This window comes from Aythya fuligula, chromosome Z, assembly GCF_009819795.1.
Source record: "Aythya fuligula isolate bAytFul2 chromosome Z, bAytFul2.pri, whole genome shotgun sequence".
Classification (NCBI taxonomy): Eukaryota; Metazoa; Chordata; class Aves; order Anseriformes; family Anatidae; genus Aythya; species Aythya fuligula.
This window is the reverse complement of record NC_045593.1, coordinates 17,286,199-17,430,377: the sequence shown is the minus strand read 5'-3', so window position 1 is coordinate 17,430,377 and position 144,179 is coordinate 17,286,199. Positions and strand designations below refer to the sequence as shown.

The following is a 144,179-nucleotide window of genomic DNA, read 5'->3' as shown; positions in this document are numbered from 1 at the left end:
TGCAAATACCCCTCTGAAATCCAGGATAATCACATTGTTGAGGACTGCTGATTTCAATATGTTTGAACTACTGCCCAAATGAGTAAGGTGGGAGGTGATGGAGAAAGAATGTGATTTTTTTTTATATATGTGCATATATATATATGTATATGTATACAAATACAGTGAATGAGTTTTTGTCTGTTACCAATTTATATAGGATGTTTGGGAATTTAGTATAATGCATTTTCTTTTTGAGTAAAACCTTTTTTTTTTAAAAAAAAAAAAAAAGAATTTGATTACTACATCTGTGTTCAGAACACTAAGATTGACTACACCATTTCCCCTTTCCCTGGACCTCCTTAGGAAACCAGATGTAAACCTTAAGGGTTATCTGGGTTAAAAACAATTGCAGTAAACTGTACAGCAATGGGTAACCTGGCTCTAATTAAAGTTAAAACTTCGTTCCTTTTCCCCACCCCCAGAATTTTGCCTGTGATCTTTTCAAATTTATAGCAGGGAATAAAAGAGAATTCCTGCTCAACCTATTCCTCTTCACCTCCAAATTATGAATATATTCTCTTCTCTCTTCCTGGATGTGATAAAGCAACAAATATGTATGCACTTACATATGACTTAAAAACTGAGAATTGAATCACAAAGTTTATAACTTTTCTCTATTAATAGTGGCATTTGCTATCCTAATATTACTGTTCTGTGAGTTAATATGCATGGTGTCAGTAAGATCTCTCTTCAGCCAGACATCCAGTCTCATCTCATATTTTTGGATCTAAACAGGTGTCTCAGAAAAAAGGGATTCATCCTACAACTATTTGTTACTAAAACAGTTCTCTAGCGGTGGATGCCACTACCAACCATAAAGTTGGCTAAAATGTTTATTTTGATGCTTTCTTACTTGGATGGCTGACATGCAGATCATGCATTTACATGCAGAACAGGTGAGGGCTGGTACAACTCTGATGTCCTATGATGTCCCATTGACATATATTTTGGAAGCAAAGGGTCACTGGCTACTGGTACTGCTTAGATCAGGCTCTAGAACATTTTATTTCAGGAGGGAGAGAAGGCTGGCCTAGATGTTAACTGCCCCTACAGCTTGTGATTGTCTGTTCTTCTGAGGGGCATTCATTTGCTTGTTTATAAATTCAGTGAGAAATCTGCTTGCATCTACAGTATTTCGCTATTTTTAGCATCAAATGCTTAGCAAGTACTCTGCATGCATACTAAGTTCAGTATGGCTAAAACTAGCCCTGTCATAGATCCGGGAGAAGGTAATGACAAGAACTTCAAAATGTTTACTCATTGTGTTATAAGAATGACAGCAGAGCTCAAAGTTATTATTTTTTTTTTTTTCTTTTGGGGCAGTAAAATTTCTTTTAGGCAGCAATGGATTTGAGTCTTGGATACGTTCTCATATGCCATAGCACTTTCAGTAAATGGGTAGTTGGAAAACTAATGTGAATCCAATTATATGTAATTTTATCTTTTGAGTGTGTGTATTTCCCCTTTATTAAGGGAGTGATGGGGGATTTTTGTCCCTATCAGCATAAATTACATATCAAGGAGAAAACAACTTGTTTTCTTGATACCCATTAAATCCATTAATACTTCTTTGGAAAAAGACATGCTTTGAAGAAACAACCATCTTATTCCAATCTGAATCAACAACACTGAAGGTAGTCCATGGGTTTCAGCCTCCATGGTTGACAGCCCATCTATAGTAACTAGGTCACAGTGCGTAGAAGATCATCTGCTTAGTTACAGTTAACTCCTTGATTTCATGATGTCTTCAGTATGAAAATTATGTCAGCATGTCATTTTGAGTGCAGGCATATGGAGACTGTTACACCAATTTGAAATCTATGTTAGATTTCACCAATACTAAAATTCTGGAAAGCCCTAATTAAGAATAAAAAATATTAATAATAAAGACACAGGATCATCTAGCTCCATGCTTGATTTGGTAATTAAACTTCATTCTCCCTTTTTCTATTCTGCAAAGTTGTTGACTGATTTTCAGAAAAGGGATCTTAATTTTATTCTTTTTACCTACAGTGTATATTTAAGTTTAAATTTTGATGCAGGCTTTCTTTCAAGATACTCCTACTGAAATGTATTAGCTGGATCCACTAAGTGGAAAAATATACTCAGAATTAAATATCTGTACTTGTTATATATTTGTTGTTATTTTCATATTTCTGGTTCTCGGAGTCCATCTGCGTTTTCATTTCATACATGAATTGGAGGGATTTCTTCATTTGAATTACTAGTACGTTGCTAGGTGTCTTTATGGTCAAGGTATGCAAGCAGGTTTCTCTATCATGGACTCCTTTTTCCAGAAAGGATAAGTGACACAGATGCTGACCAGTTTGAATGGCCTGTTATATTATTATTGCATGGTCAATTAAATCAACTATAGGGAAGTGTTAATATGTACCTTGGTTTCTTGAATAGTAAGCAGTACTGCTTTATCTCCAAAGAGATAACAGAATAGGTGTGGGTTTTTTTTTTTGTTTGTTTTGTTTTTAAATAAACTTTTCAGATAAACATTTTAGAGGAACATTAACATTAAATATAATCTTTAGACATCCCAATTTCAATTGGCTACTCATTAATAACTGTATAGGTAAGTGTTATTCAATGTAAAGTATACAGATTTCTTAAAATCATTTGTATTTGTGTATTATCTAATCATGTGTGATTTAAGAAAAATGATTTAGAAGAGCAAGCAGACTTAAACAAGAGAGATCACTTTAAAAAAATCCTTCCACTGCAGATGGTGTTTTCCAACTAATCGTAACAGGGAGAAGCTATTACTTTATTCTACAATAAAATTGATACTTTGAAGGTTAAAGAGAAATGAATGGTAAAACTGACTTTAGCGACTTCTTCCCAGCTTAATCCCCCAGATGCAACTGCTCTCCATTTTAAACATATATTTCATTTTTAATTAATAAATATCAAGCTGTCCTAAACCTGCTTTCAACACAATGCTCCCAGTCACACTTTAAACTTCAGTTATCCCTTAATAAAAATGTAAGCTGTGTTAAAATCTCCACCAGATCAGTCAATCACATACACCTATTTTTTTCTGTTCCAAATCAGAAAACTACTACACAATAAATCTTTTTTTTTTTTTTTCTTTTTTTTATCTTCTTGCTCTGTCCTATTATAAAATTTTAACTGAAAAGATTAGGACTGACAGACTGAAAGTGCTGTGTGATCACATAGTCTATATTGTGACTCTGAGGGTTACAACCAGACATAGTGTTAGAAAAAAATTAAGTAAAATTTTGCCTTGGAACCTGATGGTTTATGGGTGGCCAGAGTGGGCCAAAACCAAGCAGGACCTCCCTCCTTCTGTGGGCCTCCAAATCAGAACTGAAGTATCCAAACTAAAATTTGCAAGCTCAGAACCCCCCACCCTAGGTATGTGTAGATGTGGTTAAACTCACCAGGTATCTTTTGATGTTTTTGGTTACAGATTCTGGCTCATAACTGCCACCAGGAACTTAATACTTGTGTCCTGATTGGTGTCCAGTATCTAAGTCTTCTTTTGGCTCATGTAAATGTAAAAAAGTACATTTGCCCATGAGGAGTAATTGCCTAAAGTAACTAGTAAAATTAAACTAATATTCACATTTTAAACTAATATTCACATTTTAAAGAAAATGTACAGCATTGAAGAAACTTCCAGGGTGGAGTGTAGCTGCATTTCCTGAGCATTCCCTAGGTTCCAACCTTAGATTCTGTCGAACTAGGTGTGCTGGTGTGCTAACTCTAAGGAACAGTACAGACTGTAGAGCAGAGTGGAGACACCATGGCTAAACTCTGTGGTAAGATGAGGACTTGATTGTTCTCATGCCCATCGAGACTGGTAAGCTGCACATTTGCTACTCCAAGCCAATGATCTGTCATGTTTTTGACAAAATGCTGTACTCTAGTGAACTTTTGCTCATTATAATATCATTATAATACCAAAACATACCTCCAAGGTGTGACCACCCCTCACTGAGCACGCCCTCTGAATTTCTCAGAGCCTATACCTTTAAAGGAAGATGGGAAAACTTTTTACCAATCATAACCCAGATATGCTTGACTAGTGTCACTCAAGCTCTACCTAAAAGATAGAAAATAATATAAATTGACTTAAGAGAAAGGGGACGTTAGGGAATATACCATCACGAGGACCTTCTGACTTCTGGGATCAGTAGACGAGCTGAGTCTCTCTTCCCCTCACCCACATTGGAATGTTGTGGGGTAAGATTTTAATACTTGGTTATACCAGGCGTCTCCACAGAAACTTAGAAATCTCTATAGTCTTTGCACCTTTTAACATGTTAATAGCCAGGCTGTGTACTTGTGTATTTCATGCATGCTAGCTTGCTTTTGCAGACAGTGAATTTGTCACCAACAATCCAAAGAGTCTGTGTACCTGTTGCTGTAATAAATTGCACTTAATTGCATTGTTCCTAGCCATGATAGTTCTCAATTAATATGACTAGGGAAAGGGCCTTGGTGGTGAATCCGTGACTGTGACAGTTCAGTACCCTGAATCCAACTGGACCCATATCGGTTAATACATTGGTGAGTCTGTGACTGTGATAGTTCAGTACCCTGAATCTGACCAGACCCATAATGGTTAATCAGCAACACCCCTTAATGGCACAGCCCAAATGAATGTATTCAGTGATATCAGTTAATGAGCTTACAGTAATGGAAAACACTTATTCAGAACTACCTTGAGACTTTCTACATGATACCATATTTTGATATATTGGCATGTCCCTCAGGGAACAGAAAGAGTGACAAAGAGGTATCGGAAGCATTTAGGAACTTGGAATTTAAAAAGTAACAGAGAAGTTTTTAATCAGTCTCAAATTTCTCAGTTTCACAAAAAGGCCTACTCAAGCATAGAAATCCTTTACCAGATATTTTGAACAACTCCTTGATGTGGAAAAGTGGACTTTCAAAATCATGACATAGAATCAGAGAATCATAGAGTATCCCAAGATGGAAGGGACCCTTAAGGATCATTGAATCCAACTCCCGGCACCACGCAGGTCTACTCAAAAATTCAGACCATATGAATAAGAACACAGTCCAAATGCTTCTTGAACTCTAACAAGAATGACTACATCCATGGGGAGCCTGTTCCAGTGTGCGACCACCCTCTTGGTGAAGAACGTCTTCCTGATATCCAACTAGAACCTCCCCTGTTGCAGCTTGACACCATTCCCTTGGGTCTTATCACTGGTCACTAAAAGAGAATAGATTGGCTCTTGTCCCTCCACTGCCCCTCATGAGGAACCTGTAGAGTACAATGTGGTCTCCTCTCAGACTCCTCTTTTCCAGGCTGAACGGACCAAGTAACTTCAGTTGCTCCTCATACATCTTCCCCTCTAGGCCCATCACCATCCTCGTAGACCTTCTCTAGGCACTCCCCAATAGTTTCACATCATTTTTGTACTGTGGTACCCAGAACTGCACACAGTACTCGAGGTGAGGCCACACCAGTGCAGAGCAGAGCAGGACAATCCCTTCCCTAAACTCGCTAGCAATGCTGTTCTTGATGCACTCCAGGGTACGGTTGGCCCTCCTGGCTGCCAGAGCACACTGCTGGCTCATATTCAGCTTGCAATCAACCAAAATCCCAGATCCCTCTCTTCAGGGCTTCTCTCCAGCGTCTCATTGCCCAGTCTGTATATATAGCCAGGGTTGCCTATTCCCAGGTGCATTACCTGGTACTTACTCTTGTTAAAATTCATGTGGCTGGTGATTGCCCGGGTCTCCAATTTGTCCAGATCTCTCTGCAAGACCTTTCCACCCTCAACAGAGCCAACAACTCCTCCCAGTTTAGTATAGTTAACAAATTTGCTCAAAACATCCTCTGGTTCTACATCCAAAATAATTATAAAAACATTGAAGAGAACTGGCCCTAAAATGGAGCCCTGGGGGAACCTACTAGTGACTGGCCACCAGCCTGATGTAACCCCATTTACCATAACCCTTTGAGCCCTGTCCATCAGCCAATTGCTCACCCATCATATGATGGTTTTTCTCGCTGTGTGATGGATATTTTATTCAGTAGGTTCCTATGCAAAACTGTATTGAAAGCTTTACTGAAATCCAAAAAGTTACATCAGCTGGTTTCCCTTGATCAACTAGATGGGTGATCTTATCATAAAAGGAAATCAGATTTGTTAAACAGGACCTACCCTTCATTAACCCAATTTGGCTGTGATCTGTAACTGCATTGTCCACCAGGTGCATTTCAATAACTTCAAGGATTATCTTCTCCATAATTTTACCAGTCACTAACATGAGACTGACAGGCCTGTAGTTACAAGGGTCTTCTTTCTTGCCCTTCTTGAAAATTGGTACGACATTTGCCAGCTTCCAGCCTACCGAGACCTCTCCAGATTCCCAAGACCATTTTAAAATAATTGAGAGAGGTCCCACGATGACGTCAGCCAGCTCTTTAAGCACCCTGGGATTAATCCCATCCAGACCCATGGACTTGTATGGATCCAGGTGGAGCAGAAAATCACACACGCATTTAAGGTTTGCTAGGAGTTTATCATTCCCACCATCACAGTCCTCCAGCTCAGGGCACCTGGGGTCCCAAAACCCATCATCAGCATTGAAGACAGAGGCAAAGAAGGCATTAGATGTCTCTGCTTTGCCTATGTCCTTGTCTGTGAGGTGACCATCCCCATAGCAGACCTATGTTTCTTCTGGTCCTCCTTCTTCTGTTCACATACTTTTAAAAGCTCTTTTTATTGTCTCCCACAGAGACAACAGTCAGCTCAATGAAGAGACCTGGTCAGCTTCAACTCTAACGGCTTTGGCTGCATGGATTTTCTCCCTACAAAGACAAACAACATCCCTGTAGTCCTTCCATGTTGCCTGACACAGATTCCAGCAGCCATACACTTTCTTTTTTTTGCCTAAGCTCCAGTAGAAGATACCCAGTCAGCCAGGCCAGCCTTCTGCCCTGCCTGACTTCTGATATTTTGGAATTACCTGATTCTGTGCTTTTTAGGACATCATGCTTAAAGACTGACCAGCACTAGTGGACACCAACGCCTTCAAAAGCAGACATTATGAGAAAATATTTATTACTGTCATTGCTGTTGCTATTAGTAATCCATTTTGTTTAGTTATGCCAATACACTATATTTATTGTGTATATTTAATAATATAGAGAGTATATTCACTACGATACTGTGTACATGTATATATACACAATGCAACTTGATTTGAAACAGTTGCTTTACATTTCTGCAAAGCGATAATTCATATAATAATGTGAATTATTATATAATAATAATTCATATAATAATGTGAATTATAAAATTTTATAATGTATTATAAAATAATGCTTTTGAAATGGTATAACCTTGTCCATATTTCATCATCAATAGAATTTTACTCTTTTTAACACTCAAAGACTAAAGATACTCTCAAAGTAACTGAGTTTGGGAAAGCCACTGAAAAGTGTAGACAAACACACTGGGATTTATCAGCTGTTGAAAGCTAAAAGTATAAAAATGCAAGCTAAAAACAGTGTATACATTTTTAATAGGTTTAGCTGCTGGAACAGCTTACAGAGAACTGTGGCAAATTCCTAATAATCTGAATCTTTTTTAAAATTTTATTTCTATTCCTCCACTCCCACAATTGTGTGTTAATATTTAGCTCATTATTGGCTAATAAAATAATTTTGTATCCTGTCCAAGGCATAAAATGAAGACAAATTAATAGTACTACTAGATATGTTTAAAAATATATAGTAGTTATATATATAGTAGATTATGACTAAAAAACATTGATTAATTAACATCATGCTGATTTTTATGTGCTTGCAGTATAATTTAAGCCATACATTTGAGCTCCTACTTTTTATCCTGAGATCTCATTTGGCAGTGAATTTCCAGAGTGATGAGTAACTCAGATATGACAACTAGGGTGAAAGAGAAGGGAAGGGAAGGGAAGGGAAGGGAAGGGAAGGGAAGGGAAGGGAAGGGAAGGGAAGGGAAGGGAAGGGAAGGGAAGGGACGGGAAGGGAAGGGAAGGGAAGGGAAGGGAAGGGAAGGGAAGGGAAGGGAAGGGAAGGGAAGGGAAGGGAAGGGAAGGGAAGGGAAGGGAAGGGAAGGGAAGGGAAGGGAAGGGAAGGGAAGGGAAGGGAAGGGAATATAGTGAAATAAATTGAATATGAGATGAAATGCAAAATATCTTTGTCAAAGATAGATCATGTCAGATTAATCCCGCTATTCTGGGTTTTAAATTGCAGTTGACACAGGAGATGTGTTCTATGTAGTCAGTCTAGATTTCAATAAAACATTTGATATGGTGCCACAAGGGAAATTACCCATTGAATTTGATAATATGGGGCTAGTACAAGAACTTTTAAAGTGGATAAAATGAGCTAAGTGGAAGGTGATAATGGATTAAGCTGCAAAGGGAATTACTAGCTTGGAGAAATGTAATTCCATGAATAACCTAATGACCCATTTTGAGACCAGTCTTATTAAACACTTCCTTCAATGCCATGGGCTAAAATAGAATGATAATGATGGCTTATGACAGGAATTTTACAGGGCATCATCAATACAGGACTTGACTGGACTATTATATTAGAAAAATCACATGATGAATAGCATCCTAGAGATGGAATTTATTGCATTGTCATAGGAAACTTGAGGACAAATATTTTCATAAAGATGATTGCACAGAAGAGGGTGCATAGTACAGTGGATAAGACTATCAGTATTTAAAAAGCTGAGAAGGAGAAGGAAGGGGAAGGAGGAGGGGGAGGGGGAAGGGGGGTGAGGGTCAGGGGGAGGGTCAGGGAAGGGAAGGGAAGGGAAGGGAAGGGAAGGGAAGGGAAGGGAAGGGAAGGGAAGGGAAGGGAAGGGAAGGGAAGGGAAGGGAAGGGAAGGGAAGGGAAGGGAAGGGAAGGGAAGGGAAGGGAAGGGAAGGGAAGGGAAGGGAAGGGAAGGGAAGGGAAGGGAAGGGAAGGGAAGGGAAGGGAAGGGAAGGGAAGGGAAGGGAAGGGAGGGGAGGGGAGGGGAGGGGAGGGGAGGGGAGGGGAGGGGAGGGGAGGGGAGGGGAGGGGAGGGGAGGGGAGGGGAGGGGAGGGGAGGGGAGATGGAAGTGTAGAAATGGAGATCAGCAAGTCTGATAGTGAAGAACTGGCGGCCAGATTCTTGGACTTAAATGCAACTTACTTTGATTTGGGCTCAGCTTGGTCTTAAGGACTCAGTGTGTATTATTGTTAGAGAATCTTAGCTGCTTTCATGAGTGCATTTTTGTGTTTACTTTCAACCTAAACATCACCCAGTCTTTACACTCCAAAAGCCCCTATGATTTCAAACTGAAGCACACCTAGCAAGGAGAACCAGTTTTCTTCAAACTGCATTTTCAGTCTAAGAAAACACTGAAAGAAAGTCTTGTTTAGATACAGAGGATTATATTTATTTCTCTGCAATACATGTGAAAGTGAGTGTTAACTACTTAGGTTAAAAAAGGATTTTTAAACACACACAAAAAGAACTAGATATAAACTGGGAAAAAAAAATGAAGTAATTGAAATTTGCTTACAATTTGTCTGAAAACAATAAGTTAAAAAAAATATTTAGAAGACATAGAGATGGTTCAAAGTCATTTCAAATCACATTATAAATCCTATGTTTAAGTTCTGTGAAGTTTGTTAGCCATAATCTCTGGAAAACGGGGAGAAAATAAAAGTTCTAGTAATGTCATTAGTGGAGGAACGGGAAACTAGCAGCACATGCCTGTTTCAGATATTTCTTTTTTTTTTTTTTTTTTTTTTTTTTTGAGAGAGAGAGAGAGGTAATGCAGAAAAATGCAAAAGTGGGTGAAAGTAACAAAGAGCAATTAAATGTGTATTTATTCACTCTCTTCACATGAAAACTTTCAGGTTTGTATTCAGGGACACAGGTTCAAGTGACATCATATTGATCTATATTGAACTATTTGGTCTGAATAATAGTTATTCTTGGTAAGAAATAAAACAATGCTGCCGCAAAACTGCTGAAGCTTGTGATCTCTTGAATAAATCATAAAAAAATTGGATTTTGTTCGGTTTTGTTTGTTTGTTTTGTTTTGTTTTTAATCTAGATTTGATATGCTGGAGGAAAAAGACCTGAAAGATAAAATAGATTAAAATCCTTATCCTGTTACATCAGAGGAAGGTTGTTTTGACTAAGAAGAGTGACAAAACTGTATCTGTAGTTTTCTTGAAAGAATTGGAAGAGAACTTGTTAATAAGAGAGTATAAACTGACTTTAGCTGTGCTATCTGCAGTGTAGATGAAGTGGACACAAGTAAATCTACTTTATTTTTTCCAAGTGTTACCAATATGCAAAAAAATGCATGTATATACATTGTGTGCATAACAATATACATCTACTATGCATATTATTGCTGTGCACTCCTTTTGCTGTGGTCAATTTATATTTCATATCTTTTACCTAGGGATTTGTTCTTGGGAGAAAAGGACTACTCGGTCCATTAGCTGATCTGAATTTATGATGATAAATCCCTTGATGTTCAGCCATGACAGGAATTACTCTGCTCTAATGAGTAATAAATGTGGATAAGTCATGTGTCCCTATGGATTTCTTGGCCAGAAATTGCATTTAGAAGAAGGCTAATTGTCTTAAATTTATCCAAATTCAATACAAATTTTATTGTCACTAATTGCTTTTCCAGGTTTTGCAGCATTAAATATATTTAAATGTATTTGTCATAGTGCTTTTGTGCATGTGTAATACTTAAGAATAGCACCAAATGCCATCATATTTAAACATTTCAAATATTTCTGTAGTTTGGCACTAAGTCATTATGACTTGGAACACAATTTTCCATTTTTAATACCATAACAGACCATGTTTTAAAAATTATATTAATGTTTCTGTCATAGAAGGTGTCTTTATGACACTTGTTTTGTAATTCTGACATGCTTCAATTACCATGCCAGAGATATAAACAGGGGATACTGTAATCAAATGACACCTGCCAGTGCCACTAGAGTTAAGGTTGTGTCAGCATTACCATGATAGACCACACTTTACAGGTGCTTTCATGTCAAATGGTATAATTCACTCCAAGCTTGAACTATAGCATGGACAGCTTCACAGATTTAAGCTCTGCATAAGTGTTGTGCAAGACAGAGAAGAGATTATTATTATAGTTCCAACAATACATACAGGATGACAAGAGATGCTGCTGTACTGGTCCCTGTTCCCAAGATGCAGCTCCCAAGGCCCTTGCAAACACTTATATCGCATATAAGTGCTATTGTTTAGGACTACTAGTTATTGTAAAAAATAAAAGCTATGATGTGCTTAAAAAAGATGGTTATATTAGTACATGGAATCATCATCTGTTTGACAAGTATGTTCAATGCATACTAGAGATAATGTGGAAAACCTATTGTAGGAAGTCTGTTACAATTAGGGTCACAAATGTTCTGGAATACATTGAAGTTAAACTTTATGCTTTTGACACCAATCTTTCACTCAATTTTATGGCACATTTTTATGCAGTCAGAGGAAATATGAAAACTTTCAAATACATGGATTTTTACTGTACTAAAACCATCAATGCACCAAAGTCAATTGGGACAGGTTATTTTTTTTTATTTTTTTTTTTTTACTATTTTTGCTTTTCTGTTAAAACCAGGTAGGGTTCTTCCTTCCTTCCTTCCTTCCTTCCTTCCTTCCTTCCTTCCTTCCTTCCTTCCTTCCTTCCTTCCTTCCTTCCTTCCTTCCTTCCTTCCTTCCTTCCTTCCTTCCTTCCTTCCTTCCTTCCTTCCTTCCTTCCTTCCTTCCTTCCTTCCTTCCTTCCTTCCTTCCTTCCTTCCTTCCTTCCTTCCTTCCTTCCTTCCCTCCTTCCCTCCTTCCCTCCTTCCCTCCTTCCCTCCTTCCCCTTCTCTTCATAGCCTTTGCCCTTGCTGTAAAAATGATTGTTTTGTGACAGAAATGACCAGTTTGCTGGCAGAACTCTTTTCTTGCAGGGGTCTGGAATAAGCCTGTTTATTCTGACCTCCTAAACCAAGAGCAAAGGGTGCAGAACTTCAGTCCCTGAGAATAGGAAATGAGTTGCTGGGACTTTTTTTTTTTTTTTTTTTAGATATTCAGGTTGTAAGTCTGTATTTCACTTCTTCCAGTCTTACTTATGGTCATAATCTATGTGGTTAAGTGAAACTAGAGATGCCAAAAAGAAAGAAATAAGGATTGACTTACAGGCTGGTGAAGAATAGCATGTTGCAGTCTTTAGGGTCCCATCTCTGTGAAGGAAGTGGGCAGACAGAGAGCCATAGATAGACCTTTCCTTTCCCTGTCCCAGAGAAGAAGATGAGTGCCAATGCTCAAGCTTTGATGAGTGGCATCCCAAACTTTTCATCTTCCAGTGTATCTGGCCCATTGAGCTCTCACCTACCATTCATTTGTGTCCCCATTTGGGGATATTTCTAACTGTATTGGTTTGCTGTTTTTGAGAAGGGGTCTTTCACCTTTGGCCTGTTCTCATAACCTCTCAACTGGTTAGAACTCTGAAGAGGTATGTTGCGTTGCCACAAACTTTGCAAAGCTGAATTCCTTTCCTGGTGATTGAGGAGTGCTCAGCTGGGCTTTGTTTCAACCAATGAGTAAAGTCTAATTCAAAGAAGGGGAGAGTTCCTATCTAGTTCCATTGAAGTAAACAGTGCTTGTTTGCATGTTTAAGAACTGGAGTTGTTTAATCTAGAAAATGAAAGACTGAAAGGAAGCATGATAACACTCTTTGTGTATGTAAAGGCCATTGTGAAAAGGAAGGGAATAATCTGTTTGCCATGTCTATAGCATATTGCACAAAGAGTAATAGGTTTACATTTCACTAAGAAAGAATGTTGGATGTGAAGAGAAAATTTTAAATACTGAGAATAATGAAGCAGGGGGATAGGCATGGGAGGCTATGGGGGTCTCCATCATCTGAATACACTGGTGTAAGGAATCTTATTTTAGGGAAAATAAGATGACCTAGGTAATCCCTTCAGGCTTCTTTCACTATTTTTAATCATTCTTTCTCTCTGCAACATTATGAAAAACAGTTTAGAGATCTGTATGCAATACATTATACTTAAAAGTTCTTGATACATATGAATTTGAACCAAATGTACACAAAATACCATGTTTTACTTGTACTTTCATTCTTAAATTCTGTCTTCTTGTATTCTTTTCATTGACGAAAACAAGCTTGTTCCCATTGGCTGGTCAATGTCAATGTGCAGTGAGAACTTTAAGTTGAATAACATTGTCAAAATATCTCAATCTCAGTGATGAAAAAGGTGCAGGTATGCTCACTGTAACTATTGGATGAATAATAACTATCCTTTTTATATTCTATTTGTATAGTTCAAATTTTTTCATCCAATATCCTGTATCAGAACACAACTATTTCTAATAATGAACTTTTTGTAGTATTCTTATTCCTTTGGTCTTCTACTTGCAGTCTGTTCAAAATTCTACCTCTTGTTTAATTTATTACTGTTTCTGCTACTCTCATATTACCCTTTACTCAGGCAACTGCATTGGTTACCTCTAAAGCTGAGAATCAACTTCAAAATTTTATTGTTAACATTAAAGGCTCTTCAAACCTTTCGCCTTTCTATTTGCAAAATCTGGTTCATGTTTATGACCCCTCTTATAATTTATGTTTGGCTTCTGACCTGTTTCTCCACCATCCCTACCATTTTGTGTGTCAAAATATCAAGCTTCTCCTCACTTAACACCACTATTTTGGAAGTCTTTCCCCTTGCAGAATTTTACAGCTGAATCTTTCAGAATATTCATCTCAGAAGTAAACTTTTTGCTATTGCTTTCTGTGAGAATATTATTAAGAAGTGCATTTAATGCCCTGTAGTTTCATCCTCCTTTGTTATATTGCTGTAGTCTGGTATTTGAGGGTCAGACATTAATGCACAACAGAGTAGCTGTGTTTATGAATATTCAACATATACAGTTATCATCTACATTTGTAATTTAATTCCGAGGCATGATACACACTCATACAAGGCCATAAGTGTTGTCCTAGAGCTGTTAATGTCCTGTCATGAAATAATACTTATACAATTTGAGTTCTGGAATGAACATAATCTGGAAAGGGCAAATGAAGGAAGTCAAACATAGAATTAAGAAGCAACATAAAGATGAAGGATTACAATTTGGGGAAAAAAAAAAAAAAAAAAAAAAAAAAGTTTGATTTATCATCAATAAGTATAACTTAGTGTGCAAACCAAAAATGTTTGATTTCAGAAGCAAGCCAAAATCATTTAGTTTCTATGTGATGATGATGATATATAAAAGCAGAGCTAAAACAGAATTCTAAGAAACCTTATGGTTTAATGAATGATTTTTTCCATAAATTTCCAGGTTACTTCATAAATCAATTTACATGTGGCTATCAGTCAACATGGAAAATTTCAGTGGAGTGTATATGAGTTCTGAACTAGTTGTAGTTCTCTACAGTGGGGTTTTATTTATATGCTTTCTTCAAGGACACAGGTAAAAGAGAACTGCAAAATGTACAAAGACTCGCTCGTGTGTCTCTGGATGTCAGCAAGGTAAGGGTGACTATGGAGAAAAGATTTGGTTGCCCAAGTTTCATCTCCATATCCTCCATTCCTCCATCTTACCTCCCTTGTATGTTTGTTTTTGTGGCAACAGAAGCAAATCTTGGGCAGTCATTTTGGAATGGTAAAATTCAACTTTGCTTATATTACAAAAAAAGTTCTTAGATTGTGGCATTTTGTCTGATTTATTTTTTTTTCCTTTTTTCCAAAAATATATTTTTTAAAGGACTTTACCTTGCATTGTTATCAAATGATGGAGATCTGAATTGATATGTATTAATGGTGTATTTCTGTTTCTCAATTTCATGTATAATTTAGGTTTCCAGCTTGGATCATATATTATGTAGTCCAAGTCTATTTTTTTTTTTTTCTGAGTCTTCTTGCATTTAAATTTATTTAATTATTTCATTATTTCAAAAATTACACTGCTTTCTTAAGATATTCAGTATTCTTTCCCCATGATCACCAGACTGACTATGCAAAACACTGTACTTAAAGAAAGAACATTAATACTTGTATGGTAAAATTATACAAGGAAGTCAAAGCTTATCTATATAACTATTAAAAGTTTTTGTAAAAACAAAATATTTACTTATTAAATATCTTCATAACATGAAAATCAATTTTATCTGTTATTCTGATACAGAATCAAGCTTTTACAGATTGAAATAAAAGTTTTCAGCTTGAGTGTGAAACTATGTTAAATGAGCTTCTCGGTCCCATGTTGCTTTTTTTTTTTTTTCCTTGATAAGAGGACATTTCTCTTTAATTCTCTTAATTTACATAATCTATACTTCATGGGCATGTAAAGATTTTCTTTAAAATATGCTAAAAATCCCCTATTGATATATTCCACAAGAGGGGATCTGGGCTGTTATAATGAAATATACTGGCCTAGTGTGTTTGTTTACAGGGAGAAATCTGATATGATCTGGTATGATGACTGTCAAAACCATTATCATGTGTTTGAAACATGCCTGTGCACTTTGAAGCTGTTTACACAGTTTGAGTAGGTGCATAGACACAAAAGGTTGAGTAGATACCATAATTTCCTGATCTACACAAGAATTCTTTAGCTTTATAGTTCTGCAGGTGATGCTGTAAACATGTCTCTGTCACAGAAAAATTGTAAGAAAATGCAATGATTGGCAAAGGAAATATTATTGTTATTATGAAATTTAGCATAAATGGGTGGCTTTGAGTATAAAACGCCCTCCAGTACAACAGCTAAGTAAAAACAAATATACTGTCAAAGTTGTTTCAAATGTATTCTGGTTCTCTGTTGTTTTCCTCTTCAATCTAAAGGTGAACCAAATAAGTACTTAGTTGCATTCAAGTCTGTAGTTTTTGATAAAATCTGGGGCACAATATTGAATTTGAAAACATATTGTTTAGTATATTTGACCAAATCGTGGCCATTGACATCACATGTTCTTATCTGTGTCACAATTTTCTAATCTGCTCACTGAGCTATTATTTATCTATTTTACAAAATGTAAAGTCTGAATTAATTGACACATGATTTTGGCCTTCCTTCATATGGCTATGAGTTTGGAAAGAACAGTGAGCTCTCCTGGTGGCCACCCCTTCTCTGAAATGGAAATACAGGTTTGTAAACCTTCAACATGAAAGTCATATCCCCAGAAGAATAATGCCGAAGCCTTTGTGTCTTGAACATAGAGGCCCAGATCCTCACTGCTTTTTCCTGAATGCTCTGGGGTATCTGTGTAAGCCTAGAATTTTCAGGGCAACTTGGACAGATCCAAGTACCTGCCAAATCCTTGGTAAGCTTTCATTTAAATATCTATGGGTTTAATTATCTACAGTTGTTCATACACTGTACAACTGTATAACTCCCTGCAAACACTGAGAATTTCATAATAATGATTTATAGGACAGAAGTGTTACGTGCACAGCAAATACAGAGGGACCGTTCTGGGCACAGAGTAGGGTGGCAAGTTATGCTTCCCAATGAGCCCCTACTTACAGCCTCAAACTGTTCCTGTACATTTCACTATTAGCTTTTGGTGATTTTACTCATGGTACTGGAGGGAATTTTGTTTGAATCATTTCCAGAAATGCACAGATATTATTTAAATAAATATTTTTATTTTATAGAATGAACTCCTCATTAAAATAAATAAATAAATAAATAAATAAATAAAATAAAATCTGCTATGCAGTACGATCATTCATTATTTTTGATCTGAGACCTTTAATCACTTGTCTGCAAAGTCAGTGATGTAATTTTTTTGTGGCAGGAGAGTCCACCATGCACAGAAAGGTAGTGACAGATTTTGTTATGCCCATACTTACTAACAATAATGGGAAAGAACCTTTCTGGGGAGCTGAAGCATGGCTGACGTGTCCTGAGATGTCTGATTGCAATAATGGCTCCAGGTGACAGTTGACAGCTGGCACTAGTTAAAGAAATGTTTGGATTGCTGAATCAACTGCTTGCAACAGAGTGGTATGGAAGAGCCTGTTCTTTCAGCTGCATTAGGTCTTATTGTGGCTAATTAAATCTTTTTCACTCGAACCTGACATGACTGCTGTCTTCCTGAGTGTGCAGACAGTTTCATTTACTGGCTTACAGAGGTGTACCATTGCATTAAAAATAATTGTAATAATAATGAAAAATTTAAAGTTGTTATTAGCTGTTTCGTTATTGATCTACCTAAAAAACAGCAAGTAGATGTATTCATTTTGTAGTTCCAAATTTCTGCTGACCAATAGCAATGATATGCAACTGCTGTCACCTCCACATTTTTCTCTTTCACTTTGTTGTACACTCATGTGCTGAATTTAAAAAAAAATATATCCATAATATACATAAAGCACATTCATGACATGTATATTCACCTCCTGTGAATGTGAGGCACTGTGCAGCTTAGAATAAAAGGCACAGAGGCAGATGAGAGTGGAAAATGGGAGCGAAGTCCAGAGTAAGGAGCGACGATCTACAACCTTCTCTGGTAGGTGCCCCCTGGTAGCTGTTTATTGTCAGTATAGTGAGAGACCAAGTGTGCTTCTTACTTTGCACCAAGTAAGAAGCAGGACATCGCATATCCAAGAGGCTATTCTGCACCACTGTGCATCAGCTTTTAATTGTGCTCTGCAGAAGTGGTTAGATTTCCTGGAAACCAGTAAAGAAAAATGTGTGTTTCACCTGGGTATTACCTACATTAACTCTACTGAAGTTTAGATGTGTCATTATTTTAGAGGTAGGGGCTAAGCTTTGAAACTCAATATTTTGAGCACCCTGAGTATGTGGACAGGTGAAATACAACATAAATATTACAAAAACACACTGCACACTGCAAAATAAAATGCATTTACCGAAGTGCAAGAATGGAAGCTGAGCAGTAAACCAACAGATCATTAAGCATTTTTTTAGGTCATGAAAAGAAGACTACCTTCCTGATTTCTTATCAAGTTAGTTTAGAAAACATAGTAAAGACACTACAGTTCCATGGACCAGCCTTTGAGCTCACAATCTCACAGTCCAAATTTTAGGATCAAACACACTAAACTGATTTGCCATACTGGTCAGAATGGAAGTGGCTTGCATGATAATTTGTGTGATATTATGTTACTTAGTTTTAAAATGTACAAATATCATCAGGAAAAAAGGGGGGAAAGTGGGCGGATGTTTTTCTATCCTGTAAGATTAAGCAACCTGGAATAGCAGATACAATTCAGGGATGATACTTCCATGCCTGTAACTCTTCATATTCTATTTGTGTTACATTTCAAGTGTGTAGTTTTGCAACTCTTGAGTTACTAGAACTGAAAATGTAAATGTAACTGAATTTGGTCCACACTTCCTTTTTTTCATATTTTTCATTTATTTAATAATGCTGAGTAGTGTTTTTTTAGCGTACTCCTGAAGTAAATCTAGATAAGTTGCTCTTGGTTTGTATATTTGTATGGTAATGCTTGCCAAAATTTCCTAAAAGTCACAACCAAATTAGTTAAAAAATACAGTCTCTGAAAAATTTTGATGAGAATTATATGCCGTAGACACACACATGACTTACTGATGGCCCATAGTAACTTTTTATGTGGTTCACTTAGCTTGTGGTGCTTTCCCTAAGCCCTCAGATGGCCTTGCATTTGCCATGTATGTGTATAGACTGCTGGTATATGGTAACTGAACCCTTCATGGCTTGAGTTTGATTTAGTTTACTTCCTTAGAAGTCAAACCAACTGAACTACTACCACCTTAGGTGCATGCACATGTATTATTTCAGTTCAACAGTTTTAATGTGATTTCAGTTATTTTCTTAATTCAGACTAGCATTTACCAAATGTTTCTTTATGGACAATCTTTAAGAAATGGTCTGTCTTACATTAAAAATAATTCTGATTTTATTGTGTTTCTATTTCTTTAAAGTTCTCTCTTTGTATTTCATCTTCTAATTGTGGATAGTTTCTTTGTCATTCTCTAAGGTTGAGCTCCTTACATAAATTACCCAGCTGTCTATATTTCTCTTTTACCTTGAACACGCATGGCATACAGTCTCTGCTGGTTTGGGATTAGTGCAAAAACAAAGGTTAGATTGTTAATTTGGAATGTTCTTGTAAATATTGCTGATAAAGCTGTGCCAGGTTCAACTCTATGTATTCTGCAATGTATTCGATTTAGTTGTATGGGGAAAAAAAAAATCTTTCATTTTAAAACTGCGTTCTGCTTTAACACTTGCTGTTGTCATTCCCTTTTTGTCATCATTCGATTAATGACATACCTTTAAAAATGTTTTTATTTTTTTTCATATCTCTAACAAACACGGCTGCTGTTGTTCAAACTTAAGGACATCTGGAAAAAAAAATCTTTAAACATAATGAAAGAAATAGGTTATAAGTTAATCACAGTTGTACAAATTTTTAATCTATTTTCCCCCCATACTCCAAATGCAAACTAAGACATTTCTTGGTGAGATGTCACTGTATACTAATCACATTTTTCTTATTAAAATATATATTCAATTAACATAGCTCTTCAGTATCAGATGGCCCCAGTGAGTTTAATATTCTAATATACTTTACAAACTGCTCCACCTGGATTATCCACCAGCAGAAAATTTTCTACACAGCAAACTTTGGAGGAGTGGCTCCAAGCTCTCCTGCATACACTCCACAGGCACTCCAGTGCTGATGTTCACAGGCTCCCCCAGGCCTCTTCAAACACTGACAATCTGCCCAGCCACTTGAGGCACTGATGCAGAACTACCTTTTTGCATGCCTTCAGGACAAATGCTTTTCAGATATGGAACAAAATAGTAAGAATCATGCTCATTAGCAATGCCCTATATGTATGGCTAGTGCTAGCTTAAAGATAGAAAATTAAAAATAAAAATAAAAATTATTTTGTCACTTAATCACAAGAATAGTGTCATAAGATTCTGGAAATAGACTACGTGTGAAAGGAAAGTCCCAAATTGCAAGTGGAGAAATGACAAAGACCTCCATTTTCCTGACAACTTCCTTGGGGAAAGGGAACTGTTCTAAGGATGGGTTAGGCAGCATTGACAGCTTGTCTGTCTGATTTGTGTAAAGCACAGTGCCTCATTCATCTTGATATTCTCTGTAATTTTTTCTAAGTGAAATAATTAGAAGAAATGTTAATTTCCATATAGTAGTGGTCAGATGACAGAAAAAAAAAAAAAGAAAAAAAAAAGGAAGGAAAAAAATCTCATTTTAAAAGCTAGAAATCATGTACTTTTAGCAGAATATGGAGTAAACGGATCTCTAAATAATACAATTTTTCAGATAATACTGCCCCCCAAAAATTAGTTTTCTTATTCAGATCCATGATCTAGTCATATTTATTTTCTCTGAACATTTAAGTGGTCAAGCTTGTCAAATTTGAACTCAGAGGTCTCAGTATGCATTGAAACCAGGAAATTAACTGCAGGTAGGACAATGAAATTCTGAAAGGTTTTTTGTTTGTTTGTTTGTTTGTTTGTTTTCTAAAAAAAAAAAAAAAAAAAAAAAAAAAAAAAACAAGGTAATTTTGTAGATAATTTGTCCTACGTAATGATTTGTAGAAAGATTTGAGACTGTAGACGTGCCAAAATAGCTGCTTGGCACATCCTGACAGATGACTTTCAAAGGTAATGCAAGGATATGGATATTGTACCACACTGATTTAACCTGAATAGGGAGTACTCATAATATAGTATATGCAGATAACTCATGAAGTTTGCTTAACAAGCTTACATTTGAATTCATGTCAGAGCTTGTTGAAAAATAAAATAACTTCTGGGTGGTATTTTTTCAGGGCCTTGGAACTTGGAACTTGGAACTTCGCTCTTCCATTGATCCCAAAAGTTAGCTGGCCCTAGGTCACCCTGCAAAGCAAATTTATTACCTTCCCCTGTCTCAAGAAATCTCTTAGGAGAGAGATGGCGTCTGTGACCCATTGTGAAGGATTACTGGGATCACATCAGATTTCACTGATTTTTGCAAAGTTTACATATATCAATCTAAAAGTGTTCTAGTAAAAGAATTCTATCTGATATTTCTATCTGAATTCTTTCAAGTCTGTTCTCAATCACAGCATACAACACTTTTCAATGAATGTAATTTATTAGTATTTTGTTTGGTTGCACTGAAGCTGTGTCCTTTGATGAGAACAGATCTGTAACATCTGTATAAAGTTAATTGAATTTCTTGATTATCTCACTGAAGGTAAATAAAATGACCTTTGCACTAAGTGGAAATCAGAGAGAATTTCTTTCATAAATAATACTATTTTCTTTTCGATAACTGTGCATTGCTTGAATTTGCCTAAATATTTCCATAGTCCTGTTCTTTTTTTTTTTCTTTTTTTTTTTTTTTTCTGTTGTTTTCCTGAAGTTTATTTCTTCTCAGGGGTATATCTCTGCAGTCACAATATTTTTATTTTTTTTAAAAAAAAAAAAGGACAATATCTGAGTTCTAAGCTGTTTAAAATGAGAAATATGTTAATGCATATATATGAAGTAAATACTTTAAACTGGTTTTAGTCTAGAAGACATAAAACAAAATGGCTTAAACAAACCTTACATAATGTTTACGGGGCAGGATAGTGTTAGTTGATGTGGTACTTCATGTGAGACACAGAAAAAAGTAAAGAAGAGAGCTTTTGAAAACACTTATTGACTTTGATCAGTTTCCACTGAAATTAAACATTGAGCATGGTAGGTATAAAATCAAGTCATTTGGTAGTCCCACAACACAGATTGTAGTAGGATCATAACATGAGATGAGTTCTTGTAAAATAATCAAATTATTTTTATTAACTGACCCCTGAAAAAAAGACCAGACACTCTCCCTTACAATTCTGTAGTACCAACACCATTTTTTATATTAATTTTTCATGTTCTTCATGTGTTATTTTTATGATACTTGTTTAATTCACTTTTTGCTTTCAAAGCTGAATCTTGAAAGTCTTTCAAATTCATTGGCAAATGCACTCATTAATATGCTTCCATCAGAAACATCCATATGAATGTGTTGCTCAGAATTGGTTAAGATGAAATTTGATATGAAATATGGAAATAGGACTACTTGCCAGAGAATCCTGCGGTACTTTACCAATTTGGTTTCTACAATGCTATCAGTACCAATTCCCTTCTTCTGTTTATAAAAGTCAATTATTCATTGAAAATCACATGATATTGGTCATCTGAATTTGCTCTCAAAACTGGCTGAAGTATAGAAGCATGGTCTAAAAAGCACTTAAATGAATGTATCACTTTAGGAGCTTGTTCCTGTGTCCAGATAGTACCATAAATAATAGCTGATAAATAGTTGCAGAGATTGCCAACTGGGTAATATTGAAATATCCCAGGAAAGGGACTGAGATGTAGCATATAGACTAGAGGTATGATGTTGGAAGGGATTCTGGACTGTTTTCTTCTGGACTGGGTCTCTCATTGTGCTTAGTGTGGATGGGAAGAGCTTGTTGTGGCCCTACTACAAAAGACCATCTGTCATACGGAGAAAACGGAAGTGTGGCACCCTTGAGCAGTGTCTCTGACATTTATCTATTTGGTACAAACAGCTGCAGGATTTGTTGTGAAACAAGATGTTTCACAGGCTTTATGTCTGATACAGAATTTCTTCACCAGATCTGGCTATTTCTGATTCCTTTTCACTGGCAAAGAAGCAGATTTTTTTTTTCAGCAATGGATAATTTGCAAATAAAAGGAGAGTGAGTGTGTCTAATACATTATTTCATTTATTTGTTACAAGAAAGCCCCTATACCTGCACAGGAATCCCAGTTACCATATCTGCTTTAAATATTTCTCTAAATATATATTGGCAAGTTATAATCTTTATATTGGAAAACTTGAATATGTAGGTTTGTTTCTTCTGACATTTGTGTTCAAAATGTTATACATTTATACTTTCATATTTTCCATTAAGGATTTTAGGGGTATACATATATTATTGTAATAAAGATACCGATGGAATAAATATGCATTATTTGAACTTTTGAAAAATAATTGCTGTATTTCTACAAACAAAGCAATTCTCTTTGTAGAGGATTGCAAATTTTGGATTACTAATATTCCTACTTAAAAGATTCTTACTCACTGTGTATGTTTGTACATGTTTGTGTCTTCCTTGATAACCAAGTAATTTTTTGTCCAATAATCTCATTCTATAGTTTAAAGACAAATAGGAATACTTTATTCAATTTTCCTTTGGTTGGAATTGCAAGGTTGCATAATCTGCTTTCAGAATCACATATATTGTAGGCAAGCTATACAGTGAAAAAAAAAATAAAAATACATATATATAACATTGAAGGGATAATTAAGGTTTTCTGTCCAGTCTTTCTCAGTATTTAAAAGGACCTAAAATTGAAGTTCTCTCTACAAAATGTTTATAAGTTTCTAAGTATGCTTTATAAAACTAATATTTGAACTAAACTCTTTTATTAAAAACAGGAAAGCTGTTTTATTCAACTCTCTATTGTAATTATGAGTGAAATTTGGGATAGTTATGGCCATATATAATTTATACTTATTTATTAGATACTTAAGAGATTATAAAAACATAGTCAGAAATTAACTTTTTAACACAAAATGTTATTTAATTAAAAAAAAAAAAAAAAGAAAAGAAAAAAAGAAATAAGGAAAAGCACAAAGCTGCCAATACATGTAGTCTTTAGAAAAGACAATTCAAGTCAATTTGTTTCTGCTTTAAGTACCGCTTTATTTCAAGGTACAAGGCAAAGAATTAATGTTGCTTTAAACCACATGTATTTGTACTTTCTTTGCCAGCGATTCTTAAAGACATGACTCTATAGTTCTTTGACATCTTTAAACTAATCCTTTTTCTCTATCTCATATTATAACGTAGAGACATGTCACTGATTACACAATCCTAGCATTGTCTTTCTTATTGGCATTGCAATATGGTCAAAACTGGCACCCTCAGATGGAAAAACGTCCCTCCGGTAGACACGCTGGGGTGGAAAAGTATCAAATCAGCCTCTTACTGCTTCCGTGATTATACACATTCTAGGATACTTGTTTATATTTTTGTTTGTTTGTTTGTTTGTTTAGCTATTTTGCATTCTGAATCACTCTCCTTCCAAGTTTCCATAGCAACTCTTGTACAGCTTGATTATTAGAAAGTTCTCTTTAATTGATCCCTAATGTATAGCTTAATAGTAACTATTAAAAAGTCTTTTGTTTCCAGGTCATATTTAAGGTTCATATATTTGCATAAAAACATCTCATTAGCTCAAACCAATCATTAATAGTAATTTTCTTCTTTTATTTTTTTAATAACTAAACCGTCATTGAGGTTTTCCAAATAGCAAATATTTATAGCTTGTAGAAAAGGGCTTTCTCTGGGAGCCTAGGCACTTTGTTTCTATGAACAGCAAGAAAATTATAGAGCTTCAAAATTTTGATCACATAATACAAAAAGAAGGTGTCTTTTTCTTCAATTGAAATTTAAATAGACTGTGCTAACTATAGGCCAGAGGCAATGTTTACTGGCAAAGTTGCAGTGTATTAGAACCTTGTGCAAATATGAAAAACAATGTAAAAGTAACCAATAATAACTGAGAATTTCCCTACCCCCATTGTCAGCACAAAAGCCACAAAATTCTTTCACTAACAGCAGCATTTTCAGTGCTTACATGAAATAAAGTCCAGTATAGACACATAAAATTTGGTGCAAATAACATGTAGACATTACTATTTACTTGACAATCAGACAACCAATTTGATATCTATGATTGTTAGATGAAGAATTTTGATTAATTGTATGTTTCTCAGAGAAGAAATTCTGATCACAATTGCAGAATGATGGGAGCGTAAAATAAGTTTTACTTGACAATATTCATTGTAAACATATAACTCAGTAAATATGCAGTTTACTTCATTTTTTCATGTATAGAATAATTGAAATATACATTTACGTATGCTGAAAATGAAATACTTTTTAGTTAGGGGAAATAGGAAGAGTGGGGGAATCAGCTTTCACCAGTGTAAAAGTGCTGTATTTTCCCCTGATCTTCTATAACCTTCATAGGCAGACTTTATACCATACTCTAGAATGGTATACTCTAGTTAATACTGAAAGAATAGTTTTAGTATGGTATCAACAAGACAACATGTGTAAATATAGGTCACACCATCATGGTAAGCTCCAGAAAAATGTAGTTAGCACATATAATGTTTTTGTTTTTGTTTCTTTTCTTTTCTTTTTTTTTTTTTTTTTTTTTTCTGTCTTGTATCCTTGACCTCTGTGTGTCTTTATAGAAACTCTAATAGCATTAACATTATGCTACGATTAAAAAGCTAGACAGCACAACAATGCTGCTTGACAAGATATTTTTACAATCCTTTTTGATGTCATTCTGTTGGGATTGAATGTCCTTTGAACTCTTGCAAATTAAGTGCATGTTCAGTGGATGTATTCTCATATGGGATCTCTTTGTGTTATCTTTTAGGTCTCTTCTGCTGTTTGGAGTGAAGGATTGGTTTCCATTTATCCTAGTACCTATAATTTTGTTAAATAGTAATTATTTATGAATAACATGGATTTCAGAAGTAGGTTTAAAAACTGGATTTATTATCACTTAGCAGCATGTTAAATGTATGTTTTAAATAATTTGTATAATTTTTATGCAAGCTAAGCTGATAAAAATGCATGAGCTTTTGTTTCCTGTACTATCTCTATCAACTAATATCAGAATTTAACTATAAACATGAATCTAGCCTGCAGTATGTTAGTAGTGTAAATTTGTAGTGCTTGCATTTTATACCTTCTAGTCATGTTATACAGGCAAAACAAAAGAAAAGGCCTAGAGAATGTAAAGTTCAATGTAAATTAAAAATGTGTTTTCCAGAAGAAGCATCAAAGTTCTTAAGGGTGTAAAAAGAAGGGCATTATTGTAGCATGGGCTTCCCTTTTGAAACTAGATTACTGAAGTTGAAAAGCAAATAGAGTTATTTTTTCTTTAAATCTCTCTCTTTAAGTACAGTAAGACTGATAGGAATCAACAGTAGTGCAAGATCACTTTCCTCTGAGCAAATCAAACCCAAACCAAAAACAAATGCATATTTATTGTATAATGTTGCAATCAAGCTGCATTTGCAGGATGGAAAACAAAACAAAACAAAACAAAAACAGGAAAGAATAAACAGAATTCCTTAAGAATGTCACAGAGGGAGATGGAGTGGAGTGGCTTGACACTAACAAGTTCCAACTAGTCAAGAAACATCAACTGGGATTAAATCAGATAATAAAGGAACCAAGCAACCCAGTGACACTTAGATCTATGAGCCAGTAACAGGATGTCTGTGGTTAACCTGCAAGGTGATTTCTTTGCTGAAGAAAAAAGATGGAAAATTGAAACAGGAGCTGTAACTGCTGATAGAAAGTAGTAAAGCCAAGTTAGGTTCTGGTGGCTGTACTGTTTCACTTTTCCATGCCATTGGAGACATGGCAAGTCGAGATAACAGGTAGGATAGATGTAAAAAAGGCTGAAAGAAAATGGGAGAATGCGGAAACTAAGATCAGTATGACAAACTGAAGGGAAATTGAGAGGGCTATGTTTAGTTTATACACCTGTAATAGGTATTTTGCTCTTGATAAGGATGAGAAATGTATTTAGACAGAGATTAACTTACATATAATGCTAGAATGGAGCAGCTCTGAGAAAACAAACAAACAAAAACCCAGTTTTATGATGATGCATTTTTATTGCATACAAAAGATAGTATTAAACATTCAAAAGATAACACTGATTATGCTTTCCATTAATCCAGGTTTGTGCATCCATATTAGGATATATTTTGTGCTCATGAGCTTGTACTGTACTTTTTTTTTTTCCTGTGTGAACAAGTTACCTGTATGTACAAAAGACAGTATCTTTGATTTCTTCTCATCATTTCATGTAATATCTTGTGTTTTTCCAGTGGACAATTCATTCTCTTCAATGAAGACAGACTTTTTCCAACAGTCATCAGTTTAAGTGCATCACAAACTTTACTGGCTTAATTTGTCAGGTGAAAGGCTATTATTTCCACTTTATGAGTGCCAAGCTAAGGCCTAAGGAATTATTTTCTCAGACAGATTTCTATTTCCAGGGAGCTGAAAAAAGATTAAGCTCAAGTGTGTTGACTTGATTTCAAGCTCTGAAAGCACGATCTGTAGTGGGCACAGGCTTTTTCTTTGTTGTTTTTGTTGTTGTTCTGTTTTCTGTTTGCTTGTGTTTTGTTGTTGTTGTTGTTGTTGTTGTTGTTGTTTTGTTTTGTTTTGTCCATTTCCTCTTGTACTGCACCTTCTGTTTCATCTATTCCAACCAATGCTTCCCCCATTTTTTTTCTTTATTTTGGTACTGTCTCTTCATTCTAATCTAATCTTTTTAATGATGAAATACACATGAAAAACTAAGCAATAGTGAATTTATATTTTGTTTGTTTGTTTGTTGTTGTTTTAGGATTACAGTTAGTTAAGCTGGCTATCTGGAGGTATTGCAGCATTCATAGTATGGACTGGGAACATTAAAAGAATAGAAAGAGATACCAGTTATTAAATACTAGTAGGTATTTACTAACATTAGTAGATGTCTGGAGACAACTAGAGAAAAGGAAATGTAATATTAACAATGTAGAAACTATTCTTCAGTAATCTGACTACAATTATATAATTATATATATTAATTATAAATTAATATATTAATTATAATTAATTATATATTTATATATTAATTATATATATTTATTAATTATATTTGTAATTATATTATATAATTACTGATTACTATGTTAGTAATAAATACTAACAGAGGTGAATATTTTTTGCGTGTGGCTGGGAACAATAGCATGGCTTAGTAAAGATGAAATCTCAGCTTTTAGTTGATACAATTTCAAAGTTAATACATAAAGCAATACACACACACACACACACACACAATTTAAGTAAATCATCAAATGCAACTATAACACTTTGCTCCAGCATAATTTTTCTGTAAAACCTGTCTAAACTGCTCCAAATAAATTGTTGCATGGCAAGAATGATCTAGTAATTACATAGAGCCAGAACAGTCATGTGAGCCTTTTCTGACAATTTCTTCCCAAATTCTGAAGAATGAACCTGTTTTTTTTATTAATACAGATGTAGCTGGGTAAGTGTACAGTGAGTCTGTAACACAGTTAACACATATGCTATATATTTTGAGGGATGAGACACAGATATATATGTATGACTTTAGTCATCTGGTTGCTTTTTCCTATTCATATCATTCTGCAGACTCTGAATTTGCAGGGAGTTTTCCTGAAATATAGTAATAAGAGAATGGAGTTACAGAAGTGCATGAGATTTATTTTCACCAAAGTCTGAGGGAGGATCTTTAGGAAGTGTTGTGTTTACTGTACTGATAATTAGACAAACTGTGATAAAAGTATTATATAACTTAGTTAATTAATTAAAAGTATTATATATAACAGTAGCATCAAATTTCCTAAGTGTGGTATTGCACAAATGGGAGTATGCATACAATGTGTTTTATTACACTACTTAAGTGAGCAGATTTGTCCAGGAATCAGAGATCTGATCTAGTGATTTCCTCAGATTTCTAAAGGATCTACAGTTTCCAATGTCTGATTTCTCAGAATAAGTGTATTTCATTTTATTTAATAATCGTATTTTGATTTTAAGATAGACTGGAATAGCGCTTAAGTTCCTCCAGCCTTCTTTATGTAACTCAGAAAAGGGTGCAAAATTGAAGACTCAAAAAAGCACACACTTCCTGTAAGCAAGGAGAGGTAAGACAAAGTATTCAAAAGATAATACATTAAGCATAAAAGCTTTAAAAAGTGTTTTGTACATCAAATCTATATAAATCCATTACAGAGTTTAATACAATAAAGTTGTAATACTCATTTTTATACACTTCCCTCACTATCATGAGGACATATATTCAATGCATTTTAGATGCACACATTTAATTTCATTCATTTTATTGCCCAAAACAATGAAAAGAGTGTAAAGAGAGATGAATATCTAAATCAGTTACAAAATAGAACATGTAAATTCATGACGATCTTGATTGAAGACAAAATAATATACTTCAAAGAAAAGAAATCAATAAATCTGATGTTCAAAAAAAATAAAAACAGAGTTGTAATTTTAAGAGCTGAAAAATATCAAAATGGAAAAGAAAAAAGAAAAAAAAAAAAGAAAAAAGCTAAACAATATTTAAAAATGTATCATAATTATAATCTTTAATTTAGATTACATTTCTGGAAGACTGAATGAGAATGAAAATAAAAGGACGGTGGAAAAGGGTGTTAGAAAGGAGTCCGTGATCACATTAAATGCCACTGAGTGTTTCAAGATGAGAGCACAGATGAATCAGAATTTTAAGGCAGAAAAAAAAAAAAAAAAAAAAAAAAAAAAAAAAAAAAAGGCAAGAAATAGGCAAAGAATAGGAAACAAGGCTAAAATTAAATTCTGTTAGGTTTTGTTCACACTGATACTGCTTAAAGGAAGAGCTAAAAAAAAAATATATTCAAATGCTATTCAAATTATTACTATAACTATATGCTGTTACTGTTACTATTCATCCAATGCATATTTTAAGGATCATAGTAAATATCCCATAAGCTGTGCAAGGAAAATCATGTGAAATGTTATTTTATATGCTTCTGTATTATTTCAGAAAATGAAAGATAATTTGTAGTGAAAGCAATTTCTATAACCACAGATTTTAAAGTTAGGAAAGGATGTTAGATTGTATGCTTATAACTTGGGTGCAAGTTTGGCTCATAACTCAAGGTGTAAAAAGGCACATCTTCTGCCCTTTGGTTAGTCTAGTAACATACAAAGTTATCATGCTGTATAGTAGAGTTGAATTTGCAGGTTACTGTAACACTGTAATAGTTCAAATAATTATTTAACACTTACCTAATTAGACATGTTATTGCTTGGAGAGATCTAAGCAAAGGTATTTACCAGTAAGACTAAAAAAATGCTACTTCTCATCCTTTACAAAATAGAGAGAAATAAATGAAGAACTATTATTTTTATACAACCTGCCTTATTAGAAAACATGCTAGTACAGACTGTTCCTGGATTTTAGTTATTACTGGTCATGGAGAGATCAGTTCACCTTACAGTGAGTAGAGTTGAAAGAGAAGAAAAAAAATAGATAAACAAAAAGATGAGGTTTTGGTGTGTGATTCAGTTTGGTTTGGTTTGGTTTACTTTGTTGATTGGTTGTTTTTTTTTTCAAATACAATGAAATCTTAAGGGAGTAATACTTAAGTAATGTAATAATGCTAAACTGTCTTGAAGGGTTTTTTGTAATTCTAGGCAGTCCAAGACCAATAATATGGAGATTCTTTTAAATTCTAAGTTGGAATTAAATTGTATGACATTAAATTAATGGAATTAAATTGTATGACAAAGATAACTCCCCAGGCCTGTTCAGTTAAAGCTTTCAGAAGTGAAATTTTATCTAAACTTTTATCTAAAGTTATTTTTCTTGCTGGTTTAGTGCTTAGTGAAAAGTACCTGTAAGATCATATTCTTTGCAGAAGCATGTAGGTTATTGGAATTAATTATCAGAACCAAGAACAATCAATGCAGCAGTTAAAAACAACAGGTTGGCAGTACAATTGTTTCCTGAATTAGCTATGTAATTGAAGGCTTTATAAATCATTCTTAGACTATAGTAAGGATAAAAGATGATTTTAAGAAAGTTTAAAAATAACATTTTCTATGTAAAGAATGTGAGTCAAAGTAAGAAGATATTTTTGGATTCCTAATATGAGGAAGCAATCAGGTTTGTTCAGCACTCCAGTGCTAAAACTCTATTGCTGTTAGTGAAACATAAACATATATATATAATATAAATTCTTAATGTCATTCAAAACATGAATATAGCATTCGATCTCGTCTAGCAAGGTTTTTGCCTGACAGTTCAAGCCAGAGTTACTAATCTGAAACAAAAGAAGAAGGAGAAGAAAGAAAATCTAGATTGATGGTGCAATCTTGCTCCTATTCAAGTCAATGAAACACTCTCATTCAAGCATGATCAGGCTTCTTTTGTGCTATATACTAAGTACATAGGACTCTCCATCTTTGTCCAAGAAGGTTTACCTGGAGACAAGGTGAAATTTAGTATTTTCCTTCATCATTATTCATTGGTACTTGATCAATATAGTCATTATGATTGTAGTACTCATACAAGGGATTTCATAATTAATCTCTAAAACCTGAGGATCTTTATTCTTTCCAGAAACTTTTCAGAATTGCAAACTGAATTGCATTTGTTGTATTTGAAGTCTTTTGTTACTTAATTTACTGAAATCTTTATAGCTTACTTCTACTCATTCTGAAATAGAGAAAAAATCTTTTAAGTTCAAATATTTCATAGTCTGTGTAAACAAACTTCTAATTAAGCATGATTTTCTGTTTTGTTTTGTTTTGTTTTTTTTGTAATAACTTATAACTTAATATTTCTTTCTTATAGAAAACTAGATCTAAGCACATATGATTTCTTACATTTATTTATTTATTTATTTTAATAAATTAATGATTAATTTAACAAGATGGAAACACATGTCTAGGGATAGACAGAAATAAGAACTTAGGTGGGTTGTAACTACCTCTGTAAAAACAGGATATGGTAAGATTTTATGCCTTCTGCCTTCTATCATAACAGAAAAATTGCAGTTCACTCATTCCTCTTAGAAACCCTTTAACAACCCTCCTGAAAAACTCAAAACCTTCTTCAGTGTTTTGTACACCTCTTTCAGTTTTACTTTGGGCATGCCAGTCTGTACATCTATTTCTTATGCAAACTAATCATCACTAAAAATAGAAAGCACCATGTCCCCCTATTATTCGCACCCAGTCAGTATGCTCAGAGTACAATTAAAATCATTTCTTTTTTAACTGTGTTTCATAAACTTACTTCTATTATTTGAACAGGAAGACTTAACAGGAGCTTTATTTCAGGGTAAACCTCCAGCTTCACAGACAGTTTTTCAGACTTCCCATTCTTACCTCTTAGGGATTTGTCATAAATTGCCATAACAAACTAAAACCTTTGCATAAATTGGATTAGAATGGGTTAAATGAAGGAGGTGGTTCCAAACCAGCAAATAAAGTATTGGGTCATGTCCTTTCTCTCCTCTTAAATTTAAATTAATGAAATAACCCAACAGGAAGTTAGATCTCCCATCTCAATCAAGTGTACTTGCAGTTCGACTCCCTCCCCTCCCCTCCCCTCCCCTCCCCTCCCCTCCCCTCCCCTCCCCTCCCCTCCCCTCCCCTCCCCTCCCCTCCCCTCCCCTCCCCTCCCCTCCCCTCCCCTCCCCTCCCCTCCCCTCCCCTCCCCTCCCCTCCCCTCCCCTCCCCTCCCCTCCCCTCCCCTCCCCTCCCCTCCCCTCCCCTCCCCTCCCCTCCCCTCCCCTCCCCTCCCCTCCCCTCCCCTCCCCTCCCCTCCCCTCCCCTCCCCTCCCCTCCCCTCCCCTCCCCTCCCCTCCCCTCCCCTCCCCTCCCCTCCCCTCCCCTCCCCTCCCCTCCCCTCCCCTCCCCTCCCCTCCCTTCCCTTCCCTTCCCTTCCCTTCCCTTCCCTTCCCTTCCCTTCCCTTCCCTTCCCTTCCCTTCCCTTCCCTTCCCTTCCCTTCCCTTCCCTTCCCTTCCCTTCCCTTCCCTTCCCTTCCCTTCCCTTCCCTTCCCTTCCCTTCCCTTCCCTTCCCTTCCCTTCCCTTCCCTTCCCTTCCCTTCCCTTCCCTTCCCTTCCCTTCCCTTCCCTTCCCTTCCCTTCCCTTCCCTTCCCTTCCCTTCCCTTCCCTTCCCTTCCCTTCCCTTCCCTTCCCTTCCCTTCCCTTCCCTTCCCTTCCCTTCCCTTCCCTTCCCTTCCCTTCCCTTCCCATGTTTATAACAGTTGTAACTTCAATCAGAGACAGTTCAGCATCTCAAGTCTCTCTCAAGTAGTTCTAAGGGGATTCAGAGCAGGTCAGGCACTATAGAAGCCCTATTAATTTGTGCACAGTCTAGCTTTGCAGGAACGCCTCTGGCCACTGGCTTTGAGGTGGACTAATGTACTGGATAGCTTCAAGTTTTTCAAAGAAAGCTTGTACCACTTGGTGTCAGGCCCATGTCTTTATGTTGCCATGGGAAAGCAATGTCCTCAGCAAAACCAACCAACCAACCAACCAAATAAACAATCCCTCCCCCACCCCAATTTCTTTTTGGCATTGTCTTCAGCTTAGAAAAAAAGATGTTTGGAGCAGATGGAGGAAAATGCTCGGTCTTTGGAGCAGCAAAATGTCCCCTCTTCATTTTTTTTCTTCCCATTTGTGGAAGACACCATGTACTAGACACAAACAACGCCCAGGGGCTGCAGCAGGCCTTTGAAGTGGGTTGTTCTACTTATTCATATTGCTAACTCTCTCTCAGAAACTTTTGTCCTTTAACAATACCTGGTAAAAAACATATTCACTTCCTTATGTAAAGGAGATATATGTTTTTAATGGGGTGTACATAGATATTTTATCCTACCAGATGGATTTTGGTCTTGTTTCTAGTTTGTAAACACAGGGATGGAAAAGTCTTTCAGGGTTACTGAGTCCTTGTTATAATAGACATTGTTCCTTCACAGTTGTTTTAAGTTCTGTTTAAATAGGTTTGGTTTGGTTGTTTTTGTGGTTGTTGTTACAACCTTTTAACTTTCCATAGTTAACAGCTTCTTCAGCCTTCGTTTGGTTTGTTAGAAGAAAATACTTTTGAATTATATTAAAACAAATGGTCATTTCAGCTGAATAGTTAATTCCTACATTTTTGTTGTTGTTGTTGTTGTTTGTTTGTTTGTTTTTTGTTTTTTTCTCTTTGGTGTTAAAGAGTAAAGAAAATACCCATTTATTCTCTTTTGATAGAGTCTAATTCCTTCCCAATCCTGTTAACAGCCCCATCAACCTATGAATGATCAAAATTTCCAAATCCAATCTCAGTTTTTTTCATCTAATTATATCTTGCATATGACAGGTGTTTGTAACTAATTCCAAAATCATTAAACTTCCATTTTGCCCTATTTCATGTTATTTCCAATGTTTCGGTCCCTCAAGATCTCAAGATCACCTGGTTATTATCACATGATATCCACATATATTTTTTTCTTAAGAAAACGAACTAACTAAAACTCACTTTTGGTTATCCGTTGTATTCATATTCAATTTTAGAACATTCAATTTTTTCTTTTTCTTATTTTTTTTTTTCTGAAAAAAAAAAGTCATTAATGGGACAGATTGGTCCCAAGACTTGTCCTTGAACTCCCAACATAACCTGCACAGAACCCATTAGTTCCTTCTCAACAAGCTTTTGTTGTGTTCTACAGTTCTTTATCCACCTGACAATTCCTGTCTTAATCCCAACTTTCTTTAGCTGAAGTAGTAATTTCCTGTGCAGCACTGTATCAAATACTTCAGTAAAACTAGTTTATATTTCCCTTGTATAGAAGAAAAAAATATATATATATATAAAAAAAAAGATATCAGATTAGTCCAACATGATCTGCCTTTAACAAATATGTGTTACTTTTTATACTATCTTATTTCAATGTCTTTTTATCCAACCCTTTAAAAGCTAATACTTACCATATTATGGAGATCAGTCTAATCACCTCTTCACCCCCTTCTTTTTATTCCACCCCTGCACCTTTGTACCAAGTCTTACACTTGTATCCTGCAATCTTATGGCAGTACAAGTGACTTGGTAGATTTCTAAAATACCACCTCCATACTCAGAACTCAGATCTCAATCCAGCCAATGACTTCACTAATGAGTTTCCTCAATATATTAAGGTTTACCTTTTAAAAACAAGCTTTCATTACAAACCTACTATAATTTTCCCTTTTAACTTAAACTGTATCAGTTCACAATTACTCAATCAAATATTATTTGTACTTTCATTCATTTTTATAACAACATTCTTTAGATGTGTTTTGGTGAAAAGTGACATCACCTTGTTTTGGTTGAATCTTTAATTGATAAATAAATAATAATAATTAAACACCAAAAGTCCTGACCCCGTCTGTGTCTGTGATAACACTAGCTGCTGAAGCCCACTGAGACTTTATAAAGGGGACTGAAGATGACTGGAGTAACACTGAGGGTGTCCAGCTCAGGGCTGAAATAAAATCAGTGTGAAATGATTATGATGTAGAAGGGGGTTGGAATAATCAGTCACCAAAGGAGTTTTCTTGAAATGTTACAAAGAGAGAAAATGCACCTTAGTCTGAAAGAGAAAAACAAAAGACAGGAGGCACCTTAGACATGACAGTTTAGGACAGATTTCAAAAGGCACACTTGTGTTTTACCAGAATGCTCCTCCACACTCTGTCTCAGGACTTTCTCATCTAGAAGCAGAGTTTTCAAATTAATATCCTTAATAGATTTTGCTTCCCTGGATTTGTCCAGTCAAGTGTTCAATACACATATGCTGATAGCACTTACCATTTCCTGTTGCAAGGTGTTCTACAGATTAACAGTAAAATATTTTTATGTTGCATGAAGAAAAATTTCCTTTCCTTGAACACACAATTATAGTTGCATTTGATACATGCTAGTACTTTCCTGCAGAGATACAGTGAGCAGTCTCATCTTTCCTATCTTTCCAGCGTTACCCATAATTTTTTAGACTTCCCTCTCCTTTGTCATCTCTTTCCTAGTATGAAGAGATCTCATCTTAGCTATTTCCTGCTACCAAAATTATTCCATGTTCATGAATTCCAGTAAGCATATACTGCTTACAAAGAAGCATATATGTTATTATAAATGGAAGAGAAATTAAAAATATCTTCTGAGACATGAATCTTTATGTCCAATCTTAGCTCCTGTCTCAATGAGCAAAGAGACATTTGAAGAACCCAGATACAATTAATGATTTTTTGCTACTTTGTGTGCCCTTGTTACTGTTATCTGGGTCAGTCTGAAAATCTGCAGTTCCAGCAAAAGAGATGACAGATCAACTGTTTCTGAAAGATGTAAACAGAGATGCATGGCAGGTGCAGTGCTCTCTGCAAACAGATTTGCAATAGCAGTTAAACACCACTGGTCCATCCTCAGTGTCCACCCAAGGTTAGAGCTCTTCAGGTTTACAAAAGCTGACATAATCAAATTGTTCTTAACTAGGCTTATTTTTTATTATTTTATTTATTTATTTATTTATTTATTTATTTATTTATGGCCTGATATATGTACCTTAGCAGCACACGATAATCACCATTGACATCTCAGAACTGCCATTAATACACAAAGCGTTTGCCTACCTGTGTCTTTTGGAACTGTTGCAGCATTCTCACCCTACACTACTCCTTTTCCTGTGATGAAAACAATTCTATTATAGTGAAAAGACTCTGCAGAGTATTGAGCAAGAGCCTCCAGGTGAATCCCTGTGTAATGTTACAGGAAAAATTCTCAATTCTCAGCACAAGTTTTTGCTGAGCTGAAACCAAAACAGGCAAATGACTCCAAGCATCTTATTTCAGACAACTGTGTGATCAGTTCATAAGTATGGTATGCATATAGAATCCTGAACTTAAATCAAAAACATTTACAAAACAATTTCCCTAGCCACAGCTTTGTGTCTATAAGTTCATGTGAAGGCACCAACTTTACACATGCATTTGACTGACAGTATTAACATATGAAAAGGAAATAGAAGTACATTTCATTATCACTATTTGGAAGGTTACTCTGTTCTTCAGCACAGCCATGTATAAGAAATAGAAGATAGTATATAAATGACTTTGCTCACATTGGCAGGACAATTCCTAGACTGATGGAATAGAGAGAACTTTGAGTGCTGAATTTAGCAAGGATGATTTGTTACCTTTCAGCATAAAATATTCATCTGTTAACTATAAGCAATAATTAGCTCAAAGTACAATTAGTACAATAACTTCCAGTAATTTTGGTCAGCTAAAGCTCACATTTTGCTCATAATATTTAATAAAATATTTAAAAGTGTGACTACTTTTATATCATCTTCTTTAAAAACCACACTAAGTTATTTTAATCAATATACTTGTTTTAAGTAAAAGCCATTTAATCTTCTGACTTATACATTAACCTTCCATTAAGTATTAGTGAAGAAGTTAAATGCTTCTTAGTCAATAATGCTAATGCAGGATCTGTTGTATTACCTATGGAGAAATGCGTATTCATATTATGCTAAAGTGGGTATCCTTAACGATTAGCTATTATATGTCAGGAAACTGATCATAAATTTGAAATATTCTGCAGGAAAATGAATTATAATGTTGAAACTGAGTTCTCTGTACTGTAATAATTCTGAAATGAGGTCATCTGCTTCTCCTGGTCAGTGCTTTTTAAGGCAATGATACTGAAGTGATGAAGATACCATTGATGATACTTTGACCTCACCTTGTGGTTTCACATCTTGGTGGGTAATAAATGAGACTGGTAATTGAACTATACTAAACTGAAATATATAAATGTACTTGCAAGTATGTGCCAAAGTTGTTTTAACAACTTTGGTAGCTCTGTTTTTACCTAGGAGTATCTACATATTGTTGTCAAAATGAGCAAAAGTTATATCAAAAGGTCTGTTCGTTATTTTTTTCTGAACTTTAACCCAAATGAAGTTAAATGCTTACAGAATTTGTCCTGCATTAATGTATATATATATATATTTTCCTGAAATAGACTTTCTTCTAAACCAATTTGTCCTTCAAGATAAACTTTTAGACTAATCTGACAAGCTGCTTCCACAATGGGATACTAATCCTTTTCCACCTACTAGTGGCTGCATGTTCCTGCTGCTTTCTCTGTGTCACAGAATGTTAGACAGAATCACAGAATGCTAGGGATTGGAAGGGACCTTGAAGGATTAACTAGTCCAATTCCCCAATGTCAGGTCTAGTGTCTATGTGGATATTGGGTGAGTTGATTCAGCCGACTGATCTAACATAAAATATATTTTTCTTGTTGTTTTATTATATCCCACAAGCTTGGACAGCTTCAACTCTAATTGGGCTTTGGCCACACAAATTTTCTCCCTATAAAGGTGAACAGTGTCCCTGTATTCCTTCCACATTGTCTGACCTTCCTTCCAGCATCCATACACTTTCTTTTTTTCTTTTGCTTTTTTCTTTTCATTCATTTTCTTTCTTTTCTTTCATACTTTTTCTTTTTTCTTTTCTGAAGACTGCTTTCCCCATATCCAGGGCTGAAGTTTTGGTGGCAGTTTTCCTTCTGTGGCCAAAAATTTTAAACTCAATCACTTCATGGTCACTATGATCAAGACAGCCACCAATTGCCACATCCCCCACAAGACCCTGTCTTTTCTCCAGCAAGAGATCTATAGGAGGGCACCTTTCCTAGTTACCTCCTTTAGCACCTGCACCAAGATATTATTATCTAGGTGTTTTATGAACCTCATGGACTTGCTCATGTTGGCTGTGTGGTGATCCCAGTTGACATCTGGCAAGTTGAAGTCCACCATAAGGAAAAGGAGAGTCGATCTTGAGGCATCTCTTAGTTCTGCAAAGAATAATTCATTGGCGTTGTTGTCCTGGACGAGTGGTCTGTAATAGATTCCCACAAAGACATCCCCTTTATTTGGTCATCCCTTAATCCTTACCCAGAGGCTATCAACTTTGCCATTGCCAACTTGAAGTTCCACACAGTCCAGTCCCTGCTTCACATACATCACCACACACCCTCCCACCCCATCCTCCTCCCCTCCCCCAAGCCTTGCCTACCCTCCCTGTCCCTCCTGAAGAGCCTGTAACCATCTACTGCCACACACCAACCACAGGACTCATCACACCAGGTTTCACTATATGCGATCAAATAAGATATTTATTTTTCACTCTACCCTGATGAGACAATTTTCATACCATTCAGAATTCTGCAGCTGTTTGTGTTGGGAACTTGTTATAAGTTTAGACAGACTTTCCTTGGAATTCATGAACTCTTAGTGTCTTAGTATGGAATCACATCAAATTTGAAATTTAACTTCATATCTTCTGGAGGTTAAGCTTTTCCAAATGACAAGAAGAAATGAAGTTTTACTAATCATTTTCCCATTCTATTTCCACAGGAAAAGATTGAAAAAAGGAGTGTTAATGTGAGCTTACTGATGTGCAAATACTTTAAATTCTTGTTTCTGCCAGTCCTAAATTCATTAGAAACAGGGAAAGGACAGAGAGACCAGAGTTTGATTAATTCACAAATATTTTCCCTGAAAGCCTCTCCAAGTGCCAAGTTTCCCAATATTTGTCTCCGAATTTGCTATTTGTCTAACCTGTCTACAGTAGAAAAAGCACAGTAAAATACATCAAGTATACCTAAAGGAGTGTTTTGAAAATATATATTGGAATTTTAAGCTAAGAAATTTCTTTATCAGAATTAAAATATTTCCAAAAATCAAATTTTAAAATATTTGGAGTAATTTAACTTTAAAATCACAACAAAATTTAAAATATTAAAAATGTATAATCACGTTTTAATTCTTGTTCAATTTAAGTGTGTGATTAAAGAATTCTTCCAAGACAGTACATGCCACTAATGAGCTTGGAATAGCTTCCACTTGTGTAATGATGTTAAATTTTATGTTTTCCTTTGAGTGACTGATATTTGTATTCCCAGGGAACAGAACTAAATGCAAAGATGAGACCAACTAAGAAAGTGTGTTTATGAGTACAACTAATGAGATGTAAAGCATCAAATGTGAATGGACCTTCTTTCTTCATCCAAGTACTTCATTGTAGAATTGCTTAGAAAACAATTACACCCCCAAAATTGAATTTGAACATGTCATAAGTAGTTCTATCATTTCCTCAAATTTTACAGTCCCTAAATAGTTATGATTGAAAAATTTCTTTTTTATTATTCTAACATTGTATCATAAACATTTTCACAGAATCACAGAATTTCTAGATTGGAAGAGACCTCAAGATCATCGAGTCCAACCTCTGACCTAACACTAACAGTCCCACTAACCCATATCCCTAAGCTCTACATCTAAACGTCTTTTAAAGACTTCCAGGGATGGTGACTCCACCACTTCCCTGGGCAGCCTGTTCCAGTGTCTCACAACCCTTTCGGTAAAGAAGTTCTTCCTAACATCTAACCTAAAACTCCCCTGGCTCAACTTAAGCCCATTCCCCCTTGTCCTGTCACCAGTCACGTGGGAGAACAGACCAACCCCCACCTCTCTACAGCCTCCTTTAAGGTATCTGTAGAGAGCGATAAGGTCACCCCTGAGCCTCCTTTTCTCCAGGCTGAACAAGCCCAGCTCCCTCAGCTGCTCCTCGTAGGACTTGTTCTCCAGGCCTCTCACCAGCTTCGTCACCCTTCTCTGAACCCGCTCAAGCACCTCGATGTCCTTCTTGTAGCGAGGGGCCCAAAACTGAACACAGTACTCGAGGTGCGGCCTCACCAGAGCCAAGTACAGGGGGACGATCACCTCCCTAGCCCTGCTGGTCACACTGTTTCTTATGCAAGCCAGGATGCTTCTTGGCCACCTGAGCACACTGCTGGCTCATATTCAGCCGACTATCCACCATCACTCCCAGGTCCTTCTCCGCCAGGCAGATCTCCAACCACTCATCTCCCAGCCTGTAGCTCTGCTTGGGGTTATTGCGCCCCAGGTGCAGGACCCGGCACTTGGCCTTGTAGAACTTCATGCAGTTGACCTCAGCCTATCCAGATCCTCCTGCAGAGCCTTCCTACCCTCAAGCAGATCGACACACGTACCTAGCTTGGTGTCATCTGCAAACTTACTGAGGGTGCACTCAATGCCCTCGTCCAGATCATCGATGATTTTCCTTTCTGATTTTCCTTTGCCCTAGTCTTTGACTCCTGAGTAGATTTTTGTTGTTAGTGTCTCTAAAGTACTGCTTGATAATATAGAGTTCTATATCTCAAATAACTGTCATTTCCATTTCATTTTCATAGATTTAATGGATGATCTGAAGAAATAATTTTCTGTGTATGCCATAGTATAAGTTGAAGACAAAGGCACTGTTCAACTTTCATAAAATCTGCTGACGTGCCAGATGTAAAATCAATTAATTCTAGTAAAAGTATAGCCTTATATTATAATAACTGAAATATCATAACTACTTGCTACAGTTTTCTTTCTCAGCAAGATAAGCCTGTCCAATCTTTGCATTTCATCAAGATGTTAATCATGCTGTTATAAAACTCAGATGATGAGGGAATTCCCAGAAATTTGGAGTTTATTTATTTTTGCATAATCAATTTTTATTGTACTTCTCCAGTCTAAGGAAATGTTGATTGTGCTAATATCTCACCATTTCCACAGAGCTTAAATCTTCATGAAGTACCTCCATTGTTATCTTTTTGCATTATCTTCTGTTCTTTGATTATGAATCCTTCTCAAAATCAATGTATGAAAAGCCTCAGCACATTGATCACATACTTCTTGTCACTCTATCATACCCTTTGAACAAGCAGTTATTTCTTGTTGAATTTTTAAATTGACTTTTTCTGTAGTTCAAGTTTATTGCAAGTATTTCCATTAGAAGGAAAATGATGCTGAATCCCACATAACAACATTTTCTAAATTACGTATTGTTTCATTTGATCATAATTTTCTTATCTGTAAAATGTCTGGATTTGAAATATTTTGAAAGAATATCAGTAATAGCAGTCATCATCTCCTCCTACTTGCATGCTCATACTGTTAGATTACTTAGTATGTCTTCTATATAAAAAACACAGTATTCAGTATGTGTGTAACATGAACTCTGTGAATTTTCCCACCAAAAATAATGGAGGGTGTTAGTGTTCTTAAAGATGGACACCTCCATAGACCCTTCCTTGAACTTTGCTTCAATTAAATTACCCTGCTGATTTCAGGGAATGAAGAAGCAGGTTTATTAGATGGGAGTGTCACAGTGAAAGTAAATGTACTTGCTTTTCCTAAAGTAAATGGACACTGAAAATGGTTGCAGAACTACAGCTCTTCTTGTAGAGGAGTCTTTAAAAAGTTGACTGCCTGTAATAGAGTTAGTGGTTTTGCTTTCCTTTGATTAAGGAGAACAGGCTTCTGGGCAGCAAAGGTGATTTATGCCCAGATTTTTCTGCTTCTGTGGTATATGTTGGAAGAATCAGTGAACATAGAAAAGGATTGGTCATATTTCCTATTTTCTTCAACTGAATTACATATAAGATAAGATAAGATAAGATAAGATAAGATAAGATAATAATATAATATAAGATAATATAATAGAGTTGATAGCTCTCTCTTTAAAAAATAAGGCAAATAACTGTCTTTAACACAAGAGAATATACAATAACTTTAACAGAAGAAAACATGCTCTTAAGCACATTAAAGAGAAAACTTATTAAGATATTAATGCAGATATCTATCTGAATGAATTGTGTATATATTCTCAAATATATATATAAATTTTTCCTAATAGATGTCTAAATTATATATATATAAAAAAAGGAATCTTAAAAAATGAGGCATTTTTAGTTGATTCTTTAAAGATGTTCTCATCTTACAAAACTCAGATATGCAAGAAAAGTTCCCATTCCTTATAGGAAGGTCATTGTTATTCCTTTTTTATATAAAATTAGAAGAAAGAGATGTACCTGGTACATTGAGTAATCTTGTACCATGGGCCAAAAAATAAAAAATAAAAAATAAAAAATAAAAAATAAATTTTGGGTTCTCAAAAGTTAAACAAATAGACAAATTGCAATTCCACCTGGCTCCTTGTTTTTCTCTGTCACTTTGAGAAATTTTCTTGTTAGTTTAAGAAAAATTTCTCAATGGTACTTTGCCAAAATTAGCAAGGTTTTATGCTCAATAACTTTAAAAGATTAAAAGTACTTTAAAAGATTAGTTTTGTCTTTATTTTCCAGTGATAAAATGTTTAATAATCTGTTTGTTTGTTTTCATTATTTTTACTCAACAAATACTGCCATGTTGTGAGAATAGCGCGTTGCTGCTCCTAAGAATGATTCAGAATACAAAACTGTTTGAAAAGTGAAAACATAGATTGACTTCCAACCTCCTACCTCCAACAAAAAAAAAGTCTCACTATCTAAATTGGTGTCTGCATACATGGAAGAATGTTTACAGTAGGTGTGTGGAAGTAGCTCTGCGAAGTGACTGTGACCCAACATGAAGTTTTCCTCCAGCAACTTCAGAATCCATACATACACAAATAGATTTCCCATTGACTTCAATGACAACAAAACAGACCTGACAGCTCTTGTTGTTTTACTGTGAAAAGAAAAAAGAGAAAAAAAAAAAAAAAAAAGGAGAGGAAATACTGATGTAGCAAATAGTCATGGGGAGCTCTTAATCAATGGGGAGGGCTTAATCAAGGAAGGAAGGAGGAATGCGGAAAAGGTTATAGTGAAAGTTTCAGGAGTTAATGTGTGTGCAGTACTTGGGCACATGAGCTAATGGTAAAAGAATAGAATCAGTGCCTGAGACAGAAAAATTTTTGTGTTTGTGGGAGTCCAAATAAGAGAGGATATTAAAAAAAATCACAAAATTTTTGTTTTGGAGAGGGGAATAAGTTTGTATATTTTAATTGTAACATCCCATGGATGATAATGGGCATTGTACTTCTTTTTTGTTAATAAATGTATAGTTTCCATTCAAAGAAATATGAACTCTGTTTTGTAGTGGAATTTCCTGCTACATTTCCAACCTTGTAATGTGTCATTAGAAGGTATCCCTGCCCATGGCAGAGGGGAATGAAACTTGGTTTTTAAAGTCCCTTCTAACCCAAGCCTTCTATGAAGGCCTACTTCAAAGCATGTAGTTACCACATTTATAGTTATTCTCATCCTTCCTACGTTACTAGAAACTTCTCAAAGAATATTTTGTAAGGAAAAAGAAAACTTCCTCTCAATATAATAAATTAATCACATCCATTTAAATTCGGGTTAAAGGTTTGTATGTTATTTTAGGATAAAACTATTTGTATTAATGTATGCATATTTTAATATTTCATATTGCATGTATATTAGTAACAGCTCATTTATCTGCATTTTGAATTGTTATGGGCTGGTGTTAAATATATATATATTTGTGTATATACATGTATAACCTAGAGTTATCAGAAATGTAAATTTAGTCTCACTATTTATATGTCAATTGTATGGAGTTTATGTAATTATTTATGTGCTTACTGATTGTGTAAGAAAGCAAAAAAATGGTGTTTGGAATGTCTAACTCCTCTATTAAAATGTAGCATGATTTATAAACATTTTAGAATTCATTAGTGTGTACTATAATTCCACATTGAACCAGATAAAATTATGTTTTAACATGCTTGATATTATTGAACTGAGGAATTATCCAGATAATAAGAAATGGTGCTTTTAATGTGATAGTCAATAACAACACCAAAACTCATATTGATTTTTCTTGAACAATCTGCTGTAGTTTGTACTTATTTCTCATACTAATTAAACTGTTCTACTGTGTGGAATGAAAGAACCAGTTCTTTTTTTTTCTTTTTTCCTGTGTAATATCATCGCTTTCTAAAAATAGAACAGAACTGCACTTACGAGTCAATAGAATAGAATGGCTGATACCATCTTTCAGACAAAATTTTAATTAAAGTATATGGACATGTAGTTCTGTATGCTTTTGTTATGTACTATCTTTTTTTAAGTTCTTAAATATAACTCATATATCTGTCTATATACATGTATATATATATATATTTTTTTTTTTTGGGGGGGATGGACAAATTGTAATGACACATTATGATTAAAAACTTCTTGGGAGAATTGGAAGTATTTCATGGTGTTTTTTTTTTGTTTGTTTTGTTTTGTTTGGTTTGGTTTGGTTTGGTTTTGTTTTGTTTTGTTTTTCAGAGTGACAAAAAATAGGGAAATGACCTGAATGTATGCAATGCTTAAATGTTGTCAGATATTCATCATATTTATATGCTTTTCCTGCCTCTCTGCCCAGGGTGATTTAATACTACATTAAAGTAGAACCTGGGAGGACATCATAAACAGCTCTTGTTTAAAGGGCATTGTGAAGGAGAGCCTTTAATCTGATTGATGAAATAAATGGAAAGTAATCTATCCTCTATTCAACAGCTTGTTGATGATATGAAAGAATTCCTACTCAAGCAAGCAGAGCTTTAAAGAGAAAGACCTCTTTCATCCTGTCAGCCTCTCATTTTTAGAAAAAGTTAAGTTTTTCATCATGGTTCAGGGGAGTTCTTGTAAAACGTTCATTGAAAATTTAAGAGCAATTACAGTGTCAGACAGCTAGAAAAATTGCTTTTACTGAGTGAGAGTTCTCTGACAGATGCATTGTGGGAGAATTGATTCTTTCTAAGGGATAAGTGAATTGTCATTGTTAGTCTCTTCTCATGACATCTAGCTAGATGTCATCTGCTTTGTAACAGAAGATTTGAATCAGACAACTGTACTCAACACTAGACAGTGCCTAGATTAGTTCAGCAAAGAAATAAGCCTGTACTCTGCATGGCATCAACTGAGCTTTTAAAGATTATGGATGAGCAAGGGTTTGAGAAAAAAAAAAAAAAAAAAAAGTTTGAAAAAATCAAAACCAAAGCTTTATAGCCACTTCAGAAAGCCTGGATATTTAACCTGTAAGGAAGTCTGTCAAATCCTTGAGGAAACCACATAGAGAAAGATCAATAGAATACCTACTGGCTCCATTAGCTTGATGTAAAAAGGGGAAGAGGGAAACCAGCTCTTCCACAAGAGAAGCTACATTATTCCAGGGATTAAGCGGGATCAGTTCTCTTACAGAAAAGAAGACGAGAGAAAGAATGAAGAATCTTGGTGGGCCAGAACTGGAGTGAAAGGGCTTGTCAGGTAATCTAACTGATGATAAGAGAGCAGTTTATTGAATTGGAGGTGTCTCTAATTAGGTGTTCATTAGCATAAGGGTAGGTGCCAATTCTAATCTTAAAATAGGTGCAGAAAATAGGCTGTCATTCACTCTGTAATCCCTGAGCTAACTTTGTAGTATAAGCTTGCTGAATCCATTTCTGATTTTTTATGTGATTTTTCTGTTTGGACTGCAGAAGTACATTCCATGTGTAAGAATGTCATTGGCATTTTCCTGAAATAACATCACCAGATTCATTAAGTATTCACGGTATTGAAATGTTATATTGTTTGAATATAGTGTGTATGTATGAGGTATAAAGATGTGTCATTTTAAACACAATAATGTTTCGGTTTGAAAGCTTCATGTTTCAGTGTTTGCATCTGATTTGAATCTAACCTTAGTTGAAAAAAAAAATGCAGTTATCCATGCTTAAAATAAATTCAGTAGTAAGTACAAAACTATCATGGAAAAAAAAAATAATATATATATATATTAAAATGTTTTTTACATTATGTTCAGACCAGTACATTCTTAATCAGTTAAAATTTCAGTGATATTTTTTGTGGCCAGGTCTTAGCTAATATCAGACTTTTACATTTCAAACTCTTTATTCTGTGTACTTCATGTATTTGAAGGGATGTATACAGACTTTAAGTTAAATATTTAGCACTCTACTTAGTTGCTCAGGACTTAAACATTAATGCATTTGTACTCCTGCATTTGTCTAACTATTTAATACTTGATTGGAAAAATATTCACTTTTAGACTTAAATAACTGTGCGCTTCGAATGTGTTTTATTTACTCTATATGTCTCTTTAAAGGTTCAGTAGGAATGGCCTTGTCATTTTCATTAAAAAAATCATTTCTTCAGCTTTAGGATGTACAGGCCTGAACTAAACAGTGTTTCTTTTCCTTAACATATCATTTTAAGATGTTATGTGCCATTAAAACAATCTTTTGAAGCTCTGAAATTCACACCGTGAGGACAATATTTTCAAGAATTCTCCGATATTAAAAATCACTGACCTGTGCTAGTTTCAGTACAACTCCTAGCATTTTTACCATTAAGATTGAATAGATCTCTTTATCAATGTCCATAAGACACTTGGCTGAATCAATACTGATGATGAAAAGCAAACTGTAATTCTACAGAAAAAGTGCTGCTAAGTAGAGTAACATACACAATTGATGCAAGTTCTTAATGTTTTTTTCTTTCAGTATTCTAACGAACTGCATTTCCACCTTGACTTAAGGAAATGCCCTTAAATATGTTGCTTACAATTTAATGTATTTTTCTGTGTTCTGATCTCCTGACTACCTCGCTAAATTTGAATGAAGATGCATTACTCAATATCTCTAAATCTTTGCCAAACTGCAAAACATATTTTTTATTAATGTTTATTACAAATAAAATTTTCAAGGTGTTTTCTTGACTAAATTTATTTCTGCAGCTGTTAGATCTGTAAATCATATACATGAGATCAGATCAAAAGAAATATTCCAAAAGTGTATGTATTTGTAAGAAATACATAAATTGTCTTTTTCAGATTCAATTTTACCTTAAGGAAAACTATGTAACAATATAGCTTTGGAACATGTCATAAATTATATGCAATATTGTAAGCAAACAGATTTACTGATTGATATTAAGAATACGATCCAGTGTTCAGTACAGCTAATGGGAGTATCACCACTGTTTTTGGACCAAGTCCAAATCTGAAAGCCATATATGGTATTATTTCTAAATACTGCTTTTTCTTCCTCACTCCAGATTTCTTGTTGCAGTTGAAAGGAAAGAGGGATTGTTTTGAATTTGTTGTTGTTGTTGTTTTTGCTGTTTTTTAAGAATAATATGTTTCTATTCTTGCCATAAACTTCTAATTGAAAAGGAGGTTGTGACAAGTAGAAGTTTTAAATTCTGTATATATAGCAGACTACAAGCGTTCACTAAATGGATGTTACTAGCATATGAGGTATATATTACAAAGGATTTAGTTTTTGTTTTGTTTTGTTTTTATTGTTTTTGTTTGTTTATTTTCTATGTAATCAACCTACTATTTCTCCCAGAATTATTTCCAATAAAAATAAAGGGTAATATGTCCTGTAAAAGAGTGTTTTTAGAAACATAATGAATATTCTTTGGGAATTATATTTGGGAAATTTTATTGGGGAAGTAATTTCTCTAATTTACTGATTTTTCTCATTTATTAATAATTGTTGATGCAAAGTCTCAACTTTGAAAACATTTTTCAGAGAAAAGATTTAATATGAATTATTGTTTTTTAAAAGATACCTTTAAATGCTATTTATTCAATAAATTCAAATGCCTTCAGTTCAAAACATTAAATTTTAAGTAGTTATTTCTCAAGAGGGTTGTGTTTTCCTGTTGTTCATATTTTGGACCAGATCCTTTCTAAGCATGTCAGAATGATCCTGAATTATGTTTTATATCCTCAGTTATTTATAGAGTACAGATATATAGTAATATTTTTTCTCATCAGATAGCAGTTTCACTAGTAATACCTAGATGGACTATATGTTTTTGGTTTTGTTTTTCAGAACTTATCACAGTCATATTATTTGTTTTCATGTAGCAATGTGTTATACAATTAATGAAACTATTTATAGCTATCACGTGGTCATCAAATACTGCAGCAAAAACAGTAACTATACAAAAGCACTGTGTGTATGTCTAATCACCAAGATAAAAAAGGAAGTTTATGAAATAGTTAAAGTAGGAATATATGGTTTCATTCTGGCATTTAGCTGCCAAAGTTGAATGTGATGGAAGGCATCTGCGGTTGTGTTTGTGTAAGGTTGTCTTTAGTGGCAGAGTGTATTATCTACTGTCACTTTATGAAACTTTCAGTGATACAGCCTTTTTCTTCTCCAGTATGTGTGTAAGAATTACTTTAATCTTTTTTCTCTATGAGAAAAGATAAATATTATCTGCTGTATATACCTGATGAAACACTTATCTTTTTGATAATTAATGAACCCATTTTAAGTCCATGTTATGCTATCCATCTTTTGTGGTACTGAAATGGATGACAGTGTGATTATGTCTTTGAAAGATAAGTAAATGTGTGTGCTCTTAGATCATCAGGCTTTTAAAATACCAGGAAAGTAGAAGTATAGCAAAACTGGGAGTATTTCTTAAGCATGACTTCTAATACCATGATTTCTGTGCTTTTATTTATAAATGTACATTTTACTGCATTACATATACATTTCACAGACCTCTGGAAATAATTGTATTAATTTTTTGTGTTCCATTTACGCCTTTTTCCTCACATATTGACAATATAGTAAATATGAAATATATTGAATATTACATGACTGAAAATTGCTTCTGTAAGCAATGAATAAGTTTATCTTATATAAGAATTCTCAGTACCATTACAAGTCAAAGTAATCTTTGATTTATATTTCAGTATTCTTGTCAATATATACTGGCTTACAAAGACACATTTGGAATGATAATTGATGGATTTCTCAAAATACATTTGTTATTGAAGAAATTATATAATTTGACTGTATTTCATCAACCTGAAGTACATTTTTAAGTCAAACAGATCCTCTTAAGTGACTTAAAAGGTATAACTTTGGCCGTTACAATATGGAAAAAAAGTCCAATTAACTCATTTATCATGAACTATGGAACAGTTTACACTATAAAGTTGTTTATTAAAGGTAAAATTATGTTGTCAAATTCACACATGCTTCTCTTGGAAAGGTGCCTTGCAGACCTGCTTTATTCTTTTAGAGGAGTAACAAAGAATTTAATTGGCAAAAGGTCAGTGGATTTCTGGACACTTGTGTCCTGAAAACTATTTGATTCTCTCATATATCACGTATAAGCACCAGTACAAAAACTGCTGCAGCTTGGAGGCAGCATGTAGCTATACATAGACAGCACATTTAGACTGCAGTCAACCCAAGAATGAAGGGAAGGGAAGGGAAGGGAAGGGAAGGGAAGGGAAGGGAAGGGAAGGGAAGGGAAGGGAAGGGAAGGGAAGGGAAGGGAAGGGAAGGGAAGGGAAGGGAAGGGAAGGGAAGGGAAGGGAAGGGAAGGGAAGGGAAGGGAAGGGAAGGGAAGGGAAGGGAAGGGAAGGGAAGGGAAGGGAAGGGAAGGGAAGGGAAGGGAAGGGAAGGGAAGGGAAGGGAAGGGAAGGGAAGGGAAGGGAAGGGAAGGGAAGGGAAGGGAAGGGAAGGGAAGGGAAGGGAAGGGAAGGGAAGGGAAGGGAAGGGAAGGGAAGGGAAGGGAAGGGAAGGGAAGGGAAGGGAAGGGAAGGGAAGGGAAGGGAAGGGAAGGGAAGGGAAGGGAAGGGAAGGGAAGGGAAGGGAAGGGAAGGGAAGGGAAGGGAAGGGAAGGGAAGGGAAGGGAAGGGAAGGGAAGGGAAGGGAAGGGAAGGGAAGGGAAGGGAAGGGAAGGGAAGGGAAGGGAAGGGAAGGGAAGGGAAGGGAAGGGAAGGGAAGGGAAGGGAAGGGAAGGGAAGGGAAGGGAAGGGAAGGGAAGGGAAGGGAAGGGAAGGGAAGGGAAGGGAAGGGAAGGGAAGGGAAGGGAAGGGAAGGGAAGGGAAGGGAAGGAAAGGAAAGGAAAGGAAAGGAAAGGAAAGGAAAGGAAAGGAAAGGAAAGGAAAGGAAAGGAAAGGAAAGGAAAGGAAAGGAAAGGAAAGGAAAGGAAAGGAAAGGAAAGGAAAGGAAAGGAAAGGAAAGGAAAGGAAAGGAAAGGAAGAAATAATGGTTTGAAGAAATAAAGATTTTGGGACAAGTATTAATTTTAAAAGTTGTAAATCAAATGTGTAGTTTTTTGAGAATGAGCTAGTATAGCAGTTTATGTTAATTTGGCAGTTCAGTCTGTACTGAATATACTCTGATTTAATTATAAATATTTAAAAGTTAGAGCACCCTGACCATTATTTAACAGAACCAGTGAATTTATTTACTATGTTTCCTCCACCAAACAGATATGTTTTGTATAGCACGCTATAGACATTAATTTAATCAATTACTTTCTATTAGAAATCACTTGTTAATAGTCTGAAGATCTAGGATGTGTGTGCTTTAAACTTAAATGGTCAGATCCTGATGGCTGTAGTTCAGCAGAAGAATAACCAGTACTTCCAACAGAAGTGTATGCTCTTACTTGTAAAATAAGTAGTTGCCAAAAATGCAAATGATTAAATGATTTGTTAAGAGTATTATGTTTTAACAGCTGAAGAAAATATGATAAAAACTATCTTTTATGTCCAATGTAATAAGTTTATACTTTATGGTAGTGTGTAATGTAACTGAATGTGTGATTCATATCACTCATGGAATACTAAAAAAGACATTTTTAATTGCAACAACATTTATATTTACAAATCTAAGAAAGCTTAAGTGGAAATCTTGAGTCACATTAGGTCACCCTAATTGAAACCAATAATCCCATGAAATGAATTAGTGTGTACTGTTTGATACCTGCTGGAGACTGAACCTTACATGTAGTATGAAACTTTTTTTCACCTATACTTTTGTTGCTGATGATTTTTTTTTATTATTATTATTATTATTATTTTTAACCTCAGAAGGATTTTATTCTTGGTTCTAAAAACTACATTTGTTGTGATTTTTTTTTTTTCTATACTATCATACCTGGAAGCTCATTGGACTCCTTTGTTATAACCTTATATCTCAAGTGCCAACAAGTGATCAAGCTGGCCACCACCATTTTCCTAACTCAGCGTTTGGAGTGCCACAGCTAGAACTGGCTTCATATTAGACACACTCATTTTTGTTCACATTTCTGATATATTTTATTTTGTATATGCTTCATTTTTTTCAAAATTCTTTCTCAAACTTACCTTTTCCAAAATGTCTTTTAAGTAATCTATTTTTTTCAAAATTAATGTTATGTATCTGTTTCACAAAATTCACAAAGTTCAATAAATAACATATACCTATACCAACATTGCATTTCACATGCTGACATGATCTGTATTAACATTTTGTCTTTTATACAAATAGAGAAAGGGTAGGGATTTCATTTTTCTCTTTATTGTCCACAGTTCTCTCACTCTGCAGAACTACGACAATCTTGTTGTTAGAGTCATACATAATTCAGGAGATCAAAGTTCAGTGATTAATGGTGTCTTACATCACCAGCAATGTTCTGAAACTGTAAATATTGAAAAATTTCTTTCCCCATATTTTGCAAGTATGAATACTGTTCCTGGGTGCTTTTGTTGTAATTAAATCTGTTTTATTTGAATACAGGTTCTCTCTCACTATGTACATAGAGAAACACCTAAAATAATGTTGTGTCTTTTATACTGCCTTTATGGTATTGTGGTTACTTTAATTAATGTTAGACAGTATCTATCTATCTATCTGTCTGTCTGTCTGTCTGTCTGTCTATTAACAAGGAAATGTGATCTGAAGCAGATTCATGCAAACTACCTACACATTTCCAATACACTCTGAAGTACTGTTCTGTGAACAACTTTGTTCACAGATTATAAATTTTTGCTGACAAAGCATATAAGTGTCTATTGCTCAAATGTGATAAAAGGCATTAGAGACATGAGTGCTGTGCATCTATTTTAAAGGAAGAATATTTCACATCATTGATATAAATACAATGTGTACAAAAATCAAATCAGCAACTGAACAAAAAAGCTTAAACATTAGCCCTGAGAATGCTGGGTAAATGGGTAAATTCATTACAGACGCTAAATGAGGAAATCCTATTTGGCTTCCAGCACTTTTCTTGAGTGCTTTTGTTCTCACTTCAAGTTAGGTGAGAGGAAATCTTTCACTGACTAATGCAACACCTGTTGCACTGCTAGGTACATATACATATTACAACCACGTCTTTCCACCAGTCTCGATAGCAGGAAAAGTAAGGAGGAGATGGGGGAGGGAGGGAGGTGTGTGTGTGTGGGGGGGAAGTAGTATAGTGTCTTAATTAGTCATGTAGGAACAGAACAGAATGGGGATCTGAGGAAAGGATTTATTTGCTGTGTGTAAGACTAAGCATATTTTTGTTGTTGTTGTTATAATCTTTTGGGAAATTTAAACAAAAAGGTTTAAACAACAAATTAATCAACACACCAATTAAATCATACCGTAATGTTTTTTGCCTTTATCCAGAATTTCACATGCCTATCACTGATTGGGAATTGTCTCCTGTTAATATCAGAAAGTTCCTATTCCTATTCCAGATAAAATTGTAAATTCATTCGAAAAGCCTGTATAGAAATACCTTGATTTCCATTTTAGTTCACTTGTCAAAAGCAAAGAGAGTGTTGCCATTCTTGTGCTCAAAGGATGTGAGGTGACACATCTGACAAGCAGAAATAGATTGGAAGAAAGTCCATTAATATATCTAAAATCATTTTGTAAGTGATCATTTTTAATATACATGAGGGAGTTACACCTACACATCCACAGAAGAATATACTCATTTTGAAGGTGGCTCATGTCCCCTTCTATTGCGTATAATTAAGTCCTTTCTATTTAAAATAATTTCTCCTCCAACCTTTTTCTCCTTGCCTGAGATATTTTAAAGTTCAGTCTAACAAAGACTTTAGACCAATATCACTTGTACTTGAAAGAAAATTATGTTAAAAACAAAATGAACTGAACTGGAGCTCTGAAGTAGCATGGTCTAGGAGGTTATTCTCTTTCTCAAAAGCAGAGAATTCTTAACAGAAATCTCTGTTTTCCCAGTGGAGAAATCCTGATCCAAGTTTACCCCTCATCTGATGTATAACTTCACCATTTTTCTGTTGCATTTAGATTATAAATTTGGGAGAAAGAGATTGCCTCTGACTACATGTTTTAATAAAGCAAATCCAACTGTGCTCCAATTGCAACTACAGTTTAACTCCAACATAACACAGTAATAAAAAATAAATAAATAAATAAATAAAGTAATCAATAACATATCCTGAAAATCTAATAATCTGTATAAATCCTGCAATCCCAAAGGGAAGAAAACCACATACCTGTAGAAGAGAGTAGCAAAGCAGTGACAATGGACTCATACGAACACTTTCTTTCTCAGAGGAGAAAACAGAAAGTTTGAATTTTTCCCCATCTGTTTAACAATGATCTGAACAGCGATCTGGACTCACGCAAAATTTCTGTGCCTCTATATAGGGTATCTCTTTGCTCTAAAAAATAATATAGCTAAGAATTCATTAATCATCTATATTCTGCATTTTAAATGGACATTGTATTGATTTTTATTACTGTTGGAAAAGACCCATTTATAGAGCAGCAGGTTAAAGAAAGAATGTGCTGTGAACAGTACTATCTAAAGAGAGAAATCCTGATCTGTCCTGTGCCACTCTTAGTCAAAATGATGGCACTGTCTCCCTGGAATTTCTTGCCTAGATCTTTTATGAAACTGTGTTAAGTTCTCCTGTCTTTGACCTTGGAAGATTACTATATGCATTAATAGGTCCTTGTACAAAGGAATAACACTCCAGACCTTTACTTTCTGACTCTTCTATGCCTCATGTTTGCTGTCCTATTATTTCCTTTTCTCCTTTGATGTCCCCTCACTAATCTTTTCTTGCAGTCTTGTGTACTGCACATTAGATATATGTAAAAAATAAATGCAGTAATGCCAACTACAGAGGAAAACAAAATGCTGTGAAACCTTTTATTAACTTTAATTATACATTAACTTTTAATTATTATTAAAATTAAATTAAAACATATTATTTTAATTATTATTAAATTTTTATTATACATGCAGTATAATGCAGTCCTTAACTTCATTATCACATTCTTATATTTCCTTAGGAAACATGAGACAATTTGCTGTGCATAGCTAACAATCCTCAATAAATGAAAAACTGTTCAGTATTTTGTTTTAGTCTCATTGTTTATATATAATCATAAGAAATTCTTCCAGTACTCAAATTCTTCTTCCAAGATGGATATTTATTATTTGTTTGTTTGTTTGTTTGTTTATTTAAGGCAGAATGATTAAGATTGCAAGGAACCTCTGCAGTTTATCATATCCAGCTCCCTGCTCAAACAGGATCACATACATCAGATTGCCCAGGAACGTGCCCAGACAGCTTCTGAAGACCAGAGGAGGGAGACTCTACAACCTCTCTGGGCAACCTGTGTCCAGAGTTGCACAATAAAAGGTTTCCTGATGTTCAAATGGGAACTCTTGTATTCTAGTCTGTGCCCATTGCCCCTTGTCCAGTCACTGGACATCACTGAAAAGAGCTTAGCTCTTAGCTCTTCTTAGCTTTCTTCTTCTTAGCTTTCTTTCTTCTCTGCACCCTCCCTTCAGATTTTTGTATGCATTGATATATACAAGAGAGTCCTCTCTTCTCTGGGCTGAACAGTATCAGCTTTCTCAATTTTTCCTCATAAGTGAGATGTTCTCTTTCCTTCATCATCTTTGTTGATATTTGCTGGACTCTTTCCAGTATGCCCAAGTCTCCTTTATACTTGCACAGAACTGCAAGTTCAGCTTTCTTATACTAGCTGTATATGCATCTTCACACAAGCAATGGATCAATGTATAAAACATTGTTTTAAGGTTTGATAAACTTTAACTTCATCTCTAGCTAGGCAAAACCTGGATGAGGAAAGAAAGATCTGAAGGTCATAACAGATCAAAACCCCCACATTGGAGTATACCACGTTGCCATTAATATATATATATATATCAAAACAAAACAAAACAAAACAATTAATTTGATAAATTATTAGTATAATGATTATTTAAGAGATAGGTAATGATTATGTAAGAGGTAGGTAGTTACTTTTAGTGCTGCCAAATCATCTTTTTTGTAGTACCTTAACCATTTCTAGTAAATACATTTTACGTAGATTGTGTTTGAAAAGGGTACAGATAAAAATTGTAATAATAAATGATTAATGATAAACGTGATAAATTATAAATGATGCAATGATAAATGAGACAATGATGAACATGAAAAATGATAAACAAAAAAGATAAAATGAAGAACAATGATAAATGATAAACATAAAAGATTTGCTACCTAGAAATGTAGAGAAACACTAAAGCATGATAAATATATTTCCAATAGAAGAATAGATATTCTGGAAAGTGAAAAGTTTGCCATGTTTGTTTTGGCTATAACTAGAATAAGCCTAATTTTCCATAGGAAAATTAGGAAAATTTCCTAATTAGGAAAATTAGGAAAGAGATAGACTAATTAATTATTTAAAAATTTCCTAATTAGGAAAATTAGGAAATTAGGAAATTTTTCCATGGGAAATTTTTCCACAGGAAAATTAGGTTAGAATATTTTAGAATGTACTGCAGTTATCTGGAGATCTTACACATTTTCTTCATCAGAGGATTTTAAGAACAGGTTACATGATGCTAAACACAATCTCAGGATGGTTTGTCTGACCCTGCACAAGAAAACTTAAGATTTTTCTAATCTTGTAGTTCCAGTTCAAGTTTTTGTTCAAGTTTTGCTTCAGTATCAGTGCCATATTCTCATTCGCTGCACATTTTTGCTTTGCTTCTACATTTCTTCCAACTCTTGTATGACAAGATGTGTAATATTTTTGAGATAATTAATTAGTCTATCTCTTTCTTTTCACTGCCTTAGCTGCTGTTCACTGAATTAAGGAGGTCTGTACCGGGAAAAAAAAAAAAAAAGAGCAGTGAATTTCAAAGCTCAAAAAACAGACATGTATCAAAATTTGTTAAATGATAATAATAATAATAATTAGTATTTCCATGCCTAACATGCTCCACAGGGAGAGTGGGATTGGGGACTCCACCTCTGTACTTGAGACTACTTCCATGGGAGTGCTGATACTAGCAACAACCCTCTTATTTTTCCTGTATAAAGCTTACATTCAATTTACATTGTGAGGCCTTGAGAAATTTTTGGTTTTAAATAAAAGATACAGAAAATATACAGAACTATGAGGGGGAAATATAGAAGATTAATTCATTAAAGTAATTTCCTTTTTCTTTTGATAAAGTTATATTTGCTGAGAATAATTGTAATCCTTCTCCTGAAAATCATTGCTGTCCTAGCTGGCATTTAGGGAAATGGGAAAAAATATGGTACATATAAAATTTGTTGATAATGAAAACAATGTATGTATTTTAAAAAGAATCAAGAATTCATTCCCAAAGTTTGCATTTTTATGAAGATGACCAGAAAACAGGGAGTTTTAATGGAAACTATTCTACAACTCTAAGTAGAGCAGGTGTTACCAGATAGCTGCCAAAATTAAGTATTTTATATATCTTAGAATGCAATTTATGTTTTTAACTGCTCTTCAACTTTCTCCCGAAGAATTTTAATAACTTTGTTCAATGTTTCTAAACCAGACTTCATAATTTATGAAGGTGTATCCTCTCCCAACCCTCAGAAAAGTGTCCACCTTTTCTTTCTAATGTGTTTAATCTGCCTCTAAAAGTACCTCAGAATTCTGTGAGCCTATTAAATTTGAAAAGGTCCATATGACAACAGGTTACTCTTTCTCCCTAACTCAGTTTCCTAGCAAACATCATCAGTGTATGATGTATTTTTCTCACTATTCCTCTACATATTAAAACAAAATAACTATAACTGCAGGACTCTAAACTTTGTTTCATTTGCAATAGAATAAAATTATTCTCTTCAAAACCACTTCTTTTTTTTTTTTAACCTATCAAAATAGCTGCCATTTTAGACTTTATCAATGGCTACTATAGATCAAGTTTTTATTACTGGAAATCAAAAAAAAAGTCATAGCTCTCAAGATACATCTACTCCCTTGGGTATATACATTGAAAAATAAAAAATGAAAAATAAAATCGTGGTTTCACAAAGATTGTCCTTAAACAAGTTTAATCTTTCAAACAGTATTCTTTTCTACTTGGCAAGCCCCAAGAGTGCCAATTTCCCCAGCTTTCACTCCAAACTGCATTTCAGATGGAGAGAGGAATAAGCTGGAGCAGCAAGTTTCACCCAGCAAGCACAGCCACTCAGAGCAATATTGACCAAATCATTTTTGCTTCAAAATATAGTTCCATAGAAACAGATGTGCTGCTCAAAAGCCAGTTTCACTTGTCAATTCTGATAAGTTAAAGGAAAAATTAGAAAGGAAATATTAGCCACTGTGGTGAAAAATAAATATTTATTTTGACACTTTAGGATTGAAATGTTTTTAACTGTTTCTTTGAATCAAATATTCAAATAAATATTGGGGGGGGGAGGGTAAAGACAGGATGGAAGTAAAATTGCTGTTACAAGTTAGAAGTTATTAACATTTTTTTTAAATGACTTAAAAAGACAATATTATTTTGACTCTGTAGAAATTAAATATTTCAATCAATTTCAAAATATTTTTCCCAAGATTTTTCTTCACAGAAAAATTGGAAGCATTCTTGTTAAATTCATACATGTGAAGACAGTGTTGCATAAAGAGCTTGTTTGCCAATGTATACCTCCTTAATGACTATCAATAACAGTAATATTATATCTTCTTTAATAAAGTTGAACTCTTTCCTATTAAAACAAACAAACAAACAAAAAAAAAGGTGAACACCTAGGAACTGATGAGTGAGGTTTCAAAACTGTATGTGATTTGCATGCATCATAAAGGGTCTTTGTGCTTTATCCAGATATACCATTTTGCCTGACTTTATACAGACAAATGGAGTACTACATATTTTTCTGAGCCTCCTGCTGTTATGTAGGAGGCTCTACTGTTATTTGTTATAACAAATATTATCATTATTTTGTTAAATTCAACACTGAAAGAATATAGCAACATATTCATTATTTTGGTGCTTATACTAAATCTAACACAAGAAATTTTTGATTAAGGCTGGCACTTGATAAATGTAATTAGTGCAAGGTCAAATCAAATAATTTCTGAACAAATAGAAAAAAAAAAGAACTCATGACATTTCAAAAATGTTCAAAGATTAACTCAAAAAATTGATATGATAGAGCTTGATCCAGGAACCAACTGAAATCAATGTTGGCATTTCAAAAATTGGAAACATTCCTAGAAAAGGAAAACATCGCTCTCATTTTAGAATCATATAGAAAATCTGGGGGAAAGGAAGGAAGATTTCTTGCCCAGTGATACCAACATTAAGATCAAGAAAGCCACCTAGCCATGGGAAAATTTGCTATTAATTTTCTCTGCACTAAGCACTTCACTTACATTGAGTATTAACTTGGATTGTCAGCCACGGTAAAGCTAATCCTGAATATCACAGCAGATGAGTATACAGACCATTAGATTTTATAGTCTGTTCAGCTTCCCAGTACAAAAAGATGACATGAAAATACTGTTAAGGTAACAATATTAATATGCTGGATTTCAATGATTAATGAGGGTTAGCATGTAAATGACCCCTTTTATAAACTCTACTGCATGCATAATCCCATGTAATATCTACATATATATATCATGTGTAAAATGCTCAAAGCAAAAGCCTCCTTTTTTCCTCTTTAACAATTATTCAGGCCTTAGAGTCAAAGCAGTTTCTGTTGCTGTTGCTGTTGAATACTTTAAGAGCTTTTTGGAAATGAATACATGCATATTCTGTATGAACTAGAGCCCAATTAATCAATAAGTTTGAGATTTTCACATCGAAAATTCACCCTATCAATCTGCATAATTAAATTTCCTTAAATGCATCTTTCCCAGTGGGAAGTTTCTGTTTTGCAAGAAGACGGGACCATGTCTTACTTCTACTTTCTGACAAGTACTCTTTCCATTTTGATTTGCAGAACTTGAACAAAGAAATTATGTTGTGTATAGCTGAGTCTGGTTACAGCTCCAGTCAGAAAGAATAATTTTAAATAACAGTGCCTAAAGTTAAACACCTTGATAAGAATTTAGCTATAAATTTTCCATTAAAGCTTTTCCACTAAAATTGTCTGAGAATCTCAATCTTAATTCAGAAGAGAGATGTCTGACTACTTTCCCCATTTTTCCTTTAGTCCTTCTGGGTTCTACAATGACATTAAATGAACCATTAGCAAACCCTATTCTCACAATTTTGGCACCAAAAAATGGACATAGTCATAATATTATTTACAACCTAAAATGAGCACCTTAAGCCAAACCCAGGCTGTCAGGACTTTGACACTAGCTTCCCAGGTGCTTACAGGTCTGTCTCTGTCTGCATCCAGAGGTCCCCCAGATCTGAACAAATGGAGCAGAACAGAACAGAGTCTGGTACATGCTGTGCAGGCCTGAGGCACAAGACCTGTGTGTCCCTTCTTCTAAAACTGCTGCAGGGATCAAATCCAGATGTTTCCTGAGCAGTCTTGTGCAATATCCCAAATGCTACTATCATTTGGAATATAACATAAGGAAGAAATTATGCTGTCATTTTTCTGCTTGTTCCCAGTATCCAACTCCAAATACAGTAGTTTTGTGGACAAGGAACTTGCTCAGGAATTCCATATTCTTTCCCTCTTTTCTCACCTCTCCCCTGCAGCACTTTTTTATCCAAGTATGGGTGAGCAACCAGATGGACAAAATTCTGTTTAGATGATAAGGCCAAAGTGAATGGGATAAAGCCCCAAGCAGTCTGGTCTGACCTCCTGGCTGCTCCTGGTCCTACAAACATCCTGAGATCCCTTACAGCCTCAAATCCAAGCTATGTTTTGTTATGATCTTAAAAACAACTATGGATGAAACTGCAATGGCATCAGACTGATTTTTCTGTCTCTTATTAAAAATCTGCTGGTGGGCAGTAAGGAAGAGGAAACAAAGAAGTAAGGAAGAGGAAACAAAGCTAATGAACATGGCACTTACTTAAAGGACAGGAGATTCTGTTTTGAAATTCATTGTGTAGGGATTTTACTTTTCCATCTTATTTTAGTTTGTATTATTTCTTTTGTTTTATTCACTTTCACCTGAGTTACAGGAATCACCACAAAATGACCGAGATATGCTTCCATATTCAAAGTACCCATTTTAGAAGCTGTGACAGAGAGTCATTCTTGGCCTCATTCTAGCTAGAATTACGTTTGATTTTTTCCATGTATATAAATACACTTCCTCCAAAGAAATCACTTTGAGTAGGGCATCTAGTCTGGAACAGTAAGTAAAAGCTACCAGTAAGATGTGATGATTGTGTTACTTTTTTAGGTTAATGCTCAAGTCAAAGGTAGTATGTAAAGAATTTTATTTTATGATGTATTTGTAGTGCTTCCTGTACTGGAAATGACCTTTCCAAATTAAAACCTTGTTAAAATTTGTGAATGAATTTATAAAAATTAATTCTGTGATTCTATGTACTTTAAAATACTTTGACATTCTTCAGATTGTGGCTCACCTTCTGTAGGTTTTTGTCCACTAGTAAAACTCTGAACCCACAACTGATTAATAAGTAGTGAAAACTGTTTAATATGCCAATATTTTCCTTTATTCACATGCTGGTAGAAATAAATAAAAAAATAATAATAATAATAATAATAATAAAAAAGGATGAATAATTGTCACAGAAAACATTCTTCTATTCAATTATTTCAGGTGCATAATGATCTGCTCATACCTGTATATTATGGGAGATAAAACCTTGCCAGAAGATACAATCCAGAAGAAAAGTGGATTTTGTTTATAAATATAATATCTCCCATCACTCTGAAAAAGTGCTGTGACCAATAGTCCAGCTTAAGTGCCTCTACACCAATGCACACAGCATAGGAAACAAGCAGAAGGAGAAGGGATGGCTGAGCAAGGACCTGTTGGTCAGACAGGCACAAGAAGAAAACACACAAGAAGTGGAGGTAGGGACTTGTGACATGGGGACAGTACAGGGATGTTGTCCAGATTTGCAGGTGTGGGATCATGAAAGCTGAGGCTCAGATGGAATTGACTTTGGCAAGGGACAGAAAAAAATAACAAGAAGGTATTCTATAGGTACATTACTCAAAAAGAAAGACCATGAAGATAGTACCCCCCATGATAAATGAGAAGGGAGAAATGGCAACGACAGACATAGAGAAGGATGAGGTACTCAGCAACTTTGCCTCAGAATTCACTGCCAATCTGGATTCCAACATCGTTTTTTTTCCCTGAACCTGTAGATGAGAGTTGGGGGAGCAAAGACCCTCCCACAGTAAGCAAAGAGCAGGTTTGAGACCACTTGATGAATCAAAACAAGTACAAGTCTATGGGGCCTGATGCTGTGCATCCCAGGGTCCTGAGGGAACTGGCTGATATAGTTGCCAAGGCTGTCTCCATCATAATTGAAAAGTCCTGCCAGTCAGGTGAAGTCCCTGGTGACTGGAAAAGGAAAACATCGCTCCCATTTTTTAAAAGGGTAGAAAAGACACGCAGACTGGTGAGGCTCAACTCTGTGCTTGGAAAGATCATGGAACAAATCTTCCTGAAACACAAGAAAAGGGTGTGATCTGAGACAGGCTTCACTAAGGACAGATTGCTCCTGAACAATCTCGTGGCCTTCTATGATGGAGTGACTGCATCAGTTGACGAGAGGACTGACCAATGTCATCTGCCTGGATGGTCCCACGTGCCATACTGATCTCCAGATTTGAGGGATATAGATTTGATAGGTCTATATCAGTGATGTAGACAATGGGATCAAGTGCAACTTCAGAAAAAATTTCAGATGACACCAAGCTGAGTGCTAAAGTCAGTACAACAGAAGGAAGGGATGCCATCCACAGGGACCCAGACAAGCTTGAGAATTGGGCCTATGTCAACCTAATGAGGTTCACATATACATAACACAAAAAATAACACAAGTCCAAGTGAAAGGTGCTGCACATGGGTCAGGACAATCGCAGACATGAGCAAAGTTTGGGAGAAGAACTCACTGAGAGCAACCCTGAAAAGAAGGACTTGGGGGTTTTGGTGGATGAAAAGCCTGACATGCACCAGCAGCAAGTTCTTGCAGACCAGAAAGCAAACTGCATCCTGGACTGCATCAATAGAGTGGCCAGCAGACCGGGGGAGGCGGTTGTCTCTCTGTGTTCTACACTTGTAGTGCGGCATCCAGGTCTGGGACCACCAGAAGAAGGATGCAGATCTGTCAGAGTGGGTCCAGAGAAGGGCCATGAAGATGATCATGGGGCTGAAGCACCTATCCTATGAAGATAGGCTGAAAGAGCTAGGGCTGTTCAGCCTGAAGAAGAGAATGCTCCAGGGTGACCTTGTTGCAGCTTTTCAGGACTTACTGGGGGCTTATAAAAGAGATGGAGAGCAACTTTTTGCTCAGTCAGACAATAATAGGACAAAGGGGAATGGTCTTAAACTGCAAGATTAGATGTTTGGAGGAAATTCTTCACTCAGAGGGTGGTAAGGCAGGAGCAGGTTGCCCAGAGAAGTTTTGGATGCCCTGATTCCTTCAGGGATTCCTGAAGATGTATAAAACCAGGTTGGATAAGGTCCTGCGCAACCTGATCTAGTGGGTGACATCAGTGACATCCCTTCCCATGACAATGGGATTGGAAGTAAATGATCTTTAAAGTTTCTTCTACCCCAAGCCATTCTATGATAAATAAGGTGTGAAAACCTCTTAAATAACATAGCAAATGGAAATATAGAATTTTGAATAGTTGTAATGAATGTTAAAGGAATATTTTCAGGCATTTTCTCTAGATCAAAATATGTTGATATTTCCAAATACCATTATTTGAAAATTTCCCTAACATGAAAAAAAAAGTTTTTAGGTTATGATTTATATATGTGCATTTAAAACAGGTATTGATTTTTGTTGGTTTTTTTTTTTTTTTTTTTTTTTTTTTTTTTTGCTTTTTAATAAGAATACATTATTGTAGTGAATGGGTAAATGCTGTGAAATGATTGTGTTATTCAAGGAATAAATTCCTGTGTAAACTCACTATAAAGTTCATTTTTAAAACTGGATGATGAATTCCATGTAGCAAAATCCTAGGTCTATATTTCATCTTTCAGAAGCATGAAGCTTTAGCGGAAAAGTTTCTCACATTAATGTATTCTGTATGGATAATTATAGATTATAAAATATCACAAACCACAAATGCCTATTTAATATTTAATTTTTATACGCTTATAGTTAATTAAGTAGGGTTCTCTGCAAAAGTCCAGGGAAACAGGAATATATATTTATTTTCTTTGTTCAATCACTTGTGTTTTGGTTGCTGGTATACATTCTCTAAATTGCTGACTGAATTTGAGTAATCATGAAGTACATGTGTGATTGTTAATGATCTGTAAATATTTACCACCATATCATAAGGGATGATAAGAGTCAAAAATATCTGTAAATTGACATAAAGATGCCTAATACATTAAGCATGTTATGTTTAACAGACCAATTTTATGAGGAGGAGAAGGCATGGACTATGAGAGTGAAAATAAATGAACTGAGTATCAGTGTCACAAAGAATGGAGGAACACATCTTTATAGGAATGGGAAACTAAAAGCTGAAATTTCTAGCTTAGGTGAGGATAGACATCTAAAGTACCATCTGCAAATGGCTGAGAAATGCAATGTAGAGCCAAAGTGCATCTGTTGAAGACATCTCATCTGTGGTAAGGAGAGCTGTGATTCTTCTCTATTTTGTTTTAGGGGAAAAAAAAAAATAGATAGATAGGTAGATAGGTAGATAGATAGATAGATCTATGTGAGAAAGTCAATGTGAGAAAGTAAACTAGTGATTTTGTATGAAGTTCTTGTTAAAAAAAAATAAAAATATAAATCCCACACAATTCAGTACGTAAAGTTAAAATGAGCACGCATGCTTAGATGAGTTTTTGAGTTATTTAATCCTTTGGTGGAAGAGAGGTACATTCACCATTTTTACAGCTGTGTATTTCTCAGTTCTCTTCTTCACAATGGTCCTGAGAATTTAGTCTCAAGGCATTCCTATGTATGTACATATATATATATATATTAATTATTATTGTTTTGTTTTTTTTTTACAAGTAAGATGAGCATCTCCTTTAGTTTATCCCAGTGTGCCACCTATTTGACAGAAATAGCCTTTCAACCACAGAACATGCATGGGAAGCCATGCAGTAAAACTGCATATTCTGCATTTTGGAGAAATCTAATTTTAAAATTAAAAGGAGTTGCCTGTATTGAAAACTGTGTTAAGCCCCTACACATCTTGCAATTTCATAGGGAAGAAGCAACATTGTTAGATGTGGACCTAAACCTCAAGTTTGACACTAGAGGGAGAAAGTCTCATAATAATCATAGAATCATAGAATATCCCGAGTTGGAAGGGACCCATAAGGATCAAGTCCAACTTCTGGCACCGCACAGGTCTACCCAAAATTTTAGACCTCTCAGTGAAGAACCTCTTCCTGACTTTCAGCCTAAACTTCCCCTGCCTCAGCTTAACACTGTTCCTATGGGTCCTATCACCGATGATTAAGGAGAATAGGTCACTTGCCTCTTCTCTCACACTTGCAAGGAAGTTGTAGACTGCACTGAGGTCCCCCCTCAGCCTCCTCTTGTCCAGGCTGAACAGGACTAGTGACCTCAGAAATATTTTTTATATATATAGTATATATATATATATTTATATATAGTATATAGTATATATATAATATAATAATATAACAGATAATTTCTTCTAATTCTCCAAAATGAACCAAGTTACTCTGAAGATATATGTTTTTGTTGTTGTTGTTGTTTTGGTTTGTTTGTTTGTTTGTTTGTTTGTTTTCCTCCAAAATTATTTGTTCATTTAGTTTTCCCTCACCTATCTTCGTAAAGATCAGAAAGTATGGTGTTCAGCTGAGATGATCTGGAACAGTGATGTAAAGTTCAAACTAGACAGGATGCTCAGCTAACTCTCTTTTCAATAGATAAAGAAACAGAAAATAAATGAAACAACAGTAACAGCAAATCCTCTTACAACATATGGCTGCTTTGAATTCATAGTAGTAAGAGTAGTCTAGCTTTAAGCAGACCTGAGCTGCTGCAAATGGAAGGAGTTTGTAAATTGGTATATATGGTTAATAGAGAAGAGCTGGGAGTCTTAGCATGGGAATAATGGAAAAGAGTGGCAGACATGAAAAGATCACTGAAATCTGATTCTAACTTTAGGCTGAACTGAACACAAATCCTCTGCCAATTAAAACTTATTAAAATTAAAACAGCAGTAGTAGTCTACACAAAATGCTTGGCTGCCAGCCGATAGTAGTTTTCTTGTGCCAGATTCCTGTGAGGCAGTAAGGGCCTGTTACTTTAATGTACATAGAATACAAAGAAATAAATGCTCTTGTTGTTGTTGTTGTTGCTAAAGCGAAGCTGGAAAATATTTTTATTTTCTGCAACTAGTCTTGGCAGGTTCTGAAAACCAGCTGTGCACAGTGAAACACCTGTACAATGGAGAAGTAAGAAATAACAACAAAAACAAAAAAATAGGAATAACTGGATGAAGGTGATTTTTTTCCTCATGCTTAATATCAAGTTGTAAAACATTTTACATTTTTCTAGGGTGAAGCTTCCTCAACAGTCCAGAAACCAGCTGGAAACAGGAGCCTACCTCTGTGTTTTAATGAAATAAAACAGGACAAAGAAACAGTACGTGAACTTTGAGTCTTTATTTCCACCCTGTGTAATGACAGTTGAGCAAATATTTTTATATTCAGTGGTAGAAATCACTCAGCAAACCACATTGCACTACATGCAATACAGAATTACAGGGTTTACACTTCTCTTTGTCAATAAAACTGTTCTTTTACAGCAGGTGCCACAAACCTTCTAGGGGAAGTGGAATAGAAGTGAAAGGTAAATGCTCTACCCCTGCTTCCCAGGTATGCTGCACTTGCATGCCATAAATTTGGGAACATTCCTAAAAATATGACTAGTTAAATCTCCTCTGGATTTATGGATGCTTTCATCCAGAAATCAAGAACATGGAATATTATCTTGAAATTTCTGGTACATTTTAGCTTTATTTTCCTTAAAACAAAAAAGTCCAGGGAATACAAACTAGCATACTGAAAGCCTAAAATAAATAGTTTTAGCTTAGAAAACAATCCCATAACCCCAGATCAGTTTTATTCAAGGATAAAATCTTAACAAAACATACATGAGGAATGGTGGTTTTTGTTGTCGTTGTTTTGTTTTGTTTTTTAATTTATTTTATGAGATAGCACCACTAGCCACCAGTTGCAGCAATCTTTTATGACAACATCACTCACATATGTATGTTTTTGAAAGCACTATAATTGACACGCATACATCATACACCACATAAATACCAAGCAACAGGGACTGTTCTTTTGTTTGGCTGATGTAAAGTACAGCTGTGCAAGGCTAAAAAATCCAGCATTTCTTTTTGGCATTTCATTATGTAGATACTTAATATTAGAGCTAATCCTGAAGCACATATTCAGGCAAAACTCCTACTGCGCATGTGCCAAATCAGTAAACAATCTAGGTTCAATCCAATAAAAGTTACAGTCTGAGCTGTTTGTGGACCACAGGCAAAGCAGAGCTGTGAGTACTCTGAACTGCTGCAGTCACCTATTTCATAGGCTTTCTACTATCAACGTCATGAAAAACACCAGAGGATGAAAACAAGCCTGTTGTCTTTTTTTGCAACTTCATGTTCCTAAAAGCACCTGTCCAAGCTCTGCAAATACTGATTGACACCTGAACAGGTTATAAACTAATAGATCAGCGGCAGTTATTCAGAGTCCTTCATGATGACATTACTTGAGAGAATAAATTATTTTCTAATTAAATTACAGGGCATGGTTGAAAGAAATTCAACTATGTTGAATGTTGGGTGGGATTGTTCTGCTGGACACACACAGAGTTCTAACTCAAAGCACCGAGAAATATGTAGAGATGACCTTAAAGTAGAATGTCATTAAAATGGCTTTAGAAAACTTTATATCAAGTTTTTCACATAAGGAAATCTTCAGATTCCATATTAAGATATATATATAAATTTTAATTGCACCATATACAATTACACAAGTCTTTGCTAAAGTCAATGCAAAAGAAGTTCAATATTTAAGTGGAAGCTGAATAAATGTCATGAAGATATAGGATGGATATTAAAGATAACAAGCTTATAGAGTGACTCTTAAAAAAAAAAAAAAAAAAACAACAAACAACAAAAAAAACTATTCCATCTTTAAAACAACTTTTTTCCTCTACTACCATCAGATCTTAATTTACTTATTAATTCTACTTATTGGCTTAGCTTTCAGTAATGATAGGACACTTTTCTATTTGGTGTGCTTATATATGAGAATAGATCTAACAATTTTGAAATAGAAGAGTGGAAAGAATGGCACTAAACATTGAAAATAAACCTCCACAGAACATATTATCTTTAGATTAATAGAGGCTCGGATTAGAATTGTTCATAGCATGTATGTGAATATCCTTTAGAGCACCCTAAAATAGAAATTAAGACCAAGAGAATTAAAGCAACCCTAGTGATTGTGCGTTGCAAGAAGAGAACAGGGGTGACAAAGTGTATTGCCAATATTCCGGATTCATTTTATAGCAAGGAATAATCAGATGGTCCAGAATGATCACACTTCATGTTTGAGAGGAATGAAATAAAATCTTGTTAAACTTCAGCTCTTACTAACTCCATTGTGAGGAGTACAAGAAAAGAAGTTATTAAAATTGATGTTTTCCTCCAAATATGAGAGTTTGATTAACTTAGAATATCTAAGCAAGACACATCAGTCTTTTTTTTTTTTTTCCTCTTAATTCAGAAACAGATAACATTAGTAACTGCAAGAAGCAGTATCAAGTTGTTTGTACACAATAATTTGTAAGAAGAATTGTAAGTCTATAATAACAAAGGTAATACCTCATAGAATCATAGAATCATAGAATATCCTGAGTTAGAAGGGACCCATAAGGATCATCAAGTCTATTCCTGGCACCGCACATGTGCCATGTGTGTGGGTCTACCCAAAATTTTAGACCATATGACTAAGTGCACAGTCCAATCGCTTCTTAAATTCATACAGGCTTGGTGCAGTGACTACGTCCCTGGGGAGCCTGTTCCAGTGTGCGACCACCCTCTTGGTATTATGGAAAGTGGATGATGTAAGCAGTAAAAACCCAGAGGAGCTACAATTTAACCCAATGATTTCAGCACTGTATAGACTTTGGTAGACTAACATATTTTTAATGACATTATCTGTTTATGAAAGAGTATGGTTAACTTATTATAAACTACTGATGTCGCCATGATAACTAAATTGCCACATTTCACAGTCTTACTCATAAGCCAGAATAACAAAATTTTAGTGTGAATAAAAAAAAAAAATTAAATTAAAAAATAAATAAATAAACACTGCAGTCATCACCATCATTGCAAAAGCAACTTCTGAACAACCTCAGGTTGTTCTTTTGGAGTTTATACAGATTTTCTCACCAAGGCTTATCTTCTCTCTTGTAAATCATAGAATCATAGAATATCCTGAGTTGGAAGGCACCCTTAAGGATCATCAAGTCCAACTCTTGACACCGCACAGGTCTACCCAAAAGTTCAGACCATGTGACTAAGTGCACAGTCCAATCTCTTCTTAAATTCAGACAGGCTCGGTGCAGTGACCACTTCCCTGGGGAGCCTGTTCCAGTGTGCGACCACCCTCTCTGTGAAGAACCCCCTCCTGACGTCAAGCCTAAATTTCCCCTGCCTCAGCTTAACGCCGTTCCCGCGGGTCCTGTCACTGGTGTTAATGGAGAAAAGGTCTCCTGCCTCTCAACACCCCCTTACGAGGAAGTTGTAGACTGTGATGAGGTCTCCCCTCAGCCTCCTCTTCTCCAGACTGAACAGGCCCAGTGACCTCAGCCATTCTTCGTACGTCTTCCTCTCCAGGCCTTTCACCATCTTCGTAGCCCTCCTCTGGACACTTTCCATGATTTTCTTTTTTGATTTTCTTAGTTATATGACTACGTCAGAATTCTCTGGTCTCCATTTCTTGTTTCAAGATAATGACTTTTCATAGCTTTTACAATCTTAGTTGTTTACAGCAACAACAACTCTTCAAAATACAAAGAGGTCTAACAATTTCAATACAGAATGAAGCTAGACTGACCTATATTAAAAGGCATAGATATGTGTTCCCAAATTCAGAATATACAGGAAGGGAAACACAAGTAGACAAAAAATAAACATGACAAATAGTGAGGGGAAAAAAAAAATAAAAAAAAATATGTCCTAATTTCCTAATTGCACCTACAGAGTTTCTATGAGAGCCACCTGTAATATATGAATGATCTTATATTTAACCTGTCACAGTAGCATTCATTTAAATGTATTATCTAATAACAAGTAACTTGTTTTATTTGTGTCTGGTTGTTGTTTATTTTTTTTTGTTTTGCTTTTCATATAGAATCACTCAGGTTGAAAAAGACCTCTAAAATCCAACCTTTGAATTATTTTTTTTGAAATTAATAGGTGCTTTTGGGACTGACTTGCACACAGTTGTACAGAAATTTGAAGACTGAGAATGAAGTAACTGAACTACGGCAGATACACAGAGAAATGCAGAGATACATTTGCTCACTTTTTCCTTGCTTCATTTTCCTAGAAGTAAACATAGAGATTTTGTTTCTTTCCAGTTGCAAAGCATTTTATCCATTTTAAACCATAGAAACCACAATACCTACTTCATACTATGCGAACTTTTGTAAGTACCCATTATTATGATGGTACAATTTTACAAATTTATTTGCAAGAGTATATATTATTTTATTTTTCCAACATGACAGTCAGCGATACCTTTTTTTTAAGAGCACTTAATAATTTCATTCTTTATAAATGTCATCAATAATCTTGATCTTATAAACTCATTTATTCCATGATTTAAATAATTTATTACCAATGTCTGTATTTTCATTTTCTATATAGAAATTCTAGTTTACTAAAAGACCTCATTTAAAGTTGTTTAATCTAACATATAAGCCTTTTCTGTTTTTTCTTCTTTTTTCTCTCCTTTCCCTGCTGACAGTAACATCAACACTTTTATCACAAAACAGTCTAGTATTTCTTTTTCCTTGAATTTGTCACATTCTTATTTGATTTTGCAACTTTTTTTCAAGATAATGGTATGATGAAACCCTTGTATGTTAACAGTCCTTTGGATGGATCAGAACATTTTCAGTGAAACTCAATTTGATTTAAACTTTCTGTTCTGTCAAGGGCAAATGTTAAGCATTATTATATTCAATTCAGTGTTCAGTGGAAAGGTTTAAAATTCTGTAGATATTTCTAATTTCATAAGAAAGAATTTTATTCTAAAAAGGAAAAAAGAAGGCAGAACAAAGGCCAAGTAACAGAAAACCTCATTTATCCTTCTAAAACAGGACATATATAAGAATTATTTCAGGCTTAATTCTCATGCTTATTTTCTGTAGAAGTGTATTTTACCCAGAATTATTTTCTTTCTTTTTAATGCTCTCTTATTTTACTAACCACTTTATAACACTGTCATTTATGGTGTTTCTCAGCCACACTATTTCTCTAAATTCTATAGCTAATGCATCACATTACTAAAATTAATTTTTAACTTAACTAATGCAATAACCACAAATAAAAAGCCTGTTTCCACTAGAACCAGTTTAGACTGACAGAAATACAAGACACATAAGTAAACTTCAGAAAAGTAAAAGCCTTATTAAACATACTGGAATTCAGTTAAAAAACAAGTTCTTTAATAGGCATAATTATTCTTAATTTAATAACAATGCTATTTGATTTCAATTTTATTTTAACAGTTCATTGTTGTTTCTACAGATTACAGCTGTGCAAAATCACCAATGACTGTGATGAAGGAACACTTGATTGTTAAAAGGCAGATTTTGTTATTGATTAGGCTAAATAAAAATGTTTTCAGCTTCAAGATTTTCAGAATTTTTATCATATATTTATTCAGAAGAGACAGAGTAGAAAGAATAAACAGTAATCAAACAAACAATAAATTACAGAGTAAAACAGTGATCTGAGTAGGTGCAAAGCTGATTAACTGGCAGCTTGGGCAGTACTCAGGATCTTGCAAAGGTTCAAGTTATTTCTGACATAGTGAATGAAGGTAATGATATATGCCTCATTCACCAAAGAAACAAATGTTTTGTTTCCCTACTCTGATTTCATACTTTGTAGATACCTACAGTGGTATAATATGTACTAGTATTGTTGTAAAACAAGAGTTTATTACATGGCTAAGTAAGTTGATCTTTGTAATAGTGCACAAGTGCATTGAAATAAAATAAAAACTACTTAATCCAATCTTCTCTCATGCAATTTCTTTCAAGGAGAACAGACACAGCCTGTTAAAATAACAAAGAATGTAGAGTTTCCATTCACTTTCACAGTGTCCTCATTCAAGCCCCCCACTCTAAAGCTACCTTTCCTCTCCTCTCAGCTTTCTTTGCCATAGAGAAATGTGACTCCATGGAACAGACAGTGATCTTGTTTTATGTTAACTGGCAGAGCTTTTCAAGCCTTGCAGACTTGGTGACACTTAAATGGCCCACACTTTGGATTGCCTTGTTGTGTGGAAATGGTAGATAAGGGAAGGAGGAGAAACATAAAACAGGTGGGCAAGGGCAAAGTGGCATTCACAAACTTTTTTAGATCAGAGCCAGGTTGAGGATCATTTTGGCAATAAAACAATTGTTGTATTGAAATGACTTTGCAAAAGGTGTTATGTTACTTACAAAGTCCTGAGAATTTGGTAAAACCTGGCAAGCACATCACACAGAAAAACGGTAAGATCTTCTGAACTTTTAGCCAGGAAATTAACAGAAACTAATATGGTTTAATGGCAAGTAGTCTAATATGTGCTGCTTGTAGAACTCCTGCCAATAATACCATGTAGTAAGTGTTGTAAAATGCCAACATCTCTGCCTGCGTGAAGGATTAGGTGGGATCTTTTAAAATCTTGCTTGGCTAGACACACATGAAATAGCTTTATAAATTCCTTCTACAGTGTATGGTCTACAAGGTTTTTCATGAGAAAACATGAACAATGCTTATTTTCTATTCATATGTGGATTTGTCCTAACAGTTTCCCTGTTGACATTTTGAGAAGCCATAACAAAATGTTATATTTTCCTTCTGATAGAAATGTGCCTTGGTGCACACCTGACTCGTTGATAGAGCAAGACCAGAAAAGTAAGTTTAGAATTTAAACTAATGTAAACTTTGGATAATACCTACTTTCAGTAGGGAATTGTCAGTCTATCTCAGTAATTTGACAGAAAAAAATATTTTAATTAATATTTTGGGGTTTGGAATCTTATTCAAAGATTAAGACTGTGTGACCCTCTGTCCTCCTCTAGTTGTCTTTTTAAATGAAAGTTTGACTTTTCTACCCTTATGCCTGCTCTCTCTTTCTCATCTTTTCCCTAGTAGGCTCTCTCTGATTCATATATAATCGCAGTGTTAGAAGAAAAATCTTTGTACCAAACTCCAGGAAGGGGTGATGGAATGGGGGCTGACATGTGTTTTGGGGAGTAGAGGAAAGAGAAATAAGGCAAGTTGTCACAGTCCTCAAATACCACATTTCCATGTGCCAGGTGCATGGCTCCTGCTGTGATTCAAAAGCTGTGATTCAAAAAGAAAAGGATTTGGTTTTGCCCCAGTCTCAATATGTACAGTTGCTCTTCCAGAAAACTAGTACTAGAAGAACGCTATGTGGAAAATTAAATTAAGACAAAAAATGCACTGAGAAATTCTTAGCCACTGTGTCTCTGAGGGTCATAAAATTATCAGGTTTGGTCACAACCATACCGTTCACCAGTTCTTTCAATGGGGAGCCAGATAGAGAAGAATAAGAATTTTTCTGTGGATTTTTGTTTGCTGGCACCTGACTACGCAGCAGCTATGCCAGTAGACATCAGCCCTTGGGTTTAATTGTCCCGTTTCCATCACACACATGAAACTAATAATTACAAAGAATTTGTAATTTAAAGCATATATGTGCACATCATAGCTGAGGCTTCATTACCTCACACATACAAACACACACAAAAACCACCACCACCAAAAAAAAAAAAAAAAAAAAAATGTGTAATAATACCATACGAGGTAAAAGGAAGCTTATGGGTTTTACCCCAAATATTCTGCTTACTTTGTTTTTCCTAGTCATAATTACTATGATGGAGGATTTCAGTTTTAATTACATATGCATTTTAAAAAATAAATTATCACTTCAGTTTTAAAAGTTCTTCAACATCTATCTCATTGGTGCAGGTAGACTAGCACCACATGCAGTCTACTGTTGAGCAGTTCAGTAAGAGGCAGTTTCGATGAGATACCAGACTGAAAAATTATCATTGTATTTATCTCCTAATTTGTGTCAATTACACCAAAAAATATCTCTAGATATGAGGAGACTGTGAAAAGAGCACTCAGTAAACTGTCTGTCAGATTATTATTGCCATAATTATTATTATCATTCAATATTATCTTTCACCAATGTCCTTTCAAAATAATTCCTCAAAGTAGCCATACACTATGGTGATACAAATACACAGTCTTTTTAGACTTAAAGTCATTCCACAATGTGCTCTGTTCATGTTAGACCTCTTGTTAGACAAACAACAATTTATACGGATCACCTGAAAAAAAACTGCCCTGACCATGAACTAGATACATGACCCACTAATTACTAGGTCAGCATCTAAAACACACTTTGTTTAAAAAGACTGTCTAACAAATAGCATTCCTAATAACAAACACTGACTCAGATATCACAGAATAAACTAAATAGTATACCTTCAATGATTTTTCCACTTGGTAATTTTCTTTGTGGAAAAAATATATATTTATTTATTTATTTTTACATGTATTTCAGATTCAGTTAATGGTTTGAAAATAATCATATATTAATCATATATTTACTGGACATGTGTTTAATACTTGGATTTGTGTGTATACATGGGCATGCACATGCAAATACAGCTACACAAATACAAATACAATATATAACACATATATACAGTATATGTAATACATATACATACATACATACATATGTAATACATACATACACATGCATATAAAGTATATAAAATAATACAATTGTATATATATTTGTATATATACAAATATAGCTAGTGTATTATACTTCATGAAACAGCAGGAAGCAAATACCACACTGTAAACAAGATGGCTAATAATAACTGGGAATTTCAGGGATGGGGATAATGATGAGTCTCTTCATGAAATACTTAGTGCCAAGATAGAGCTAAGCCTTTGGTTTACATTGGCTTAAAACATGAAGGTGTATACAGCACCCATGAGGAGTCAAATGTGTGGCACAACGCAGGAGTAACATTTTACAGCATGTTAAATGACACATTGAGACACTCTGGTCTGAGAAACATGAGGCAACCCATGTCTTGTTGCCAGGGCTGGAACTCCTCAAGGGCTGGATGTCTTGGTCGGGAGGGGCCATCAGAGGTTCCAGGGGAGCTGCTGCACTGCCATGACAGGCTCAGCACTGAGTTGCAGTGACTGTCACTGCAAGGAAGGGTATCACAGCCAGGCCCTCAAATATTTATGACTTAATTATCATGTAGAGTGTACTTATAGGAAAGCCAAGCATAAAGTTATGTATTTCACCACTGCTTTCTGGACAAGCTGCTATAAAATTACAGATCTTTCTTTGCCAGAGCTCTGGAATAGCTTTGAATGTAAAGAAGGGAGAAGGAAGTATTTTTTGCACTGCTCTTGGGGCTGGCATCAGTACTTCTGTCACCACCACCATCATGAGTAAGCAAAGATACAGTCAGCGCACACTGAAAAAAAAAAATGGCTGTGCTCCAAGTAACACATTTCTTTCAAACACACACTCACAACTGAGAATATTGAAAAAACAGTTAGAATGTCTGGTTAATGTTTTGATCACCTCATATTGCCCAATGTATAGCTTCTTTTTTTGCGTATGTTGGTGGCAGAATAACAAAGGAGCTCAGAGATTCCAGAGTCATTCATATTCATTGTTTTTCTCAACTTTGATTATGGAGAGTTTTCTTAAGAGAAACTACCAAACAACAACCATTCAAGGGCTAATACACACAATGGAGCTACTCTTGCAGGCTTTTTTCTGGCAAAGTTCCTCTTGAAATCAAGTGAAAGAAACAGTTGTTTTATTAAAGAACTGAAATCAGTTGATTTTGAGAAGCTAGACATTTAATCTGAAAAATGTTCAATGAGTTATGTTTGTTGATATTAGAGACTTTCATCCTACATGATGGGGAATTTCATTCAAATAATAAGTGCAAGACTATTGCCCCTGTAACATAGGTATTTCGGCTTTCTTTTTGACTAAATGATGTCTTAAAGACTTTGGACCTCAACCTGTTCATTTACCTGACATTCTGTAAGAAATCTGTGACAAAATGGTTATACAGTCCAAAGAAACAATTATTTGTTTTCTGATAGTAGGAGTCGATGAAGTTTACAGCAGGTGGTCTATAAATAACTGTACATGCACATAGCCACAAACCTCATATAATGTTCATTAATTAGAAATTTCCTTTTAAGAATAAAAAAGCAAAAAAATTATTCTTTCCATTGTTTTACCTGACTGAAGCACATGCCATTGGCTCGTGCTCTTATTTTTGCAGTTTTTGTTATTACAGGAAATAGATTTAGAAGAGAAAATGTGTCATTTTGTAGTATAGCCTTTAAGCTTAAACTAACTGGTCTATAGTCATAACATCTGTTAGGCAGTAAAGTTTCACATGAAAGGGAACCTTCTAGTTCACTTGAAAGTTAATAGCATGCATTGATAGTTGTTGGGTATTTTCCCCCACTTTCTAGAAAAATAAAATGCCAAGCTGTTTTGCCCAGGATGCTATGGGAGGGAGTTATTAGTTTTAGAAAGGGGGAGAGAAAAAAAGAAAGAGATAGCAAAACTGAGGCATCTCATTTTCCTAATAGTTTCCTAAGAGTGAGAGTAAAAGGTAGCATTTGAAAAAGAAAGTCTGTAAGTCTGAACTCTGTTATTAAAACCAGTTTTATTATTCTAAACAAATCTTAGGAAAAAAAAAAAAAAAGATGTGTTACCTGTCCTCTATTTGCAGAAAGGGCAGGAATATGTGTCTTTTGAGGCTAAACATATATTTTATTTTGTGTTAAAATTCTTTGAAAATAAAATGCCAGTATTGCTAAGGTTTTCAAATTTGTTTTCTTTATTTTTTCTTTTTTTTCTTTTTTTCCTCTATCAATGTATTATTTCAAACTGTCTAGAAAAGGTGACTGAGAAAAGAATTTTGAGCATGTGATTTTCTTCAAGGTGAGAAAAAAAAAGTTAACAATCACACAATAACACAGGTATATTTTTATATTAATTTTATATATTAATTTAATAATATATCTTTATATTTATTTTTTTAATAAATAATGTAAATCAGAGCTTATATTTTTTCAGTTTATTTGTTAGTATCAGTTTTGTTACATGTTTATGTAGCACCCTGTTCAATAATATTCTATTTGTGATAAGTTTTTTTTTTGTATCTGTCTCAGAAGTTAACAGTAGTGATAAATTGAGGTGGTTCAATTTTTGATATGAGTTCAAAGTTCTGACTGTTAGTAGTTATAATAAAATAAAGAAAATAACAGTAAAAATCCAAGACATTCTGTGTACCTTGTAGCATAATCACAATGAAAGCAAAATCAGAATGGAAGTAAGAGCCACATTCTTAAAACCTCAAGAATTATTTTTATTTTATTTTTTACATGGAGGGAGTCTTAATACAGCAAAGGAATTTTACCTTAAGGTGCTGTTACAGAAGGACAAATTATGTAAACAAGTTTTATTTTTCATCACTTCCAGTATTTTAAAAGTGTGTATATCTGCAAAACTGTTGAAATTTATCAGTAACACCTGTAGACAAATAAAGTCTAGAATCCATCACTCTTTCAGCGTGATGGTTCTATTGACTTGCAAGCAGTGACTTTGGGTAAAAATTAGACAATGGCATACCCCCTGCACATGATCTCCATGCAAACTTGGCAGTGAAACTCACCTTCCACTTCACTGCCTCCAGCTGCCCCATTTGGCTTCTTCACCCTACTGCAGTGCCCAAACATCTGTTCTGGTACTTGCATGAAGAAGATACTTCTAGTTAGGCATGTCCTGATCCTTCACTGCAAAGGAAGGATAAACCTTAGATCAGCCTATCTAAGGCTGTATTTTCTTAAAAACCCTTCAGTAGTTAGTGAATAGCATTTTTACAGATGTATCAGGCAGGTGAGATGGCAAAACAGTAGTGGCAGTGGAGCCTAACTGGGAGGGTTGGGGGGAGACACTGTTTAAGCCAACATCTCCCTTGAAACTCTTGTTAAAAACCTCTAGCTGAAAGGTTAAATGCTTTAGGCATTGAAAAATGTGGGTAGAATTTAAGTTTCTATTAGATTAAATGTATTAAATTATATTAAAAAAAAAAATGTTACTTATATTATTGAATAATGGAATGTGACATGTTAAAAGATGTTAAATATTTGTAAGAAGTTCACATCATGCTGTGCACTTTCCAAATGGATCTATTATGTCTGAGATTTGTAGCTACTTATTTTAATAAGTGATAAGATGATATCGTTTGGCATCATGTGTCAAGGAAGTACCATGTGTTCCTCATCTGCCTTTTAAGAAGTTACAGATGACACCATTCATCATACCACGTGACACACTTGTTGCATCTTGTCATTACATGATGCCTTCCTGCTCTAAATGTAGCAGAGATCCATTTTCCTGTATTCTCTTGTGTGTGTGCTTCAGTTTAACGTAATGCAGAAATTTTCTGGAGTTTTTAAAAACACTTAACTCTTGAAGTGTAGTATATTTTTGCTGTGACCAGATCTCCTCAATGCAGTCTAAACAGAGAAACTGCTTTGAAATATGCTTAACTAAAGTAAAATACAAACTGATGCCTTTCTTTACAGGCTGTACCTATTTTACAGCAGTGTTGAAGATGCGTGTGTGTTTCAGAAAAGACTGAAAAACAAAAACATACATGCACACATGGAGGATTGCAACTATAAGATAAATAATTGAAACATGTTGGGAAACTCTTTGTGAGATATAAGCGAAATCATTGTGCCCACTGGGATATTTAGCAGATGAAAAGTGTGACAATGACAGTAGCATCGTTGTTTGGTACATAATTTAGAATATTTCTAATGAATATTTCATGTAGTATCATTTGTGTATGAATTGTAAGACATGTATATCAAGATTCACTCGGGGCACTGTCAAACTCCTCCGGTTGAAATGTGCACTTATAAATTACTTAAGAATATTGTAGAAAAAGGTATTAGTGAATGCTATGCTTTAAGCAAATCATTGTGTCACTTCTTGGGGACAATAAGCAGCTTTACTTAGTATAGAAAGAATACTCTGAAACAAAGAAAAATAAATAAGCTCATTTGTGCTAACAGTTAATTCCTAGAAATTCCCTAGGGAAAAATGAAATTAAATAATGAAATGAAATGAAATGAAATGAAGTGAAATGAAGTGAAATGAAATTAAATGAAATAAAATAAAATAAAATAAAATAAAATAAAATAAAATAAAATAAAATAAAATAAAATAAAATAAAATAAAATAAAATAAAATAATAAAATAAAATAAAATAAAATAAAATAAAATAAAATAAAATAAAATAAAATAAAATAATGTACCTTAAAAAAGAAAGGCAAAATTTTCTGCAACTGATGGATTTCTGTATTTTACAACACTTGTGGATTTTTACAAATCAGTTTAAAAATAACAACAAATTGTTCATATACATGTTTATACATCTCAAAAAACTGAAGTGATTTTTTTACTTAACCACTATTAAGTGATTAAGGGTCATTTAATAATTAAATATGGTTAAATTTCTTTTTAATGCTAAAAAGAATTAGTAACAAAATAGACAATTTATCAATTGAATAAAATTCAATCTATACAAATAACAATATGTTAATGGAACTGAGGATCAGTTACAATTATTAGTTACTATTTGTTTACAGGGTAAACATATAAATCTCCTAGATAATACGTTAAGAATAAACAATTCAACCAAATTCAACCAAAGTACAGGACTGTTATTGTATTCTAAATTATACTTAAAATAAAAATCTCTATGCAACAAATTAGTATCTATCTACATGTATCTGTATGTCTCTACAAATCTGCATATATAAATCCTTCAGAAGCAGATGTCTAAAATGAAGTTCCTCAATCACCTCTACCTGTCATCATAAGTGTTATGGCTTTCTAAGATTCTGAACATCTATTGATTCCAGCTAAATTTAGAACTTTTATAAAGTGCCTAATTTCCTGAAAATCTTTCATAGTAGCACTAAATATTCATTTACAGAGAACTTAATTTTCTCAAGTTTGCAAAATGAAGCATTTAGCTTGGTTTCTACAAGGGACACTCTTCATCTGTCCCAGAACAAAGATCTCTAGAATTATAATATCCTAAGTAAGGGGAATTTACATCTATGATTTTTTATTTATTTTTTTTAATAGCATTTTTCAATTGTCTTCATATAACAGTATTTCCAGGAATGACAGCAAGAAATCCGTAGCAAGATAAAACCAAGTATACCCTTGTCATTTTATTAATAAATGACAAGACCTTTTTTTCCCTCAATAATTTCAAGATTAATTTCCTAATTAATTTCAAGAACTTTTTTTCCTTAGGTAAAAACATGACCCATGGCATTAATAAATATACTATTTTTCAAAACATTTTAGCAGCTTATTCATAAATGAGGTAAAAATTGATGTCTCAAGTAATTGTCAAAAGCCAAGATTCAACAAAGCATACTCTGTTGACTTTATGGGACTTGGATATCTGCTTAAGGATGTGACAATGCATGGATTCTCCCTGGAGTTTCTGGCCTTCCTATTAACATTTTCAATCATGCCTGTTGGGCACAGTGCCAATAAACTCAGTCTGTAATACCCACTCAAGTCAAGAAGAACCCTTATCATGGCTTTTACTATGTGCAGAATGAAGCCATATGCAGTGAAGAACATCTCTCTGGTACTGTTTGGTACTGTGCAACATACTCCATGCTTTCCTTTTTTTTTTTTTTTTTTTTTTTAGTGAAATCAGAGAAGATAATGTAAGGAGAATGAGTTTATTTTTTTTTATTAATATTATTTTATTTTAATTTTTTACTTTTTTACCTACCTGTTACCTATTTCTGTTCCTACACTTTTACAATATCATCATCATCATCTCACTCTTTTGCTGTGATTCATACTCTGCTTTACCTGGATATCTTCTGATTCAGATAAACCAACCCATGAGGTTTATGGGACGTTTTTGTTCAATTTTCAGATATATGAGTTTATTTTTATTAAAGGTCTTCTAAATTATCAAGTATGTTTAAAATAATCTAAAATTATCTGAAGATTTTGGTATTCTTGGAACTATCCATGTAACAATTAAACAGTTTAAAAAGTGTATTACAAAAAATAAATAAATAAATAAAAAATAAAGACCTCTTTACCTCTTTTATTTTAAATGAAAAGGCTTTATATATTCCTTAACAACAGGTAGACTAGTTTTGCTTTTTCAAAATCCTGTTTTAACTACCAAAATATTTGTTTGTTTAATTGATTGATTGATTGATTGATTTCATTTTTCACATATGCCAAGATATTACTTTAGAACATCCAAATCTGTTCACTGGTATGGTCTATTGATGTTATGGGCTGATTTTCAATCTGTTTTTGTGTTGAGTTTTCACCCCCGTATCTCCCTCCTCATTTGTAAAATAATTGTGATAACACGTTCTCAGACATTTATATCAATTCACTAGCTAGAACAGATTTCTCTATCCTCTTAAGGTCAGTAGAACTGATTTTTACAGTGCTTAGAAAAAGTATCATATAAGCATGAAAAACAATGACCATTATTATTATTTCTGCAGATAATAGTCCAGTTCATTGCCTTTACATAATTTCCTGTTTAAGAGCATAGTCTCTATTTGTAAACTTGTTTACACTCTATAAAGATATTTTGAGATTTTGTGTATTTTATTAGAGGCAGGTTAAAAGTAATAAGCTGGTTACTGATGTATCCAACATCCTTAGTCATTGTACAAAATGTACAAAATTGTACAAAAGTAAAGTTGGTGATTGGTAACTCAAGGTTACTAAAATAGTAAAATATAGTCAAAAAAAAAAACAACATATATATATATATATATAAAATATATGGTAAAAAATAGTAAAAAAATATATATAGTAAAAAATAGTAAAATAGTAACCTCCAAGTAAGTAAAACCATGATTTCCTGAGTAAAAGAGAGTTTTGAAATGTTGCTTTTGCAGTATGAGACATATCACTGATTTTTCAATAGTGTTACATACATGCATTTTTTTTCTCACTAGAAGTGCTGTTCCAGATGTAACATATCTACAAATTGATACATGTTACTATTTTTTTAAGATTTTTGAAGCCTTCTAAAGCACAAATGTTGGTCCATTGCATATGTAAATTTCATAGAGAAACAGCATGACTTTAAGAGCATTTCTAAGCTGTTAAATATATATATATATTATTAAATAGGAGTAATCATAATTATTTACAGAAGGAAAGAACTGAGTGAAATAAGAAAAAAAAAAAAAAAAAAAAGGAAGAGAAAGGGTGGAGGATTTGCATATGGATATGATACCTTGGGGTTATATCTAAATGAAGTGAGACTTTATATCCAAGTGATAAAACATGGTGAGGTGTTGCCTAAAGTTGATATCAAAACTTCTGATAAATTCAAAAGTTTTCTTTCGTATCCACACACTAGTGAAAATTCTCCCTAACCAGAGTTTGCACAGTAGAAAACTTTTTCCATTCCAGATATCTCAGAGGACGTTTGCTCTTTTTCTAGTTCTCTCTATAGTACAGGTAGTTTCTACTTTCTACAAAATAGACAGATTTTGAAACAAATCAAATTTTATGCTTTTTAAGATATACTGAAGCAGTTAGAGATGCCAAAAGCTGTCCTGAAAAACTTTGCAAAAGAAATAACAACAGGGAGAGAACATGTACTAAGAAGGTAAAAAGTAATAAAAGGAGTAAATATGTGTGTTCCTTTGCTTAATCTTTCTCCATATTCCAGTCCATTTTAATGTTTCCAATTTCCTTTGATATATTTACTTATTTACTTATAGTGAATTCTTAGTGTACTCTTGAGGCAGTGAAATATAAAACCCACAGGGATAGTGTTTGGCTAAAACTTGTATGGGTCTTTTTGTAATAGTTTATCTCATAAATCTAATCTACACCTTCTGATTATTACATTCAAAGTCTTCCACACAGAATATTATGGATCAGTTTATATGGGATAATCCTATCTTTTGAAGTGAAAGATACCTATCAACAGCAAAGGAGCACAAATATTTGAAAGATGTTCTATGCCAGTGCACAATACCCCAAAAAGGGAACAGGTAATCTGCATGAAACCAATGCAAACTGAGCGTTAGAGTGGTCTTAGAGTGATAACGAGAAAGAAAATATTTTTTATTTTTATTTAAAAAAAAAAAAAAAAGGAACAAAGGAAGCTTCTGAGATTCTGGCCACTTACAGCAGAATGTTAATAGCTTCATGTCACTTTAACTCTGACAGGTCTGAAGTGAAAGGCCACTAATCTCTGTTTGTAATGTGCACAACTGAAGAGAAAATGTAAGTATTCTTATTTAAGCCATGGATAAGCATTAATAGTCTGAAAATGAAAGGAATGTTTTGTGACTTATTTCAATGTCAGACAATATTTCCCCCCAAAGCCTTGGAAGATGTATATTTACCTTTCTTCTGAAATAGCCCAGATGATTTAAATGGAACCCTGGTTTCATGACTACTCAATTCACAATTCATCATGCAGGGAATATTGGTATTTGCCTGCTACAGAATTCAGGTAATAATTCTAATTCACACTTACTAGAATTGTTTTGTAATTTCCCAAATACGGTTTTGGGGGTATTTTTATTTTTCAAAATTTATTGATTTTAAAGGTGTTATGGAAAAAAAATATGCAAAAAGCATCTTGAGATTGTCACAAAAATGTGGAAAATCTAAAGTTGTCACAGAAACTGTGATTGCTTCAGATCTCTTGGATTTTCAGATTTTGATTTGTAAACAATGACTTTCGACTAAATTATGTTTGGAATTTGTTATGTTTATGACTTTTCACCGAAACCTGTGAAAGAATATTCTAATGATATAAAAATATTCTCTAATGAATGTTTCCTGGTCACACTTTGTATTTATCCCTTAAGATTACTCACAGAAATCTCAAGCTTATGTATAGCAACATACAGGGAAACTTATCTAAGAGCACTGTGTATAAATCGCTAAACTGTACGCTTCTCTGGGAACATAGCAATACATGGACATCATGTAAAAGCAAGTGCACTGAATTGTGTGAAATCTAGACAACATTCAGGCACAGTCAGTAGAAGTACTCCAGGAACTGTATTGCTGTATATATATTTAAATAAATGTAATTTGAGCAAAAAAGTTTAATAATAATATTTTGAATAAATTATATAAGAATTCTTGAGACTTATGATTTTGTTTGAATCTTATCTTGATTTATTTTCTTAATCATTTATTCCCCCTAGTCATGCCTAACAAACTGCATTCTCATCTGCTTCTGAAACTTGCCCCTGTTCTTATACTTAAATATAGCTTCAGCAGGCAAAGGAACTGTTTGTTGTATAATATTACATCCTTTGGTCTTTGGATTTATATTCTTTTTATATTTATTTACTTATTTATTTATATTTATTTACTTCTTGATGTTAACAACTAGTAAATCTCATAATTTTAGCCTTCATATCAAACATGGCATTTCTTTAACTTTAGATGGATAACTGAAAGTGAAAAAACAGCAAATTCCATAAATACAATTCAGTAAGATTCTATTTATTATGTCAAAAAGGTAAAAAATAAATTTATTTTTTAGTGGGTCATTAATGAATTTTAACTTATAAAATTCCAACTTAAAATTTGTAATTCAATTAAGATACACAGAAACCACATTTTATGACATTTCTTAGTTGAATAAAACTCATTTGTATACATTACATACATAAGAAGTAGTTTGGCTCCATTTGTTTTATTTTCTGTTTACATACAAGCCAAAGGAACTAGTATAAGTGAATTCCCATCCATTTTTTTCTAATTGCATAAATTCTATATGTTCACATATAGACCGTTCATATTTCCTTTCTCACATCAGAGTTTAAAAAACAAACAAACAAACAAACAAACCAACCCTCAACTACCCTTGGTTTATGCTTTTTTCTTTTTTTTTTTTTTTCTTTTTTTTTTTAGTTTGGCTTCTTTTGACCTTCCATGTATTTCTGAACATTTAATTGCAAACAGCAACTGAGTTTAAATAGATTAAGATATTTGAATACATTTTATCTGCAGAACAGGCTATCTCCATTAACTGATTCAAGTTTCTGGTAGCTGATTTATCATTTCAACATGTTTTCTCAAAGGATTTAGTCAATAAATTCTACCAATTTGATGACTTTACTTTCTTCAAAACTATGGCTAAATATATGTTATTCAAGATATTTTTCAGTTAATTGACATTAATCAAGTGAATTCATTATTTTTTTCTTAGGTCTTCCTTAAAATAAATAAATAAATAAATAGATAAATAAACTATTTTCTAATTAAACAGTAAACAGTATTATAATGATGTGCTAAGGGCTGATAAATCAGATCCTATTCAATTCTTACTTCAAGGTCTATACATTGTAACATAGTATAACTGTAAAGTACAATAAGCTTTCATGAACAATGCACTAATATGCAAAATAGTAACTGCTTTCACTTTTTTGATTTTATGACAATTAACCATGTATAGGGTTAAATTTCAGAAATAAGTTAAATTCTTTTATCTGATCAGATTTTACTTATTGTTCTTCTTTTCCTTTTAGTCCTACTTTGGTTCATTAGATGCAGTAATATCTCCCTTGCCTGTGACAATTTCCATTAATATCTCGAAGGCAGCTATTAAGTATCATTACAAGAAAAGATTATAGAAGGATACTGCATACAATAACAGTGAAGATAAAGACAATAGTCACATTTTCATTTGTTTCTTTGTTCTAAAGATGTAAATCAAATTTCAGGCTCTTTCAAGCATTCTTTCCTCTTTCAAAGTGTTCTAAAAAGAACAACCTTCATGGCCAAATAAATTCATCCATTAGGTTTATCTGAAAAAAGAAAATACTGCTTTTGTCAGAGATTTTTTCATCCCTGTGGCCTCCCAGAAAAAATAATTGTCAAGAGAATAAAGAAACTTATTCAACCATATGCTTTTTGAAAGTTGTTATTTTTGATGAAGAAATACTTTTAATAAAGCTATTAAAAGTGTAGAGACACTTTGAAAGCATACACTATTAACAGTCTATCTGCCACACCATCTAAATATTTGGTCAATCGATTTTTATAAAATTATCTAAACATATCTATGGGAATTTAAGTACATGTGAAGGTCATTCTGTTTCTCAAACTTGAAAAGTATACTATGAAATGAAAAACTTTCTGTACTAGAAATTCTGAAATACTGACACTATGAATGCTCTGAACCAGAACGAGTTGGATTTCTGTAACAGAAGATAACAATTAGACATGAATTTATTTATTTGGTCTCAGGGAATTCAACAAAAAGGAGTACATTAATGGGGTGTTGATGTGCCTTTATCCCAAATAATTTTGGATGCCTTAGGAAAACAGATATGTCCTTTGGAGTTGATGGAGCTAATAGTCAGCTCCAGAGCAACTTAACTCAAATCAAAATAATCTTACAAAGGTATCTGACTTTCCATATAGGGAGACAGTATACGTCTTCAGAAGAAATATAAGGACAACAGTATTTCAAACCTCTGTTGTGTAGACATAGAATAGACACAAGGTTAGAAAATGTGCATACAGATACTTGTCTACTGGAAAACATAGCCTTCAGTATCTGCCTCAAAGATATATTTTATCAAAAATGGAAAATTTCCACAAAAATATTGTGGAGATCTTATTTATTCATAGTGGTTTTGGAAAAGTTGTTAAAAAAAGATGCTGTTTGTATGGGACGTAGAAGAAGCCACTTCAATATCTTTTAGTTTGTTGAAATAGAAATAATCATTTTCAATTAATTCATCAACCTAATCTCATTAGTTATCATGGGAGGTAGAGTTAGGCTATTTCGCTGTGTTTAAATTTTGGGTAGATTACTTCTGCCATAAGAATTTTTTTTTTTTCTTCCATCCAGCATGATTCAGTGTGGAAATGCCTCATCCATTTTGTACCACAGGTAACATAGACTACCACAGGAAAAGAAAGATAGTTACATGGGGTATCCAAATTTAGTCTATATAGTCTATATAGTTTGTGTAGTCACTAATCATCAATAAACAACTATATGGTTCTATTAAATTATTTTGAGGAATTTAAATGCAGGTGTCCCCTCTCCTTTTTCTGCTCTTGTATATTGGTAAAGATTGAGTCTTCCTTGATTTATTTGTAGAACCAAATATAGTTTAAGATTTTAGTCTTACATTTCTGTGCAAAAGCCTTGTCTACCAGATCACTCTAATCAGAATCAACAATGGAATGTCGAATGAATGAGTGACAAAGGTTCCAAAAGTCTCAGTTGAGCAGCCTGATTTTCTGCAGTGCTGAACACCCAACAAATATGACTGAACCAGTGTTTTTGGCCTTGCAGAAATGTGTCCACATACGATCTCTTTCAAGAGTACACTTCTAGCCAAACATCCCTGGTGCTCCAAGGGAAGTGGAGCCAACTCATTCTCTCTGGTGATTCCTTTAATCCTGTAGCTCAGAGAGAAAACTGAAGTTTTATGTTTGGTTAGATTTGATGTTGTTTTTTGTTTTGTTTTGTTTTCTAGAACAAGAGCTTATGAATTTTCCCTCCAGACTAGGAGCCATATCCAAAACCATATGAAATTGACTATAAATTTCCTATGAAAAGAAAATGACCTCTTTTCTTTATCAAACCACAACATGAGTGTCAATGAGCACTAACTAGTAAAATCGTTACTAAACTATATTTAAGTCAGGTGCTTTTAAACTCTTCTCAATAATAAATAGTTAGCCGGAACTTCATTTCTTTTCCTTTCACTAGTTTCCAGTCAGGTAGCTTTTCCATATATATCCCATGATAATTGTGCAGCCAAAATACTTTTCTGTCACCTACACATAAAATAAGCCTCCATGCTGTAATATATAAATAAATTGTTAGTGTTTTTGAATCAGTATCAGCCATTTGTCAGTAGTTCAGCAACTGCAAGACTGCAATGTCAAAGGGGTCCTTGAATCATCTTGGATAGATTTTGACCATCCATAGTGAATGTTGCTATTATGTACAAGATACTTTCACACAGAAAACACAAATGAGGTTAACAAAGTTTAACTTCATCTTTATGTAACGTATATAGTTACAGCAGAAAACGTATTCCGTGTAGATTTTTTTTCTATTAAATTTTAAACTGTAATTTAATAGGCAAAGGCTTGTAGTCACTAATCATCAATAATCACTCAATGGCCTGGATGAAGCCAGCCTAAGTTTTTTGTTTGTTTGTTTGTTTTGTTTGTTTGTTTGTTTTTTAACACTTTTCCAGCTATCTCAGCTATTTCTTTTCAATTAAAACAGCTATTTCTTTTCAAAATAAAACAGTACATTATTTTTCAATGTTTTCAATAATTATAGAATATTATTTGTATCACTTAGCATTTTTAATAACATTTTTAATAGCAAGATATCATTTAACATGAAGTGATCTGTCACTGGGGCAGGGAATGGGGAGAGAAAGACAGGAAAAGAGAACTTTATTGCATCAGTTTCATCTACCCCCCAAGAAAACATGGCATGAGGATGAAGATGTCTGATGTTTGTCCAGGTTTCGTACAGCATAAAACAATATAGTTGAGAAACTATGTTATTTTCAGTCCATATCTGAAAAAAAAAAAAAAAAAAAAAATCCAGATTCAAGATTCTGCTAGAGGCGAATAAGCCATATAGCAAATTATTTCACTGCCTAATTCCAGTTATCCATGCTCTGGGTTAAAGGCAGGTAAAGGTAAAGGAGGAAGACAAAAGAGGTAAAGGTAAGGGAGGAAGACAATCAGAGCTGCAGCCCACAGATGGGTCAGAGTGTCTGAGACTGTCAAGATCTGCAACCCTCCTGCACATACTCCACTCTGATTGCTTCAGCCCAGCACCTCATTTAGGTGTCATATAAGTGGGATGCAGATGCATCTAGATTCAAGTGAATCTAGATTCACAAGATTCAAGTGAATTATGACCTTATCTTTACAGATACGCATATTTAATGTATGCCTTAGGTCTGCTAATGATCTTTTGTTTGCTGAGTTGAGCAAATCCCACCGAAAGCATGACATTCTGATTTTTTTGCTCAGCTCTCTCATTTTAACAGTTTCAATTACATAACGGTAGTTTACTTTCTATGTAAGTTTTGTATTCAATCAGGAGCAGAAATATTTTATTCCAGGCCCTCTTCAACCTCACTAGATTTACACTTGTACCTCTGTCATGGGTTAACTTGGGCTAAAGGCCAAAGGCCCACCCAGCCATTCTTACACCCTGCATCCTCAAAACTGCAAGGGGAGAAATAAGATGAAAAAAAAAAAAAAAAAAAAAAAAGGGAGATCACTTACTACCACAGGCAAAACAGACTTAACTTGAGGAAAATTAATCTAATTTACTGCAATTTAAAATAGACCTGAATGGTGAAAAACAAAGACAAAAGAAAATAAAGTAATGCCTTATATTAAAACAACAAGATTGCAATAAAATTAATACAACCTCTTTTTTTCCAAGACGCTGTCTTGGGACAAGTACGCAGTAAGATATGCTGGGTATGGACCCCTCCTCTGTATGGTGTACCACTTCTCTGCTTAATCTGATGATTACGGAAGAGAAAGAAGCAGAAGAAATAAAAAAACATAGAAGATCTGCTAGAAGTGAAGTAACACACTAAGAGGCCCATTATTTTCTTTATTCTACCACAATTCCTTTCACAGTTTTTAAAGTGGATGACTCTTCTGATCTGCACCACTGTCTCCTGACCATGTCTTTTGCTTAAATCCATCAGAGACTAAACTCTGGTCACACAAAAACAATTTTTATTTCAGTTTGTTTCATTGCAAGCCTTTTTTGCAGCCCTGCATCCACCATCTTATCATAAATGAAAGAAAATATTTGTTCCTTAGTCTGCCGAACATCTTCAAGAAGGGAAGGGAAGGGAAGGGAAGGGAAGGGAAGGGAAGGGAAGGGAAGGGAAGGGAAGGGAAGGGAAGGGAAGGGAAGGGAAGGGAAGGGAAGGGAAGGGAAGGGAAGGGAAGGGAAGGGAAGGGAAGGGAAGGGAAGGGAAGGGAAGGGAAGGGAAGGGAAGGGAAGGGAAGGGAAGGGAAGGGAAGGGAAGGGAAGGGAAGGGAAGGGAAGGGAAGGGAAGGGAAGGGAAGGGAAGGGAAGGGAAGGGAAGGGAAGGGAAGGGAAGGGAAGGGAAGGGAATGTACCAATTCATTACTTTTCAAATCCACCACCTCGTTTGGTCAGCAAACACACACATACACATGTATGCACACATGCACATACCTTCTTTATGACAGGCTAAGTTATTTTATTATTATTATTATTATTATTATTATTATTATTATTATTATTATTATTATTATTATTATTATTATTATTTTATTTTTGGAAACTTGGTCTTAGTTTGTGAAGAACAAGGTTTTCATTAAATAATTAATAATGTATTCTAATTATTAGTAAGTCTTAAGAATTCTGTATTACTGAAAATCTATAATAATTTGAAAGTAGAATGAAGATTAACCTTATCATAAACAAATAAACAAATAAATGCAGAGTTGCTGAGGACTACAAGGGAAAGCAAGTCACATGTGTTTGCTGTATCACCAACAAAATATATTGAAATGATGTATGCAAGTTTTACAGTATCAGCTAGGTAATTTGAAAAAAAAAAAAAAAAGTGGTATTAAGCAAAAAAAAAATGTTTTCAATTGTATTAATTTGAGCAAATATATTGCATTCATGAAAGTTACTCAGTTTTGTGCTAACATAAATGGAGAACAAGTGTGGCTCATAATTTCATGTACTGAGCTTGTTAACATTTTTCTGCCTGCTATCACAGTATACAGAATGTAAAACCAGAGCATTTCATAGAATACAATCCACTTTTGATCACATGTAAAGTAGAATTCTTTGTTGTTACAAAGGTGGGCAAACGGTCATTCCAAACATCATAAATATTCATTCAAGCAGCTAAAATCCATTCAGGAGTTGAAATAAAATCCTCTTATTATAAAGAAAACTGAATTTTTTAGCAAGTATGTAACTAATACTTTGGGGAATACAGAGAAATAAAAGAAAGCAGACATTTTCTCAGCCACAAACATAGACCTCAGACCATCACTGAAAAATTAACTTATGATTGTGTTTTATTGCATTGCACAGGAAGCTTTGCATTTATTCTCATCAGCCTGGTATCCTCTGATATTATAATTTATGAGTATGTGAGGAATCTAATATAACCTTGTCTGAAACAGTTCAGAATCTATCGGCATTTTTCAGCAGCAGCACTGTGTGGTTTTACTCTTGCATAATTTTCTTTAGCAACTACTTCAAGGGAAGAAGGATTTTCAAATTCACATGAAAGGAAAAAAATTATTAGAGTATGTTGTTTATGATAATACAATTAAATTTAGCTGAGTTTTCCTTCAGATTCTCAGCACAGGTGGTCTTCTGTTAACATGCACTTTTCTATATGTTTTAACTCTTTGATAGAGGTAATCAAGTGTGACTGGAAGCAATTTTTTTATTGGGAATATAACATGCTGACATTGCTTTTCAAGATTCAACACCATTATTTTTATGTAAATACATAATTGAGTGAGGAAAAAAGAAAAATAATATGCAAGCCACAGGTGTCAGAAAAGAGCAGATAGAAGTGTGTTAAGATAGCTTTTTTCATTTAATAATAATCATCAAATTTGTACACTTCACTGCATCGTATATTACCTTTTCTCTGCAATGAAATATAATGTGACGATTAAAACACTAATTTGGGTGAGTCTTAATGTGAGTCTTTATTTCTCCATAAAAAATGGAGAAATAAAATTATCATTATTTAAGCAGCTCAGGAGTCTGTTTTGTGTAATGTAGCGATCCAACATTTGATTCCAGAAGCATATAGCAAAAATGTATGCTAACCACGCGTAGTATAGTAACACTCACACAAACCTAAGATAGCATATCCATGAAAAAGTACAGGAAACAAAATGTTTTTTCTCAACCTTTTACAGTCGTAGTATATACGTAAGAATGAAATGTCATACCAGCTTAATCCCATATCCCATTTCCCAGACAAGGAGCTGATACTTAGAAGAGAATGTAAAACACAAAATATTAAGTGACTCCATAAAAGACATCCAAACTAAAGCTTTTTCTTATAAATAAGAATAAGACGTAATCTAGTGAAGCAATAATTTTCTGAAAGATAGTCCTATGATAAATTTATAGTGTTTTAAAACAACTGTAATGCAAAGTTTACGTACCAACTATGTAATTTCCATGTAAACCAAAGCGTTTGTTGATCTCATTAACATCAGTTACAGAGCTGTGTGTATCCAAAGCAATTGCATTTTTTTTTCAATTATCACTTTACAAAATAAAATAGTAGCAGAAATGAATAACTATTTTGTCTTGAGCAAAGACCTGCTCATAACTATCTCATCTAAATAATAATTGGATTTCTATTTCCGCCACTTTTCTAAAAAGTGTTTCTTTCCTAAGAATATGAAAACTGATGATTATTTTTTATCTGCTCTCCTCCTGCTGTAGCAAAAGTCTTTTCAAACATTTGGGATTTTTTGTTTTGTTTTGTTTTGTTTTGGTTGGTTGGTTGGTTGGTTTTGTTCCTCTGTTTCACACAGAAGTGTAAAGAGAAGAAAAATAAGGAAAACTGAGCAGGCAGGAAACTGTACTTGCCAGATTTTTTTTTAATGACACATTTGTCATTTTAAGATAAGCACTGCTATGGCTATATATTTCTGTGCTAGTAATGCCCAAAGCAAAAAGATTAAAATGAAAGCTTTCCTCAGCACTGCCCACACTGCCTCTGCTGCTGTCTCCAGGGATTGCTCTCCAGGACATTTGGGTAGGCCCATCTAGGGCATCTCGGGGACATGGTATAAGTCCTGTAGGCTGGCACATGTATCTTCAGAGGAAAGACCAGGACTCTTAAATGCCTTCTGACCTCTGCCACAAACACCATTCTTCTGTTTTGTTTTTTTGTTGTTGTTGGTGGTGGTGTTTTTTTTTTTTTTTTTTTTTTTTTTTTTTTTGTTCTTCTGTCCTTCTCCCTGTTTCTCTCATAGATTCTCCTCCACAGGAAAGATGTTTCATTTATACTGATTCAGTTTGCATGGATGGGTCAAAAAGTTATCAGGGCAGTCAAAGAGAAAGGAGAAAGGAGGGCAAAATGTTGATCTTTACAAAAGCTGGAGTGATTACAGTTAAAAAAATAAAAAAATAAAAAATCTCTAAAAGGTTGAGAATCATCTGGCTTCCATACATGGTTATTCTATATAGAGTTATGCATAAGTAGTTATTCCCTAAATAGTTATTCTTCAATTACAGTTATTTGAAATGTTTTTAAACACAATTTCTCCTTGCTTATCACAAAATATGGAGAAAAAAATAATCAGAAAACTTATTTTCTTCACTTTCCTCACCACACTTGTGTCAAGAGAGACCTCCCTGTGAAATCACAATTCTTGTATAGCTGGTCTTAAGATGTTGTCCTCTTCTTAATTCCATGCCTGCATAGTAGCCACAGCTTGCTCAAGACCAAAGGAAAAAAATAATGAAAATCTCTATTACCTGGAGCTGGTTCAATATTTCCTCCCTTGCCACACCTCCAATCTCCCCAACCCCCCAGACAGTTACTTTTTAGTCTATTCTTTTCATTTCAAAATTCCATTTTTTTGAAACTTCTCACAGAATACTTGCTTCACTGAAGAGTTTTTCATACTACAAGACAGAACAGGATTGAACAAAAGCCTCTCTTCTCACCTTAATATTTACCATTTTTATGAATCCCAGGCTTAGATAATTAATTTGTGATGTCTTCCACTGTATGTGCAAGAAATATAAGTAATATTATACCTTGATGCTAATGACTTTACTAAAGGGTAGAATGTGTCAGAGCTAGTTGCCTTGATGCTGGATCTCTATCTCTGAACCAAGTCCTGTGCATTGTTTTTCTTACGTTTCTCTGGAAGAGGGCAGTGAAGCTGACTGCATTTGTCGGTACTTCCTCGTCTGACTAATATTGAAGTCTAATAAATATTGATGTGTTTTTCCTGGAATATTTTGGTATAAGAAGATTTTTTTAAGATGTAAAGGAATTTAAGATATTTTGATTTTTCTGTTGCAAGAGGTATAAGTGTAATAATGAGCATCATCCTTCAAAAATCAGGAATTTTGAAGTATGAGAACATAGACAAAGACAGAAATATCCAGTTTGGCTCTTTTCCTTTAAAAATCATCATGAGGCTTGTTTAGTCCCTTATTTCATGTGCTCTTAGCAATTATTCAGGCAAACTGATAAGGATCTGAAGTTTGTTTGAACACAATATATTAGAAACAAACCTGATCATACACAGTAATAATTATGCTGAAGTAACATGAAATTATGTTTGATTTAAGGTTTTCAACATCTCACTAGCACTGTACATTTAGAACTATGTTGGCATGATAGAACAGAAGTTGAGAATTGCTAATTGCAAGATATATTTTATGCTTGCATGCACATGTATGATGATCGTTAAAAGAGATCTCATGTATCTTATGGTTTCCTAAGATATTGTTTTAGTCTGAGTTAAATGTAGTATCTAATTGCCAATTGCAATGCATTATGTTTATATAATATGATACTTATTTTTTCCACTTGAGTAGATAAAGTGGGTATCTATTTATATTATCATAATGTTTGAGTCAGTAGAGGCTGATTAGTTACACTGAAAAACAGCAAATGCACCTGAATAAAAATTGGCAGCTTTTGTGACATATGAATGAAAATAGGTGAAGAAGAGAAATATGTTATTCTACATTGAAGTCCTGTTATTCTTCTTATGGGGCCTATTTATACCACTAAAACTGTAAAATGTGAAAATCATCCAGGTTTTCCTTTTTTCCCTTCCCAGATAACTAATGTTCTCATCATTGCTTACCGATAAATAGACACAGAGATACAACCTTTAACTGAATATTGTATGCTGTTTCCTTTTAGCAAGATAAAGTGCATCCCCGTTACCACCTTTGTTAGTGTTCACTTGGGTAAAGAGGCTCTGCTTTGGATGAGCTGAATATTTCACTAATGAGTATTTTCTGTATATTGCTTCTTATGAAGAACTGACAGCCTTGTAATAATCTGTTTTGACAGTATTTTCCTAGAAATATTGTGTTAAATATTTTTAGACATGAGAGATCATGGACATAGGGATATAGTGGTGTGTGCCTTGTCTAATTATAAGCATTATACAATTTGCCATTGTTGGAGACTGTTGTACCATCTTTCATTCATTTAATAATGCTTTTGCAAATTGGCAGATAGCATTTGGGCTAAAATACACACAGGGTTTTTGCAGGAATAAAACATGCTCTGCCTTTTCTCTAGTGTAGAGCAATTTGTCAAGTAATTAGCCAACCTAATTAAATTTTTGTAGCACTAATCAAACGAATATGCTAAAATTTTCTTTGCACAGCCAGTTTGCTGTCTGCTTGCATTTAACTTGATGGTTTGAAAGAGGCCCTACTATGTCTGCCACTCCACTTAATCACCTCATTTGCATTTTATATTGGTAAATCAAATTAAGCACCAGTGGCTTTTAGTATGATTGACTATGGTCAGGGCTGTTCAGATGGGACTTTTTCACAGAAAATTAGGCACATTTTAATATGAGTGAGTCTGTGCTTTCAGCATTCAGCAAACTACATTCACTCAGCTAATTAAAAGTGCTTGTAGCTTTTTGCCAATGTATGATAGATTTATCCAGCTGGTGTGTCCATTTTCTTTTGCATAATTTCTTGATGGAAGTTTTTATCTTTATACATAATAAGATTGTCTAAACAACACTTCAAACCAATTTGCAAGAACTATATAAATAATATTTTGCAGAAGCTATTTACTTTGAAAGAAATACACTTGCTGCTCAGCCAACTGATTAGGTTATATATCTTTGCTTTTATATCTTTCTCCAATATAATCTCTGACACTAGGATATTTTCAGATTTTGTCTTCAGTGACCAGAATACATCCTTTTCCTACAGTCATGGGGAAAAGATACTGAAGAGTATCTATAACCAGTCTCATGGTGTAGAGTTCAATTCTTCTGTAGATTAGGTCACAGCTCTGACCCAAACCCTTAAAGATTAAATTGCTTATAGAGTAAGTTTATTAAATCTATTATGCATGTGTTCTTTCATTATTTGTTATTTTGAAGGATACTTTACCATAGATAAAGCATTGCCTGGAATAGAAATTTATTTATTTATTTTAATGGGCTGTAGGAAAACAAATATCAAAATGCATTGCACGATCATTTGAAGTTCACATGTGCTAACAATACCTAGAAAACTGAAAAACTGTTTCATTAATGTATTAAAAATAAATAAATAAATAAATAAATAAATAAATAAATAAATAAAGTCTTTCATGAGACTTTGGGAAGAGACTGATCATGTCTGAACTGGTAGTAGGGCAACATGCAACAAAATGAAGGATTAGAAAATGTGACTACCTTTTCATAGGAGAAATAAGTTCACACAATGTTGTTTACTCCCTATTATATACACACACACACACATAATTCTTTTATAAATATAAGATAAAGAATTATTTGATACTACAAATCAGTCTTACTGAGACCTGACATGAAAAAATGTAGATGACAAAAGGATAATTTTGGGCCGCCTGTACCATACAACAATTATCTGGCTCCACAGTGCTGTCTAAGGTCAAGAGGCTCATGCTCTCCCCTTACTGGTGTAGTGGAGAGCCCTTGGCCAGTCTTTGTGTGGATGAAACTATGAAAGTTGTGGTGGAAGGACAAAGGCTACATCTTTCTTTAGACATTTGTCAGATGTGAGCTGCAGCAGATGAGGAATGAATGAAAAAGATTCTGCCAAGGAAATCTTAATGCATTTGTCAGGGAAATGAACAAAATGTTTCATCGATATGCAATGCAAGAGTGTGTACGTGGATCCAAATCAACATTTTCCAATCCAAAATTTTTTTGGATTTGGATATTTGGAAATTTGGACTTTTATCTGAGGTGACTTCAGAGTCATCTCTCTTGTCAGTAGAGGTGTGACAGAAGTAATTTAAGAAGGGAAGTGAATGTAATCTCAAACTGTCAGAGTTTGTTTGTTTTTGTTTTTGTTTTTGTTTTTGTTTTATTTCTAAGTGTGCATCTAAATCTTTAGTCATTCAATTAGTCTCGTTTATTGAAAATAAAGGTTCAAATAAAGAGGGCTGAATTTGTTGCATGAGGTTGTTTTGGATGGAGGTTGGGGGAATGAATGAAAGTGTCAAAAAGCAAACTGATAGGATAATAAAAGATAGAATAGAATTATGTAAATATAGGAAAAGCATGGTTTTCAAGTCAAAATAATACAGTGATGCAATTATAAAATTATAAAATAATTCAGTAACTGCAATTCTTAAATGCTCACCTTACTGCTCTAGTAGATGGACTTCACTTAAAGACAAAGTTTGAATCCATCCTCCTTAGAGTTTGTGCAGTATGATTCATTAAATTACTTGAGGATTTTCAGGAGGTTACTCTGTAAAAATTCTTCTTCAAATGTCAAAATTCTAAAAATTGAGGACCAGATTATACCTTTTTCCCTGACATGGGAGTTTGTTGTTGCACATCGAAGTAGCAACTTACCTATAAAAAAAAGCCAGATAAAAAATAATAAAAATAAAAATAAATAAATAAATAAATAAATAAATAAATAAATAAATAAATAAAAGACTTTAACCTATACAGGTATACAGATCTCAGAAGAGAAGCTCAAGAAGTACTCTAATGTAGCTTTAATTAAACATTGACTTCGTTCTGGCCTAAACTTGTTTCAGTACAGAAGACAAAAGGAAATGTTTTCTGCATTTTAATACTGGAATGGAATAAAGCAAGCTGTTACAGGTACAGATTATTTACTTGAGGAAACTGGATGACAACCCTTTCCTATGCCTTACCAGGCCTCAGCTGATTTAAAAAAACAGCCTCTTTTGTAAACTGCTTTGAGATCTCTTATTTCTAATAATGTTTGGTGGCATAATACAGTTCAGATGGGTTTTCTGATTTATATTTATAATTTATATTCTGATTTATGTGTGTAAATATTCTCCTTTGAATAATCCTCAGAGGCATGCAATCATCTCTTAGTACTTAGAGAAGAATGCAAATAAGCAGAATCAAGCTATTAAATTTTCTTGATTTTGATACTCCATCTGCCCTTTTAATTTTGTTTTAATGAATTTAAATTCAACTAAATGTTATGTTCAGAATATTAATATTCCAATCACCATCAAATATTATTCTGAATATCTATTGTTACCAAACATCAGGTTGATATGAATTTAACATTAAATAGAGCATATTATTTTCAGTTGAAAACTAATAATTACCTTCTGAATTACAAACAATATATTTATATTTTTTCCTACTTTCGGATTCCAAAGCACCAAATCTGACATTCATTTCCCAGTTTCCCAACTCAAAAAAAAATATATATTGCTTAATATTATTTTTGTTTATCAGTCATTGTTATGCTTGTTTAAGAAGTCACAAAGGATTTATGGCACCATAAAGGTTATTTTTATTAATCTAAGAAAGAAACATTGGCACATGATGTTCTACCAGATAACTTGTACACTCCCCCAGTTATCTATACTAGTCTGAAAATTTAAAATTCTTTTTTATCTTGTGTCAATTTTAGAGCCTGATTTAGAACCTAATTCATCAACCTTTATTCATAAATTCTCCCAGTGTTTCTATCTGGATACTTGTGCCCCAAATTTACAAATATTTCATAATAATAATGGGACACTCACTGCATTTCATTTCTATTAAACTCATAAATACATGTTAGAGTTAAGAAGACAGATTTTCATTTCTTAGCATAATGTGGAAGAAATAAGGATCTTTCTGAATGTGTTCTCACATTTTGTTTCTTTCAAACCAGAGAGAAAAGTCTAAGTGCTGGTATTAATTTCCATTTATTCAATTACTCTTTTAACATGAATTGTGAACTCTGCAGGAACTTTAAAGAGTGCATCCTTGTTGACTTCCATACAAGCTTTTTCTGCATAGGATTAGCATATCAGGCTTCCAGTGAGAGACAGATGATAATAGGAAGTTTGTTTTCTATTTCCTGTTATCCTCATGAGAACAACCCTCTGACAACCTTTTGGTCCATTTTTATCCATCCTACCAATTGAGGATATGCCTATTTGTTCTGAAGCATCTTTTGAGTTTATGTATGAGGGATGGGAATTAAAATTTATTTTTCTCTCTCTCTTACCCTATAGTCTGTTTCTGACATATGACTATGTGTAGCCTGAACACAGCTCTCTACTGCTTAGCATTACTGCATTGGTAATTTCACAATTACCAATGAACAGAAAGTTTGTGTTATAGGTCACAGTCCTGAAAATCCAGAATGGCTTCACTTAAATGGTGTAACAAATATCTTTAATGTTTGCTGTGTTGTCCTCCAGGCTTAAATGTCCTCTACTGTGGTAGTAAAAGACAACCTGACTGTTAACTGAAAGGTGTTGTATGTGCCTGGATTATTAAATATCTGCAGGATAGAGCTTGAAGGAATGTAAACTCTCTTGTTTATTATAAAAATACACACTCAGAAAGTTAACAACAACAGATATATTCCCCATCACACTGAATTTCAATCTCCTTGTAAAAATAACATAATCTTTCTGAGTTTGGCTCTCCTGTCTTTATATGTGGCATTCAGAAAAAACATGGCTTATAGAAGATATTAAGAACTAATATTGAGCTATGCTCAATGTTCAATTAAAAAAAAAAATAAAAAGAGAGAAAAAAAAATGCAAAACAATGAGAATTGACTCCTATATTCCAAATGGCATGGTTTAATATGTATGTTTATTACAGTAGACTCTAAGCTGTGTCACCTGATCACATACAAACAGGAAATGCAATAAGCAGCCGCTTCCAGATGTAATCAATAGCATTACAAACAGTTTATTTAACTGAATTAATTCTGTGGAGACAACAGGTTTCTTCCTATTGTTGCAGACTAGCAGTTAAGCAGAACATCAGGCATGTCTTTCAGTAGTGGATTTGTTTGGTCTCTTTGTGTGGTATTTATAGCATGGTCTGGTTAATGTCAGTCTTCACTTTATTGGTATACTCTTAAATCCTGAAATTTTACCCAGGCTTTTACTAATAAACCAAATCTTCTCATAGAATAATGTATATTTTCCAGCAAGTCTCATGAAATCTTCCAAACCTTTTCTAACTGTGTTTGGCTGTATTTCATTCCAAATCCTTGTACATACTAGTGTGTTTTATTATTATTATTATTATTGATTTTTCTCCACAGGGGACTTATCCTTTTATAAACACATTTTAAAACATCTTTTTCCATAAATTTATTTCTTCTAATGGCCTTTAAAATATATGGAAAAAGGAAGACTTTTTGCATCAGGTGGAGATAATAATATAAGAACCATCCACCATATTCTTATGAGCTGTAGAATTCTGAATGTGTAAGATATGCCACCACACCACCCCCTCATCCCTACCCCCACCCCTAACATTTACTAGTTGTGGTATCATAGTTGTACTGATTTTTTTTTTTTTTAATCTATTTTTAACATTCTGATTTCTGGAGATAAATGAATTTAACCAAGTAACCAAGTGCAAGGCCAGGATGAGACATAGTCCACTTCCACTTGCAGAACCAGCTGTAAAAGTTGCTGAACTGATTGTAAAAACTGTTTTCAGCAAGCTTAGTTGTTTTTTCTACCAGTAATTTATCTGTAAGTGACTATTTCTCCTTCCCTGCATGTTCCCTATGGTCAGTACAGTTATTAAATCAGCAGAATACCCAAATTTTTCTACTTTCTTGTACAAGGAAAAATATTGTGAATTTGTCTGAAATACCACAAAAATATTTACCAGTAAGAGTACTTTGAAAAATTATTCTTTCTTCATACAAGATTAATGTGCTCTGTACACAGCATTTGATAAGAGAACTTAACATCAAAAGAATGCTCTTGAGATGAATTATGAAAGATAAGGCAGAAGTAATAACCCAATGAAATATTGACAATGATTAAAAGGTAAAATTAAAGAGTATCTTCTGACAGAAATCTTGGTACTACCCACCCCAAATACCCTGTTCCTTTCGCCTCCAATACATAATAGATAAATATAATTAAGTTGAATAGATGAATTCTCACAGTGAGAATGAGAATGTATTTTGAACAGGCATAAAAGTTTGACTCAGCTTGGTAGCATACCCAGTAGTTCTGTTCTGTTGTTGATAAACCTGAAGAAAATGTTACCGGAGAAGATGGTCAGCTTTCAGCTCTGAATAGTTCACAACTCTTAAGTAATTTGCATCTTGTATGTCTGTGCAAATACCACCCCACCATGGCTGGACTAGTGCAGGAAAAGCTGGGTGACCAAAACCTCTGTTTAGGAAGCTGGGAGTCAACAAGACTTTCCATATCTATCATTGCCCTGCTATATGTGATTTGGCAATCCAACCCAGACCTGTCTGTAATGTAATGACAGGACAAGACATTGCTGCTTTATGTTTAATAACTAATGTGGTTATTCATCTATTTCTCATGAATATTAGTACAATTTTATTAGTACAAATTATATATCTGTTTCTCAACTGACAAGACATATAAGTTGGACCCAGGAAGATTGTACATACTAGGCAACTCCTACCCAAGACAGGAGGTCAAGGCAGAAAAGAAGCAGTGCTTCTCTGGCACACGAACAGAGCAGGCACCACAAGCATGGTGCCACCTCCAAATTTTCTGCCAATCAACAAGGTACATTATCTCAGACATTTATCACTGCTTCTCCATGGTCCAGACCTGATGCTGCTACCTCAGGGTGCATCGAATCATGCTCATTCTACAGCAAAGTCAGACATTAAATGTTTTGTGTTTTCATCAAGAAGATTATACCACTTGGAAAACAGTAATTAAGGGAAAAGTTGTTTTCCTAGGTCACCGCTATAGCAGGAAAAGAGAAATTTTTTTCATTTCAGCCTGAAATATTAGTAAATGGAAGGAAAAACAAACAAACAAACAAACAAACAAACAAAAAAAAAACTCCAAGTTAAAAAAACTGGCATATTCCTTCAATATGTTTTGTTTTGTTTTGTTTCTGAACATTTTTATTTCTTCTCAGTAGAACATTTTGCAAATATGATCAAAATTTCAGAACAGTTTCTATATTGTAACTGCCCTGTCAAAACTACACACAGTTAAAATAGCAACTATTAAAAATGACAGCTAGAAAATCATCCCACAAGTCCTCAGGAAGGTACTTTTAATTTTTAAGTTCTGTTATATTACTTTAAACAGGTATTTCTTCTTACAAAGTAAGAATCTTACTAGCAGTTTTTCTTATTACTAAATCATCTTGTATGTATTTTTTACTGTTATTGATATGAGTGTGTTAGGGCCTTGGGTATAATAGTAGCGGTCATATTAGGGGGTTCTAGTTCATGTCTGCTGAGAAAACTGTGTGTTGCACTTTTGCGAAAGTGTGTGCTAGCACTTATGAGAAAAACTGAGCCCATACCACTCCTCATGAAGGGAGTAGAAAGGGACTAGAAAATAAGACATATGAGAAGCAGCCAACAGAACTTGGGTTGTTTAGTCTGGAGTAAAGGAGTCTGGGGGAAGACCTCATCGTTCTCTGCAACTACCTGAAAGGTTGTAGTGAGGTAGACATCAGTCTCTTTTCTCAGGTGATAATTGATAGAATATGAGGAAACAGCCTCAAGTTGCATCAGGAGAGGCTTGGACTGGATAACAGAAACAGTTTTTGAACTTAGGCATTGGAATAGGCTGCCTGGGGAAGTGATTGAGTCCTCATCTCTGGAGGCATTTAAGATGTGGATGTGGCATTTAGTGATGTAATTTAGCAATGGACTTGGTAGTGCTAGGCCACCGTCAGGTTAGTCTAACCTACAGGATGGATCTTAGAGATCTTTTCAATCCTAAATGATTCTGTGATTATATGACAACCTCTTACAATGATAAATTGTTTAGATTTTGTTTTCTTGTTCTTGCTTTGACTTGTTGGAAGTTTTTTTGTGTACGTGTGTGCCTTCTTATTTCTGAGCCTCTGAAGTACATTATTTTTCTTTTTATTATTTTTCTTCCCATCAATAAGTGACAGAGATAACAAAGTTCAACCTGATGCAATTTTAAAAAGAATATTAACTTCATGAAGACTGGAAATCCATTATGATTTGGAAACATTGGAACACTAGAATTGCCCTCTGTCTGCAGTGATGATCTCATTATATGAGTACATTTTCATCCCAAATCACTGAGATCTAAGGAATGCATTTTTAATTCTCAGTTGAAGTTACAACTTTGCAGCAGTGACCCAGCTGTCTGACTAAAGGAAGCTGAATTAGAATTTAACATTTTGAGGTTAGTTAGTTTTTTTCTGCATTTGCCACTGTTGCCATTGTGAAGAATTTAAAAATTCTGTTTTGTCCACAAAGACTAAATTTAAAAAAAAAAAAAAAAATGTACACTGCTGTTGGCTATTTTGTTTTGTTTTATTTACTAAACTCTCAGACTTCCTTCTGAGCCCCAAATACTATACCAAAGTTTTTGTCTAGTATGTAAACTAAAAAATTCTCCAGTGTTTAATTTCAGAAGAATTGAGTGCTTCTTTATAAAATAACGTTAAAATTAGAAGAGCTTGTTACTCTTCTTGTGTTTGGGTTTTTGATATTCTTCTGTTTGTATGATTTATGCTTTAAAAGTGAAACCAAATTAGTGTATATAATGTAAGTCCAGATGATTCTGAAAGTCATATTAAGTATCTCAGCACATATAAAAATACCTCAAACCAGAGTTATTTGTGCTGCATCTTTACTGTTTTTGTCTAGGAAATAAGAGTCTGAGGTGATGGTGGCATATCCATACCAGCTGTCTGTAAGGTTATATTTGGGAGAGACTACAGTGGACTAATATATACACTAACTGAGGAGCTTATTTCACATAGCTTAATGTGACTATAATGTGAAATTAGAAAAGAAGAGATCAGACACTGAAAGTGTTTACATGTTTATCTGCCAGCAATTGGCTGTTTAAATAAGGGATTTTATTTAAGGCATGCACAGACAAATATGTCCTATCTTGTTAGGTCAAATTATACTATTTTTCCATAGCAATTTTAGGTGTACAGATCCACAGGATTTAGAAATGGATTTTGTATAGTTATAAATGCAGATTTTCCAGTTTCTACAGTCAAGGGTCAGCAGAAAAGAAGTTTATTATTAATACTATGTCTCCATTTACATACAAATGTAATGTTTTTTTGATTCTTTGTTTTTAATTTGGAATATGAAAAATATAAAGTGAGAAGTTAATTATGGTAATGATCCATTTTTGAAATAGGGGACATAAAAAGCCTACTATGAATTTTAGAAATATTAACAATGTTGGAGAATGAAAGATTTCAAATGCAAGAGAGTGGAAGGAAATACAAACACTGTATTTGTCTTTTGCTCTGTCTCAGAAGTGTCCATCAGCACTACCTCTGGGACAACATGAAGGTCAAAAGACAGGAGCCTAACTGTCCGTGATTCATTCAATTTCTTCCATTATAGTCAAGACTGCTGCTCTTATTGTTATTAATTATATTAGTATATAATTATATAAGGAGTGTTGTATTATTATTAACAGACATAGTATATGTTTCCATTCTCTTCCTCTCTTTGCATTATGTTTCTTGCTCTCTTCTGTTTCATTCCTTTCTACCTGTCCTGGTTTTGGCTAGGATAGAGTTAATTTTCCTCCCAGAAGATGGTATGGTGCTGTGATTTAGATTTAGGGTGAGAATAATGTTGATACCATGCTGATGTTTTAATTGTTGCAGAGCAGTACTTACACTAAGCCAAGGACTTTTCAGCTTCTCAAAATGTCCTACCAGCAGGCAGGCTGGGGGTGCAGCAGGAGCTGGGAGGGGACAGAACCAGCACAAATGATCTAAACTGGCCAAAGGGATATTCCATACCATCTGACATCACGCTGACCAATTAATATGGAGGGGCTGGCTGGAGTGGGGGGACCCACTGCTTGGGGATAGGTTGGGCATCTGTCAGCAGGTGGTGAGCATTGTGAATCACTTCTTTTGTAAACATTATTATTAGTAGTACTATTATCATCATTATTATTATTTTACTTTCCCTTCTGTCCTCATAACCTATCTCTATCTCAACCCACAAGCTTTCATTTTACTTTTATTTTTTTTAGATTCTCTCCACCATACCATGGCAGGAAGGATGGGTGAGCAAACAGCTGAGTAGTGCTTGCTGTTGGGTTAAACCAATACACTACCTCTTCTTTGAGATCATTCTCTTTCTCCTTTTGACTTTGCTGTGGGTGTCAGCAGAGCAGGTAATCACCAGCATAGGTCACAGGATGCTGCCAAACTCTTGAATATAACCTGCCAGTGTATGGGAAGCAGTGGGAAAAGCAAAGGTCCTTTCTTGCTCTCAGCAACTGGTCTAAGTGAGGTTACAGGGCTTTGAGGTCTGGAAGGTATTTTATACTTTGCAGTGTATAATTTGCTGACTGCAGCACAGAGAGACAGTGTAGTCTGAAAACCTTTCAGTTTTCTCTCTTGACTGAAAATCTGCATGCCCTCTGGATTGAGAGGTGCAGGCTTCATTCATAAAAGTGAGATTGTTTCCAAAGTGGGTTAACCTTCCGTGATGCTCTCTCCACAAGCACAGTCTTTGCCAGGTATTTCATTGTATCTTGAATGAGCTTTACCATAAAATAAAATAAAATAAAATAAAATAAAATAAAATAAAATAAAATAAAATAAAATAAAATAAAATAAAATAAAATAAAATAAAATAAAATAAAATAAAATGATAAAATTAAATTAAATTAAAAGGTCCCTAAAAAGGGTGTACTGTTAAAGTTGTCTACCTAAGTGACATTTACGTTACAGTAGACCATGAGTAGTAGAAACATGAAATACCATATTTGTGCCACTCTTTATTATATATATTACTTATAAGCCATGAAGTACTTACCTATAGAAATATATATTGCCATATGATGCAAAATGCAGCTTGTTAAATTTTATGGGCCAGATTCAGATCTAAGCTGCACAAGAAAATCCAAAGTAATACAACTGCTCAACTGCTTTTCCATACTCTGGATCTATATCAATATAAACTAGCAGATTCTGGGTCTGCATACTTTAACTACACATCTGAAGATTTCTTTTCCTTTTCCTTTTTTTTTTTTTTTTTTTTTTTTTACAATTCAGTCTACTTTTTCATCAATTTACCTTTATATTGTGTTTATACACTCTTTATTGATTTTTCAAATAAAATATATATTGCAGAAATATGAACTATACTTGGGAGATATGGAACCAACACCTGCTTCAAGATAGGACTCAGCTGATACTATATTGTCACTCTTTTAAAATGTAAAATGGAACTGACTACTGTATTTCTAGTTGAAAACAAATGTATATGACATTTATGTTCAAATTCTATAATTATTTTATTCCTGATATATATATGTATATTTACATGTAGACATTAATATATTTTTTACTCTGTATATGCAGTTGTTTATTACCTCTAATCTATTTCATTGTTATATTTAAACTAATTAAGAAAAACAATTAAACATACACCCTTCACTTTTATCTGACATCTTGCTGCAGCATTATGCTCTTACTTTTACCATCATTCTGTACACACATGTAAGTATGTTTCATTTTGACATTTGGACTTAACTTCTTTTTCAGATAAAGTATTTACAATTTAAAGATATTACTCCTGGAGATACTATTGTACCTGACATAAGTAACATTTACTTTATTTTCAAACAGTAAAGTCAAGTGATTTAAAAAAAAAATAAATAAAGCAGGATAGGGGATGGGTCTGACTTTTCTCTGTTGTTTTTTTCTCTGTCAGTACAACAAGCAATATCTTTTAAATGTCAAAATAGCTATGTGGTCTGAAAAAACTGAAACCCTCATCCTAGAAGTATATAAGCTCCCATCAGACAAAGTAGTTGAGTACATAAAGTAGAAAGTTAAAAAAAAAAAAAAAATGTTACTTATATTAGGAAAACTAACTTGCCTTAGTATAACTGTTTAAGTTAAGCAGGTCTGGTTTATTTTTTAATTTTCCCCTTTGTTCCCATCTGACAAAGGAACATACAGAGAATTATTGTGGTGATATGATAAAAATAGTTTTTTGCACAAATATGTCTTGGAGGTACTTTGTGGGGTCTCAGGCTAAGCAGGTGCTCAACTTCATCTAGACCCATGCAATTGTCTGCACTTCCTCAGATCTGACTAGCAGGTAGGAGTTACCACAAGTATTAGATAAGTGTGAGTGCACTTGTCTTTATAGAGGGTGTACTCCTTGATCATGCAGATATTCAAGCCCAGATGTGTAGATTATTAAAGGACCATTTTCTGTCAACAGACACTTACTCTTTGTCCTATCCACCCTAAAAGCTAGATGAAGCTGTGCACATTCCAGGTGTCTGAGGTGAGCAAGGCTTCTTGCAGGTCTTACTGACAAGAGGATTTTGGTTTGCAAGGTCAAGGAGGTTGGCCTCTTGTGAACTGGAGCATGACCCTGTAGAGATTTGTACACTTGCTTACATTTAAGCATGCAATTATATCCATTGATTGCAGTGGTGCTGCTTACATATCTATATATAAGCACATAAGAAAGATATTTTGGAGAAAAAAAAAAAAAAATTCTAGATATCTTCTATCTTAAATTCAGATATCTTTCAGTAGCATTAGTATTAAATTAATTCAGTTTTATGCTGTATGTGGTATTGTGTTGATCTGAAAAGGAAGACAAGGCAATAGCTACATTTCAGGCTTTAAATTCTGAATTCAAGTTTGAAGTAAGCCACGAGTAATCTTTGTTTGAAAAAGCATCTTAGAATTCATCATTATGTGCAGTTTCAACTTTGAGTAGATGTGACTCTGCATTCATTTGGGTGTCACAGGTCATAGCCAAGGTGCTGGAGCACAAGTGTTTTAAGAAGCTCTCTTAATCTTTGTCAGCACTCTGTATGGCCCTAGCTAGTGCTCACAAATATAATTTTCATAACCACTTCCTGAAATTTAAATCACCTAACCTCAATGTCATTGTTAAAGGAAAAATATATATTTAAATAATAAAAATAATAACTTGTTTCTTCTCGAACTGGAAAATTAGATATAAACTAGGAAAACAGAAAATAAAGCTTCTCTAGGAGGATGTTTTTATTTTTAAAAAGGTGGGCACACACACTTCCAGACATGCACAGTTTTTTATCTTCCAAGGGAGTATGTTTATTTCTGTGGAGCCCTGCAACTGGTTTCATGCCATTCAAAGTGGAATTATGCAATTTACAAAGGAAAATAAAAAAATAATAAATAAATAAATGAAATAGTTGTTTAATAATAATAATAATAATAATAATAATAATAATAATAATAATAATAAAAATAGGGTGTGGTTTATAATCTCTTTCCAAAATCCTACTTGAAAGACCCTGAGCTCTCTTCCCATTCTGCCTACACAGTCGGTGCTAGAATTGCAAGAATCACCCAATCCAAGCACAGCCCACCAACAGACAGCTAATTTTAGGAGTGAACCCTTCTTTTGATGCTAAACAGTAAAATTTGGACTTGATATTGCAGTTAGAGGAATTGAATAAAAATTCAAATTTCACATAATTATGCAGACCCAAATATTTTGTTCTAGACTTAGTCACTTAGTGGTTTTTCAGTGACAGTGTAAAAAGCAATATGGTACAGAATATGGAAAGTAAACCCAAGCATTGCAAGGTGATATTTACAGGAGTAGAACAACAACACACCTACTTTATTAGTGTTTATAAAAAAAAATACTTCCTAAAATATGAACTGTGGAAAGAAAACTGTGTCTTTAACAAAACTTAGCTTGGATGAGAGTTTGTTTCATGATCATGCCCACATCCAGAGAACTGTGCTGGTGAATACAAATAGCAAATATGTTAACTCTAAAAAAAAAAAAAAAAAAAAAAAATGGGGGGGAATATAAGAAACTAATATACGTAACTAATATAAGTAACATTTTTTTAGGAAAAAAAAAATAAATAATTTTATTTAAGCAAATATTTTTATGGTTCAGTTTAAGTCTATGTCTAGTTCAGGCTCCAAATGAGCAAGCATTTTCAGGCTTTAGTCCAAAAAAGAAAAAGTAAGAAAGAAAATTTGTAAATCACAAACTAACTGAAAGATTTAGCATGCTCCTTTGATATATATACAAACTGATATGATTTGTAACTGTCAGAGGTGTTAGAAAATTCTAATTGACATATTTTGTAGTGTGATTAAGTTAGAAGATTAATTTTATTTCCATCTATCATTCACTTTCTTTCAGAACGAGCCTAAATACCAAGAGAGAGGGAGAGAGAGAGAGAGAGAGAATAAGGTAAAGTCTGGTAAAGAGAAAGAATGCACTCAGTTTGAAAAATATCACCTGGAATAAAGTATTATTTCATGCATTTTTTTTGAGAACAGATGCTTAATAAAGTGCTACAGGTATCTTTTCTATATCTGAATGAAGCTTTAACAGGAAGGAGGTTAAGAAGTTAAACCAATGCAACAATAGCACTGCAGTGAAAGAGGCATGTTCTTTTTCATGCACATTGTTCCCCCTCGGAGGCCTGTCACTCAGTAGAATAGATGTACTTTGACTCATGGGTGGCGATGTATAGCCTTAGCTTAGCCTGAATCCTCTCCTAAAGGCTGAGTCCTGCAACCAGATCCTGACAAATTCCCTGCAGCACTATGGCATGTTTCACTAACATGAGCTGATAGGATTAGCAGCAGGCAGCAATTACAAACTCTTCTTTGTGAGTCCTGAAGAGTTTTGATTTCTCTGTCAACTGATGCTGTATTTCAGATATCTTTAGTGGTAAAACCTAAACCTTGAGTATTGAAATTAGATTTGCTGTAGTTCAAGGCAACAAAACAGCAAAGGATACTATGTTGTTTAATATGTCTATTCTGCTTTATTTTTAAAGCAGTACCCCAACCCCCAAATTACTGGGACTATTCACAGGCTGCAATAGAGTTGGCTGAGAATATTGTTAAAGTCATTAAAGATTGTTAATAACACATCTGCACCCATCTCCCAGGTTGGTATCCAAAGAAGTCTGATAGTAAAAGAAAATTATTGGAGTTTTCCTGACTATGAGCAGATTTTTATCCTGGAGACAAGACTTGTTCCTTCATGAGCATTTGATATTAAAAGTAAGTAATAACAATTAGTATTAATAATACATCAGTAAAAAATGCAAAGATTCAAACTCTTTTGATTTAGGCTGCACAAAGGCTGGAAATGAAACAACAAAATGAAACAACAAAACCACCACTGAAACCAGTGAAAAATATATATGAATATTCATTAAGATGAAGAATACTAGTTTGTATTCTATCTAACTATACACTTGCACTTAGTTTGATTTTTTTCCTAATGGAGAAGTACTCACACTCACGTGGAAATAGTCTAGATACTGCCTATACACTGTGTGAGAGCCACAGAAAGATGGCTGAGCTTGGGATGTATTCCATGGCTGTCTGCCTTCACTCTACACCAAGATTACAAGCTGATCACTTTCTGAATTGCTGACATCTGAATTACCAAAAGATTATGTTACACTACTGTCCTCTAACCTGTGATAGCCATGCATGAGCTGACCAGCTCCACAGGCATCAATGAAATGGGGCAGATAGTTGGGGTAGTAGGACACAAAGTAACATTTATTACACTGATTATGTGTCCAGTGAGTGTAAATTTGAAATCTGAATGAAAACTTCCTCAGGTTTTGATAGAGAAGCCTTGCTGTGAATCCAGATATGGGAGTTTGAAAGTGTTACTACCCTACAGCCCCCAGTTTCATCCTTTACTTGTGTTTTCTTTGTAGGAACTGAAAACAACAATGACACTGGATTTCCACAGACATGCCAGATGACAAGTTATGGTGCTGAGTTACAGGTCCATATTCCTTTCTGAATATACTATAGGATCATTAAAGCAGTAATGTCAGCACCTGGGGCAGTGACTTCAACCCTCTAATATTGATCAACTGCTAAATACAAATCAGAAGCCTAAACTTGACACTATCAACACAAGGAGAAATTGGATTTAAGCCAATGAAAGTATGTGTGTATATGGAATGGTATTAAAATAAAATAATCTTTTATACAGACCTAGCATTCATTTATTTTTATTTATTTATTTTTAATCCTAATAAATTAGGGCAGAATACCTTAGACACAAAATGTCAAACGATACATTTCTGTTGCCTGAATGCCTTCATATGACTATTGGAATTAGGGGTCTGTGAGCACAAAGATAAATTTTCATTTTCAAATGTCACTCATGCAATTCACATTCACATTCCAGTTTTCTCTTTCAGTGACAGTTCCTACATCTTTGAGAACATAACAGAAAGAAAAACTGCTAAGTTTTAGGTTTCTTGCACAATCTGTCCCTCAGTAACCCTGACTCAGAAATGAAGCATGAGTTTGCCAGGATAAAAGAATGAAAGCTGGAGTCTTTATTTGAGTTTATTAACACCTTGTTCTTTGAACAATGGGGCTACTTGTAAGTAAAGGTGTAAACCTGAAGAGTGTGTACAGACTGAAGGATTTAACCTGATGTGTTTTAGATAAACGAACAATATTTTTTTCATCTTGCCTGTATATCTAAAATCAATAATATCAGCTTACAAGTAAATGTGTAAAATGAAACCTTTTCCATTTTTAATATTTTTCAAAGCTTGTCATGTTCTCTCTCAGATGTGTGAAATGAGTGACTTAGCAATAAGTTCCTTAAATGCATAAATCTTACTCTGGACATTAGTACAACTACCTGAATGATCAGTTAAAATTATAAAAAAATCTAATGACTCTGAGGCCCGTATATGCAATTTCACTTTAGAACACTGCATTAGTCTCATTTTGCACCTAAAATACACACTCCATGCATGTATGTCTGAGTATCTGCCCATTTATCACGTGGTATCTGTTTTATGACAAGAACAGTGACTTTTGGAATGTACCAAACATAGGTATAAGAAACTTAATATGGTTTCCACATAATACAGGAGTTTCTGGGACAAACAAGTTGTTCTTGACATGTTCTTGACATGGATGTATGAGAAATCTATCACAAATTATCCATTTCAAAAGGAAACCTAGACATATCTTGTTGCATTTCCAGAAATGGAACAAAGCAATACTTCATGGATAAGAAATGGATGTGAGCCAGCAGTCAGTACCCTAAGGTGAAAAGTTGGATCTGCCTAGCAGCTCTTCGATTTCCAAACAGGAGTCTTCCAATTCCAAATAATGAACAAATGAAAAAATAACTACAGCTTTAATTTTTAGTAATGAAGGGGTATGCTCATCTCAGCTGAATTCCAGAGCATGCTCTGGGCAAAGCACTCCCTGAGCACGGTATGAAGAAAACACTCAATATAACAACTGAAGAAGCCTGCAACAAGTCTAAAGTAGGCTTTCATTTCTATACAGCTGTAAAAGCTCTACAGTAAGCCCCTGAAAGGGAACATTTATGTGTTTTATGTTAATTTAAAATGCTTGAAAGCAGTCAAAAGGGAGGCTTAGTTCTGAAGAAATGCTAGTCTTAAACCCTCCTTAAGCCAAGGCATGTCTATGATGCTTCTTTTTTTTCTTTTCTTTTCTCTTCATATTTTTTAATAAGAAGTAAAGAAAAAAAAAAAAAAAAAAAACTTGTAATTCTTCTGTTACTTGTGAAATGTTAGGTATATTCCAATCAGTTTTCTTTTTTCCTATCACCTTTTACAGGGTGAAGCAAAATTTTCTCAGCACCTTAGAAATCTTAGAAATAAAGCAGCCTGTTATGCTTTACAGCCAGGGCCTAATATTTTATTTTTTGTGTACAAAAGATCCAGTGCCCATGTGTTTGTATGCAGTGAGCATTAAATGGAGGTGGAAGCCCTTCATAGCATGTCCCTGCTTCATTTCTAGTCATTGCCAAGGGCCTCTTGGCAAGGGCTGTGCAATTTGTCAGATTCTCTGAGGGAGTAGCGTTAGCCAAGCTTTCTTTCAAAATCCAAAAGAAGTCAGTGCACAATTCCTCTGTTTCAATTACACTAACTGGAGACCAAAGGGGTTGTACATTTTATCTTTGATAAGCTTCTTAATGTCTTTTCCCCAAGCCTGCAAAATTAAGAAAGACCAACTAGCAGTCTGAACACTGAAAGGTATGCAATTCATGTTGGCTTGTGGGGAAACAAAACAAAACAAAACAAAACAAACAAACAAACAAACAAAAAGGTTTTGTCCTAAAAGTTTTTTGAATGACAGAGAATATTTTATTTTATTTTCCTACAAAGTACCAGATATATTAATTGTACTGGCCACGGAAACAACATCAGTAAGGAAAAGGATATACCTTTTAAAATTCATATATCTTTGCTGCTGAATCCAGCTGGCCAGCAGCTCCTGAGTTCAGCAGTTGATTTTATACCAATGTGAAGGTTAATGGACTGTTTTCTACTCCTTTCCAGAGCAAATGTCAGCCCTATGGAGGTCCATTGCTCAGCAGAACTCAATCTGGAGTCCTACAGTCTGGCACAGGAAGACTAATAGACTAATGTATTAATTCACTGAGTTTCTCTGCCCTTGGTCTGGTTGTGCATTTTTTAACATGAACTATAACAGCAATGGCATTTAATCATAACTTCATTTACCTTCCAACTATGATTTCAGAATGTATATAAGAACCTCCATATCCTGATTATTGACTTCAATATAAATATAAACTGCAGAAGGACAAGGGAGGAAAGAGGAAGACACTGGGATTCAACTAATAAATGCATTAAAACATGAGCATCGTAGCTGGCTGAATTCCTGAACAGATAATTAAGGTGAACTCTTGTTTTATTCCTCCCCAAAATGATCTGCCCTGTGTATTTGTTAGCAATAGTGAAGTGAGAGTTTGTGTTTGTTTTGTTTGTTTGTTTGTTTGTTTGTTTCTATAACATAGTTTGGTTTTAGTCACAGGGATCATCATTGGATGTATTTCTTTGACTATTCTCTGAGTATAACAACCCCCCAGAAAAATTATTCAGTTTGACTGGAGTGTCTTAGTAACAGAATTAGCAGTATAGTCAAAGTGATGATTTTATTGGAGTGAGCACCTATTCACTATGTTCTAGGGAATACATTATGATTTATATTAGTGCTGTGACACAGGGGAAATAGAAGGGGACAGTTTAGGATATGAATTTTCAGGTTAAAAAGGAGATGAGAAGAAGAAAATATGTCTGTGGGCTAGCCATTGGTAAAGAAGATGGGAAATAACTGACATTTTCATTCTGCCTCTCCATGTCCTAGGAATCAGATTTAAGCTGATGCATTAGGAAAGGTGTGTTGTATCTTTACTCCTTCTGAAGGATGTTATTCACTGGCCTGAATAAAGAAGCAAGTAGGGAAAGAATCACATCTGTTTCCAGTAACTCAACTTCGAGGCTTCAGCATGCAGCAACATCACTCACACAGAAAGCTGAACTTAGTGTATGAGAAATTCAGGTCACAATGGAGAAATAGTGAAAAATAGAAGAATTGAAAAAAATAATTATTTCATACAGTGTCTTGGCTAGTTTGTTTTCACTGACATTAGAAAAATCTGAAATGTGAAAAGAAAAAAATCTTTTTTGAAGTCGTCATGTTAAATTTTGCAATTTAATCCTTCCACTTTCAGAACAGCCCACAGCTTCAGTTGAGGTCAAGTCCATCAGCAATTAAGCAGCTCTATTTTTTTAAATCAAGAGAAATACCTTGAGATATAATTACGTTATGAATATCTGAAACAATCTGAAACATAAGTAGAGAAAAAGAAAAGGATACAAATGAGTACGCTCTAATAGAATTGTTCATTTGCTTTTACCTACTCTATGATATAAGGAATAGGGTAAATCCTCTTTTCCTTCATACAGAATGAAAGTTTATTTGAAGTTGGAGTCTATAGCTGCCTTTTCACAGTAAATTGACCTTGTTCCATGCAGCCAATGTCATAATGCTCTGCTTTATCTAGGCTGAGAGAGAGAAAATCGCAAATTGCTTCTGCATGATTAGTTCTGCCACTTCAAACGTGTTTCTTCCGAGTTGGCTTCCACACTTACTGCTGGAGATATGTGCCGCTGGGAAACCCTAATCTGTCTCTGAACTTCTCTGATTTAGTAACCCTTTACCAGCCAGTGTGTTATGTCAGCAAAATGAGTCTTTCTGGGAACAATAGAAATAGTGCCAAAATAATGAATAAATTATATGAAGATATTATTGGATATCAGACTAACTCTTATTCAAATATTTTTGGCTTATCAGATAGATGTTGCTTCAGACCGATGGAGTTTTCACAGACATGTATTTATTTGCACTTTTATTGACAAAGAATTTTACTTTAGTATAAGTATTATGTCTTGATGAATAAGTAACCATTGTTTTTATTATTATTATTTTAAAATATAGAACAATATTCACTTTTTTTTTTTTTTTTTGACAGATTTGATATTTGAGTATTTGGTGATTTGTTTATCATCTACTTAAGACTAATTTCAGAAATATTCATTAGTCTTAGTTTTTCTACTAAGAATAGTTTCAACAACTACAACAAAATCCTATCCAGATTACCAAAAACAATACCTAAGACAAAAATCCTTTCTGTGATTCTGTGAATCCTTTCTATTAGAGGAAAACAGTATGTATATATTCATATATATATATATATATATTCATATATACATATATATATATTCATATATACATATGTACATATATACTGCCAAAAAAAATAATAATAATTTACAACAAAATTCAATTACTATATGTTATATCAGACAAGATATAACCTTTGAAAACACATTTATGATTGATAAAATACATGGAGGTAACAGCACAGTTTAATTGTAAACTCGTACATAGCATTTTTGTCCCCAAAGGTATATAAGGACTGATGTTAGTACTGGAAATAAGATTGTCTCACTACCTGCTTCCTTGTTGGGCAGGATGTCTGTAAAGTTGTAACTTAACAAATCCAAGCCCTAAGAAAGCAAAAGGTCAGTTTCTCAGAATCAAACTGCTTTACTTGCTTGTTAACTATGTCTGGTACCACATATCCTGCATACATCATAATAAGAGAATCACCAAGAATTTCCACGTACTGAAAATCAAGTTCATGTTCGAGGTATTAAGGATAAGACCACAGGACTGCAATGCTTGTGTGATCTGTTGTGATTATCATAGAATCACTGAACAATCTAAACATTTGCATTTAGTGTAATGTGTTATCTTGTTCTATAATAAGAGCATGTAAGGCTGAACTCTGTGTTTGGCCATACTAAGAAAGTAGAACTTATTTATTAAATCTTAATTTTATTAGTGGTATAAAAACAAAATTTTAAAGAATTAAAAATATACCATCATTAACAATCATTTTCATAGGGAAAAAAATAATAAAAAAAAAATTAACAGAAACCAATCACTGCAGTTGATTTCCTCCTAAATCCCAAAGTCAGTTAACATATTACTTTATGAATTACAAGCACCCAGTACACCTTTTTTTTTTTTCCTGGTGAAGTAGAGCAGCAGTAACAAGCTGAACATGACAGGTATTTAAAAATAAATTGCTTGATAAAAAAAAAAAAAAAAAAAAAAAGAGGAAAATGCCAGATTCATGTGACAAGATTCATGTTGAAGCAGTTTTTTCAGATATTTTTGACCAAAGACGGATATAACAGTTTAAAGGTGAAAAGGAGTATGGGGAATCAGCTACCTGACAAATAAGTCTACGTATCAAAAGATTTTGCTAACCAGGCTGACACATAAATGGCACATAATGTCAACTTCTATTAAAGGCTTTATAAATGATGACAACCTGGAGAAACAAAAATTGTTTTCCAAGAAGGGTTTCTGTTAAATTCTCTTTGCTATCCCAAGCACTAGAACAGATCAACAACACTGCAGTGAAGAAACAAATCAGTTTTACAATCATTGATCTTACAGCCTACGCATAGGACTGGGTTCTAGGAAGATTTTAACCCTAGATCCATTTGGAGTCTCTAATTATTGTAAAAACACTTCAAAAATTACATGTATTTCCATAATTATATTTTTCCATTAATAAGAAAAAGTAAAATAATTACTGATGAAAGCATTATTTGTTACGGTGTATCAAGAGGTTAAATGGAATTCAAAGCACAAATCTAGCACAAAGCAGTTAACTTATCAAAGCTCAGCATGATTCAATGCTGATTTTGGAAGGGTAAGAACTTCAGAAGAAGCAGAGTGACCTATTGCAGCAGTTATAAACTTCTGGGATACATTTCACTATGAGTAAGTTGATCCCGTTATTCCAGTGCGATAGCTAAAATGTGCAGAAAATTACTCTAAACATAAAACAAAACAAAACAAAACAAAATCTATCTAATAAGGTCTGTAAGGTCTTTCAAATTAAATCAGCAAGATACTTCCATACCTGGTTTAATTTTCAGGTAGTCCTGTGCAGAGCCAGGAGTCAGTGATCTTTGGACTCAATGATCTTTGTGGGCCCCTCCCAGCTTGGGATGTTCTCTTCTGTTCTGTCATTAATTCAAACTAGATTTCAATAGGTCCTTACAAAACAATAAACTGAAGCAGTTGCATTTTATAATATTTCATTAACTACTACCATGACTACCATAGATCTTCTAATATGAATCAGAATCTTCTGACTTCCATATATCAAGTTTAGATTAGAACTGTTTTAGTCTCCTTGAGGACGAGATAAAGAAATTCCAGTCCTCTCCAAAAACATAGGCAGAAATATTTTAATAGCCTTATCATTGAACAATTTCAGAACAAACTTGCTCAGAAAAGTCCTCACAAGCCTGTTTTCTCAAAGTACTATTGAAATGAGAGTGCTTCGCCAGTGAACATATTTCTGACTCTCACTCTGACAAATATTTATTGTTGTTGTTGTAGTTATTGTTATCATTTACTCAGACATAACAGTAACATTCCCATTCAAAAAAAAATAAAAATCAGTAAAATGCAAGGTGCAAGGTAAAAACATTTTTAAAAGGCCACCAAGAAAATTTTAGAAGATCCTCTGCACCTAACAAGATCAAATCCTTTATCTCTACTAATTCCTAATGATCATGCTGCATTCCCTTATCTGAGCAATATGAACATGGATCACACAATCTCTGCCTACAAAAAGTAGGCATAAGAAAGTCAGCCAGGCATCAGAAACAAGTGAATGGCCTAAGTCAAATGTCTTAGCATGGAACATAATCTCCTTCATCTCTCTCATCCCTGAAAACACTGAGACACTTTTCTGGAGTGTGAGTAGAAGAGAGAAGTCAGTGTAAAATTTGTTGTTAATACCAGCTGGGAGTAAAAACAGAGTCATCCACAAACCAGGTTAGTAGCTGTGAATAAAAGTGGTATCATCCCACAAAACAGATATACATGTATCTCTAAACAGGGCTTTGTGCTTTATGATTCTACTAACTGCCCATGAATAACTTTTAAATTATCTGCCAATAACAAACTGTTAAACTGTTAGCCTAAGTCTGGTCAGTGCTTAGCATCAAATTTATCTATTTAAAAACATGGCATTTGGGTTAGTAAAGAAAAATAAATAAATAAATAAATACAAGCAAACAAACTTACAGTTTTGCTTTCTTTAGTAAAAAAAAAAAAATCCTGTGTGGGTGAGAATAAAACATCATTATTTTCATTACTGTTAATGAATGTGTAAAATATAATGACCTGACATTTACTGTAGACTAGATATGTACATCTTAAAATAGATTCAGATAATACCAGAGAAAAGAAAGGAAGAATTTCAGGGTTTAACCATGCTTGTCAGGCAGAAGGTTTATATAAATTTTTTGGACTGCATTCCATTCTTGGTTACATGGTTAGTGCCTGGTGACAAGTGAAGCAATTCTAAAGTTTCAAGAGCAGAGAATGATTTTTAGTATTTAAGAAGTTTATAAGAAGAAATTACCCATTTATTAATGGTATTAATGGTATATCCCATATTGTTACTTACATGGATTTGCTAACTTTTTGGAAATGGGAACATCTCAGAAAGACTCAAAACTCTCATCTGTAATTATCAGCGACCCTCAGGTCCCTTGCTCCAGGCTATAGGACTCAATAATGAGGACAGTGCAGTCTTTCTTCTGCTTACGGTTTGGGACGTTCTTAATAAGTCATTAAGTGGAATTCCTATTCTGAAGTGAACAAAACTGGAATAAGACTTCCACACCTGTGTTGAAAAACACAATTTTTCTTACTTTCAAAAATATGGAGAAAACAAGTTTCTTATTTTGATTTGAAAATCTAGCTTTCTGTGTTAGAACTTGATGGGTTTTGTAGTGTTTTTGTTTTGTTTTGTTTTGTTTTGTTGATTGTTTTCTTTTTTTGATTTTTTTTTTTCTGTTCTGAGGTTGCTTATCTTCCGAATATCAAAACAATGACAAAATACAAGAAGATTCTACAGCACTTCCAGCACTAAGCTTTTTCTGCACACTGGGGCTTCTTTGTAAATGAATAATTCAAGAATTCAAAAATCTTCATTTATATTAGTCTAATAATATTTAGAAAATCTCACAAGGTCTGTGCTCTGTTTCTTGAATGTCAGTCATTTCAGTCAATGCTGGAATTTACAAATGTGGTGGAACCATGCTACATATATTTTTACGTAAGCAAAAGTGTCCTATTAAGGGTAGCAGTACTTGTCATAGCTGTTAGATATTTTCCAGTAGGAAAAAGCGCAGTGTTGTAGGCTGCATATTAGCCACCAGCAATAAGCCTGAACTGAACCTGGAACAAAGCTTAACTTCCCCACAACTGTTAAGTAACAGATAAGTATTCAGGATTAGTGTGGGATGTAGATTGTTCAATTACAATTAAAGATATCAAGTACATTATGGCAGTCTGAATCTTAGGTAAGAATATTCTTTAGTTTTGAGCATTTTCTGCTAACATTAAGATTCTAAAACAATTAACTTTCAGTCTTCTAGACTGAATCTCTCCAGGTGAGTACAATTTCTATAGTATTCAGCATCAGTGATCTTTTCCTGGATAGAGTTGCCTCTCCTCTATGTTTGAGCTAGCCTGAAAATCACAAATCCAATCACAAAAATCAAGTTTTTCTCCTCTTTTCACATAAATAGCTTCATATATTTATTTATTTATTTATTTATTTATTTATTTATTTATATTTATTTAAAATGTATATATAAATATATATGTATATTTTTTTTTTTTTTCAAAATAAGATGTTTTTCCCTAAAACTTTTTCTGAGGTTTGCACATTTAAACTGAACAGAGATGAGATGAAAGGGGATGAAGGTGAGATAAATGTTGCTTGTATATTTTCAGTTTCAGCTTCATTACAAGCTTTCTTAGAGCTCTAATATTTTTTATTAATCCCTTTTAACAGCTACAGATCTCTTAAAGAGTTGTACCTTAAGCATCCACAAATATGTGCAAGGAGCAACTGCCGTATCACATATAACTGTACTTTACAAATATATATGACAAACTTCATCTGATGCATTTCATTCTTTAAATTTGTTTTACTTAATTAATATCTACATTTGGGTGTTTTTCCCCCCATATATAACTAGCTACTTCAATAATCATTGCTCCTTGCACTGTGTGGCAAGAGGTTGAACACAATTTGTAGTCACAAGACAGGTATCATAACCCTGTTTATAGTGAAGTTTTCAGATATTTCCCTTAGTTCTGTCCATTTCCAGATGGGCTTTGCTTTTCATTGGTCATGAATGAACTTTCTGCTGGCATAACACTGCTGCATTGCAGTTCACACAGCAGTGGCTATGGATCAAATCAACACTTTGAAAATCAACACTCCTTCCTCAAGTGCTAAGTAGAGCTTTTATGCAAACTGAATAACTCTAATGGTGAGGATATCCTCAATGACCTAACTCCTACTTGTGGATTGAAAATTAGGCCTGAGAAGGCCAATTGCCAGATAATGCCTTTACACTGGGACTTGTGTACAAACTGAAAGGTTGAAGTGCACCCTTTCAGCACCAGGATTCAATCCCAGCCAGGACACCCTCTTCTTGTGGCTCAGGCCTGAGGAGAACCCAGCACTGCAGTCTCTCAGCATTCAACAGGCACGCAGGGTGCCTGGAGCATCCCCTTCACCAACACATCTGAAGCAGCAAGGCCTGGCAGGGCCTGGTTCTTGATAGGCAGCCTGAATCAAGGCAGGGAAGTTTAAAGGAAAGAAAGGAAAAAAAAAAGGGGGGGGAACAGGGGGAGGGGGTGATGCCCGGGGTGGGGAGGGGGGACAGACAGAGGAACATGTCATCTCACACTGTGCTGTGGTCACTTTAGCTGAACTGTGAAAGATGGCTCTTTTGAATGCAGAAAGTTCCTCTGATAACCCTGTCAGAGAATGATAGAGGAGAACAAGTTATATCTTGGAAAGACACCTCTCTTAAACCATAGCCACTTTAAGTTTTGCTCCCAGTTTTAACTCTTGGTAACTGCTGCAGTCAGGTTCCTTTGTGCAAAATATAGATTTATCACAAATTAAGGTTCATGTGTCTCCAGGTCAATCCAAGCTCATGCTTTCAAAGTGATTCATGGTCTTAGGTGCCTTTGGGTTTTGCTACCACAGAAATATGTGTGCTATCTGTCAGCATGTGCTGACCATTTTTCCTCTGAAACAGACACTAAATATCTGACTTCGTGTAGCCAAAGCCATTCAGAAAAATTCTGAATTTAATATTCTGTTAAATTTGAATACCAACAACTGGATTTCACCAAGGTAGCTAGACCACCTCCACACTGTTGTTTTAGTATCTCAGTCATTTAGCATGTAGTGCCATTTTAACTTACAGGAAGTACTGAAGGATCATCTCTGTTATTCACAGGTAGATTTTTGGTTTTTCTCCAGTATGACTTGAAACCACTCATTCTGTGCGAGCTAGGCCTCCTACACAAAAGTTCCCACTAGTTTTGTAATATTGGGCAGTCATTTTTACCCAATCAGTGTTTTATTGTTTATGTAGAGCAATCTGTTACAGCCACAGCTGCTCCCCCAGCACACTTCCTTTTCTGCCAGCAGACAACCAGGCCTTACTCTTCTGAATTCTCACTGTCTACACATCCCTAATCTACCAAATATCAGGTTTGTCTAAACTGTCAAAAATCCTACTTCTCTATCTGTGATCATATTGTGCCTCTTTTTCCTTGACTAGTTCTTTAGACAGAAATGCTAATCTTTATTTTCTTTTTCTTTTTCCTCCCCTCCACTGTTTTTAAGTAGCATAAATAGAGAAAGAGCAACTAACATTTATTAGGACTTATGCAAAGCATTTGACACTGTCCCCCATGATATCCTTGTCTCCAAATTGGAGAGACATGGATTTGACAGATGGACCACTCTGTGGGTAAGGAATTGGCTGAATGGCCGCTCTCAGAGAGTTAGAGTCAACAGCTCCATGTCCATGGAGGTCAATGTCTAGTAGTGTTTGTTCCTCAGGAGTCAGTATTGGGACCAGTGCTATTTAACATCTTTGTCAGTGACATAGACAATGGGATTGAGTGCACCCTCAGCAAGTTTGCTCATGACACCAAGCTGTGTGGTGCAATCAGCATGCTAGAGGGAAAGAATGCCATCCAGAGGGACCTGAACAGGTTTGAGAGGTGGGCCTTTGCAGTGCAAGGTCCTGTCTCTGGGCTGGTCAACATGCTCCAACCCCATTAACAGCTAATTTTCTGAACTTAGTCATGCCACTTTGTGTCTTTTTTGCTGGTTTTTTTTTTTTTTTTTTTTTTTTTTGTGTGTGTGTTTTTTTTTGTTTGTTTGTTTTGTTTTGTTTTTTAAGAGACATAATGTTAAGTTTAAGGAAGTTCTTTGAAATCTGCATGAACATAATTAATATTTCTTAAAAGGTTTTCATTCTCTCTTCTAACAGATTTACAAGCCACTGTTCTAAACTTAGATGAATTTCTTATTTTCATAAAATGAGGGGCAACAAAATTAGTTACAGCTGAGACAGAGTCATATTTACTCAGAACAATTTTGAAGCCTGCTATCTGTGGAAGCACTTATATGGACTTCAGTGAGATTATATTTTAGCACTTAGCAGTCACTAATGGTTTTTATCCTCCCACTACCTCTCAGAGATAGGGGAGGATTGGTGCTATCTCTGTTATTCAGGTGGAGAAGTGAGGTGCAGGTTACCCGAGAACAGAGAGTCACATCACATTTCTGTGCCTGAGTCAAATGTGTCACAGATGTGTGCCAAGACCATCTATCTAGTAAGGGCACTTTTGCTTCTCAGAACAACACAGATCACAAAGTCCAGGACAAAGTATGTGATAGCAAGGACAAACTCTTCTTGGCAAAGGGTAACATACTTTCAGATAAATCCAAGAACTAAAAATTGTTGGTAAATGCTGGAAAGCTCTCCTATGAAAAGCCACTACATGGTACGGCACTTCTTGACTTTTAGTCAGTGAAACCAGCTGTTGTCTACTCCAAGCTTTGAAACACGCCTGCTGCTCTCACAGGTGGTGGAAGATGGCAGATAGAAGATAGTCTTCTACCCCCTGTTGCCACCAGCTAACTAATGCTGAGGCAGTTAACACCCATCCAAGTTCACTTTTAACACTTCAACATTTGTTCCCTGACTGGGCAGGCTGCTGAGGGTAACTGTCCCACACTAGCTGCAGATGACACTCCTTCCTCATGCTTTTTAGGGAATAGAGTGAGAATATATATTTATTTTTATATTTATTACTAAAACCTTAGATTCTGAAGCAAGGAACTGGTGACACTTTGTAAAACACAATATCCTGCTCTGCTTAGTGACCTTTGTCAGTTATTCAGAGCTACTGCCTGTGCTGTTTGAATTCTGTAATCTACCTCTGTTATCCGGCCTCTGGGTTTGATCCAAAGCCTATTGGTATTTGATGGGCTTTAGTGAATGAGTGCTTAGTGTACTCTGCATCTTGCAAATCAGCTGTCATAGAATCATAAAATCACAGAATCTAACCATACATTATTATCTTTAGGGTTACAACTTAAATACATGAGACCCATATATAATATAGTATGTTTTAATAGGAAAACATAAAAAAATACAGTTATGCTGAAAAGTAAATCATGTCTGAATCTCATGTGTATGGATTTGCATAGTGCTTATCTCAGGGCTGCAAATAAGGATATAAGTAGGCATTAAGTTGGCAGTTTCGGTTGTTACAGACAGAATTAATCAAATACATTACTTTAAAGAATAAATATGGAGTTAGCTGGGGAATCTGTATTGCATATAGTCTTGCACCCACTTCATAATTGCAGATTCAAGTGTCAGTTTTGTGGGCGTGAATTTTGTGAGAGAAAGGTCATTGATTAGCTTGCAACTGGAGAAAGTCTTTTTGTTAAAATAATTTGTTCATATGCAATGACTATGCAAAATATATGTTTATTTTGAAAAAATCAGCCACAATAGCTGGTTCACAGAAAAATACTCAGTGTGTACCTATAAGGATGTTTCAGATTTAAGGTTGTCCTGTAACAGTAAAACTAGAAATGTCTAAGGTTTACATCTGCCTGCTTTAAAAGATTGTTTTCTTTTTTATTTTTTTTTATTTATTTATTTATTTTTTTTTTTTGAAAGAAGTGCAAAATGTCTGCCAAGCTTAGAAATGATACAGATCATGTTTCTATGTCTGTTTTGTGGTGCTTACTGGGCAGTCTGGCTCTTGTCAGCAATTCTTCAACTGTTTTGCTACAGTGGAATTACTGTAGAGTTAGAAGTTGGGGCTGGTGGGAGGGATTCTTTGTCCCATTTGCATTTAAAATTACATCTAATCTTATCAAGGAGTTCGTCGTTGTTTCTGGCTGCCCATAGCAGGTACAGTACTGCTTTTGTTCAAGTCTGTTGCTTTACCAAATAAAGGCAAGAACTGCTTGCTTTTCTCATACAAGTAGTCCAAATGATTTCTGCAGGAATACTTGCAAGAGCAAACAGGGTTTGGTAATAAAATTAATTAAAAAGAATCTGAACATAATATTATTCTAGAAGAGTTATCTGTTAATTGAAAATTGTTTAAAGAGACAGATAAAATTAATAGATACGATTAAAACGCAGATGCTAATTGTGTTTAAAACAAGTGGAAACATGAAAGAGTATGAAATAAAGAACAAAATAAAAGTAACAAACAGACAATAAAAAGTTTTCATTGTTCATCAAAAATTAGAACATTTTCCCTCAAATGGCAAGTTTTAAATTTGTCTTTGATGCCTTTGAATAGACATCAGAATACATAGAGAGATGCATAAATGCATAATGTTGTTCTCAAGACTTTAAGAACTCTATGGGGTTTCGCTTAAAATTGTGAGTGTCCCTGAAGTATGGAAGCTGACATCCCTAAAACTGAAAGAGTATTTGCTTGCCTCCTTAGGGGAGTTATGCACTTAAAACAAAATACAAACAGACATGTATATATATTTATATGTATACATATATGTACATACATATGTATACATATATATATACATACATACACAGATGTCCTTGCACTATTTTTCCAGGAGATGATCCTTGATGTCTTTTTGTGTTCATTGGATATCCAGTCTTCAAGGTCTAGTTCCTAAGATGGCATAACTTATTTTCCATATATGATATTGCCAAATGTTTAATAAGAAAGTAAGAGCTGTAAGTAGTATTGATGCCTTCATTTTGAAAACTTGCCCTGACCAGTACTGAGCAAATTATTGACACTGTAATACTAACTCTGAAAAAAAAAAAAAAAAAAATAAGAATAAACCACCAGTGTCAGTAAAGACTCCAAGTTAAATTAGACAGAAATAATAGGTATTAAGATTTAATGGAAACTCAATTAATGCCATTTTATGATTAAGATGCTAAATGTAACTTCCAAGCATGCCCCATTTGACATCATGAAAAAGATGGTGAATTAGCCAGAACTGTGTTTAGAAGTGCAACTGTTCCTAACAAGTTACCAAGCATTTTAAAGGAACTCAGGAAGAACCCAAGTCTAAATAAATTACCAGAATTTAAGAGTTCTGTACGTTGAGAAGTTTTCCCCAAAAATTATGCATTTACAATTTATCATAATTTGGTGGTATTTTTACTTAGAGATTAAGTTAAGCACTAAAGTTCCTGTTCATGGTAGTTGGTGTCTCTGCAAACAGCTCCGTGACAGCTGTGCTCAGTGCAACACTGGTTATTAGCACAGTAACACTTACATTAGAGCAACAGGTTATCAAACATTGCTGATAATTGATCAGTCATGAAAAAATGTGTTTTTTTTTTTTCCTCACTCTTGAAGACCAAATTTATAACTTTTGATGTTTATCAAATATGAAGCATTAGTCAGAATATATTAATTCACATTCTTGTTGTCCCCTACCCACTCCCTTTTATAGTCAATTTATACAAAATTACCTCAAGGGTGTAGTCTTTGTTACCATGGCATTACAGGAGTTTATAGTTAGCTTGATCCTAAATCACAAGCTTTAATTAAAAGCCTGAAATTCAGTGGCATAATTCCAAATTTTATTGGAAAACAAAAAAAAATAATAATAAATGAAATGAAATGTTCAACTAGAAGAAAGATTCAGATTTTAGGATTAATGACTAAGAAAGGAAACAGATAAATTTTGCATAACAACAAAGGGAATACCGTAGAGAGAAATGGCAATGTATCCATCTCATAAATAAATTAACAGGGAATAAATAATCTAGCAAAGCAACAATGAACATATAAAGATGTTTTTAAAAGTAAATTATAATGAATTTAAAGAAACAATTTACATAAGGCATTACCAAAACAAGTATCTAAGTAGAAAGCATACAGAATTGTACTTTATATAGATAGTGAGATTTTCTGTACCTACATCAAAAAAACAAACAATAAAGTAGAATAAATGTATGGTTTCATAGTATGAGCCAACCACTACCTGATGACAAAGTGCTGATAAGAAGCTAGCTCCAGTTGTTCACTGGGGGGATTTTAGCATATTCCTGTAAAATAGAAGTAGTTACAAGACTTATGGGTTCAATTTACAGTAATGAGTACAATAATAGGTACAGTAAAGGTCAATATGTTCATGTTGATTTTTTTCACCTTTATCTCAGATGACTGTTCCTGGCATTGCTACCAAGAAGAGTATATGGAAACATTTTCTCTTTCTATGTTTTGAGCAGAGAACACTGAACAAAACACCATGAACTTTGAAAACCTTTCAGGTTCATTTGTATGTCTCAAAGATCTTATTAGATTAATTAGATTTTTTAATTAGAGTAATTTTCTAGCAGCACAAAAGTGACTTAGAATGATCTTAAAATAATAATATTAATAGAATTGCACCCATTTCCTAAAGAAGGTCTTTAGCATACCAGCAGTAAATATTGTTCTTAGAGATGACAATATATAAGATGCCCATAAATAGAATTCTACAGGAAAATATAAAATGTGTGTAATATAGTTATAATATTCCCATGGTAAATAATAGGTAGGATATATACTACTGAAAGTCTCATTACTTCTATGCTCATCCCACCCCCACCCCCTTTTTTTTTTTTTCCCAAATATATCTACAGTGCCTTATAAGAACTCATTGGTGGCCCATAAAAGTTTTAGAATATTTTACTGCTGGAAACACTAAAATTAACCAATTTAAAGTGTTCCAATGTAGGTATCTAGGAAAGTTTACCTTCCAACATAATTTTGAAAGATGCTAGATACTTTTCTGATGATACATGCTTTTCTGAACATCTGAAATCAAACCACATTTAGTTAGGCATCTAAATTAAGATTTTAGCGTCTCACTTATGGTTTCCAGTTTGAAATGTTGGTGTAAATTTACCTGCCTGAGACTTCCCATTACCATCCAATTTTGACTAGAATTGGAGAATCAGGAATTCTTACCTTAATATATTAACAGTGTTGCTCTGTGAGCGGCAACACCTGGTACGTAGGAATGTATCCAGCCAATATATATATGTATATATGCATAAATATTTGTTTTGTTTCTGTTATTTGTGGCCATATATATATATATATATATATATATATACTTTTTTTTTTTAATTGTAAAAACAGAGAGCATTGTTGGCTGCAACCAGTCACAGACACATCTTCAGAGCAAAGCTGGTTTGAATATTATATATTTAATTTGCCTGCACAAAATTATAACAACAAGGTATGATTTTTGCTTGCCTTATTAGTTTTTCACTTGTTTATCCAATTGGTATAAAGTGCAGCAGAACTTTTAAGTGGCATCAAACCTTAGTTTACACAGCATGGAGTAAAAATTGTGTATTTAGGACAGAAGCTGGAATCTGAGTATTCTGTGTATAAAACCTATTCAGATAACCATAAACTCAAACCTGGATACCATTTGAACAGATGCTGACCAGGTATCCGCAGAGATCTGAGCTCACCTAATTTGTGACTCCTGTATCACCTTGGACTTTCTCTGCATCTCAGTTCTGACAGACTTGTGTTCTCTCTGTAGCTAGCATGCTCTACCAGGACTCACTGCAACCTACCAGCCTGGAACTTACATCTTCTCATTTAAAATTTACCTGTGCTAGAAAAGTGATGGAGAGTCTCAATAAACTCAAATGAACTTAATTTGCACGAATTTATACAACACCTGCACACCTGACATGGTCTCCTAGAATGATGTCAGAAAATGAGCCAAACAGTATTCCTGCCACTATTTTTATGTTACAGGGCATTTACCAGGCATTGTTGTTAACATCCAGTTATGGTGTTCAAAACAACCAGAGGATACAGAAAATTCAGAATATCCTTCTTCCAAAGGGTCTTTAAATTCTCTTAGGTGATGTTCAGTTTTGAGAGACAATAATGTAAAAATGACACTTTATTCTCCTCTTATTCTATACATCTCTTTGTGCACATTTAGAGTTGGACTCTTATCTGTTGCCTGCAGAAACAAAATGTAGGCTTGATGATATCCTTGTCTCCAAATTGGAGAGACATGGATTTGACAGATGGTCCACTCTGTGGGTAAGGAATTGGCTGAATGGCCGCTCTCAGAGAGTTAGAGTCAACAGCTCCATGTCCAAGTGGAGGTCAATGTCTAGTAGTGTTTGTTCCTCAGGAGTCAGTATTGGGACCAGTGCTATTTAACATCTTTGTCAGTGACATAGACAATGGGATTGAGTGCACCCTCAGCAAGTTTGCTCATGACACCAAGCTGTGTGGTGCAATCAGCATGCTGGAGGGAAAGAATGTCATTCAGAGGGACCTGAACAGGTTTGAGAGGTGGGCCTGAGCAAACCTCATGATGTTCAACAAAGCCAAGTGCAAGGTCCTGCTTCTGCGCTGGGGCAATCCCAGGCACAAACACAGGCTGAGTGGACAATGGATTGAGAACAGCCCTGAGGAGAAGGACCTGTGAGTGTTGGTAGATGAGAAACTCAACATGAGCTGGCAATGTGTGCTTGCAGCCCAGAAAGCCAACCATGTTCTGGGCTGCATCAAAAGCAGTATGGCCAACAGGTTGAGGGAGGTGATTCTCCAATTCAACTCTGCTCTCATTAGACCCCACCTGGAGGCCTGTTTTCAGCTCTAGGGCCCCTAGCACAAGAAGGACAAGGACCTGTTGAAAAAAGTCCAAAGGAGGGCTATAAAAATAATCAAAGGGCTGGAGCACTTCTGCTATAATGACAGACTTAAAGGGTTGAGGTTATTCATCCTGGAGAAGAGAAGGCTCCAGGGAGCTTTATCCCTGGATTTTTTAGGCCCCCATCAGACTTCCAGCCAGAGAGGGACTCTTTGTCAGGGAGTGGAGTGATAGGACAAGAAGTAATGGTTTTAAACTAAAAGAAGGTAGATTTAGATTAGATGTAAGGAAGAAATTCTTTACTCAGAGGGTGGTGATGCACTGGGACAGGTTGTGCAGAGAAGCTGTGGATGCCCTACCCCTGAAAGTGTTCAAGGCCAGATTGGATGGGTCTTTGAGCAACCTCATCTCCTGGGAGGGGTTTCTGCCCCTCTCAGGGGGATTGGAATTAGATGATCTTTGGATCCTTTCCAATCCAAACCATTCTATGATTCCATGATTCTATCACTGTATAATCTGTACAGATTTTTGGCAGATAATTTATAATCACCAATTCAGAAATGACCATTTCTTAATCTTCATTGATGCAAGAGGAAAAGTCTTATATTCCAGGGCAACTGTTTTCATCCAAATGTGTTCTGCCAATAAAATAAATCAATGTTTTTTTTTATAGATCCCTAAACCTAAACAACTAATTGGTCTTCTTCACTTTTTGATTTTCTCTTTCTTTATTTAATCCAACAAGATGCTTATTAACAGAAACAAGCAGCTTTTCTTCATGCCAGGCAAGTTACTGAAAATTGTTTTCATCAATTACACAAATATATACACAAAATCTGCAGTTAAGACTAATTAGTTCATGTTCTGTTAAGGGCTTAGTAATTATTAGCTTCTTTTTTGATTGATATTTTCTAGATGACTGCAGTAATCATTATATAGGGTTTTTAAGGTAGTATTTAAGAATGCAAATCCAGCAAGACAATGTATTCCCACTGATATTTAGGCTTGTGGCCAATTTGCATCCTTTCTACAATGCTGGCTTTGCAACAGCAGGGCAAAAAAATACAGAAGGGAAAGAAGGAAGGAGGGAAGGAAGGAAGGAAGGAAGGAAGGAAGGAAGGAAGGAAGGAAGGAAGGAAGGAAGGAAGGAAGGAAGGAAGGAAGGAAGGAAGGAAGGAAGGAAGGAAGGAAGGAAGGAAGGAAGGAAAGAAGGAAGGAAGGAAGGAAGGAAGGAAGGAAGGAAGGAAGGAAGGAAGGAAGGAAGGAAGGAAGGAAGGAAGGAAGGAAGGAAGGAAGGAAGGAAGGAAGGAAGGAAGGAAGGAAGGAAGGAAGGAAGGAAGGAAGGGAGGGAGGTTGTTTTTTGTTTCAGAACTTGTGGTATAAATAATTTCCATTTCTTCCAAACCTCAGTAGAAGAAAATTTGCAGTAACTTCTTAATTTTGAAAAATAAAGATTTCAAGTATCTGTTGGTAATCTTTGACATATTTTGCTAATTTTTAATAAGGCTTTTCAGATACACAATCCATGGATAGATAAGATTTTTCTTAACATAATATCAGTACTTTAATCTTTGGTTTACACAAGAAAACTTCTTTAAAAAGACTTGCCATGAAAAAAAAAAAAAAGACTTTGAAACTGGTTTTAATAATGTCAACAGGATTTAGGCATTGAAAAGTTTTTTTGGCCTACTGTCCTTTTCTTTGTTACCTGAAACCTACCATATGTATCATTATATTCATATAATGTAAGGTATAATTAAAGAGCAAGTGCTTTACACAAAATTAAACAATTGAGACTAAAACACAAAGAAATGAACTTTAGTACCAGCCTTGTCACCTTTTTTTATCAAAAGTGTCTGCACTACCCAACATAATGCAGAGACATCTGGTGGCAGACGGACATGTTGCAAATAGATGTTTAAGCCCAGAGAGCTGGAAGACCAACAGTGACTTCCCTAGAGACATTCCTCTGTAACCTTCACTGGTATATCCTGTTTATCTGACTGTAACTGGGGTTGTCCAGCTTTTCACGATTTTCCCAGAGTCAGTGGTTTTTCTTTGGTCCCTGTTTTCTAACAACTAGCAGGACAATTGGATGTGGTTGCTCTCAGTTTCTTGCAAAGATCATCAATTAGAAAATAAAACAAACGTTCTAAATCAACACCCAGAAGGCTCAGTTCAAAAACATTGCAGTTTAGTGCACAACCACATATATTCCACTGGTAAAAGTCCTTCTGTTAAAATATGTTGGGTTAGCAAATCTTTCATGATTAATTTCCACATGTTCCTTCAGCTCTGGAATGGGAGCCTATGAATTAATCCAAAGGCAAAGAGGAACTGGAAAGAAGAAGCCAAATATCAAGAAATAAATTACAATTTCTCTTTCCCTTCGAATACACCTCAAAATCAACTTTGATCCATCACACTTCAATGCCATTGTTCAGCCAATAAAATCATATTTGCCATAAATATGCTAAAAGAAGAAGCAAGAGTCTTTTAAGTGGAGAGGTTAAATTACGTTAAAAAATACAGAATGTTAAATTTTTTTTTTCAATGTATAACAAATTTAAAATATTCTTGGGTCAAATAAGATATAAATATTTACATTTCTACATGATAAGGTTTAGCATATATCAAGGTAGCAATTTTTAATGCAATTCATTGGACACAAAATCCATAGAGGTCTATTTTCTTGCACAAAGGCTTTTTCTTTTCAAAAATTTATATAGATGAATCATTGATGCTAACAGTCATAGCCATGCAGCATGAAGAGCTACGACAGACACACTACTTTGAAAATTTAAGGGCACTGCCTGTATTCTGAGATATCTTTAGTAAAATGCAGCCTCATCCTGATTTGAAGCTTAACAAGAAAAGGCAAAATCTAAATTACAAGATTCCCCACATAAAACTATTTATTGCCTATTGGGTGTTTTAAAGGTCATTGTTTTGGGCATATTGTGTTTTTGCTGCTGGTGGTTTTGTGTGTTTTGTTGTTGTTGCTTCCTTTCCTTTCCTTTCCTTTCCTTTCCTTTCCTTTCCTTTCCTTTCCTTTCCTTTCCTTTCCTTTCCTTTCCTTTCCTTTCCTTTCCTTTCCTTTCCTTTCCTTTCCTTTCCTTTCCTTTCCTTTCCTTTCCTTTCCTTTCCTTTCCTTTCCTTTCCTTTCCTTTCCTTTCCTTTCCTTTCCTTTCCTTTCCTTTCCTTTCCTTTCCTTTCCTTTCCTTTCCTTTCCTTTTTCCTTTCCTTTCCTTTTTCCTTTCCTTCTTTCTTCAGAACTGTTGGAAATTGTATTTCCTAGTACTGTCATGCAGTGACACTCTAATGTTTTCCAACAGTGATTCCTGGCTCTCAGGCAGCTGCTGGGAAAGAGGAAGTTGGCCTGTGGGGAGCTGACAAACCTCAGGGCTCACCATGTCACTTACAACAAATACAGACAGGTATTCATGTACTGTACTGAACAGAAATGGAACTGCTTCAGCCCTTTATTTTATTTTATTTTATTTTATTTTATTTTATTTTATTTTATTTTATTTTATTTTATTTTATTTTATTTTATTTTATTTTATTTTATTTTATTTTATTTATTTTTTTCAAGTTTGATATCTTGATTTGATGAACCAAGGTTATACCAGAAGGTACTCACAAACTGGATGAGTGCTGAATGCGAAATCCTCCTAGCTCCAGGTAGGAAGCATGCCTAACAAAACCATTACTCCAATTCAGCCTTGTCTTGGAATAATCTTAAAAGCACTAAAATGCAGTAATACAGCTTCTATTAAATATATATATATAATTTATTATTTCTTCACATTTTTGTTAACTCTGTTTTTTAAACCTTTAAGCTGTCTTCCTGTGCACCAACCATTTCTCATTACACGTATTTCATGTCTGGCCAATGCAGGCTGTTCAGAGTGATGAATAAGGGTCTGTCTCTTCCTCTTCAACCCCCTATTCCTCAGCCATTTCTCACCAGTGTAGGCAGATGTCAGCTATGGTACCTGCACAGCCTTTCACAATGACCTATCAATGGCACATCCTGGATGTGAAAACATATAAGGTTGTAAACACAAACATTTCATAAGAGAAAGGAATTTAATTTTACAAAAGAGAGCTTGCGGGTAGGAAGGTGCGTATTGTTTTGTTTATGCTTAGGATGTGCTGTTCAATTTTTTGTAATCCATATATTCATACTTTAAAACTACTGTCCACTTAGACAATTCTTAATTTATCAATGAATTACTCATTGCCAGTGATTCCCTTGTGCTGGGTACTTGGCAAGCCTTTTCACTTCCGTATTGAGTTCAAGTATTTGGGTGTCTCTGGCAGAAAATTTATCAGCCAACAAAAAGACTTTTTTCTGTATGACTGTCTATAACAATAGGGGATTATTAATCTGAAGTCATTACAGTCCTATGTCACTGCAGGTCCTTCTTATGTAGGTAACTATTAGGGATCTGGGTTAGATTTATTTTTATTTTTAATTTGCTTTTTCAAGGATTCTGATCACTGGGCTTTTTCAGTCTTACTCATAAAAGTTCTTTCCTATTGATAACTCCCTGTGGTTGCAATTGTTTGTACTTAGGGAGAGCTCCTGAATTTTTCAGTATCAACAGATTTTTATGGCTTTCCTTTTATTTTCTGTTGAAATAGAGTAATTCAGTTCACTGACAGCCAGTTTGGTGGTATAACTATTATACCTCTATTGCATATAAACAAGGTTGTATGTCATTTAATGAAATGTGAACCAGGACACATAAGGGTCTGGTCTCTGTCCTCCCACAAGCCTGATGGAGAAGGATGATCTTTCCCCTGATTCTTTTATCTATAGTTATCTCTAAAAGAGAATACAGCATACTAGTCTCCTCTAATAAACAGAATCATTATTATCAACCAGCACTGTAAGCACATTTCTATCCTCCTTTAATCTTCTAGTTTTGTTCACTAACCATATCCATATCCAGCTGTGAACCTTGTTTTGAGAATTACTTAATTTAGTTTGAATGAGAGCAGCTTGATGAAAATTGCTTTAGGTTTAGAAGCATTTTTGTTAATCACAGAATTTGTAAGTTCCTATTGTAGCTATATGCACATAATTAATTGTGGGTTTGCATTCTTTTTAAAGCTGATCTAATTGCTTCCTACTCCCACAGCAAATTGTGAAAATATCATAACAAGAGAGGTGTTAGTGGGCTTCAGTAGTCTTCAATACTAATGGAAACCTCAGTCAGCTGTTCTCACTAGTCTTCCATATCGCTATTGGTACCCCAGAGTACTGCATAGTCTTCTAGGCTTTTTGCATTCATCTGTGAACCAAATACTTCTGTAAGATCTTAAGCAAGTGCTTAATACGTGTTACAGCTAAAACATCATATATTTCTATGGGTTGTGCAGCTTTCAGATACAGTCTTTTGGACTGCAGACACAGTCCATTCTTAGCCAGAAGATTATCACTCACGTAAAAATGTCCACCTGATTCTGAAGAAAGCCTGAAAAAGTGGCTCAGAACCGTGATTTTTACTAGCTTTGAGGATACGTCAACCTTACTTCACAACCTTTCCACTTCACTGTCACCGTGTTGAACAAATGGTCCTATAGTGCTTATACTGGCCTGAGACTAAATTTTGTCTTAAAAAAAAATTTACGTGGAGGAAATATTTTTTTACAAAAGGATACTCACGGGACTCTGGAAAGAAGTAAAGGAGAAGATAAGAAAGAAGATATGAAAAAAAAAAAAGACCCCAGGAGAAGTTTTCTCTCCCTTTTCATTTATTTATTTATTCTCTCCAAAAAGGAAAGAGATTTTACTTGAATTTACTGATTTTAAAAAGAAAAAAAAAAAAAAAAAACTGCATATGAAATATTAAATTCAACATCAGACTGCTGAACATATGGCTGTTGCCTGAATCCAGACAGTTTCTCCAATCTGCAGCCCTTGCCTTGATTCCTTCTTTCATGGCTTGTCCTGGACATCCACTCTAGTTTGATTTTGTTCCCATACATATCCTTCTCCTGTCAAATGACTGGGGTTGCCCATCACAGTACTCACCACTATCACATGACAGACATACTTCTAGTCACAGACTAGGTGCAATAGGCTCATAAAGAAGGTATAATCCAACTAAAATATTGCCCTTGTATTATAAAAAGCATGCAGTTATGTCCCAATGCGAGTGCTGCAGCATGGCAGCTGTAGAGTCTTGGATTTCTGCCATAACCGAGGAATAACCACCCATTCAGTATAGAATCTGACAGTTTCTTTCAAATGAATCTAACCTTCCCCTTTTTTAAAATTCAGACATCATGAGACAGTAATAGGCAGTTCATTTCACTTGCTGTGCTGATAATTCATACATAATATAGCTGTTAATTTGCTGAGCCAAAGCATCAGACCTGCTGATACTGTGCATATACCTCTTCATCTCCTTTGGTTATTTTGTGTTCCATAATCTATGAAGATTTTTTTCCAATTCTGTGTTTCATAATAGGAAGGAAGTGAGCTGAAAAGCTGCAATGATTTCCATCTAAACTGCTCTCTTTTTGTCTGCATTATAAAAACTAACATCCTTTTGCCAACATTTGCTTAGACATTTTTCAAATCATAAGAAAGGAAATTATGGGAGTGAGAATACAAGAACGGAGCAAAATCTTCTTTTTACCATAAAGTGTGCATTGGAAATGAGTGAGTTTCCTACTGTTCAGAACATACATGTGAACAGTAGGAGACAATGAATACTCTAAGGACTGTCTCCTGCCTGCCAGCACAGCAATCAGAAGTGAGGAGGCTGTTTGCCTTTTCAAAATAAATAAATAAATATAGAAATCACTGTTTTTTGAGAGTCTGTGGCAGAGTTCTTTATTTTTATTTCTTCTGTGATGCTTCACAGTCTCATTGGACTTTTAAATTTAAATACCCACTACCTTTTTCTCTGTGCTTTCGGATCCTGGGATAATACAGATTCTTAGTGTTTTCCCTGGATTACATAAGATTCCCAAAGATAACATCTTTAATGATGCCATCACTTGGACGAAAAAACATGCAAAAACTTCTGCCAGTTCCATTCCACTTAAAAAATATATATATATTGTTTGTGGGTGGGTGTTTTTTGGTGTGTGTTTTTTGTTTTTGTTTTTGGGGAGGTGGTGGACCAGAGGAAGGGAGAAAATACTGTATGGTAGGTATACAGGAGATAACACTGATACAACCTGCTCACAACAAATCAAGTAGTGTTTCTTTGTATGTTGGCATTACTCAACAACTGAGATATGCAAAATACCAACTTCTGGAGTGCATTTATCTGAAGTTTAGTCCATGATAATATTTAACCTAATCCAAATGTTCCACAGTATTGTCAGATTTAAACCTTCAAAAGGTCTGAGTATAAGCATCTCAAATCTTGATCTTACTATTATCTTAAATCACTTTTTTTTTTTTTTTAAAGTGAATCCAGTTAGTTTTCTTGTGCTCACCTTCTGGTTACTAAATTAACAGGTAATTTTCGTATCATGGTTGTGCTTTATATTTTCTCCAACCATAAGTTATAGAAACTGAAGTCTTTTATGATTATTTGCTCATTTGATCAACCAGCTGTGTGGTAAAAATGGTTAACACTTTAGGGAAATTATCTAAAATGACTGGTGTTTTAAGAAAATCCTTGAATATCTTGCAAGATGTGATATGATTATGAAAACTAGTGAAACTCCACCTCTGAAGTTCCTAAAATTTCCATTCATTCAAGTGCTGCATTTTATTGTCTAAAACTGACAGCATTTTAAACCAACAAGATATTAAAATTTTCCAGATAGTCCTTTGATAATCAAATAATGGTAAACATGCCAGTCTTCAAGATAAAGTCAGAGATTCTTCAGAGAGACTGAAAATTAGCATAGCTAGGTCAGGATGAACTTAATACAAAAAGCAAGCTCTCCAATCTTGGGGCTTGGGTGATTTTACTGACTCTTGTGACACCACTGAGATTCTGTCATTCATACAAAGTCACTCAAGACTCAAGTGACTTTGAGCCTTCAGTCACAATCTTGAGTCTTGAGTCTTCAGTCACAATCAAGAGATCATCACAGAACCTGTCTGTCTTTGGCTTTGTGGAAGGGTTATAAGTAACACTTTGAAAAAAGAACTCCCACTGAGAGATAAATTCATCCTTAATAAGCTAGTCAGATAGTCAGATGAGGAGTTCTTTTTTCAAGGAAAAAATAAATAAAAATAAAAATAAAAATAAAAATAGAAATAAAAAAGAACTGAAGAAACAAAAGTAGAAATAATTCAAAATTTATTCAAACATTGAAGTTTCTTTTCTTTTTAATTTGATTCTTTACTAAGACATCTTGTCATGATCATATCATTGCACATGTGTATGGTAATTTTTGCAATAAAATGCCTTTTTTAAAGGAAGAAAAAGAATAAGATGACATATATATATATACTATATATATATATATATATATTGTGTATATATATATATATATATATAAAATAATGTTTGGGTTTTTATAATAAAAAACATTTCATACATAAAACCAGTTTCATTAAAAAAAAAAAAAAGGAGAAAAAAAAAGTGGAATAATTGGCATTATGTCCAGCCACCTCAGATACATGATCAAAATCATTCTTTATATAAGGAGGTCAACTGGGAAAAGCAAGTGGAAGGAAGGAAAGATAGTACAGTGAGAACTGAGCTCTTGCTTCTGAAATCTCATCATGTGGAAATAGTTAAAAATTTTTGCAATTTATGCACATTCATATTTTTATGCTGATACCTCTGGCATACTCAACCCAAATTATGAGATCACTGTCACTTTAAAAAGGATTTCAAGTCCTCAGTACAGGTGTATTTTGCTCTAAATACTCCAAAAAATGATTTGGTTGTAAACAATCTATATACAAAAACAAATATCTGGGTATATTGTTTAAATGTTTTTAATAAAAATGGGTCTTTTGACAAAAATAGAAGACATCATGAAAATGTTCTAGAAAATATTTCTTTTCTAAAAAATGGTTACTTTTGGGGAAAAAAAAAAAAAAAAAGTTTCTCTTATTAGCCAATTATTATTTATTTACACATTATCAAGACCTCAATACTCTCTTGTACCTCAAAAAATAAGGAAAAATAAATTATATCAGTTGTTCACATCTGATAGCCTCCAGGATGTTTCAGGCTAGAGACCCAGTCCTACTGATTAGATTTTCTCATATATATACTTGCATTTTCACAGTGGAAAATGGTACACATACATAACTTTGTGGGAACTTTACTGTTAAAGATCAGCCATATGTAGGAGGTAACTGAAAAGATTGAATACTCAGTTAAAAAATGCAGCTGCATAAAATCCAGCACCCATGATACAGTTTGCCTTATGTTTTCATAGTATGAAGAAAACAATTCAAATTCATATCCACTCATCCTTCTGTAATTCTGGTTGTACCTCAGTACTGAAATGACTAAACAATCTAAACAAATCTCTCAAAAGTTATTTAAATATTCATTTTATCTCTTATATTCAGTGTTAATTTACACAAGGCCAAAGAAAAGGAATTAATTTTCTTCACCAGATTCAAACACACCATTAGGTGTAAATCTCAGCTAAACTGGATAAACTCTGATATCATGATTGGTATGGCCAACCAGTTTATATGATTCAGATGAAAATAAAATACAGAATAAATAAAATAAAATAAAATAAAATAAAATAAAATAAAATAAAATAAAATAAAATAAAATAAAATAAAATAAAATAAAATAAAATAAAATAAAATAAAATAAAATAAAATAAATAAAAAATAAAAAAATAAAAGACTAGAAAGGCAGTATATCTAATAGATCACTGAATCTTGTTCCTTATTAATTTGAGGAACTTCATCAATATTCTGTGTTGTAGAGCCTGAGAATAATAAGGTCAAGTCCCTATATGTAAGGATCAGGGGGAAGGCCAACAAGGTGGACATCTTGGTGGAGGTCTGTTATAGACCACCAAACCAGAATGAAGAGACAGATGAGGCATTCTATAAGCAGTTGGCAGAAGTCATAAAATCACCAGAAATTGCTGTCATGCAGGACTTCAACTTCCATGATACATGCTGGAAACACAATAGAGCCCAGAGGAAGCAGTCTAAGAGGTTCCTGGAGTGTGTGGAATATAACTTTCTGACACAGCTGGTTAGTGAGCCTACCAGGGGAGGTGCCCTGCTAGACCTGTTGTTCAAGAACAGAGAACGACTGGTGGGAGATGTGGTGGTAGGGAGCTGTCTTGGGCAGAGTGACCATGAAATGGTAGAGTTCTCTATTCTTGATAGAGAAGTCAGGAGGGGGAGCAGCAAAACTGCTATCTTGGACTTGCAAAGGTCAGACTTTGAACTGTTCAGGACACTGGCAGGGAGGGTCTCTTGGGAGTCAGTCCTGAAGGGCAGGGAGGTCCAGGAAGACTGGAGCTCCTCAAGAAGGAAATCTTAAAGGCGAAGGAGCTGGCTGTGATAAAGATCAGTACAAGGACATCGAGGCCCTGGAACATCTCCAGAGAAGGGCTACAAAGCTGGTGAAGGGACTGGAACACAAATCCTTTGTGGAGCAGCTGAGGGAATTGGGGTTGTTTAGTCTGGAGAAGAGGAGGCTAAGGGGAGACCTTATTGTTCTCTACAACTACCTGAAAGGAAGTTGTGGCAAGCTAGGGGTCAGCCTCTCCTCGCAGATAACTAGCGATAGGACAATGGTGAAGATGGTGAAGAGCCTAGAGGGCCCTTATGAGGAGTGGCTGAGGTCACTTGGCCTGTTCAGTCTGGAGAAGAGGAGGCTGAGGGGGGACCTCATTGTGGTCTACAACTTCCTTGCGAGGGGGAGTGGAGAGGCAGGTGACCTATTCTCTGTAAACACCAGTGATAGGACCCACAGGAAAGGTATTAAGCTGAGGCAGGGGAAGCTTAGGATGGACATCAGGAAGAGATGCTTCACCAGGAGGGTGGCTGCACAATGGAACAGGCTCCCCAGTGAAGTAGTCACTGCACCAAGCCTGTCTGAATTTAAAAAGTGATTGGACTGTGCACTTAGTAGCATGGTCTGAACTTTTGGATAGACCTGTGCAGTACCAGGAGTTGGACTTGATGATCCTTATGGGTCCCTTCCAACTCGGGATATTCTATGATTCTATGATTCTATGACAAGAAGGAATGGCCTCAGGTTGTACCAGGGAAGACTCAGGTTGGAAATTAGGATAAATTTCCTCTCAGAATGAATAGTTAGGCATTGTAACATATTGCACAGGGAGGTTGTGGATTCACTGTCTGTGGGGCTGTTTAAGGAATGTATGGATGTGGTACTTTAGGGATGTGGTTTAGTGGGTAATATTGGTAGTATGTGCACAGTTGGACTAGATGATCTTGGACGTCTTTTCTAACCTTAATGATTCTATGATAAAATCATATCATTAAATTTCTTAAATAACATCTCAAGACTAATGAAATTACCTCATGCTCATACATAAAGCCTACTCAACAGTCCCTATGCTTCTTTTTCATAACTTTTTTGTTGTTTAGGGAAAATTATGGAACAGGTTCTCATGGAAAGCTATTTCCAAGCACATGAAGGAAAAGGATCAAGAAAAAATCAACACAGATTTGCCAAGGGTAAATCATGTGTGACCAATCTGATTGCATTCTAGATCAAACAACTTTCTCAGTGGATAAGGGAGAACTGTTGATGTCTTCTGTCTCGAGTTCAGCAAGTCATTTGACATGGTGTCCTAAAACACACAGTTACTCACAAGCTGGTAAGATAGGGACTGGAGAAATGGATCATAAGATGGATGGCTAGCCAGCTAGACTAATGAGCTTTAAGTTTGATAGTTAATGTCAACCAGTGTTAATAGCACCTGGTCATGAATGGTGTTCATCAGGAGCCATAACTGAATTCAATATTATTCAATATTTTTATGTACAACTTGGGTGACATGATAGAAGGCAACCTCACCAAGTCTACAGATAATTCTAGACTGGGAGGAGATATAAATATGCTCCAGGAAGAGCCACTGAATAGAGAGATTTTGAACAGGTAGCCCAAATTTCCAACAAGAATTGCATGAGAATTAACAAAAATAAATATGAAGTTCTGCACTGTGATGGAATAATCTGGAGCAGCCTTCCAGGCTGAGATGTTCCTGATAAGTTCACCAAGATTGTTACAGAGCTGGAGAACATGACATGTGAAGAAACATGGATTAAATTTGATTTGTTCAACCTAGAGGATGGAAGGTTCACGGGGAACCTAATCAGACAAGAAAAAATGGAAACAATTTGCTTTGGGAGAAATTCTCTCTGGATATAAGAAAAAGTCTTCACTGTGAGAACAATAAATAGAAGAGTAGGCTGCCCAAAGAAGTGGTGCAAACTCCCTTTCTGGAAAGGAACACTGGAAAACTGGTTTGACAGGACCCTGGAAAACCTAATCTAAAGCTATGTTTCAACAGAAAGTTGGACCAGATGTTCTCCAGAGGTTCTTTCCAACTTCGTAATGACTTGAATTATTCAGTTTTTCTTTTTCTTTGCTATTCTTGTTCCAGTTTGGAAGATTTTATCTTTTTCCTAAAACAACTCCTACTTTCTAAAATAATTTAGAAAAAAAAAATAAGTACATGGGAAGAAAATGTGTCTTGTGTATTGATGCTCTGCTGAATTTTCAAGGACCTTAAAGGGATATGTGAAAGAAAAATGAGAATGTGCTCTTTATCTGACTCAACTGTTCGTGTAATTTCCATGGCAGAGACATATAATAAAGCTTTGAGTTTAAACTACACAGCCTTTGGGTTCCCCCCTTCAGTTATCAGGCTGCAACTCGAGTCACATTACACTTATACAAGAGTGGGATTACATTCCCCTAATGGGACAGGATTAAGCCAAAGGAGGTGGGACAGCTTTCAAAGAAACAACTTCAACACAGAGGGCCAAATACTACTCTCAATTACACACATGTGACTGTCACAGTGATTTCAGTGAGGATACTCAGGTGTAACCAGGGGCAGAACACCTTGGTCACATGGAGCAGATGTGAAAAATCCAAGTACATGTATGGACAAACTATGAGCACCTTTTTTAAACAGCTACTTTTTTGTGGATGGAAAACAACAGAGCTTTAAATGGGAGCACAGTCTATTGCATCTTATTGAAAAGTAAACTTTTCTTCCATGCTGGATTCATTTTCACACTCTTACAATTGTTACAAAATACAGCAAATTTACTAAAGAGAAAATGAAAAGTGAAGGTGAGATTCTTGCAGGTGAGATTCTCTTCTCAAAGAGCTTAGAATTTCTCTGCTAGTTGAAGTGCCTGTCTCACCTCCATCATCACAGCATCTGCAGTTGTTCAGAGCCGTTTTATGTCCTTCTATTTTAACTCTTGCAACTTAAAAGTGAATGTCTCCCTTTTTTGTCTTTATCTGTGTATTTTGGTCCTCATAGGTTTGCAAGTGTAATATAATAGCAATGAAGATTTAAAATACAAGGAACCTTTTTTTGTTTTTCTTTGTTGTTGTTGTTGTTGTTGTTTGTTAGTTGGTTGTTTTTTGTTGTTATTGTTTTGTTCTTGTTTTGTTTCTAATGCAAGTAAAGAAGACTTTAACACAATTCACGTTATGGGTCCCTTCTTTGGAATAGAACAGATTGAAGTAAAATATCATTCATGTCTGTACAAGCATGTAAATCCAAGGATATTAATTCCCACAAGCAATTTTCCAGAGTGTTCATAAATTGTGTGAATAGCTAAGGTACATTCACATGGAAAGGAAGGGTAAAATATCAGTAGAAAAGCAAACAGGTGACTGGAACTCTTCTTTTCAATCTAACTTCTGCCCAAAATCAGCTCATCTTATCTGTGACATCAACATATACAGAGGGTTTCACAATATCATCCTTGTTATGTCACAATACGAGCAATGCTGACAGGATATATCATGCCACAGACAGTGTAGCTGCCTGTCACCCAAGCACAGGGAGCTACGCCTGTGCTGCCAGGAGTTTCCAAGCCCCAGAGAGAGTGCACTCTGCCACTTCACTCATCATGGCCAGGCATAGACATGTCATTGAAATAAAAAAGAGAAGGAAAGGTGAAAGGGAAGGGAAGATATTGTGCACTACAGAAATGGCTCCTAT

General features: G+C 34.6%; 2 long non-coding RNA genes across 3 annotated transcripts; one reads left to right on the top strand and one right to left on the bottom strand.

Moving 5' to 3' along the window:
* Positions 1 to 27,973: 27,973 nt before the first annotated feature.
* Positions 27,974 to 54,121, bottom strand: LOC116500905. The gene is made up of 3 exons (XR_004254354.1): positions 54,013 to 54,121; positions 53,268 to 53,348; positions 27,974 to 28,436 (listed from the first exon to the last, which is right to left on the bottom strand). It is a non-coding gene; the product is annotated as an uncharacterized LOC116500905 (long non-coding RNA).
* Positions 45,847 to 111,591, top strand: LOC116500904. Of its 2 annotated transcripts, XR_004254353.1 has the most exons (5): positions 45,847 to 45,998; positions 105,604 to 105,747; positions 109,758 to 109,808; positions 110,518 to 110,632; positions 111,307 to 111,591. It is a non-coding gene; the product is annotated as an uncharacterized LOC116500904 (long non-coding RNA). The 2 variants fall into 2 exon arrangements; XR_004254352.1 differs by lacking the exon at positions 105,604 to 105,747.
* The last annotated feature ends 32,588 nt before the right edge of the window (positions 111,592 to 144,179 follow it).